The sequence below is a fragment of the Lepisosteus platostomus genome, chromosome 7, assembly GCF_059453375.1.
Source record: "Lepisosteus platostomus isolate fLepPlt1 chromosome 7, fLepPlt1.hap1, whole genome shotgun sequence".
Classification (NCBI taxonomy): Eukaryota; Metazoa; Chordata; class Actinopteri; order Semionotiformes; family Lepisosteidae; genus Lepisosteus; species Lepisosteus platostomus.
In genome coordinates this window covers 30563379-30668353 of record NC_142617.1, presented here as the reverse complement: position 1 = coordinate 30668353, position 104975 = coordinate 30563379, and the positions used below count along the sequence as shown (strand labels likewise).

At 40.3% G+C, this 104975-nt stretch overlaps 3 protein-coding genes across 3 annotated transcripts; 2 read left to right on the top strand and 1 right to left on the bottom strand.

The window, feature by feature from the left end:
• Positions 1-1864: 1864 nt before the first annotated feature.
• Positions 1865-56153, bottom strand: LOC148658521 (Fc receptor-like protein 5). Its single transcript, XM_088638248.1, has 14 exons — positions 56090-56153; positions 39882-40166; positions 39480-39776; positions 30911-31201; positions 28334-28621; positions 21284-21574; positions 20868-21161; positions 16957-17244; positions 16539-16823; positions 14841-14939; positions 11451-11510; positions 10840-10911; positions 10107-10180; positions 1865-2948 (listed from the first exon to the last, which is right to left on the bottom strand). The coding sequence occupies exons 1-13, from the start codon at positions 56151-56153 to the stop codon at positions 10152-10154; spliced, it is 2643 nt and encodes an 880-aa protein (XP_088494374.1). The 3' UTR covers positions 1865-2948; positions 10107-10151.
• A 25725-nt stretch (positions 56154-81878) lies between these two features.
• On the top strand, positions 81879-83740 carry LOC148658520 (low affinity immunoglobulin gamma Fc region receptor III-like). The gene is made up of 3 exons (XM_088638247.1): positions 81879-81906; positions 83054-83338; positions 83439-83740. The coding sequence occupies exons 1-3, from the start codon at positions 81879-81881 to the stop codon at positions 83738-83740; spliced, it is 615 nt and encodes a 204-aa protein (XP_088494373.1).
• A 2875-nt stretch (positions 83741-86615) lies between these two features.
• On the top strand, positions 86616-91216 carry LOC148658519 (high affinity immunoglobulin gamma Fc receptor I-like). Its single transcript, XM_088638246.1, has 6 exons — positions 86616-86874; positions 87208-87453; positions 87680-87976; positions 88305-88607; positions 89928-90044; positions 90439-91216. Exons 1-6 carry the CDS (start codon positions 86673-86675, stop codon positions 90522-90524), a joined length of 1251 nt encoding a protein of 416 aa, XP_088494372.1. The 5' UTR covers positions 86616-86672; the 3' UTR covers positions 90525-91216.
• Positions 91217-104975: the final 13759 nt, after the last annotated feature.

Here is a 104975-nt window from a genome sequence, read left to right as displayed (position 1 = left end):
ATGGAATTCTTACTTACAGAAAGTCTCTTGATTGTAAAACAAGTGTAAAAAACAAAACAAAGTGCAAACAGTGCATCAAGACAATATACAAACAAACAGTAGACAATGTGCAAATAAACATGTAGACAGTTTGAATGTAAACAATACAGACGTTTAAACAATGACTGGAGATGTGCAATAAATAAGAAATCATAATGAGGTAGATGGTGATGGTGTAGGTGTGGTCCGAGGGGGATGGCTAAATGTGTTCGCCAATCTCACTGCTTGTGGATAGAAGCTATTGAAGAATCTAGTGGTAAGTGTCTGTATGCTCTTATATCTCTTGCCTGAGGGCAGTGGGATGAAGAGCTCATGCCCGGGGTGGTGACTGTCCTCTGTGATGGCCAGAATTCTACCACGGCAGCGGTTCTCATAGAGCTGTTTAATCTAGGTGAGACCGCAGCCGATGATCTTCAAGGCCATATTGACCATTCTCTGCAGTGCCTTTCTTTCTCGCGAAGAGGTGTTTCCATACCACACGGTGATCCCGTTGGTGAGGATGCTCTCGATGGTGCAGCGGTAGAAGTTCACCAACACATGTATTGGCATCCCCCATCGCTTGAGGCACCTCAAGAAATAAAGGCGCTGCTGAGTCTTCTTCATGATAGAGTCAGTGTTCACAGTCCAGGTTAAATCTTTAGAAATGTGAATTCCAAAAACCTAAAGCTGGTGACTGTTTCAACTTCTGTTCCATCAATACTGAGTGGGCTGTGAGTGTGTGGCCTGTGTCTCCAAAAGTCCACTATTAGCTCTTTCGTTTTCTTTACGTTCAAGTCCAGGTTATTGCTATGACACCACCTACGCAGCTGTACGACTTCATCCCTATAAGTGGACTCGTCATCATCACTGATCAGTCCTATTATAGTGGTGTCATCTGCAAACTTAATGATGCGGTTGTTGCTGTGTCTTGCTGTGCAGTTGTGAGAGAACAGGGAGTACAACCTTGGACACAGACAGCAGCCTTGTGGGGTTCCAGTGCTCAGGGTGAGTGGTGTTGATGTTTTATTGCCTATCCGCACCACCTGTGGTCTCTCGACAAGAAAGTCCACCAGTTGCAGACAGAGTTGCACAGACCTAATCTCCTGAGCTTTGTCACCAGTTGACTGGGTATGATGGAATTGAATGCTGAACTGTAGTCCACAAACAGCATTCTCACATACGAGTTCTTAGTGTCCAGGTGTTCCAAGGCTGTATGCAGAGCCAATGAGACAGCATCATCCACTGATCTGTTGTTCTGGTAGGCGAACTGCAAGGGGTCCAGGGACTCTGTGATGGAGGAGTTGATGTGTGACAACACCAGCTTCTCCAGGCATTTCATCACCATAGATGTTAATGCTACTGGGCAGTAATCATTCAAGCATGTCACTTTTGCCTCATTTTGCCCATGAGGATGAAACAGCTTTTTGTAGCTGCTGTTGTCAGTTCATAAATTAATAATCCATTTACATAAATTCTAACTTCCTTACAATCTATCCATCCATTTTCTAACCACTTTACTGAATACAAGATCATGCAGGAGTCTATCCCAGCAAACACTGTGTGTGCAAGGCAGGGACGCCAGTCCATGTCAGGGACAATCTTCCCAGAATTTACCAGTAAATGGTTAGACTGTGGGAGGAAATTGGAGCACCTGAAGGAAACCCATGCGAACAAAGGGAGAACATAAATTCGGTACAGATCCCACCCCAGCAGCTGAAGCCAGGGCAGCAACACTAACCACTATGCCACCCACCTGATTACCATTTTTTTAATAAAAAATATTTCAGACGGTGATGTTGTGACTATTTTTACTTTGAAACAAGGAGAAATAATCATGGAAAAAGTGTACTGATTTCAATTTTTATTAAGGTTTTATAACATAAGCATAAAATATTAGTTAATGCAATAACAGGTACTGTATTAGATCAACAGGTCAAGAGAATTTCTCAAAAAAGCAGATTTTCCAGATATAAAGCACATTTGTCCAGGTTGCTTAATGAATTCTAGTTGGATGTGTGTTTTTTCCAATACGAACAATTTAAAAAAATCCTCCAAGTATACATCAGAGGTATCCCAGGCTTCACCTTTTTGTGTAAAGTATTCTTAGCTTCAAAAGACTATCAAAAGATCAAAAGTCTATTATTTTAAGTAATCCTACAGTATTTCAATAAAATGTAAAAGTCAAGAAATCTGGCAATTCTGTAACGCATTTGTCACAGCAAAAGTTGAATCTCTATTCTTAATACACAGGTTTCATATTGTCATTAACAATATTATTTACTGTATATAGACACCGTATCCTGTTTTTTCTTTCTTATGTACTCATTATACACTGTACTAAGCAAAACAAGAAGGTCACGTGCCGTGCAAACAGTCATTTAGAAACAGCATGTCAAAACTTCTTTGTTCAGTCAAGCAATTTTGTATTTGTAGTAATGCAAATAAGCGCAATATTTGTCATTTTTTGGGGATTCCATGCATGCTTGGAGTTCAACTCAATGACTCAAAGTTTCCGTTAGTACTGCAACACATTTATGTAGCATTTTTAGCCAAAAAGTCAGTATTTGGTTGCACTCTCTTTGAGTGATTTAGACAAGCTTTTACAGTATGCCATTAATGCCATTCATGATGTTTTAATTCATCTTATAATTTGCCCTTTTTACACTTCAACTAAATTTTATCACTTTATTTTGAGTAGGTTACTGGAATTCCATTCTCTATTAACATAGAGGTATATCGTCAAAGCTACCTTCATTTATTTAGGTCAATTTACACACAATATTGCTTGTAAATGAAACAAACACTACACTGGTTATATTTTACATGAAATTAAGGTTATTCCTTTGCTGAAGTTCATCTTATTCAGTGGGATGATTGCCATTATTGTTAAAATCACTGTTTTCCATTATTAAGTCACAGTATAGCACTTTCTGTTTGGGAAGAAAAGGAAAATAAAAATTATTAGAATAACTAAAATACAAAAACTAAAAATGCAACAGGTTGACTGAATGTTTAACATTAATATCAGGAATGTGAAGTTAAAATAATATATACCAAAGTAGAGAACTGACACACTAAACAAATTGTAATCCCATCCAGGTGTGACCTCTTTAGGGGGTGGAGCCCTCATTGAGAAGGGGATGCCTCAGTACCTAGGTGATTACTTAGGTAAGCACAGCTGAGCTGAGTTGGGATAATAATGAGGTACAGTTGTGACAGAGCGAAGCTGGAGTAGTTCCCTCAGGGGAGACCAAGCCAGGACATCACTCCTGAGCTACAGTAGCTGCAGGTGAGAGCAGACACAATATCAGGTCTCCCATGTCCTGAAGTTCAGTAGTAAGTGGGCTGAACCGTTCGCTACTTATCTGCCAGTTAGAAGCAAGTGTGCAATGTTACTATTGCAAATATCTGTTGGCTGGAGCTGTATACCCTGGTTAGGGGGCAGAATAAGGGCAGCAATCTTGGAGGAGATTGTAAAGAAGCACTGTATGGTTTGGTAAAGGGAGAAGAGCCATATAGGGGACCCCTGAAGGGTTGGTTACAAGACACTTCTAGAGGGAATTGTCCAGAGAGTAAGATCAACAGATTTAAAGAGATGACAGCCTGTTTGAGAGGAAGAACAGGTCTGGCCAATCAGTCCGCTGTGTGAGAGTAAGTGTATATTTGTGAGAGTTGTGTGAGTTGTTGTGTTAGTGAGAGAAGACAGAGAGTAGAGTGCAATAGAAAAGACCTTACTCTGGAGGACATTGTAGTGTAGAGTAATGGAAAGGGCTTATCTGACTACTAACCTCTTTTACAGCTGACTGTGATGAAGTGAGAGAAGCTCTTATAGTATGAGAGTGAGAAAAGAGTGAGGGAAACTCCCAATAGTGTAAGTTAGCAGTGGGGGCTGGGCACGGGAGAAGATACATCAGAAGTGTGTATGACATGAGACACAATGAGACACAGCAGAGAGGCATTGGAGAGGTAGCAGAGTGTGTATGGAGTCTTGGCATGAGAGAGAGATGCTGGAGACTTAGTGTCAAAGACAGTCTTGAGTGTACCAGTATGATGCTGAAGACTCAATTGTGAGTAGAGTGTGAGTGTCCAAGCCTGGTGGCCTCGAGAGTAGATGTCAGCAGCTGGAGGTGGACCTGGAAGTCTGAGAGTAGATCAGTGGTAATGGAAACTAGTAGCTGTTATAGAAAGAGAGCAGGAAAGCTGAATCATCTGAGAGCAGGAGCAGGATCAGGAGCCTCCAGTAGACTAGGAGAGTTATCGAGGTACAGGGAAGGCCCTGAAAGAGTAGCAACCTCAGTCGCTTCCATGTTGGCCCTTTGGTAAGGTAATGAAGGCTGTAAAGTGGGTCCGAACAAATGATATTGACTGAGACTGAGTCAAGTGCTTTCCACTGCTACTCCCCAGAAGGAATGAGCGGGAGTTAAAGGCGAAGCTCATTGAAACTGCAAATGATGGACTTGACTGGATGAGGGACCTCGTAATGATCTCTTGGGAGAGGAAAAGGATATGGGCGAATTGGAGAATCTGGGTCCTCGAGTCTAACCTTGTCAAGGGCTCTGAAGCCTTCAGCACTCTCAGAGGAGAATATGTGTAGAGTGTAGTAGAATGAGTGTGCAGAAAAACAATCTCCAAAAAAGGTATAAGGGCATGTCCATATATGCTGCCAAGGCTTCCCAAGTACAATGGCCGTCTAGACAGCTCGGAATAACAAGGAGTGGGCCCTGTGCAGATTCCAAAAGTGTTACAGCTTTCTAAGTCTTTCTTAAGTTAATATAAGTAAATGTTTATTTGGGAAATGACCTAAATCCCATGCATTCAAAAATAAAATAAATTTAATAATTTAATGGAGTTTTTAATGAAAGTTCGGGAGGGATGAAGGCAGCCACGCTCATTCGACACAGCTGCTGCAATTCTCACTAATCCTGACGTAAGCAACCGGTCTCCATATATATATACGTCAAACGTCACTCTCTCCTCTTCCTCGTTCGTTTTCTGCATGGTTCGTTTTCGCCTAGCTCGAATCCGTGCTCCCTTCTCATGGATCTACAAATCCGCCACTCATATGAAGAACTTTTCTGCAGCGCAGGAGACTCTCCTACCCCTCTCATCCAGTCCTCCCCCTACTGCTCCCCTTACCTCCGTCTCATCGCCTCCTTCAGCCGCTGTGCTACATTAGCACCGCTCATCTCCCAGCCAGTCCTCACAAGATCCAACTCCTCAACGAAGACTGCGTTCCGCCATCATAGTCCCTCTCTCATTACAAACTCAGCCTTCCTGTTCCTCCACGGCAAAGTCTCCAAATAACTCTCGCTTCTCTCGAGGATGTCCCCGCCGCCGCGCATCACGCACATCGGCTCCCCCTTCTCCTGGATCATCTCTCGCGATTTCCAACCGGACCGTAGCAAGCCTCCAGAGGATACTTCGAAAACATGGCGTCCATTTTAAAAGAAAAGCTTCCAAAAAAGCTCTGTTTTCCATGTACTTAACCGCAGTCTACACAAGGAAACATCAGCTCCACAGCTTCCCCCGGCGCCCTCTGATGACATCACCCGCACCGCCGCCACTCATCCCAACGTGAGGACCCCGAGGCCGCCTGCGCCTCTGCCTGTCGCGTCTTCTGTCTTGTCTTGTCCTGATACATCCGTGTCTGTGTCTCTTCCCCAAGCAATCCATACCTCTGCCGAACAACTGTACCTAGCCTCTTCCACCCAGCCTCCTTCCCTAAACTCCTTGCTGCCGAGTCTAAGGCCCCAGGCTCACTCCCCTCCCCCACCCCCTTCTCTGCTTAATCTAATTTCTGCACTCTCTTCTGTCTCTACCTCCGACCTCCAACATGGCTCAAGCTCCGCCAGATCCGTCTAACCCTTCCTACCACAATCTGCTTTCTGCTCTTCTTCCCTCCTCATCTTCTCCCTTCCCCGGTGTCCAACACGGCATCCGTCATTCCATGCCTTCAGCCCTGGATCCCAATCTCCCCTTTGCTAAGGACTTTCCTCTCCGAACAGCCGTTCCTCTCCCAGCTCCTCCTAACACACTAAAGTTTAGTCCTCCTCCCATTCCTTTTTCACTCCGGCAGCAAATTCTACGAGGTGCGGACGTCAATCTAGCTCACCTTCTCTCTTCCTCCACATACAACAATTCTAGAACAGTCGACTGTGGCTCGATTTCTGTTACTCTCAAATCTTCTGACCCTCACTCTGCTTCAGTCCTTCAAATTTCCAACTTCTGCTTGGCTTTCAGCATTTTCCGCGACATCACATGCTCCGCCTTTCCCGAACGTCGTCAGGAACTCAAAGATTACATGCACATTGTCCTCGATCTATCTGTCCTTTTCGAGGGCTCCCTGTTCTACGATTACCATAAGCAGTTCTTGGCTGAGGCCGCTGCCCGCCTACTCCAACGGAACCAGCGCACCTTCTGGGGAGCCCTCGACATTGAGCTTTACTGCCGCACTTTCCCCGGCGTCCGAGATCTTTCCTGCGACTTCTGTTCCTCTTGGACACATTCAGCAAATCTTTGCCCAGATACCATCCGCAAGCTCAACCCTGACTCCGCCCCTTCTCCCCCACAGCATCTATTCTCCCGCCAGGTCTTCTTCAAACCTTCCCGCTCCAAAGACGTTCGCGGTCGCCCCATCGTGATGATCAGACGCCAACAAATTTCCAACATTCCAACATCTTCAATTCCTCGACACGTACCTCTCCCCTTCGTCGCTTCCTTCATATTTGCAGCTTCTGCGGCGAAGCTCATGCTCACCCTGCCTGCCCCCGCCGGCCCCTTTCACACTCACTCCACCTTCAGCGTTCCCAAAAGACTACTGGCTTTTCTGTCTATCACAATCGACATCCCCGCTCTTGTTTCTGACTTGCTCCGTCACCCTGACCCCTCTGATGCCCGTCACCCTGACGCCTGTGCACACTTCCTTCTTCCTCCGTCTTTTGCAAAAATTTGCAATCTGCCACCGCTGATCCCCAGTCCATTGGTTCCTTGCTAGCATCCGAAGTCGAGAATGGTTTCATGATCGTCCCACTTGACTCTCCCCCATTCCCTGTATACCACATCAATCCCATTGGTATAGCGATCCATCTGGGTGCCTGGCTCGCTAAGGCCGACATCTCCAGTGCCGTTAAAGTTATGCCTCCTGACCCAGACTTCTGGCACCTCTTAGGAGTTCACTGGCGGAACAAGTTCTTCGCAGTCCGCCTTACCTTCGGACGTAGGAGTAGCCCAAAATTTTTCTGCTGGATCCCCTAGAATAACTATAAGCTTCCTTTTCTTGTCCACCTTCTCGACGATTTCCTTACCATAGACTTTCCCCACACCCCACCTGCAAGAGCCTCTTCCACACTTATTTCTGTTTTTAGGAAACTAGGGGTACCCCTTGCCATTGACAAAACAACTGGCCCCTCCCATATAATCCAATTCCTCAGGATCACCCTCAATTCCATCAATTTCTCCGCCTCCCTGCCTCGTGACAAAATCGACAGGATCCAGATGTATATCTCTATCTATTCTTCTGCCAAATTTTGCACAGAGAGGGAACTTCTCTCCCCGCTCGGCCACCTCAATTACGCCATGCGTATCATTCCTCAAGGACGGTCTACCTTCTCGACCTCGCCTCTTCTGTGCCCTCTCTTTACCACCACGTAAGCCTTTCAGCCGACTGCAAATCCGAGCTCAAGCTTTGACAGCTTCTCTTGGCCAACTGGAATGGCATATCTCTCTTCTACGATGACCTCCTCTCTGACACCAAGGATATCCAGCTTTTCACAGACGCAGCCCCCTCAGTCGGTTTCGGAGGCTATTACAAAGGCCAATGGTTTGCATCCCCTTGGCCTCCAGAGTTCTCTCCAATCCCTCTCGCCAACCAGTCATCGGCCTCTTTAGAAATATTTCCAATTGTTGTTGCTGCTTCTCTTTGGGGCCACAATTGGAAACAAAAATCCGTCCTCGTCCATTCGGCCATCTATGCAGTAGTTCATATAATCAACAAAGGAAGGTCTTCATCACAATCTATCATGAAATTCCTCTGCCGCCTTAAATGGATTACTCTCACACATCAATTCATCCTCGTAGCTGCTCACATTCCAGGCCACCTTAATGAGATAGCTGACTCTCTCTCTCGTTTTCAAAGTCAGAAATTCAGGAACTTGGCACCAGATGCAAGACCGAACCCGTGCACAGTACCTCCCTATTCGGAACTCACATTCCTCCGAATCATCCTTTCCATCACTATCTCCAGCTGGCCCAGCAAGCTATCCTTTTAAGGGATTGCCCCTCGAACTCTGCAATTCTTACTGCTTCCAATCCTTCAACCTCTCCGTGAACATAAAATTCCCTTCTTTCGACATTCTCACCGTATCATCCTTCATTTGCTATTGTAGAAACTCACTCAAGGTACGAGCATCCACCACCAAAGTATACCTGTGCGGCATCCACTTCTTCCATTAACTCCTTTTCGGCAAGATCTGTCCATCCCTCATCCACCCTCAAATTACTCTCCTTTCGAACCTACGCGTACCACTTACCTCGGACATCCTTGAATCCTACATCTACGTTTTCAGGTTGGGTTACCACTCACCCTGGGTCGACCGCACTCTTGAATCTTTATTCTTGTTAGCCTTCTTCATCTCCAAAGGTGCTCCAAAATTACCGCTGCTTCCACATTCTTTGATCCTACTTCTCAACCCTGCTTATCTGACATCTCTGTCTTATCTTACGAGACACTGACCTTCTATCTCAAGAAAAGCAAAACCGACCAACTCAGATCGGCCACTCTCATCTATTATTTCAAACTCTGTTCCTACATAAGCCCTTACGAGCCTCTATCCCATTACCCACATCTTCGCACCTCTGCCGGAGCTTTGCCTACTGCCCCTCTGTTTGTAAACGAGAAGGGCCGTATCGTGATACCCTCCTGAAGAATTCTCCGGGCACTCCTTTTAGATCAGGGGCCGCATCCTCCGCCACTCGCTAAGGCATACCCGAGTATATCATCAAGCAACTCGGCCATTGATCCTCCGAGGCTTACTATGCATACATTAAAACTAACCCCGGTATCCTCAAGCGGGCACTTTCTCTCCTCGGTTGAATTGGTCAAATCTTTTGTTTTGTTTTTTCTGCACTGGTGACTGGGGGTCCCGCTTGGTTCTTTTGGGGGTCCTATCCTCCCCGTCCAATGGCCGGGAGGTTGGCCCTCAGCCAAGCGGGTTACGCCAAATCTCCACATCCCAATAAACGATTCTAATTTCTCCCAAGCTTTTGGCTGCCGTCATTCCTTAGTGAAATGGAGTTTTTAATGAAAGTTTGGGAGGAATGAAGGCAGCCGCGCTCATTCGACACAGCTGCTGCAATTCTCACTAATCCTGACGTAAGCAACTGGTCTCCATATATATACATCAAACATCACCCTCTCCTCTTCCTTGTTCGTTTTCTGCATCCCTCCTCCACCCCCTCTCCACCTTAGCAGCTACCCAATTGGTCGCATGGGGGTCCTATCCTCCCTGTCCAACGGCCGGGAGGATGGCCCTCAGCCAAGCGGGTTACGCCAAATCTCCACATCCCAACAAACAATTCTAATTTCTCCCAAGCTTTTGGCTGCTGTCATTCCTTGTGAACAGTACATATTGTATAGGTCAAAACAGGACATTGGTTTTATAAATGAGTTGGGTCGGTTACAAAAGAGTAAAATATTGCTTGAGAGCTTGAGAAAGTAATCTAATTTAATAGCTCTATATACATGTATATAAGAGAAATAGGGCTAGGAAGCTGTACAGTACATAAGGGCATCTAAACTGAATGTAAAGATCTGCCTTCAGGCATAAGGTGATTCAGTTCCTTTCTTTCAGGATCACCTGTACTTTCAGACTGCATTTCATATTTGATTTCTATCGCCAGTACAGGTCACCAGCAACACAGTCTTTTTGACTTTTATATTACTCAGCATTAGCACACCTTGTTGGCTGTGGCTGTACTTTAAGAGTTAGGCTTAAGAATAAAAGAGCTAGTAGGATAAATGTAAGGAAAGAAATAAACAACGGTAATGAAACATTTCAGTCATGGAAAAACAGATATTAAAATATACTTACCTTGATTATTTTTTAAGGTTCAGATTAGTAACTGTTAAAATCAGCTTAATTAGTCACTCCTGAATTTTGAGTACCTGAATACACAGAGATGTTACACACAAGGGGGGGGGGGGGGGACACAGGGAAAGACACAGCATAGGAAAAAAATAATCTAAATTGTTTTTAAATTGTATTACGTTGTAAGAAATATGATGAATATGTAAGCTAGTTTATAGTGATACCAGTCACACATAAAAACTGAGGGTGTCTTTGCTTCATACCAGATAATACTTCTGGAATCTAACTATTTGAAACAAAGTATGACTTTTTTAGTACAACTGTACCTTGTTAATGATAGAACATGGAACATAGAATAAAACATAGAACATGAAGACATAATTAGATACAGTATATGAATAAGAGATGGACTGTACTGTAGGGCTAGGAGGCTGTACCAAAATCTCTATATATAGAAGTGCCTTTGCACTTGTTCACACTTCACATATTGATGAAGTTAATCTACACTTGCAGACTGCACTTCATCTTTGATTTCTATTCACAGGTCCTTTCGACTTTTATATTACTCAGGCTTAGCACATACTATTGACTGTACATTATGTATAAGGGGACAAGAATTAAAAAGTTAATAAGAAAATAATAAAAGCAGAGTGTACGATGAATGCAACGGTTATTATACTATGATAATCAAACATTTCAGGCTTGAAAAGAGAGAAAGATACCAACAAATACTTACCCTGATTTTTTAGCTTCAAATTGGTAGCAGAGTAAAAAGCTACTTTATTAGTCAGTCCTGAATTACTTGTACCTGAAAACACAGCGGAGTTACACACAAGGGGGAAGCAGAAGAACATAGGTACAGAAGATATAAAAGGCAACTTATGAAACATAATTTAATGCATTTCAAATGGTATTTCTTTGTGAGATGTTTACTGGACACAGTGAACATTAAGTATATTACTGAATGATATACTGTGTGTTATTGTATTGACAAAATATTGAATATAATTACATATATACAGTATACATGTCCTGTATAAGTGAGTAGTATTAGGATTGTGTAGGAGAGTTCTCACAATTAGAGCTGTCATACTGGAAATTACAGTATACCAATGTTATATACTATGCAATTTTCAAAGAGGTTTCATAATAGTGAATCAGTAACCAACGATTTACACTTTAATTACTATAACTAAAACAAATGGAAGCATAGATAAACCCTGTAATAAATTCACACAATACGACTTTTTGAAAATCATAAATTTTTCCACACAAAGACATAAAATATCTAGGGATGTGATTTTGCATAATTTGGTTTACAAACAACAGCAGAATGTTTAGACTTACTGTGGCTTTCAGTGAGAGGGTCAATGCTTTCATAAAATCCATCAGACTCAGCTAATTTACCTGGTAAAGAGAAAGACAGATTTATGGGTATCTCTTTTTTTGGCATTTATCTCCCACTGACAGTGAATCTCACTTTAAATAGAGAATATCAGAAAGCGAGTCTTCACTAGATCCCATTTTAATGACAAGCATTCAAGTACTCTTAAACATTATTTGCCTTTTCTCACATTATGACAGTAAATTCTTTCCATATGCACTGAAGTGTTACTCAGATGTAAATGTCTTTAATGTATCCTTAATGCTATGCACTCTATCCCTTTCCCTGCAGTAGAAGAAGAAAGAAATACATCTATAGCAGGGTTCTACAACCCTGATCCTGAAGAACCCTAATCTAGCAATCTATCAATTCAATTAAATAATCTATCAATTAGCAATTAAATAATGTAGAAGTGATCTGGGATTACAATATGTAGCCTTGACCCCTCAAATTGGCTTTATTGAACAGATTAATTGTTTAATGTACCAAAACATTTAAGGAATTCCCGATCTTTTGAAACAGATGATATCTCCAGGATCAGGATTGCAAAGCAAAGAATTTTGCCAAATCCCTGGCAACTAAAAAGTTATTTTAGCTTGTAGATTTGCAGCTGCTCATCAACAGCCTCATTACCATGACAACAGACTTTTCAGCCACGCCTGGTCAGTAACTGTCAGGTTTGCATCAGTTCTGTGAATTTTGCTGAGATGCAGCTGGGTTTCTTTCTATGGACCCGTCGTACCTGTCTCTGAGGAGATGACTCTACTCTTTTTCCAGATCATGCTTACTCCAGGCCCAGACACCCACCCCTCAGTGACATCTTGAGCTTTCCATAGTCCTTCTGTGTCACGCCCGACATCCCTCCCTAGAGGGCGCTCCACTGCTCCCATTATTGTTCGTGTGATTAAGCTCTCCAGGTGTACCCTGTTAGCGTTATTATTTAAAGTCCAGCTCCTCCAGTCTTCGGGGCTCATCATTAGGGTAAGATGTCGCGAGGCCTGTCTAGCACCAGGAAACCCTACGTCCGTCTCCTGAGGGCATAGGCCTCATCCCCGACACCTCCCACTTCCTGAGCCTGGGGTCTGGAGGATCTCGCCCCATCACCCTTGGACCTCCATGTTTTGTTTGTCCGTGTGCTCCCCCCTCCCGGGGATTTTAACTTTGTCGCGTCCCAGGATGGATTCCTTGTTGATGGACTCTTGGACTGTGCTTTGACCTGGCCTTGGACCCGTTTGGATTTGGATACCGTTTTGTCTTCCCCGTACACTGTCTCACGGACTGTCACCATTATTTTGTGCACTAAACCCTTGTGTGTTCCCTTTTACCATGCCTCCTGTTTTCTCCAGCTCTTACCACATCGCATATGGTCTTTTATAAGATCTGACACGGATTTCAGTCCGTGTTCGTGACATTCTGTGCCTTTTATTTCAACTATAACTTTTTTGTCTCCTATAGACAGATAACCTAGCACTCTTATTACACATAATCTGCTCTGGGACTATTTAATTTAAGTTTTTCCCTTCAAGAGAAAATTCTCAGCTACTTCCTGAGGTTAGGATACTGAGTGTTGTAACTAATACAGCTGTGATGATTTCTTATTAACCAAACTTGCTGTACCTGAGCATTTACTCTTTAAGATCCCTGAATTGTCACAGATTCCTGTATCAAGATCTCTTACCTGTACCTTCTTGGTGTCCCTCGATCCTACCACTATCTCAGCTCCCCGCTGAAACTAGGGCATTAATTCTACTTATTTAACACATAAAGGGAGTTCTCCCATTTTACCCTCTCGGGGAACCCAAGGACTTATCCCCTGCCTGACCCTCATGAGATGGGTGACTTCCTCGTTGGATCATAAACAGCTATCTCCTGCATATGCTGTACTGTGTAGTATTTGATGGAAAACTTGTGTCTTGTTAAACATTTATTTAAGAAAGCTGACTAATGAACTTCAACTGCAGCAGAATGTTGTGCTCTGTTCGTTGACTTACTCATGCAAATATGTGTACTTAACCGACATACCCACATTTGCCTAATTCATCTATTATCCTTATGACAATGATTTATGTCCTTACTGTATGTCTTGATTAACTCTTTTATATACAGTACTGTATCTCTAGACTCTTCAGCCATGTAAAGTCTCCTCAAAACTATCGCAGCCTTATTACAAGTTTAATTTCAATTAAGATGTTGCATCAGATTTCACAATGTGCTTTCTGTTATCCTGAAATCTTCACCTGAAATGTGTGAAAAATCAAGATACATTCTTGCTTGTCTTGTTTTGTTTACCAATACCATGCTTACCTTACCATGCTTTGTTTATTGACTTACTCTGATTTTGGAACACATTGCTTAGTAATCGCTGTTTTAAATTAAACCATATGTATTATTTGAAAAACAGTCTGATTCAAGCATTTTACACTTATGGGACTGTGTTTCTAAATTTATGTGACAGATTTGTGTAGCCATATGGTAATTACCAAAACATAAAGCCTCCGCCTTCATGAAAAAGAATGTGAGGAATTTTGTGGAAATCATACTTTTGTCTGCTATTGGATGTTCTACTCATTTCATAATTGTCAATGTCAAGGTTCCAACAGCTCCTGGAAAGTAAGACTACTGGGCTTGTTCAAAATACATAGACTTAATTGCAGAATCAAAATTGGTTTATTTATTTTTAATTTAAAAATTTAAATTGTTACTGATTAGAGTCAGGAATGGTTCGTATTTTTAAATGTAAATGTAAATCTTCCATTTTTATTTATATTTTTCTTGCAGATTAACATTGAGACTGTTACAGTTTTAAATCGGCGTCACACTATATGACTTGACACATCTTCTAGTTGAAGAGCATGTCAAATTTAACAACTGCAGTTACTTAATCTCCCTGCCTTATCTGTCCTAGAGGGTGTCAAATTATACGACTAGGAATTACCAGGGGTTACTAATTACATGATTCCCTTACAACTTTTCATCATTGTTCCAAGTCTCATATTGTACCGCTAAAGTACCACAAGGTCATCTTATTTTGGCAGCCACTCAACGTGAAGCAGACCGAAATAAGAAGAGGAGCACCGCACGAAACTAAACAACATCGAGACCAAGCATGTATTGAATGGAGCAACATACAGGCAAATCTTAGAGAAAACTCTGTTTAAGTTCTCTAAAAACCTAAACTAATTCAGGAATTTATCTTTCAGCAGGACAATGATCTAAATCAAGGCTACTCTGGATTAGCTAACAAGAAGAAATAAAATGTATTTGATTGGACCAGTAAAGGCACTGACTTGAATCTGATTGAAAAATATCCTGAATTTGATACTGCTATGTGAATATCCCAAAGACATTCTCACCCAGTTTCTGAGATCTCCTGCAAAGCACAACCACGATTATGAGGAGGATAAGGAGAATTAGAAAACCAGAAATGCCCATGACACATATCCACTTGTGTACTGCGGGAACAGAGAAGAAATAATAATTATCTACAATCCTCAACCAAGAGCGGTTTGACAATTGCTCCATCCTGGTGTGAGAAGTTGACAAAGACTAATTACTGTTCTAAAGTACTTCCACCAAATACTGACTCTATACTGTTTATTTTTTGTGTTTCTTTGTGATTTTTCACATTGTGAAATTTTCTATTTACAAAAATGTCTATATACTGTATCATTTGTAATTCAATAAAATGTCATTTGGAAGTAGGTGAATATGTTTGCAAGGCCCTGTACATTTTCCAGTCATACACCTACAGTATGTGGTTAATCATAGTCCAACCTTCAGATGAACTTTCAGATCAATACTCAAGGAATTCCCCTTTTGTCTGTCCCACATTAGAATTACAGTGCCTTGCAAAAATATTCACCCCCCTTGGACATTTTCACATTTTATTGTTACAGCATGGAACCCTGATGTATTTAACTGAAAATGTTTGCCACTCATCAACAAAAAGTACTCACTAATGTCAAAGTGAAAAAATCCAAACATTTTACTAAATTAATTGAAAATAAAAAATAGAAAATCTTCTCCAAGTCACATAATTACTTGACTGGAGTCCACCTGTGTGCAGTTAAGGTGTTTCATATGATTTTAGAATAAATACACCTGTGTTTGGGAGCTTCTCCACTTAGATAGTGCATTTACAAGGAAACACTACACCATGAAGACTAAGAAACATTCCAAGCAGATATGAGACAATTGAAAAATACCAGTCAGTACAAGATATAAGAACATTTCCAAGGCACTGAATATACCTTGAAGCGCAGTGAAGTCCATCATTAAAAATGTGAGAAAATATGGAACAACTGTGAATCTGCCCAGAACTGGTTGTCCTCCAAAACTGAGTGTCCAGACAAGAAGAGCTGTAGTAATGGAGGCCACCAAGAGGCCTACAGCAACTCTAAAGGAGTTACAGTCCTCCATGACAGAGATGGGAGAAACTGTGCATGGGACAACAATAGCATGCACACTTCATAAATCTGGCAATGTGTGCAACCGTTTTCTGAGCCTGGGGTCTGGAGGACCTCGCCCCCTCATCCCAGGATCTCCATGTTTTTCGTGTGTTCGTGTTTTCCCCCTTCCCGGGGATTTTAACCTTGTCGCATGCCAGGATGGATCTACTGTTAATGGACTCAAAGACTGTGCGCTGACCTGCCTTGGACCTGCTCGGATATGGATGCCTCTCTTTGTTTCCCTGTTCACTGTCTCACAAACTATCACTGTTACTTTACTGCATCATTAAACCCCTGTGTTCCCCTTCCCATACTCCGCCTCTTGTCTCCTTTAGCTCTTACCGATTCGCATAGGGTCTAATATAACACCAGACACGAACTACAGAGCCTTTTGTAACAGCTACCCACCATGCTGCATACTGTAGGTTGTGCTTACAGTACGTTTTATTGTTATAATGTGTCTAAAAACACCAGTGCTATTGACTTGCTGCTTCTATAATATTCTGTAAACATTCTTACATTTCTCATGGACATTATTTAGAAAGTTGTTATAAAATAAAAATTACAACTGAAATAGAACTGGAAAAGACTGATGTAACTCACAGATGTCTTGTGGTACAAACGAATCACTGGTAACAGAGTAAAAAGGCTCTGTGATCCTTTCTCCTCTGCAAGTATAGGCACTTTTGTACAATTCATTGTCAGATATAACTGTGTATCTGTCTCCATTTCTACTGCTCAGATCACTCATACTTCCATCTCTGTACCATGTGTAGTTCCACTCAATAGAGCTGGCCTGAACCTCACACCTCAGTACCATATTGTCTGTAATGAAAATCTTTGTCCATGCAGTCTCCAGGGTGATGACAGCCTGAGGTCGAGCCTCAACTATAAAAACATGACAAATGCAAAAACAGAAAAAAATATCTAAGTTAAAAATGTCTAACGTATAATGAAATTCTTTATTTGCTGCTTTACTGAGCTGAAATCAAGATTTAAAAGATGTAGTTTAGTAGAATACCTGTTATATTTAATGTAAGAGTATCACTTCTTTGAGAATGAAAGGGCACAGTCCCCCTTCTGGCTTGACACCTGTACTCTCCACTGTTGGATACAACAGCAGAATCAATGGTGTAATTAGAGCCAACAGTCCTGTTGCTCTCAGTGTTGTTCTGAACTGGTTCTTTGTACCAGAGGTACTCCCATCCAGTAGAATTTTCCACAAACCCACAGCTGAGTGCAACTCTGTCTCCTGTGTATATCTTTCCAATGGGCAGGTCCTGGGTCAGGTTTGGCTTTGGCTTTATTTCTGAAAAAAATAAGGTAAATCAGGTGACAACTCTAAAACAATGTTATTAATTTCAGTTTAAGTATCCTTCACAGGAGCAACTACAGTATCTGCTAATTTATCCTTAAAATAATAAAATCCAAGTTATATTCCACAATGAACTCGTCTTCACGTCTACCCACATTAATGTCTATGACCTAAATGTTTCAAATTTCAATGGAGATTATATGAGTAAAATACAAAAATAAATGTGCTTTACAGAATGTTTAAGGCCCTAAAATACAGAGATAGGAGTGTACTGATTTAAGGTAGAGGTGATACAAGATATAACAATAGACCTTAAGGAGACAAAAGAATATTGTGTCAAATTATTATATTCCAGTGCCACAACAACAAAATAACTATAAAGGCAGAGTTTATAAGATTAGAGAGGATTGAAAATGGAAAATGATAAAGTAAGCATGCTAAATAAATATTTCACACAGGTTTTTATCATAGAAAATGTCAATAACATGCCTATGCTATAGAAATGTTTTAGTGGTATTACAAATTTTAACATAATTGACATTGAGTTTCTGTATGTGGATAAGGAAGCTAAAAACCAACACCTAATGGTATTTGTTCAGTAATACATAAGGAAATAAGTTATTAATCTAACATCCTTTGGTTCAGATACTTCAACTCTCTCACTTAATAGGAGTAGCATCTACAGATGTGGGATTTTATGGACAAATTCCTAGTGATCTATCTCAATTACATTCTCATATTCTCTCATGGTCTTCTTGAACACATCCATCATGTCCGACACATCCTCCTTCAGCTTCTTGATAACCATCTAGAAACGTGAATTTCATCAGAGAGAAGTAATAAGACACATCATCTTTTCCTCTGGGCTCAAAATGGATCCGGAGAATGTGGCCGCTGCTTTTTTCACCTCACCATGGAATTACATTTTTCATTGTGTTTTTCTATTGCATTGACTCCTGGCAGTGCTAGAGAGCCTACTTATGATGTTTATAGAGGTTTTTGTTTATCTATGTTTATAGAGGTGATGTTTATCTGTTGTAAATTTATAACTGATTGACAAGAGGCCTTGTGATCTTCAATTTATTGGCAGAAAAAAACAGAACAGCTAAGAACCCTACTTGTCTAAAACACACCCTAAAAAGTCACTGAATGGTTAGAATTTGCTGAATGACAGCTATTTCTACTTATTGCATTGACTTTTTCCATAGGCTCTGGTAAAGGTTTATTCCATGCTGAAAGGCAAAGAAAAGAGACGCAACATTTCAGCCGTGTTCATACCTGAAGATGGCTCCACAGCAAAAATGTTATGTCTCATTTATTTTCCTTTCAGCACGGAATAAACCTTTACCTTTTCCTTTGCAGCCTACGCATGCTGATGCAGCTACCTACTTGAACATCTTTTTCCGAAGCCTGGATAGATTGAAAACATATGGGGTTCTTCGGCAGTCATTTCTTTTTTTGTTTACTATATTTTCCAAATGGCTTTACTCCATAAAGTTTTAATATAAAAAAGTCGCTGTTGTCAAGGTAAGGGACAAAGGATTTTTATATATTTTGGCAAATTTTTGCTTTTACAATTACATTGTGCTGGAGAATTCATAATTACTGATGGACTTTGGAGCTTCCCTAAACCAAAATACTACATAAATGCAGATGCGGTACCACAACAATATTTTTTAAAAAGAGCCACATGCTGTGCTGTATGCTTGGTGCAATGTTCTGCATTAACCCTTTATTTCACAATTATTTCTTTTATTTGATATTTGACATCTTTGGGGATCAATGGCTTTAAAATGTTCAACAAAAATGTGCTTTTTGATAGAATCTTATCAGATGCATCAAATATTTTCTTAGAAATACATTTAATCATTATATTATATATATATATTATTATATAAATAAATCAACTGCATGATTAAACTGCCACTAATATTAATTCTGCTTTAGTTAACTAAAAGTAAGAATAATTATACTCAAAATTTAGGCAACAAGACTAAATTTAAAGTTGGTGACTAGAAAGTGACTATGACAAATAGACGTTTCGGTTGACTTGGCTAAGACTACGCCTAAATCAAAAACTTGTGACTAAAATAACACTGTGCATCGTGCGAATTACCCTATTTACAAACAAGGCATTTCACAGGCCAACCTCCTGACAACCAGAATAACCCAGACTGCTAACTCAGTTCTCAGAAAACCTACAATATGACAAATAGGCCAACAAAATAAATATAACTGCATTCTAAATCACACAAAATACAACCCAGTGCTAAATTCCTCTTCCTCTCTAAGTGGAATCAGATCTTATCTATCTATTCTAAAAAAGGCACTACTAACATGAAAAAACTGTCTTTAACCTGGAGATTCTTTATAAAGGTAATCGAAGCATCATTAAATAAAAGACAAAAAGTTTCCAACACTTAGCTAGAATCTGGACTTAAACACTATTTAAACATCATAGGCCAAGCTGCCTAAACGTTAATTTCTGAATCTCTTTTAATGTCATACTATAAACTATTTTGTAATGAACAAATGAAACGTATAATGCTGACAACAACACTTCAGACAGAAAGTGCACAATGGGGATATTACAAATATTTCTACCAGCAAAATCAAAACACAACACCACACACTATGTGTCACAGACACAATCCTAATCTTTTCAGCAGTGTGTTTTGTACCCAGAACCAAAAGTATAAAGGAAATCTTTTTTGTAGGCATATAGATCCAGCCATTCAGAATGCACACCGGATAATAATAAATAATATTATACAAAAACATTGTATGAATCTTTCTTAATAATAAAATCTATTTTAGCACTTCCAAAAAGCTGTTGTCTCTTAAAATTAAATATCATTAGATGCTAAGGTACTATTCTATATATGAACATGGATTGAAAACTGTTTAATGAACAGGAAGCATTGCATCATCCTGAGTGGCAAAAGGTCTCGTTGGGCAGATGTAAGCATTGGTGTACATTACAGTATTTTATTTTTCTAAGTTAGAAAAAGTTCAAAGAACAATGGGAACAATGATTCTTAATTTTAAGATATTTTCAAATAAAGGCAGCATAAATGTGCTCATTTTGTCAATCTAGTGCAAAGGAGACTGAGACAACATTTGATTCAAGTATATAATATCCAAAAGGGTATAAGAAGGGTAACTTAGGTAACTAGAGGGATTACCTTGGAACTTAAAATGGAATTCACATACTGTAGGATAGAGAATAAGAAACATTGCACATTCAGTGCACAAAGAGTTGACTAGATCTGAACCAGGGTTATTGGGCAGGTACTGTAGCTGAAAGTCTGGTCACTTTTAGGGAAAATATTTTTTCCTCACTTAACTTCTAAAAAAGTAGAAGAATAAGATGACCTGAAAAGATTCCTTTAGCTTTTATTTATTCTTATCACAATGCTCTGATAAAAAAATAGTAAGATAAGGCTGATTGATATCCTATCATTTATTATCTTTTGTATATTCTCATGTCCCCATACAAATATCAGGATTAGAGAAAGTTAAGCAAGTGCTGAAAAGCTGAAAATTCTGAAAAGCTAACTATCACCTTTGTTGATAGTTAAAAGGTCAAAGTTAAAGTTATATTACAGAATACTTACCAGACACCTTCAGTGTGACAGAATTGCTATTGTTGAAAAAAAAGGAATTCTTATTACTTTTTACTTTACAGATATATTCCCCACTGTGTGACTGCTCAGCAGAGAGGATTGTGTATGTGTCTTCATTTCCCCTACTGGAGGCAGTCTTGTCTATAGGTAACTCTTGTCCGTTTCTGTACCATGTATAGATCCACTCAGTAGAGTCCCCCTGAATCTCACACCTCAGAGTCACTCTTTCTGTGATGAATATTTCTGTCCATCCTGACTCCAAGGTGAGTACCGCTTTTGCTCGGGCTGCATAAAATATTAAATAGATTGGTAGAAAATGTCATTTAATAGCATGAGTTGTGGTGTTGTATTTACAAAAACAAATAAAGACATTGTTGAAATCATTTTTTATGAATTGTACATCTTACCTCTGATTTCTAATTTCAGAGAGTCACTGTGCAGAGAGTAAAAGTTCACTTCTCCCCTTAAAGCTTGACACCAGTACTCTCCACTGTCGGACAGAGCAGCAGAGCTGATTTTGAAACATGACCCATCAGTGCTCACACTGTGAGTGTCAGATAATGCCTGTGTGTCTTTATGCCAGAGATACTTCCAGCCAGTAGAATGTCCTCCAAATCCACATCTCAGGGTGACCGTATCTTCTGTGTATATCAGCTCACTGGGAGGATCTTGTAATATATTGGGCTTTGGCAGTATTTCTAGTAGACAAATATATCATAATTGGAATATGAGCTGCAATCATGTGTTTGGACAAAAGTGATCTCAAAGTAGATTGCTTTTCTAAGAGCACCTGTAGATTCTTGCATCTTGGCCAGAAACTCCAAAAAGAGTGCCCCAGCATGATGACTGCTGACACCATGTAGGAGGTAATACACCCAGTGCCTCTGTCCATAAAATTAGCTCTGTAGCGACTGATGGCACATTTCTGTCCATGTTGGTTTGTTTCATTACTTTTTTCATATCTTTTGATTATTACAACGTTTGATTGTCTGATGCTTGTACAATGAAGGATCTACAGGTGCAGGATGATCAGGATGAAGATATGATGAAACTCATTAAGGTAATTACTTTGCTGTTACTGTTTTCTGTGGACTACCTGGCTCTCATTATTAATGGCTGGAATGTGCTGTATGATGGCAGCATTAGTTTGAAATATAGTAGTGAATTCCTCTTAATGTGAAAGTGTATTCTGTTTCTATCCTTAAATATTTTAAATTGTCAAATTTCCTCAAGAGATTTGGAGTTTTACACAGAATATGAATTTTAACAATGTTTGTTTGAATACACCATATGTGGGAATACCATATGAAACCATTTTTGATGCTGGATGCTGCATCCCCCGGTGCTACTACATTTATTTTGGGAACTCTTAACATTTGCGCACTTAAACACAGACTTTGTACATATTATCAATATGTGATCTGCTTACCGTGGATGAACAGAATTATTGATTTTGCTGTATGACAATTCCAAATGCCTACTCATCCCTTGCAAGACCTCCACTGGGCAACTTCAATCACAACACATTACATCTTAGGCCAATCTTTCAGCCAACGCAATCAGGGCAGCAGAGAGAATTGTGCGGACTGTTCAACACTGCAAAACAACTTCCCCGATGCTCCTTACTTCATCATGAGAGATTTCAACCACTGCTCACTTACCAATTTCCATCAATATGTTACCTGCCCTACAAGGCATAATAGGGTATTGGACCTATGTTACAGATTAGTTAAAGAAGCTTACAAATCCGCTGTCAAAGCACCATCGGGATTGTCTGATCACAACGCTGTGCATTTGATTCCGATCTATAAAACAGCCGTAAGAGAGGTAAAAGCGAACGAAGAGCGGTTCCGGTCTAGCCCTAGGACTCCAGACAGCGACTGCAGGATTGCTGCGAGCGCACAAACTGGGACATGTTTAAGCACTCATGGCCTGATCTCGATGAACTGACAGATGCAATCACCAGTTATGTTTATTTTTTTTAAATACTGTTATACCTCTGAAATCTTGCAACATATATACTAAGAATAAGCCCTGGGTGACCAAGTCTCTCAAGTCAGCTCTTGATCTGAAAAAAAACATTTTCCATCAAAGTGATGCTGTTCTGTTTAAGGAAACACAAAAGAGAGGTTAAGAAGGCTAAACGTAGGCATAAGGAGGCATAAAGTGGAGGAGACAATGATGTGCCGGGGTATCTCATGCTCTGCATTGGAGGGTATTAGGTCTATGGTGGGAATGCACAAGAATGGAAGCAGCAGTATTAATACATCTGGTAAATCAGACGCTGACATTGCCAGTGATGTGAATTAATTTTGTCTTCGGTTTGACAAAAATGATTTTTCTGATGAAATTAGTGCGTTCAGAGGTAGGATCTCTGATTGTCCAATAAGAATTGATGAGTCTAAGGTCAGTCAGATTAAGGAGAGGAAGATTTCAGGTCCTGGTTCGGTTGGGGGAAGAGTATTGAAAAGATGTGCTAGACAGCTGTGTGGGATCTTTTCTTTTATTTTCCCAATGTCATTAACCCAACAAATGGTTCCTAAAGTGTGGAAAGAATCAGTTGTTGTTTCAGTACCTAAACTCAAATCTGTTAGGATAGCCAGGTAGATCGTGAAGGATTCTGGGCAGAGTAGTGAAACCGTGTTCTAATGCCGTAAACCAGAAACCAGTCCAAAAGTTCAAAACTGAAGGATAAAAACCAGAGTAAGAACCAAAATACAAAACAAAGTTATAAACAAGGGAGCCAGAAAGTCAAAGAGCCCGTATATCAATAAAGCAAAAAAAAAAATCAGAACAGCAAGCAGAAAACCTAAATCCAAGAATCAAGGTCCAAGGTGAAGGGCAATCCGGAACCCAGGGGAAACGAGAAAAAACGAGGATAAGCGCCGAGTACTTGGAGAGAAATTCCAAAAATACTGAGCAAAGGGATAATGACTAAGACTTCCTAAAATAGAGAAAGACAGAGACTGTGAGGAATAAACGAGACAGGTGAGTGGTCGGTATTTTGGAAAGGTCTATGCCTTCTAAAAGGGGCTGTATGAGAAACTAGTAACATAAAAATATCTCCCAGTTCACTCAATGATTACAGACCAGTAGTGCTGACCTCTCCGGTTATGAAAAGTTTTGATCAGATTGTGAAAAATGAAATTGTGGCCAAAGTAAAGGATCAGCTAGATCTATTACAATTCACTTACAGGGCAGGTAGGGGGCTGGAAGATGCTACAGCATGCCTTCCAACAACTTGATGGAAACAAGACCCGTGCTAGACTGCTGTTTGTGAATTTCTCCTCGACATTTAATTGTAAACAGCTTCACCTACTGGCAAATAAGCTATTGTCAAACTTTGGTCTTCAATCTTGTCAGCGGGGTTACTGATTTCCTAACAGACAGAACTCAGAGGGTGAGAGACAATCATGTTTTATCCAACAAAAAGCATTCCTCTATTGGATCCCCCCAAATATGTGTATTATCTCCCTTACTGTTTGTGCTATAGACAAACGATTGCTCGAGCTATCACCACTCAAGAAACATAATCAAACTTGCAGACGACTCTGTCATTGTTAGCCTGTTACGAGCAAATGAGTTTGCCACCTGGTATGAACAAAACTTCCTCAAGCTAAGACCAAAGACATGATAACTGACTTCAGGAATAACACCCACACTTCCATCCTTACCCATGTCGTGGGAGTTTCGGTGGAGCTAGTAGAAGAATGCAAGTACTTGGACTGTTCTGAACTCCAAGCTTAATTTCGAAGCAAACACTGACCTGATCCCCAGAAAAGGTCAACAGCGTCTGTTTTTCTTAAGGAAGCTTAAGTATTTTAAGTTCAATGATTCATTGTTGATTTTGTTCTATCAGTCCTTGCTTGTATCTGTTCTAACTTTTACCCTGCTCTGCTGGTTTGACAACCTGAATCTGAGAAGCAAGAACAAACTGGAAAGCCTTGTGAAAGTATGTCAGAAGGTCACTGGTGCTGATCTTCCACCCCTCTCCTCCATCTATCAGTCACATGTTTTGCATAAAGCAAAATCCATTTGTGATGATCCTTCACACCCCTTTTTTAATAATTTCCACTTCTAACTCCCATCAGAGAGCAGATACCAACTCCCCACCTCCAAAACCAACAAATTTACGTTCTCATTCATACCTGTAGCCATGTCGTCATTTAACACTTGACCTTCTATGCAAATATGTACAGTATGTAAATTGGTTTTCCTGTAGTTTTTTCTGTCCATCTGTACACCAACACTGCTGCTGTAGAACAACTTGCCCTTCAGGGGGTAATAAAGACACTTTCTCTCTCTAACCAAAAAACTACTTAAAATGAAACTTTTTTCTTAAGGTTTCATAGAGCTCATGAGTGGTCTGCAAAAAGAGGTGAAAAAGAAGATCAGATCAGGAAAGCCAAGGATCAGTACAGGGATGAAACAGGGATGGCGTGGCAGGGTATTAAATCCATGGCCAATACTACAGTACACTATATCTCTCAGGTAAAGGTTATGGTAATATGGTACCTGTGTTAAAATGGTATAGATAGGGCAACACTTGACAAATGATTTTAACATGTTTTACACCCATTTTGAATAAAACCTATAACCATTTTAGTTAATAGTGCTGAATTCCTGAATTCCCCACAGGTCTTGTGTGTCACGGACGTCCAAAGGGACTAACCGTGGGGAGCAGGAGAGCGTAAAAAGACCCATATGCATAGCAGCGAGACGGGAAAAAGGCCCGGGCTCATTAGTGCAAAGAGTTCAGGAATGCCATATAGAAACCTATGCCCTCAGGGAGCGGACGTGGGGCGCCCTGGTGCTAGGCGGGTCTCAGGACATCCGAACGTCAATGCTGAGCCCGGACAGAGTGCAAGACCCGGAAATATATAGCCCAAGGGAAAGAGAGGGACAGGAAGGACAGCAGACCAGAAACTAGGGACAGGACAGAGAAGGAGCGCCCTCTGGCAGCAGAGGGCGTGGCAGTACCCCCCCCTTCATGGGCGGCTCCCGACGCCCATACAAATACATGAGGTGCCCAGCACTGGGGGGAGGAAAAACCTCATTTAACTGAAAGGAAACCTCCGGGAGTCCACGGCTGAGAGCTACCCCCTCCTCCGGGGTATAAACCTTTATTGGGTGGAGGAAGGGGGGGTAGAGTAGAGCTCCGGAGACTTAAAACAAAAAAGTACACAAGCACAAACACAACAAACAAAAACCTGGGAAAGACCAGGGAGACAAACCACAACAAACAGGAACCAAAAATACAGACACAGAGAGCAGGGGGGACCAAAAAAGAGGGGAAACCAGGAAGAAAAAATCAAAACAAAAAGGCAAAAAACCACAAAAACCCCGGGGAAAAATACCGCAGACTGGGCAAATGGCACGTTCACATTCTAACGCTGATATCGGAGTGGACAACCTGAGGAAAGCCAGACCGAAGTCCGCTCACAGACACAGATGCCCGGAGTGATATCCAGCGAAAAGAATGGAGGAACGGCAAATGGGCACGTTCACATTCTAACACTGATATCGGAGTGGACAACCTGAGGAAAGCCAGACCGAAGTCCGCTCACAGACACAGAGGCCCGGAGTGATATCCAGCGAAAAGAATGGAGGAACAGCAAATGGGCACGTTCACATTCTAACGCTGATATCGGAGTGGACAACCTGAGGAAAGCCAGACCGAAGTCCGCTCACAGACACAGATGCCCGGAGTGATATCCAGCGAAAAGAATGGAGGAACGGCAGAAAGCTTACCATTCTATCACTGATATCGGAGAGAGCAAGACCAGGAAGAGCCAGGCACGAAAACCCGCTCCAGACACAGAAGCTCGGAGTGATATCCAGTAATAAGAATAGGAAAGCCAGCTCAACATTCAATCACTGATATCGGAGTGATCTATCCGAGGAAAGCCAGGTACAGGACCCGCTCACAGGTACGGAAGATCGGAGTGATATCCAGTGATTAGAATAGAGGAACTGAAAAAAAAAACAGCCCAGAGAACCAAAAAAAAAACGCCGCTCGCGGGGTCAGTAGGTGGCTCAGCATTATGTCACGGGCGTCCAAAGGGAAAAAGGCCCGGGCTCATTAGTGCAAAGAGTTCAGGAATGCCGTATAGAAACCCATGCCCTCAGGGAGCGGACGTGGGGTGCCCTGGTGCTAGGCGGGTCTCAGGACATCCGAACGTCAATGCTGAGCCCGGACAGAGTGCAAGACCCGGAAATGTATAGCCCAAGGGAAAGAGAGGGACAGGAAGGACAGCAGACCAGAAACTAGGGACAGGACAGAGAAGGAGCGCCCTCTGGCAGCAGAGGGCTTGACACAAAGAGTTTATTAAAATCAACAGCTCAGATTTATGTAGGCAGTTTAGGAGAATTCATTTAAGAAAGAGTGCAGATAATATATGTGGGAGAGTTCTGCAATCGTGTGCAGATCAGCTAACATATTTAGTCTTAAATTCCTAAGATTTACTAGATTAGTCTTCCATGTCATTCAAAGGTGCTAGAAAACTGTCTTTTTATAAGCTGTTGTAAATGTAAGCTCCTGTAGTTGGTGAATCTCCCACATTTGCGAGTGGAATCAAGTCAAAAAGCAGTATCAAGGATACATCCTTGCTCAGCAGAATGGAAAAGCTGACAAAATGAAAAAAAAGTTTTACCAGATTACCACTGTTCAATTTGGTAAATTCAATGCATAGTGTGGGTCTAGGTCAATCACAGCATACATAAATAGTCCAAAGACAGTCTGCAGGTGTAGGTTTTAGCTCAAATCTGCAAGACAACCTTGCTAAACAGATTTCAAGAGATATGATTTGTGCTTGCCTATTGAGGTACAAGTACGCAATTAGCTTCCAACAACCTAAATGTGGCAAAAAGAGAAATTTAGTAAATACCACAAAAGGAAAAAAAGTCTTTAGGTCAGGGGTTACCAATCCTTGTCTTAGTGGTCCACTAACTTGCTGTTTTTGTTCCACCTGAATTAGATCATTGAAGCCTTAATTGACCTAAGACATTACTTAGGATATTTGCATTTGGTTTCTAGTCACTCATTTAGTATTTTATTTCTCTTTGAAAATACAATGGTTAAAGCTTCAACATCAATCTTATCAATAGGTCGGTGAAGAGTATAATTGTGTAACTGAATGCTCAGCTGGAACAGAAACTAACAGGTCTGTGGGTCACCAGGATCAGGACTGGGAACCACTGCTTTAGGAATTAGAAACATATTTCTTGACAGAACAGGGGATTTTACTTAGCCCAGGAAGACTTGTGTTACCATATGCTATATTGTTAACATTATCCATATCTGACAGAAATATAAAACTGAAACAAGGAAAAGGAAAGTTCTTTCAAATATAATCCGAAATAAAACGTTAAAAAAAACGATGACTGAGGATGCTGAGACTTTAAATTATTGAGGTCAGGATCACAGCTAACATGAATTTGTATCAGAAAATACTTACCAGATACATCCAGTGTAACAGCATTGCTGGTTTCAGAATAAAGTGAACGTCTACTGTGTTGTCCTCTACAGGTATAGCTCCCCTTATTTGATTGAGATGCAAAAGGGATTATGCATCTGTTTTCTTTATTGCTGTTGAAATCAGATTTGTCTACAGCAAGCTTCTGTCCATCTCTGTACCAGTCATAGGTCCACTCAGTAGAGTTAATACAACATTTTAGAAAAATTATTTCTCCAGTGTATAATTCTGTCCATGCTGTCTCAAGGCTTAGCACAGGTTTAGGTATAGCTGTGAATATTGAAGGGTTAGAAAAGCTGTGTAAGAGTGAGTATAGATTTTAGACAAGACAGATGTTTAGCTTGAAATTCAGTACACATGGGATTTATATAATGGTAAAACATCCTATAACAGTTCCATGCTCAGGTACTGTAACTTTTCATTTTAGGTTATCTTAGTTGCCAGCTGTTATATCATCTTACAAACTCACAACTGACAACCCAGTGAAGCTCAGGCTAGCACCTGGATGGGAGACCTCCTGGAAAAGCTAAAGTTGTTGCTGAAAGAGGTGTCAGCAGGGCTAGTAGGGTGATGGGGTCCTGACTCTCCGTGGTTATTAAAAGTCCCAGGGTATTTTTTTAAAAGAGTAGGGGTGTTACCCTGACATCCTGGCCAAATTTTAAAATTATATAAAAGTATAAGGAATTATATGAGAAATGAGAAATGAGAACCTAATTTTTTATAATTAGGTTCTCATTTCTCAATGGAAGAATATGCATTAAAACTGCATAAAATGTGAAACTTATAATGCTGAAATTTTATTTAATACCTTGACATTTCAACTTAAATTGAGATTTGGCTTTTAAACTTAAAATGCAGATTTAGTATTGCTCTAGGGAAAATATATTTAATGGACATGGAGGCAGACGTAAGATTTAGAGCTCCTATACAGTATGTGCCTCATTAAATCAATTAGCGCCAATGAGAAGGCAAAGACGTTATTCATGGATACACTTCAATCAATGGGAAAAAAGGTGAATTAATACTAAGTCATGTTCTAATAAATACATTCTCACTACATAATAGTATGAGATGAGAAAGATTCTGCACATGTAATTACCTATAAATGTTTACTAGCAGGGTATGATTATGGGTCTGCTACTAAAGACCACCACGCAGTTGGCCTCAAGCAATATATTTGTAAATATACAGTAGGTGTCTCTCAAACAAAAATGAAAATGTTTTTTTATATATATTTCAGGTGATTATCTCCTAAATTATCAAAGTAAAAGTAATGTTTTTGAATACAGAAAATGGGTCTGTTGTTAGCCCACACAGTATATTACAAGGCTATGTCAGCCCATTCATACAATAACACATTTTATGAGGAAATATAAATATTTAGCTGTGCACAATCTTTTGGGGGTGTTTTCAAACATTCTTTTTGTAAATATTTGAAGAAGAAACAACTGTCTCTATTTGCTTTCCACAGCTGCATAACTTGCATGAAATTTAAAAGTAAAAATTAGATTTTAACTTATTAATTTTAAAAGCTTTTTTTTCACAGCCCAGTATTCTGTTCTCCCCTAACCAAAAATACTACAAAAAAAAACATTAAAACAACTTAAAGCAAGATATTTTGGACCTATCACAAACTAGTAAACTAGGTAATTTCTAATTGCAACAATTCAATCTTCAAACTTTCAAACTGTTGAAATTGAAAAACAAATCATCACCTTTCTGAGCAGAAAAGCTGCACACATATATAGCGGCAGCTTAATACCGAAATGGTATTGTAACATCATAATTATTTTACATTTCTTAAAATTCTATATAATACAACTTTTGGACACCTATTGTAAAAATCAGTTAAAATTCAAATATACTGTTTCAATCAGATCCGATAAATACAACTTTATTCACCCCAGGGGGGCAATTAAGCAGCAAGCGTTGCAACATACAACACATGACAAAACAAAAAAAAAACAATGTTAAGAAAAATTACACATAGGTACTGTATAACAGCAAAAAGCAGCTTGCTGTTGATCAGAGTAACCTGCAATTCCTGCATGGTAGAACAACAAAACTGGTTAATCTTTAGTACCGTACTAAATAACAATCAACTGAAGAATTTTATCCTGCAGTTTTTTTTTCATTGCAATTGAGCATGATTCTAGACATGATCCCCAAATTGTACAGTACTAGCTAGCGTTCTACATAGCACACAGTTCTGTAATAAACCCACAAGTTAATTGCAATTGATTCAAAGTGACCAATGTCAACCTTATAATTGATAATTATGTTTTTATGAAGAACAAAATTGAGAAAGATGTTATGGCATTTCAACTTATTTCAGGTTGAAAATAGGGGAACACTGGGGTATAGAAATGCATTCTCTGAACTGCTTTTCTTGGAGAAATTAATTATTGCTTCATTTTTTAATGTAATAGAAAAACATAAAGAAAGTTTTGAATCTGGAGAATGCCATAGAAAACAAAATGAAGAAAATGATAATTCGCTCCCTTTCTTGAGGTGAACTGAATCACAGACAAAATGAAGCAAAATTAAAAAAACACTTACAAGTCAACTGCAGTGTAACAGCATTGCTAGTTTCAGAGTAAACTGATTTTCTGCTGCGATGACCTCTGCAGGCATAGTTCCCCCTGTCTGACTGAGCAGTAGAGAGGATTGTGTATCTGTTTCCATTGATGCTGTTGGAACTGGCTCTGTCTACAAGAATCTCCTGTCCATCTCTGTACCATTCATAGATCCACTTCGAGCCCAATGGAATGTCACACCTCATAGTCACACTTTCCGTGATAAATACCTCCATCCATTCAAGCTCCAGCGTCAAGACAGATTTAGGAGGATCTGCAACCATGAAGAAATTAAATAAATAAAAACAAAATAAAATTTGAAAGGACCAATATAAAAGTCAAAACCTGAATAGAGTTATGTACAGTATGAGCACAAGAACAGTTAAAAACAAAAATGGACCATTCATGTCAACTAGATTGTTTTATTTCTTGATGAAAACCACAGGTGTCTGTTTTAAACAACATGACCTGGCACCTTGTTCTATACTCCCCAAACCTTTTTGAAATGCCTACTGTTCTCATTTTTCCATATAGTTTCTATTTGAATTATTGGGTCCCCAGTTAATTCTGAAGACTTCATCAATTCCTTTGTGGATAATGAATACTTTTATATTGTAATTTGCCCCCCCCCCCCCCCCCAATGTCTTGATCTCAGAAATGTATCTAGTTGCACATATATAAACTGTTTCCAGAACAGAATCAACTTTCTTGTAACCTGTTGACCACAATTATATTCTAATTCAAAATAATGTACAGTTGTAAGAAAAAGTTTGTGAACCCTTTGGAATCATCTGTATTCTTGCATTAATTGCTGCTTAAGTGTGATATGATCTTCATCTCTGTCATAATAGTTAAACATTATTAATTACATTATCTGATTAAACAAATAACACATGAACATTTGTATTTTTTCTTGTCTATATTAAACACATTGTTTAAATGTGCTGTCCATACTGGAAAAAGTATAGTATGTGAACCTTTAAGATAATGACCTCTATTAAAGGGGGTAATTGGAGTCTTGGACACCTACAGTAATCAATTAGATGACTTTCAGGTGGGTGCTTGAGGTGCCCTGACCATTAAATAACCTATCAAGTTTGATTAGCAACAGAGTCTCTCTTTATAAGACAGATTTGTCGGTGAATCATGCCCTGATTGAAAGAGGTTTCAGAGGACTCCAAAATAAGTGTAGATGCCAAGCTCCCAAGGAGTGGTCAAAAGCAAAAATCATTGCAAAGGTGAGCTATACAGTGCTCAAGGAGGTGACAAAGAACCTTAGGGTAACCTAAGGCTCAGACCTAAGGATCTGTAGGTATTTCTTGCACTGGCTAATGTTCATGAGTCCAGAACAAAAGTGGAACTTTTTGGCATAAATACACAACATTATGTTTGGAGGAAACAAAACACGATACCAACAGGAAAACCTCATCTCAAACGTAAAGCATGTTGGAGGCAGCGTCATGGTTTGGGGCTGCTTTTCCATCTCAGGGCTGGATGGCTTGCAATCAAATCAGTGAACAATGAATTCCAAATTGTACAGGAGAATGTCAAGATATTCGTCATTGATCTTAAGCTGAAGAAGGTAGGTCATGCAGCATGACAGATCCAAAAACGAGGAGTAAATCTACAATAGAATGGCTTAAACAGAGGAAATATCACATTTTGGAAGTGAAAGACAGAGCCCTGACATTAACCCAACTGAAATGCTGTGGCATGATCTGAAGCAAGCCATTCATGTAAGACATCCCAATAATATAAATGAACAGAAACAGTTCTGTAAAGATGAATTGGCCAAAATTCCAACAGACCAATGTGAAGGACTGATCAGCAGCTACTGGAAATTTTAGGTCGAGGTCACTGCTGCTAAAGGAGATTCCAGCTGATACTAAATATGAAGGTTCACGAATGTCTTCCAGCATAGACAGTGAATGTTAAAACAGTATATACAAATTTAGACATGAAAAAGTACAATTGTGTGTGTTATTTGTTCAATCAGACTGTGTTTATCTAAAGTTATTCTTGTAGATAAGATCAGTTCACACTTTTTAGGAGCAATTAATGTTAATCAATTCATACAATTTTTCTCATAACTGTATTGTATTTTAAATGTGTAAAGTAAAATTTTAACATAACGTCCTTTGAATTTAAATCTATTATAATATATACATATATATATCATAAAATTCTATTTGTCTTTTGTATTGCTTTCACATATCGTCTGAATATGAGGATGAAATGTATGGTTCTACATATACTTCAGCACAGGAGAGTGCAGTGGCATAGTATTGGTGTCCCCATCGGTAGCTCTAAGATGTATAGAAAACCATGGGTGAACCAAACTTCTGCTGATTCTCCTCCTATAAACCTCTGTTGGGAGGTTCTGTAATCAGAACTTCCCACTAGAGAACTTGTCCCACGGAAACACTTAAAGCAAGGTTGCTTGAGTCTAATCACCACTGCATTTAAAACTGTAATGCTTTAAGGCTCTACTAGCTGTGATAATTGGGGTCAATGACATAACAAAAGCATACACTGTGAGGACCTGTAACCCTGTTGCCATGAGACCAGTGATTGTTAGTCGGATTGGTATCATGCTATCATAGTTAACAGCATATTTTGGGAGACTGTGCACACCACAAGACAGCAGTGACCAAAGAAGCAGTGGCTCCGTGGATAAGGATCTGTGCCTGTGGCTGGAAGGTTGCCGGTTTAAATCCCACAGCCGGCAGAGGAATCCTACTCTGTCGGGCCCCTGTGCAAGGCCCTTAATCCCAACTGTTCCAGGGGTGCCATACAATGTAAAGGGTTAATAAAGTGATGATGTTATGTTATGTTACAAAGCGCTCCAATCAACTGGGTCTACAGTCCTGCTGCTCCCAGGCTGTGGACCATGTGATACTCCATAATAAAATGAAAAGCACAGAAAAGCTGGAACCACTTATAAGCTCTTGGTTGCACCATATCCCAGACAGTAGCTTCTTTGTACACCAGGAGAGTCAATGGGTGAGCAATGGAGCCAAAACCCACTGAAAATGTAATAAAACAAGTTTTGTACCACAGTACGTTTTGGTGCAAATCGCAGTCACCACACATTACATACTGGTACATTACAAACATGGTAGAGATCTGTTAAAAAATAAACAGCCCAACAGTGGGCGATGTGGGAGGCTGGCAGAGTACTCTAATACAGTGCCAGTAACTGCTTATTAGCTTAATGTCTCATAAAATAACTTTGGAAGTGGATTGTAAAGATTTACTGTATCCTTATAAATTGGTGAAAAGCTGATTCCTATACTCAGTCACAGAATAGCTCAAAAGTTTCTGTCAAAATACCTTGACATGAAAGAAGCTAAAGAATTTGTTGTTGTTTTTTTAACACAGCTCAATGTCATATTGCACATGATTAAAAAGCATACTCATACAACTAGTAGTTTGTATCAATCTGTAATTTTAATTAAAATGTGACAAATATGGATCATAATTTACACATCTTAACTTATTCTTGTCATTTGTAAAAAAATATTAATCAAATCTCAACTGAAGAAACATTCCCTATAAGGGATCTATACCCTAACCATGTTTCTCTGATCCAATAATTTATTAGATATTGCACAAAATGCAAATAACTACTAGATTATGTAGCATTTGTTTATTTAGCAGTATGCCTGTACATATTCTGAGTAAACAGATATGGGAAGAATAATAAGCAATCAATGGAACTGACATAACTTACTAATGAATATTTGCACATACTGTACATCTTTAATAACTTAAGGCATTCATGGTCTCTTTGATTCTGACACACTAACAAAGGGAAAACAGCTGAACTATGTCACCTGTCACTCTTTCATTTAATTCTGTCTTATATTGGTGTATTATTCTGCCTTATGCTTTATGTCCCTCTTTTATCCTGACCTCTCTCCAGAATAGCTTCCTGTTCCCTACTAACTGTTACAATATGCCCTCGGAGGACTCATCATTCCACCTCACATTCCAGCACGGCTCCAAATTAGCCAATTTTCCACAGCCTATTTAATGCTGCTTCACACACTCTTTTGTGCTCAGTATTAGGGTTTTCCTGACTTGAGCTACTATCTCTTTCTCTGCGACTTACTACTTGGTTATTGGCTTCCTGACCCTGGTTACATCTCCTGGTTGTGGTTTTGGCACTTTACTGGTCACTCTGGTTTTGACTCTCGGCTTTCTCAAGGCTAACTGCTTTGCTTCTGGTTTTGTATTTTTGCCCGGCTTGTTTACCTACGGCTTTTGGACCTCGGATTGCTCTCTCGACTATGCCTTTGGATATCATTCAGGTTTTCTGCATAGGGTCCTCACTACTATTTCCTAACTGAATACTGAGCCTTTAACATGGACTCCGCAGAAGGTGATGAGATTCGTGGCATTCCCTCACAACATTCCCATGTGTTGACTCAGCTCCAGGCATCAATCCAGCAGATCACTGCTCACCTAGTGAATATGTCAACACAGCCAGCAGCAGTGCCAGTCCCAGCAGTAGCAGCAGCAGAGGCAGCCACCACAGGCTCTTGGAAGAAATGAAAGACAATCTGTTTCTCTTGCCTCTAAAAGGAAAATCCTGCACAGAAGTGATTTCCTTGGTGATCGAATTGAATGACGGGCTTCGTGGTTGAGGACCATGGAGACAAACAGAACCTTCCTGCACCTACTCAACGTCTCACCCTCGCTCCTCTCAGCTCGACACCCTCCCCTCGGAACCTGTGGAGATCTCTCACTCCCGCCTCACTCTGCAGGAAAGGGAGAAGTGCATACGGGGGAATTGGTGTCTTTCCTGTGGTCTTCTAGGACATTACTGCTTGGACTGTCCCTCCCAATGTCCACGGTGCCTTCTGTCTAAACCAAGTACGCAGGTGAGATGCAGTAAACATTTCGATACCTCTTCTAATGCCTTGTCTGTTCATGCTTTCATCTCCTGGGGCTCGTGTTAATTTAACCTTCTCGCTTTCATTAATTCAGGGGCTGCCGGAAATTTCCTAGACCTCTCCTTGGCTCGCTCCTGGAATATTCTCGTACTCCCCATTCAACCTCCTCTTCATGTGCAGACCCTCGATGGATCCCCTATTTCCCCGGGTGTTATTAGCTGGCAGACCTCACCATTATCTTTACAAGTCGGAGCCCTTCATCAGGAACCTACACAACCCTACCTCCTGGAAACACCACACCATCCTCTGGTCATGGGGTTCCCCTGGTTACAAAAGCATGATCCTCAGATTTCCAGATTTCACTAGGGGTGAGGTGTTAGCTTGGGGTCCTCAGTGTTTGACTTGTTGTCACCGTTCCATTAAACTCTCCCCAGGTAGCTCCCGTGACATTCCTGTTACTGTTACATGTTACGTGATCTATCTGAGGCCTTCAGCGAACAAAGAGCATTGTCCCTGCCTCCCCACAGGTCTTGTGTGTCACGGACGTCCAAAGTGACTAACCGTGGGGAGCAGGAGAGCGGAAAAAGACCCATATGCGTAGTGGCGAGACGGGAAAAAGGCCCGGGCTCATTAGTGCAAAGAGTTCAGGAATGCCGTATAAAAACCTATGCCCTCAGGGAGCGGACGTGGGGCGCCCTGGTGCTAGGCGGGTCTCAGGACATCCGAACGTCAATGCTGAGCGAGGACAGAGTGCAAGACCCGGAACTATATAGCCCAAGGAAAAGAGAGGGACAAGAAGGACAGCAGACCAGAAACTAGGGACAGGACAGAGAAGGAGCGCCCTCTGGCAGCAGAGGGCGTGACATTGTGATTGTGCCATCGATCTCCTGCCGGGTGTTTTACCCACAAAGGGGAGAATTTACCCTCTGTCACATGGGAAATCAAAAATCGCTATCCCCTCCCACTCATTCCTTCAGCCTTAGAATCTGTTCGGGGAGCAACAATTTTTCCCAAGCTGGATCTCCAGGGGGGCATACAACCTAATTAGAATATGGGAGGGAGATGATTGGAAGACTGCTTTTCTAACAACTCATGGGCATTATGAGTATCTTGTCATGCCTTTCGGTCTTGCGAATGCACCTGCGGTCTTTATATATTTTGGGATCTCATGCAGAAATGCTTCCTTATATATCTTGACGATATCTTGATTTTTTCCACTAACCTTTAGGAACATATCTCTCATGGAAGAGAGGTTGTGTCTTGTCTGATTCATCACAAGCTCTATGTTTTGAAGGAAAAATGCATTTTTCATGTGTCCAAGATCCCATTCCTAGGCTTTATCTTGTTACTGCAAGGGGTCACGATGGACCAAAGCAAGATCTCCGCATTTACGGATTTGCCAACCACGAAGAACCTAAGACAGGTACAACGTTTTCTGGGTTTCGCCAATTTTTATAGGAGATGAAGAAAAGTACAAGATGAAGAAGGGGTTAACTGATTCCTTTCTGCATGAGGACTGGACTTCTAAGTAACAGGCTAGAGTTATGGCAGGAAAGGGGGATAACTGATAAGGATTCCAGATGCCAGCTAGGAAACTGTCCAGGGAAGGAAACCTAACACGGACCATTAAGAGTGACCAAAGTCTGTGAACTGGCCAAACACCATGACCTCCCCCCATTACCATAATAATGATCTACGTCAGAAGTGGCAGAAAAGGGCTGTATACTTCGGTGTTATTGTTCCTTGTGTGAACAATACTTCAGTTTTATTGTTCCTTGCATGCAATAAAACTCATCTGTTTAACTTCATCTCGGGATCCAGAACTTATTTGTCTGTTACAACAGAGATTTATTCGAAATTTTAGTTCAGTAGTGGCTCCTATTGACTACACCTTTGGTATTACATTTGGGTTTTCTGCATAGGGTCCTCGCTACTATTTCCTTACACTTACAAATAAATTAAGACAGATTTAGGAATTTTATAATAAAGATTTAAAATCACCAAAATACTTTTGATAATCTTACCTAGTTTTAGAAACAGACTACTATTTTGTTAATTATGTCCTACTACTAACAGCACATTATAAAAATAATTTAATTAGTATTTTCACACCACTCATCAGGACTATGTCTTGAACTATAAATCCATAATTCACTTACATGTATTATCCTACAACAAATAAATACAGTATATGATGTTTTGAAACTAACACCAACTTTGCCAATACACATGAGCACGTACAGGAAATGCCCTGTGATAGTGCTTGCACCTGGACCTACTCCATCTTATCACTTTTAATCCTTCCTTCACTGCCACTTGAAGGCAGTCTTACACTTCTTCGTCTGCCACTTCTTTCACTTCACATCATCCTAAAGGCAGACCCCAGTAAGAACTGTCAATTGTCAATGAATTGACTATCAATTTTAATACAGTCTTTGTGTATGCAGATCAATTTATTTATTTGCAACAGTAAACAAAAATGATTTATTTTCTATTTGTCTAATTACAGTTCCTATGGTGACTACCAATTAATTGCTGAAATAACAGGTCTAAAGTGACACCTTGATGATATTGATTGAACTAAAGCAAAAAGGTGGTGATTGCATTCTATATGGAAGGAAAACTTAACATAGAAGCTCTACTCAAGAACACAATTTTTGCAAAAGCCAGTTCAATTTCCCAGATTTTTAAATATTATAGGGGTATTCCTGCTATTATTATGATTACTAGATCTTGGTTCAATGCCGATCACTTTTAGGAAATCCTGCACAAAGGAATTTTCTTTAGCTCTGGATAATGAATGTGTTTCACTTTGAGAGAACGCCATCTTTTCAAACCAAACATCCAGCAATTTGGGCCTTCTTCTTGAAGGACAGAATCTGACTGGATATTTTATATGTGGAGAGGCATTTCATAGTATAAGAATGCCTTCAACTTTCTCCTTTCAGGTGACATACTGTACTTTATCATGACAGTGTCCTTCACTGACAGAAACAGGTGGATAAGACTTGGTTGTGCTCAACACATACAGTAATTGCAATTATTTGTAAATCATAATCTTTGTTTTTTGTCAATTTAAAGTAAATATAGTTTTCTAAATTATTACATGGTCAGTACTCTCAAAACATATTGTGCCAGGTGGCAAAGAAGCTACCTTATGTGGTCATGATTAGCATTCTTGTTTTTCTATAACAAAAAAAAAACATTCACTTGTGGACTTGTGGAATGTTTCATTTAACATTTATAAATTTGACTGCTAGAAAGTCAATCGGGATTAAAAGGCAATCAGGATTGACTTTCTCTCTCAAAGTTTATTGATTTATTAATAACACATGAATGATGGATGAAAAAACATTCCATTTGTGATTAAGTACATGTGCAGAAATTAATTACTTAAATACACTGACCAATTATTCAATAACTATTTTACTTACCAGATAGAAGATGAATCTTTGAACAAATTCACAGATTTTTTTTCAGATTATTTTATAGATATTTCTTTCCATAATGGGTTTTCTTTGCTGTTGTTTTTCTATTTTTGTTAGATTTCAATTTAAAGATAGCACAAACACTGTTACACTGACAAATGTTATAATTAACATGAGTATTTGTATCAGGTACATTGATTAAGCACTCATTTTGTCTGTTACTCACCTGACACTTTCAAAATATGAAACCCAGGATATGTCTGAATTATTGGTTTGCTTCCCCGTTCAGCTTGACACACGTACTGTCCACTATCAGACACTGTTACAGGACTGAGGGTGTAATTTTGCTGATCTTCAGCACTTGATCTAAAGAGGTTCTCTAGTCTCCCCTTTGTGTTTCTAGCCCAGGAATATCTCCAGCCACCTGATGCCCCCTTCACCACACAGCTGAGGGTGACTGACTCGCCTGAAAAAACCACTGAATCGGGGGAGTCTATGGTCACTACAGCACTGGCATTGACATCTGAAACAAATAGAAGAAATGTATAATTTACAAAAAAATATACACTTCCTATACACATAATACAGTAACTCTGTGTAATGCTTTTAAAAAAAAAATAAAACTTACTAGATACTGCCAGAGTGTGAGAGTCACTGTCACTTTGTTCATTTCCTCTCCCAGCTTGACACCAGTATTTTCCCCCATCAGACTCTGACACAGAGCTCAGGATGTACTGGGAACCGTCTTCTCCACTGGAGTCCTTGAGTGGCAATGTTGTCCCCTGTTTCTCTAAGGCCCAGGAATATTTCCAGCCACCAGGTCCACTAGTATGACAGTTGAGGGTGACTGTCTCTCCTGGGAACACCACTGTCCATGGAGGGTCGGCAGTCAGCACAGTTTTATACCTAGATCCTGTAATACAGACAGTGATCAGCAGATAATAAAAACATCTACTTATCAATATCAATTATTTATTTTCTAACTGATTCTTTTGTTTTATTTCTGAACACATTAAATAAAAAGCAGAGTGTGTGAATGCACTTGACATATGCACTCCCTGTTTGCAAGACGGCTTGTCTTCCTGTTTACAAAAGGAAGAAACACTAGACAAAATAGCAAACTATTTTAGTTTCTCCCAGGTATGTTCCTATTAGCAGCTTTAAAAACAATAGGCCTACAATTGCACAGGCTGTGTAACAACACACAGACCAGGTATACCACAATGATCAATACGAGACTAGAGAATTGTCCTTTTGGTGTAGCTCTCTAAACTCCACCCTTGTGTCCTCTTGATGGACAGGTTAGCATACATTTAAACCAGAGGACCAATAGGCAGGGACAGTGGGAGGTTGATAATCTCTGTGAATGCAGGGAGTTAATTGATCTAAAAAAGGTTTGAGGATTTAAGGTGAAGTACTGTCTAGACCAGCTTTCTGATTTCTGAAGGCCTTTCCAAGTATCTCCCGAGTAACTCAGCACTCTGTCTTTTTTATGTTGTGAAATGCCATTATCTAAGGTTTTTGATTTGGGTATAACCAGATCATTCTGGTAGGAATATTAACTTCACACAATTGTAGCGGCAATGCTTGTTAATAAGACAGAATTAAGCGTTGGTATGCTCCTAAAGGAGACCCCATCTCACCCTCCATCTCTGTGGTGCAGCCACAGAGAAAGAATTCATGCAGGCTGATTTAAGATGTTTTCTTTTGATAAGAAACAAGCTCCCAGACGGGGATGCAATTAGCTAAGCCTGGCTATCATGATCAATGGTCATCCATTGGCGCCTATCAGTCTAGGGAGTGCCGAATGGACATCTGGACTGCATTCCTAAGTGTCAAGAGTAAGTGACTTATATCTCACCTTGACCAACCAATCAGGGACTGGCAGGGCGTGGTAATACCACGTGGGTCTCCAATGCCCGCCAAACTCTCAACCAATCAGCACACATCTGGGTCTTGATCAAAATGGGAGCGCAAGCTCAGATCGGGGCTCTCCTTGGCCACTTTCGCACATCCTCAGAGACAATCACGTGACAACTGCTGTTGTCTGCAAAAGGACTTGGACTTTGTTCTAAGAGCGAGGCCGAGGATCCCGTACGTACTCAGAATTCTACCAACGTGAATGCTCCGCTTGATCAACGGCAGCCTACAGTTGGACCCTCGTCGACAACCTGAATAGCTTATTCAGAAGCAGCGCTGGACCGGGAATGAACCAGTTTCTTCCCAGGCAAAAGAGTGACTTGTGAGGACTCGCGGTCACACTCTGTGCATAGAGACTTTCTACTAGCCAGCCGGACTGCTGGTAGATCCCCTCGGAGCAACGACTGCCCTGCGCGCCGCAGTCAGATTCCTCCGGCCGTCCTACTCCGAGCTGCACCTCGACTGGTTGGCCGGTAGCCAGAGGACACCGGGACAACGCCCATTGGACAACCGCTGGAACAGAGGCTGCAACAGAGCCTGTCAGCTGGTTTGGTGTTCGTGCCGGGAAATTCCAAATCCAAACACAGTGGATAAGTAAACCCCATGTTCTACATTGCGTCTCGAGAATTCAATTGTACCTCAACACAAGTTGTTATCAATTTAATTCATGAGTAATGTATTTACTTCCGAGTTTAGAGTAACAGTGGGTAATAACACTGATTAGCAATTTGGTAACCGAACGATATATATTGACATATATTCTCTGTTGTGTATCTCTTTGTGTTTGCATCTCTTCGAGATTATATATCTTGTATATTGATAACCCTCACAGTAAGGTCTGCCACTCGTATCCAGGCAGACTAGTATATGTTTGGTGCACAGTTTATATTAATAAATGTATCTCGTGTATTGAACCCGTGTGTGTGCGTTGTTAGTTGTTCTGACGATTGATTTTCTAAAAGCCCCAACGAACAACCTCGTGATTACTGCTACAATTAATAATTGTCTCAGTAAACCCATCAAACCACTACATTTAATGGCGTCCCTGGGTGGGCGAGTTTAGAATGAAATGAGAATCAATCGCACAGAATATCTGATATTGCTGTGAGTTCAAGTTCAGCACAGCACCGCGGCTTCTATACGCGAATACCGGGTGTGCTGATAACTGCGTAAAGAAATCCCCCTGTTTTCTTGCGTTTAGTGTAACGCGTGCTGATTGGAAATCCATCTGCTCAGGTGTTTAGATTCCATACTGTATTTTGGTAAAAGGATAAAAAAGTAATACTCTTAAAGTTTCACTGACGTAATGACAATGGCTGCTAAAATGTCTGAAGTGGAGTCGCTTATAAGTACTATTTCTAGCGACGACAATCCTGGAGCGGTATCGAAAAGTTGAACTTTGATGATATTGAGAAGCTGCAAGTAGATTTAGTAGCTAAGGTAACGAACCAGCTTAACACAGGAGGGTCCGTGAACGCAGTTCAGGTCCTATCGAGTTTCGCCTTAAATCTAGCTAAACAGCTGGAACTGTCTTTGTCCGAGCTGACAAAGTTTCAAAAGCTTCAGGGAAAGCTAGAAAGATATAAGGCGGAGCGAGTTGAGTTGTTGGATATAATCAGAGAAAAGAGAGTGAAAAATGAGGAAAGTGAAGACAGACTCGGGGAAGTTTTAGGCAAATTAGATGACCTGTCTGCTAGAGAAACTGCGGCTGAGGTAGCTAGGAGAGACCTGGAAGCGAGCTTGAAAGAAAAAGAAAAAGAAATTGAGAGTTTAAATGAGCTCAGCCAGGAAAGGCAAAAGGAGTTAGATGCTGCCGTACTGGAAGCAAAACAGGCTAGATCCCACTTGCATGCCAGCCCACCTAGCAGCCCGGAGCGCTCACCCAGCGCGCCGGGAGGAGGTTTCTCCCGGCCAGGGTCTGTGGTCGGGTCGGCATGGGGGAGATCGCCGAGTCCTGCGCGAGACGCAAGGGCGATGCAATTCAGGCATAGACCCCCTGCTCCTGATCACGGCCGTCCCCCTGCCCGCGGAGAAACCGTAAAAATTAACCTCCACTCCCTGAGGCAGTTAGCCAAAGATGTAAAAAGGTTTGACCCGTCAGTGTCAGGGAATAATGTGGAAACCTACATCGATGAGCTGAGATATACTTTGCAGTTTATGCCCGGAGTGTCCGAACAGGAAAAGGCTATGTTAGTAAGGAAAACTACTAGCCGAGTGGATGTCTAGACAAGGACCGGAGGTCTGTAATAGCTTTGAGGAGCTGTGTCAGGCAATGATCGGAGAATTTTCGGTTTTTATCGATCCCATAGCTGCCGTGGCCGCTGCGCACCATATTAAGCACGAAAAAAGCTGAAGCCCCTCGCGACTATTATGAGAGGCTTAGGCGCACTTATTTTGCAGGGCGGAATGAAGAGGGTTGCGAAGAGAACGTGAATTTCAAAGGTTTATTCATTGCTAATCTGCATCCCTCAGTCAGGAAAATGATTGTGATGCACACTGATGCAAAAGCGATGAAAATGGCTGACATTAGAAGGTTGGCTCAAAAAGCCTGGGGAGCTGAAGTCTCTGCTTCCTCAGAGCGAAAACCTGCTAAAACGGCCGTGTTCGCCACTAAAGCCAGCAGGGTTGACGACTCGCCTCAGCTCGAGGGAGCTGAGGTTCCTGAGCCCTATAAGCCCCGGCGCAAAATAGGCAGGGAGGACCGCACTAAGCGTCAGAGCCGCCGTGAGCGCTACGGGGAAGGCAAGGGCTCAGGCAGAGCCTATCATAAGGCTTGACGAAGGGAGTCGACTGCAGCCCGCCTGGCCCGGCTTGAACAAGCCCTGCTTGAGAGATCAGGACAGGGTAAACCTTCCGCAGTGAATGCCGGAAGCGTGAATGAGCTTAGGGGGACCTCGCCCCTTCTCACTGGAGGAGGCGGGGATCCATCCCAAACCCCTCCCTCAGTCTATCTGATTGGGTGGGAGGGTTCCTGCCTGGAAGAAGGCTGTGACTCTGAGTTGGACGCTGACCCCGCCCCTGAAGTCAAAGAAAAGGCAGGCTTCCAACAATTCTTAGGGAATCTCAGCCAGAAAGGCAAAGCAAGGCGTATTTATATCAAGGTTTCTCTTGAAAGCGTCTTAGATAGAGAAGCACTGATTGACACTGGGGCTGAAATTAGTTTGATGTCAGCCGATCTACTCAGCGAGCTCAAACGAGTAGCGAAAGGAAAAGGCATCAGACTTAAGGTAGAACCGTGTAAGATAGATATTTCCAGCTATACCCAGGATCATGCCAGGATCACACACCGAGTGTGGTTGGCACTTAGGTTCGGGCCAATGAACGTGGTGCATCCTGTTTACATCTCTAGGTTTAAAACAGAGCCACTACTCATTGGCCAAGACCTGCTTGACAGGCTGGAGCCTCTGGTGGTCTGCCAGCGTGGAAAATTGTGGGCTCAGGTCAAAAACCCTAAGCCTGTCGTACAGCAAAAAGGGGGGTTCAGTGGTTATGCTGTGATCACACAGTACCCACTGAACACTATAGCTGAGTTGGAGGTTCCACCTGGTTCCTCTGAACGAGAAATAAATGTCTCTTCTTGCTTTCCAAAACTACAGGGAAGTCCTGCCCAGGCCAGCACTCCCACGGTCTCCCAACTACAGGAGCAGTGCTCTGAGCAGCTGCTTGACCCGCCAGGTAAAGCACACCCCTTTTTCATCCCTGAAGAAGAGTGGATCTCCCTGTCCGGTAATGAATGAGAGTCCTTTCTGTGTGCCCTGGTACCTCAGGGGGACCAGGACTACCACCCCATGGTGGTGGGAGGGGTCCAGGTGGCAGAAGTGCAGGTTGATGATGTAATTCTCAGCCTCAGCTCTGAGAAGTCCGTAATCAGTGAAGGTCTGTTCAAGGACCTGTCGCGAAGCCGTCAGGTGAACCTGGTGACGCAATCACAGGTTCTGTGGTGGGCACCCCCACCTCATAGGTCCATTTGGAGCAAAGGAAGCTGTGCAGCTTCCATCTCCATCGGAAAAAGGAAGTTTGCTCACTACTTCCAGGTAGCACCTCAGCTGACCCATTCGGTCTGTATTGGTGCAGACCTGTTGGTTCAACTGGGCGCCCAGCTGGACACAGTAAACAGTGTGCTGTGGACACGGGTGAACCCAGATGCCCACTCTCTAAGCGGCGACCCCGAGAACATTCGGTCAGGTCAGACGATTCCTCAGGCCTGCCAGGTAGTAAACGAATCGGACCTGATCGTTCCTGCGTCAACAGCAGGGTTTCCGGTACGCCTTGTCCTAAAGAAGGGACAGAGAATGGATGCTGAGATGGTTTTCTTCCAACCATCAGCTCAGTTTATCAGACTGAACCTAGCAGTCTGTGGTACCCCCAGACTGGAACGGAATGGCCGAGCCACCTGCCTGTTGGTGCAGAACATAGCAAAACAAGATGTCAAAATTCCTGCTCGCACTGACATGGGACTGGTAATTGACAATGGTTTCTATGATTTCGAACTGGCCATCCCAGTACTGGGGCAGCTCCCTGGTCCCTTGGCCAGGGAGGGGGGAAATGAGCAGGTGTACTACACCTACCCCCAGCGGATGATCGCAATTATGCCAATAGAGGGATTCTGCAACCAGGAGGTGTGCAGAGTGGACCTTAGCGATAAGGATGAGATGGTTGTGTACACAGTACACGCAGGTGTTCCGATGGACCACTCAGCCGAGAGTGCGACCCGGGATACCGCCATGCCGTCAAAAGCGGGGTTCCTAGAGCAGGTACAGGAACAGGTTGGTAAGGCAGATGCCCTGGAAACGGAAAGCCAGCGTCAGCAGCTGCGTCAGATCTTCCAAGATTTCCAGGAAGTGTTTGCACGGGACGCCTATGACTGCAGGGTGACGGATTTGCACACAGTGCACATTCCTACGGCCCCTGGCGCCCGCCCAACCTATGTCAGGCAGTATAGCATTCCCCTCACGGCATACGAGTCCATAAAGCAGACGTTGGATGCTCTACTAGAGCGTCAGATCATAAGGGAGTGTAACTCCACTTATAACTCCCCACTGTGGCCGGTGCTGAAACCCAATGGTAAGTGGTGTCTGACCATTGACTACCGGCAGCTGAATAAACAGGTTCCTTTGTCACGATGGCCAATGATCTACCTAGATCAGGAGTTAGCCAAGGTGACAACAGCGAAATATTTCACCACAGTGGATGTGGCCAATGGGTTCTGGACCCTTAAGGTAGAACCGACAGACCAGTACAAACTGGCCTTTTCCTTTGGAAATAGGCAGTTCACCTGGAATCGATGCCCCTTTGGGTATTCCAACTCCCCAGCGGAGTTCAACATATTTCTGCACAAAGCCATGAGTGATGCAGCCGCCAGGGGCAACCTGGTCTATGTGGACGATATTCTGATGCGGAGTCAGACCTGGGAAGAACACATGGCCGAGATCAGGCATGTGTTGACCCAGCTCTCCCGTGCAGGGGCCAAACTGTCTCTGGCTAAGGGACAGTGGTGTAGGACCCAAGTGGAGTACGTGGGACTGTTGGTTGGAGCCCAAGGCATACAGCCACAGTCCAGCAGAGTCCAAGCTATCCAGAATATGAAGTCGCCCACTAACCTGTCTGAACTGTGCAGCTTTCTGGGAGTATGTAATTATTCCCGGCAGTTCATTGAGGATTACGCTGAAATAGCAAGGCCCCTCCACAAGCTGTTGCAGAAAGACGTGCCCTTTGAGTGGGGACCTTCCCCAGAACAGGCTGTGATTGAGCTGAAGCGCAGACTCGGTAGTGCGCCGTGCTTGGCCTACCCTGACAAAAATAAGGTCTTCTACCTTGAAGCAGGGTTCTCAGAGCACAGCCTTGGGGCTGCTCTGAGTCAGGAATATGACCAAGAGCGAAGGGTGGTGGCGTATGCCAGTCGAGCCCTGAGCCCAGTGGAGCAAAAGTTCTTGGACTGCGAGAAGGCCCTGTTGTCTACGGTCTGGTCGGTAGAACACTTCCGTAGTTATGTTGGGGGACAAAAGATCATCATCGAAACATGCCACCAACCTGTGACATTCCTGCATAGCCAGAGACTGAAAGCGGGCAGGGTGTCAAATAGTAGGATTGTGGCATGGATGATGGCCCTACAAGGCTATGAGATAGAGGTACGTTATGCACAGAGCAAGAAAATGTACCTGGGACAGGGCCTGGCTTTGGGGCAAGTGTGTCACGGCTGTGACACTGACATGGAAGCTCCAGAAATGATTCCCGCTGCTGAGCTACCGAACAATCATCGGTACTACGATGAGAACGTGGGCCAGGGCTTACCCATGGCCTATGTTGACGGTTGCTCTTTTCGCCACGAACAGCAGGTGCTAGCAGGGGTAGGAGTAGTCTGGCAAGACAATACTCCCTGTGGGCCGACCCGCTATAAGCTAGGACCAAAGACTAGTCAGTATGCAGAAGTAGCTGGGGTGCTGATCACCCTCCAGCAGGCCCTGACAAATGGCCTTAAACAATTTGTCATCTGTAGTGACTCGAACTACGCCCGACATAGCTTCGTGTCCCATCTTCCGTATTGGAAGGGTAACGGCATGAAAAATGCCCGGGGCAAGGAAGTAAAGAACAAAGAGTTGTTCCTGGCCAGTGACAAGCTCACGACCGAGGCTGGCATGATGGTTTACTGGAGGAAGGTGAAGGGACACTCCCAGGTGAAGGGACCCGACAAAGACGGGAATGATGAGGCCGACCGGCTGGCCAAATCTGGCGCCTTAGAGGGTGAACCCTGGCAGTTCCAGCAGGAATGGCTACCCCCAGAAACCGTGGCTGAGGTCAAGGCGGTCACCCGAAGCAGGGCTAGACAGGATGTCGGAGCTGACCCTCAATCTGTAGTGCTTGGGTCACAGGGTTTTAACACCGATCTTGTGGAAATGCAGAAACAGGACCCAGCAATTGGGCAAATGTATCAGCATATCGCTGACCCAGTGCGTCAACCTCTTTCGGAGCAGGTGCTGAGCCAGTCTCCGGAGCTGAAGGAGCTGGCAGAGGTGAAAGACAACCTAAAAATTATAAAGGGGTTGTTGGTTTGTGTACCAGTTGCACAAGGTGTCCCAAAGTGGGTAGTTCCCCGCTGTCATCGGGGGGTCATGATCCAACACGCTCATGACGAACCCTGTGGGGGTCACCGGGGAATCAAGGCCACGTACGACACTATCCAGCAGGTGGCATTCTGGCCTCACATGGGCCAAGACATCGCCGCGTATGTAAAGGGGTGTCTGACGTGTAGCCAGTTCCAACCATCACGGCCCTTGCACCGGGCACCACTCCAGAAAAAGGGCATGACATTCCCCTGGTCCAATCTACAAATAGATTGGGTGAGGCCGCTAGTGAGGTCATCCAGAGGGAACAAATATTTCCTCACTGTTACGTGTGCATTCACAAAATGGATTGAGTGCCTCCCAGCACCCAACGACACGGCAGAGACAACTGCAGTGCTGTTGGTGAACCATGTGTTCAGTCGATGGGGACTCCCCCTGACCGTGGACTCGGATCGGGGAACCCATTTCACAGCTACAGTAATTGCAACCCTGTGGAATATGCTTGGGGTCAAGGCCCAGTTGCATATCTCCTACCACCCTCAATCCTCGGGCCAGGCAGAAAGGGCAAACCGAACGGTGGTTAGTATGCTCAAAAAGTTTGTCTCCACCAGCAGTAGGGACTGGGACATTAAGCTGCCCCTGGTTCTGATGGCCATCCGAGCCACGCCCCATTGCTCTACGGGGGTCCCACCTTTTGAGATGATGACAGGTCGGAAGATGACTCTTCCCCTACACTGTCTTTATGGGGTGGAGGACCTGAGCATGACGGGGGCTGCTACGGCCCATCAGTATGTGTCAGACCTGCGAGCACATCTGCAGGCAACCTTTGCTTTTGCCCAGAACAATCTGGGAAGGAGTGCAGAGGGTAGGAAAGCATACTATGACCGAAAGGCAGTTAACCAGGAACTCCAAGTAGGAGACAAGGTCCTGTACTTCCAATTTGCCAAACCCACAGGGGTGGCCCGGAAGTTCTGACCCAGTTGGACAGGATCCCACGAGATTGTCGATAAGGTATCCCGGTAGCTTATCGAATTCGGATTGAAAAAGGAAGGCAATCTCTGGTCTACAAGTGGGTGCATCGCAACAACCTCCGGTTGTATCGCCCACCTCAAATCGCGCCGGAGGACACAGAATAGGGTTAAAAGTCTAAACCCGATCAAAGAGGGGGGTGCCCCTTTGTAGTTGCAGGTAGTTAGGTACTGTAGTGTAGGTCCTGCTAGGAAAATATATTCAAAAATATAGTGGAACTGTACCATGTGCCTCATCTGTGTTCCAGAATGGGAATCCTAAAACTGCCACGGCTGGTCCTGACAGTACTGTGGATCGCCTCGACACAGCCCCTTGAAGTTGTGGAACCCGGTCCTCCTACCGGCATAGTCCTGCAGGACGCTCCCGGATTGTTGTTAACAAATTGCAGAACATATACTTAGCGAGTGTATGTACGGCTGGACCCACATGATGTGTTTCGGAAGCACATCAACATGAACAGTAGGGTGTCCTATCATGGTAGGCAGTGGGCTGGGGATACTGTATGGCATGCCCAGCTAGACACTATACACATGCTCCGCCAGCTGAGGAAGGCAACAGTCACCCAGGAGGAGATGACAGGCCACAGCCGCCCCAAAAGGTTCTTGGGGGGTCTGATTGCTGCGGCCTCCGCCGTGGGTTCGCTATTTTCAGCAGGTCTGTTTGCTGCTAACACTGTCACCCTGACCACCCTGAGAAGGCAGGTGTCTGGGTTACGTAAGGAAATGCCAGAAATTTATGACAAGCTGTATCAACAGCAGCAGTGGCTGGAAAGCCTAGGGAAAACCTTACAGGGCACAATTTTAGCAGTAAACCTTCATGCAGCAGTGTTAAATAACACCCTCCACACCATGGGCAGGATTGTCGACGTGTTACAGTGGGACCATGCTTATGTGCAACAGGTCAGAATGCTGATGCAGGATCTGCTTAGGGAGCTTAGTGCCACGGTAACTAGCCTAGCCACGGGACAGATTCCAACCTACTTGGTTCCACTGTCCTTAGTAGAAGAAGTACTGAAGACAACCACTTCCGAGATGGTGCAGCCATTGCAAGTACATCTTGCATACAGTCTAGGCAGTGCCATTCCCATACATGTCAACCCCGAAGCCAAAGAAATAGGTTTCCTGTTGAACCTTCCCATCGTGAGTAGCAAGGATATCTATAGACTCAAGTCTATATTGAACGTTGGCTTCTGGAGGGGGGACATGCATGTGAAGTTGACCACCCCACCGCTCGTAGCTTACCAGGAGGATGATCCAAATTTGTACCTTGTTCCAAACCTGGAACTGTGTATATCAACCAAGGATATCCACTGGGTATGCCCAAGTAAGCCATTCCTTAGGGACACAACTCAGAGTGTGTGTGGTATCAGAAAGGGGGCTGCCACTGAAAAGTGTAAAGCCACAGTGACGAGAAAACGTGAGGTTAACGAACCCCAGGTTGAGCAGGTGGAAAGAAATGGCTGGTCAGCACACCACAGTTAACGGTTACAATAACATATGACAGGCATGATACAGCTACCGAAGTGCAGCTACCCAACCAAACAGTTTTTCTACAAGTTCCTGAAGGAGCTATAGTGCATCTCAACGATTTAGCACTGTATCACCTGGAGTCAGAACTGTATGAAACGGAACTCGAGATTGTGGACGCTTTCAGAGGACACAGCGTTGACTTGGATGAGAGAATCCAAGAGACAGTAAGTCTTGAGGGTGTACAGGTAGTCGAATTTGTTCTTAACGACACAAACTTAAAAACTACACTGGTAGGTCCCAAGCACTGTTGTTGTGGATCCCCTGGGGCGCTAGGAACAATAAACGTGGTCATCTTGACACTGCTGCTGGGTAGCTGGATCATGGCTGGGGTAATGTGTTGGATGCTGTTCTCTTGTATCAAAGCCTTGCGGGGTAGTTTGAATGAGACAAAGGGAGCAATGGTTTATCACCGAAATCAGGTAACCACTCCCAAACGTCTGCCTGCGTGACTTGTGAGGACTCGCGGTCACACTCTGTGCATAGAGACTTTCTACTAGCCAGCCGGACTGCTGGTAGATCCCCTCGGAGCAACGACTGCCCTGCGCGCCGCAGTCAGATTCCTCCGCCCGTCCTACTCCGAGCTGCACCTCGACTGGTTGGCCCGTAGCCAGAGGACGCCGGGACAACGCCCATTGGACAACCGCTGGAACAGAGGCTGCAACAGAGCCTGTCAGCTGGTTTGGTGTTCGTGCCGGGAAATTCCAAATCCAAACACAGTGGATAAGTAAACCCCATGTTCTACATTGCGTCTCGAGAATTCAATTGTACCTCAACACAAGTTGTTATCAATTTAATTCATGAGTAATGTATTTACTTCCGAGTTTAGAGTAACAGTGGGTAATAACACTGATTAGCAATTTGGTAACCGAACGATATATATTGACATATATTCTCTGTTGTGTATCTCTTTGTGTTTGCATCTCTTCGAGATTATATATCTTGTATATTGATAACCCTCACAGTAAGGTCTGCCGCTCGTATCCAGGCAGACTAGTATATGTTTGGTGCACAGTTTATATTAATAAATGTATCTCGTGTATTGAACCCGTGTGTGTGCGTTGTTAGTTGTTCTGACGATTGATTTTCTAAAAGCCCCAACGAACAACCTCGTGATTACTGCTACAATTAATAATTGTCTCAGTAAACCCATCAAACCACTACACAATATTCACACAATATCACATTAAAATCTTTAGAAGCATTTTTAAACATACTCCAGTTAGTAGTTTCAAAACTAGACTAGCAGGTAAGAGGCTGACTTTCAGCGTGCTTGCAATGACCAGTGTAATTGTCAGGATTGGGTGTGTTCCTTTTTTTTCATTCTCATGTCTACAGTCACCTTTTAATCAAGGCCTCCCAGATAATGCAGTAATTGAAATGGTAGGAGAGTTGGAAATTAAGAAAGATTTAATCACTCTCTGTTTGCACAGACACCAACTAACATCCTAAGATAACAGGTGGTGACAAGTGATTTTGCTTAACCAGGCTTAACCGGACTTTGGACATAATTGAACATTAAGGATGCACTAGAACGAATGAGGTGGGGACAATACATTATTACACCTGGCAATCTGCATATAATCAGTTTATTAATTATCCCCAAGTCATTAGTTCCGTCTACACCCAAGACATCACCGGAGCGCTCCCTCCTGGGTCTCTGGCCAGGAAGTGCAGATAAACTGTAAGTCTAACCAGGAGGACTGAGCAGCACAAAAATTTGAGGAGCAAATGGGAGGAGTGGTGACACTGCAGCTAAGAATCTGAGCCAGTGGCTGGAAGGTTGTTGGTTGAAATCTCACGGCTGGAATCCCTACTCTGTGAGCAAGACCCTTAACCCCAACTGCTCCAGGTGTGCTGTATAAATGGCTGACCCTGCACTCTGACCCCAGGCTTTCCTCTCCCTCTTTGTGTCTCAGTGTCTCATGGAGAGCAAGTTGGGGTATGTGAAAAGACAAATTCCTAATTCAAGAAATTGTACTGTATATGGATAATAAATGATCTTATCAGGCATCATCTTCCTGCCACCTACTGTACTGGACTCAAAGGGCCAGAGCATAAGGGACTACATTCCTTGGGACAGTCAAGATTGGAGGCAACACTTTGGTGATACAGAAGGATTACACAGCTTCATCATTTTCTTCTCTGTGGTGGGAGCAATCATGCCAAGTCACCAAATGGAGCTGTTTGGGAGAATAGCAATTCTGGATTGCTCTTTTGGGTAACTAGGATCCATAGTAACTGAGTAAAGCAAATTTTGGATACTCTGAATACTTTTTGTGTGCTCTTTTTTGATTAGATACAGATATATGATAGATATAGGCTCTTCTGGGGGTGCTGCTCATGTGGCAACATATTGTCTTGGCAGTGCAAAACAACATTTTTTCATTTGTTGTTGTTTGTTCATTGTTTTTTTTATTTGTGATGTTGTCTATTGGCCCTGGAAATCAAAAGTTTTTTCTTTGCTGGCAACACAGTGTGTTTCTATTAGCTTTTTTGTTTGGAGAACACAGTAGTATACTAGTCTGCTCTTACCTATCATGAACGGGTAATTCAAAGTCTTCACAGAGCAGGCATGATCTATCCAGATTTCAATATACCTGGTGTATATATGGAAATATAACTTAAAGAAAATACCTCTATTTCTTGCACCAAAGAAATAACTAAGAAGAGTAAATAAGGGCAGGTTAATTAATTGCTTACACGTATGTAGCACAGTTCTGGACATTCCACTCAAAGTGCTTGTGGACTCCCCTCCACCACCAACAATGTGCAGCATCAACCTGGATGATGCGACGGTAGCCATAGTGCTCACCACACATCAGCTATTAGTGAGGAGGACAACAGAGTAATGAAGCCAATTCATAGATGGGGATTTGTAGGAGGCCATGATTGGTAAAGGCCAGGGGAAATTTGGCCAGGACGCCAGGGTTACACCCCTACTCTTTCCAAGAAACAGCCTGGGATTTTTAATGACCTCGGTTTTATGTCTCATACGAAGGACGGCAGCTTTTTACAGTATAGTGTCCCCATCACTATACTGGGGCATTAGGACCCACACAGACTGCGGCTTGAGCACCCCCTGCTGGCCCCACTAACACCTCTACCAGCTGCAACCTTAGTTTTTCTCAGAATGTCTCCCATCCAGGTACTGACCAGGCTCACATCTGCTTAGCTTTATTGGGCTGCCAGTTGTGAGTTGCAGGGTGATATTAAGAGACGTTAAGACATTAAGAGCAGGGGGGAACTATTCACCGCTGCTGGCTTTCAGAAAGACTTGAATCATTAAAACCTCTTACTCCCAGGGACACGTTTAGCCAATGTCTGCCTGGAAGGTCCTCCCCCTAAAACATTTGTTATATCTCTGCAGCAGAACATAGCGGGAGCCTGATTCAGGTCTAAAATTGATGCTAACCCCCTTGGCTTTGAGTGTGAACACTCATATTTCTTATATTTCTAAATGTGTCCACTCAGCAGACAAACATATGAAAAAAAACAAAAAAACAGCAGGAAAAATGTTTTTTTGGTCTTCAGAGGTCAGATTTTTCAACTATATGCCTGTCAAAGGCCTGGGAATGATTTGAAAACCTTGTTCTAGGTGACTACTAGCTTGGATAAAAATCTGGGACAAATTGATCGATTAGAAAAAAATTCTACATCATGTTTTGTGAAGACTGGACCTGGAATGAAATTTCACACCTATATTTAAAAAAAAATCATAAAAATATTGAAAATAATAAGAATAAAAACCATTGCAATTGCTATAAAAACCTTAAGACACTGCTAGAGAGCCTTTATCTGCAGTAATTTAGTGTTACTGAGGCTCGATGAGACCTCACTGTCAGTTGTGGAAACATATTCCCCTAACTGAACAACTTTCCAACTGAGGCCAGCAGTACTTTAAGACCTTTCATGTTCTAACAACAATGGAGTCACTGACTTCTCAAACTGACACAACAGACAATCTGACAATTCTCAATCTCATTGTCAGATTCACTCAACTGTGTCTAGCGATTCAAACGATCTCTGCACATCCGCTAATTTCACTTCGGCATTCACCGCTTTTAAGATACCATATTTACCAGGGTATACTTAATCTTGGGTCAGAAGACAATTCTGAGAAATTTCTTCTAGACTGAAGCGCACTTCAGTATACATATACACGGTCGAGTATATATGGACATAAATCATAAAGTGTAAAGAACCTAACAATTAATGAAAGGAAACATACACAATAAACAAAATTATGTACGCCTATTTTTGGGTAGACCTATTCACTGTGTGAGACACTTTATGGAAGCTGCAGCTTTCTCGTTATTGAATATTTCATGCAAAAAGAAAACTTCAGGTGGTCAGACACTTTTTGTTCTTCCCCTCCTAACAGCCGGCTCACATTCTACTGGCGGAACCTCCACTTTGGCCAGGAAGAGTTGCTGGCGGCTCTTGCACTCCAGCACGGACCGCTCTTCAGTGACTCAGTACTGAAGATTCGGTGTGCTTGTCCCCCCTATTTATACCCTATACCCCATGTTCTCCCTATGATTTGCAACAGTAATAAAGTGCGGCACTGCTGTAAGCCAAAGTAACCAGCGTATTACAGCAATACATCGCAAAACTGTATCCCATGACTTCATGTGGGTTACAAATGCATGCCTAAGGGACTAATTCATGATATAATCAAAGCAAAACACTGCTGGGCACACTGTGATCTCACATGCAGGTGTAAAATACAATAGGGTTAATAACTTTTACAAAATAGTGCAGTCCCACAAGAAAATGTTTTTTAAAAAGCACAGTGTGGTGTGTACACTCCAATCTGTCGCATTATTTGGCATGTATTCTGAATGGCTGGATCTGTATACACTGCACTTCTTCTAGATCATCACAGGCATCTCTCCACTTCACTCTGTGGCAGTACTGCCTTCACTCACAACTCCACTTTTCATCAGTTCAACCTGCAATTCTAGACCCCTTCCTACTCTTTGCCTCCGACAACATCTGTTGTCTAGCACTTGACTGCCCTCAATCCACACCGCTGAAGCAGCTTGCACTGTCCATGCAGTCTGCACCACCAGTGCAGACTGCTGCTTCTCCAGTGTTTGTTCCACAGTGCTGCTGCTCCAGTCTTTACCGTTCGCTGCTATTCCAGTCCTGCCCTCCAGTTCTGTGTCCCCAACAGCTCTGCTCCCCCAGCATTTGCATGGCACTCAGTTATCTTCACACTGCACCACTGTTCTGGTTCCAGTCTCTGTCTTGAAATCCTGGACTCTTCTCCAAATGTGCTCTTCTTAGCCACTTACCTGTCTCTGCTTTAGGGCAGCCAATGCCTCCCAGGACCCAGAGCTCTCTTTCACCTGCCTTCATCCTTATGCTGAAGCAACCCGTCTCCCATGCTATCGATCCATCCTGGATGCTGACCCTCAGTTCAGCTGCCCTCATCTTTGTCATTTTCTTGGCATCTATTGGGGGCAGCCTCCTTTATCCAGAACCTCAGGGCTCGTCTTAAATTATCTTCGTTCTGCACTCCCAGGCTGCGACTCACACCTTGTACCTTACACCATTCTCTATCTGTTCTTTTCCTTTTTCTTTTCCCAGGCCACGATCCAGGGTCCCAGTGGACCATTCCTTTTTCTGGGATTCCGTTCCCTGGACTCTGTCTGGGCGCTCTGACTAGAACTTTGGTGTCTGGGGGATTCCAGGAGTAAAGGGAGACCCTTTTGAAGCAAAGACCCATCCTTAGCAGATGTCTCTGTCAGCCTGATCCAGAAGGTGCCAGGGATTCCAATTCCCTCCATACAGACTACCCCGAAACGAGTTTCCTACCCGGCCCGGAGGTCACACCTCTTCTCTCTCTCATGCCTACTGGACAGAGCACGGTTTTAGACCTGAGTTGCTCTCCCTTTTCTTCTTCCTTTTTCCCTCCTTTTCCTCTGGAGCTTGGCACGAGATCCAGTCATTGATGGGCTTATCATTCTGTGCAATGATTAAGTGCCCTGTGCCAGGTTTCCCAGTTTTCATGTTGTCTAGCCAGGAATATCTAAACTCCATCATCCAGTATGTAATTCCTGTATCACATCCCTAATCTTTCACTTTCCCTATGGTGATCTTGAAAGCTTGTTACCCTCATATCCTCAAATTCAGGTCTTGTTGGACATCTCTGTATCTCTCCAGGCCTCAGAGCTAGGATTTGGACTAATCTCACCAACTCTGTAATGATCTTCATTTAGGATATTGTGTTCAGTTTATTTGTAACAATTATTTGTGACCTTAAGAATTCAGAGCTGCATAACAGGAATGATTCGTAGTTTGTTTGGATATTAATAAACAGGTAGGTTAAAGAAGATACATTTCTTTAGTATGAATAAAGGAGACCAAGACTTGAAAGGAGTATATCAAACCTGAAGGGGTTTAAACAATCAAACAGGCCCAGTGGCCTAATTCAGACTTCAATAGAGAAATGGATCAGAAATGGAATCTAATTGTGAATTTATTTAGGACAGAGAATAGGAAACACACATACTTGTACAAAAAAGAATAACTACTGTACAACTGGTTGCTCAGCATGTGGTTCAAGCCAAAACTCTGAAGCCTTTAAAGTAGTAATTGGACAGATGTTTACATTCATTTAGCTATTTAACTACCAAAAGAACACGATGGGCTGGATGGCCCCTTATGACTGAGATATCCATAGGTGGCACTCAGTTCCAAGAAACTATTCTGTAGATTGTAGATATTCTGTAGGAAATGTAGATTACATTTTCTTAAAACGAAAATGCCCTATTGTTGACAGATGTTTTTGTTATCTTCAGATGTTCAGTTATCCCAGTTCTACATATATTATCTTTTTTAAAATGGTAGAATCATAACACTGTATTTTGAACGTTTGCTGTCATTTTTCTGATGAAAAAATATTTATATATTTTTATATTTTTATGTGTTTGTGAAATGAAGCCTATTCTTACCTGTCTGATGACCAAAGACGGACCATTTTATTGCAGCTAAAAGACAGAAAGGAATTGATGAGATAGGTACCATAATTTTATGTTTCGTTTCTCTGTTGTCCTATAAAAATATATGATGTTTTGATTAGTGTTAAAGTTTACTGAAAGTGTAGAGGAATGACAAACATACAGTAGATGCTTTCTTAATAAGGTTGTCAAGTACTAGGGTGAATAGGCCAACAGACAACTTCCAGTCTGGATAATCTACGTTCAGAAAAAATGCAAAATTCAGTGTTACTGCACTTACACTTGAGGAAATGCATGTGAAGTACTGTAAGGTGGCTATGAAGCTATCATCTTGGCTCAAAACGTAGGACCTGTGGTGTGGCCTTAGGCCAAAGATGGCTGCTTGCTTACTGGGGGAAAGCTGCAGAATAACGTCAGAGGGAGTAAGATTCCACATGAGGAAAATGAGCTGTCAGAAAATGCTCTGCATGAAATTACCTACTCCTCTGAGCTAATTGAGATGCTTATAATACCTGTTCAGAGGATCACTGGAGATGGTTCTGTATATGTGCTGTCTCTTCAAAAGAGAGACAGGTACCTTGAAGATGGTATATTCCTTTAGCCCTATTGAGGCCTTCTCACTTCTGAATAATTTCTCACTATTTATATATATATTTACTGTAAATATAAAATCTAGTTGTATACACAATGCTACCAGATTAATTCATCCCTCCATTGAAAAAGGAACAAAAACCATTACATAACATGAACATATATCATGTATTTTGTTTTTGTCAAGTATATGAATAAATCTCAAGGCTATAAATACTGTAGGTTAGAGTATTGCGTTAGAATTAAATACCCACAATATGAAGTAAATGTATATAAACATTTCAGTTCCAATCGATGATCTGTGATTCCAAGATTATTTAGGCATAAAAGGTGAATGTGGTGCCTGTTTCTATCAAGAGTATTGAGTGCACAGGGCAAAACCATATTTATAGGATCTCCCATGGAGACAACAAAAGATGTCAAGTAGCTTCTGGTAAGAGTCAAATAACAAATCTTTGTAGATTTGTAGGCCACTGTAGTCTGCAGAATAGTTTGCCCCGAGGACTAAATTGAGAAAAGCCTTCCTTTGAATTGGCTCTTGTAAATATAAGACACCTTATCATTGCATCATCATCAAATCACTTTAGCAGGTTAATGAAGCCATGGCTCTAAAGTTATGCCAGTGACTGTTGTTAATGCTAGTGGTGAAACCCTGCACAAAGCATAAGTACCAAATACAGTGCATCATAAATAAGTGACTTTAATCTCCATAACTGGATTCGTAGATTTCAGACCTAGCAATAACTCTTTCTTAGAGTTAGATTAGTTTAGTTTAGAGTTAGATTTAATTAAAATCAGATGCCTCATCTTTTCAAAGAAACAAGAAAGAGGTGAGAAAACTGGGCTTGATGAACTTCATCGAGATAGATAACTGAAGATAAATATAAGGACAGAAAGAAAGTGTTTTTAGGAAACATGAAAATAATAAGTTACTGTGTAAAAAGGAGCATAATGAATTTAAAACATAGATAATAGTAGATTTTACACAAAACAGCAGTAAAGAACAAGGTTTCTCAGTTACACTAAAGGAAAATGTTCAGACTCGGATGAAATATTCAAATCACCACTGTTCCTCCCAATTTACATCTATCTGTCCTTCATTTTAGTATAGTTAGTAATTCAGTCATATTTGCGCAACTGCCAAAAAGACCAGTAAACACTAGTGAAATTGATGTAAATCAGATGCTTAATGACAGATACTTTCCTCAGATAGGTGCAGAGCAAAAACAGTCAACCAGCAGACCACAGATCTGAACTGGACTGTTAAATGTTTTTGAATAGACCACAGAATGTCTATATTTACTTATTACAATAATGACAAATGTGTACAGTATAATATTAGAAAATATGTGCGGCTGTATTACAGCCTCAGACACAGAAGATAGTAGTCAAGATGAAATGATGGCACAAGATGTAATCATGCAGTTGCAAAGAAACTAAAAAATAAGAAATGTGAAGCTGTGAATCAGCGCTATTCACAACCATGCTTCCTCTTTGATAAGAAATGATATGAACTTATTAATGGAGAATTAGTTAACGTAGGATTAAGATCATTATTCTACTCACAAGAAGCTTGTAGCAATGATTAGAGCCCTGATTCTTAATTCTTACTAGTAAGTAGCATATAACAGTATGCAAACAGACATTCTTTTTGAATGCATATCTATATACTGTATAGTATATATTCCTGAAACATTTAAAAGTATTTATGCAGGTTAAAAATTCCTTGTCTTCAGTAGAAGATTGAATAATGATACAATACTATATATATATATGATGGTTTAAATACTGGTAGTTCTAGGCTGTGAATTTTTATGTACAGTACATTCCAAGAAACACCACAATCTTGAAGAACCCATATGATCTTTGTCCCAGCTGATCATGGGAAATGTAATTACAATAAGTGTTACAATAAGTGTTAAAACATTTCCGAAGTAACCACAGCACCAACAATAGCTCACAATTAATTTAAAAAGTAGATGTTGTTCCATGGTCTTTGCATTTGACCATAATTCTTAATAAGGTCATAATTTGAAATATTTCATATTTTCATTTTTATATTTAAAATATTAAAATAACCAACATTTGAAAAGTTATTTTTACAATGTTTTGTACTTCGAAGGTCAATAAGACAATTTTCAAGAAGAATGGAAAATAAGAGGCAGCCGAGTGTGTAAATGCTGGCAATTAGAACACAGATTGGCAGTTCTAAGGAAAAAAATCTATTTCTCAATAATTGGCTGGAATTTTAATATTTAATAATTTGGTGCACAGAGATCTAGTGTATTTTATACAGCTAAGCCTCTGTTTAAGCACAATTGTTTTGAGAAAAAACGCTTAGTCCATCTCTGAAAGTGAATTTCTATTGAAACCAGTTCAAGCCGATATACCAATTATCTACCAAGGTGTTACGGTCACCATCCTCTCCTCCAGGGGGCGCTCCAACCTCCTCGTGTTAGTCCTTTTAATCATTACTGGCATTATTTCCTTGTGTGCCTTGTTTTAGTTTTCCTATTTAAATGTACCCCTTCCTGCCTGGGGCTCAGCTTTGGTACATGGTAGCTCGATGGCCTGCCTAGTACCAGGTCGCCCCACATCCGTGGCCTGAGGGCACAGGCCTATTTACACTCCCCGACCCACTGAGCTCAGGGTTTGGAAAGGAATTTCCTGGAATCTTGTCTCGTCTCATCTGTGTTCCTGTTTGTCTGTGTCTCCTGATGGATCTCCTGTCAATGGACTTATGGACTGCTTCCTGACTTCCCTTTGAACTTCCTTGGATATGTTTGCCTACAGATTATCCGCACACGTCTGCATGAACTTCCCTACTTCACTGTGAGAACCAATAAATCCCATGTCTCTTTCTTGAACCCTGTCCATGGCCCTTTTTCCGGAATCGCCGTCTCGCCTAGGGTCTAAAACATCACTATGGAGACTCCTTTTAAGACATCTCCAGAATAAAGGAGTTTATTCATGATCCATTATTCATTTTATATATAAAAGTATTCTCTTATCATTAGAAAGGGGCAGACCTTTATCAAATCTAACTACTGCATTTGATTACATTAAAATTCTTCACAACTTATAAAAGATTGTGATCAATGTCTCACAATACTGAAAATGTTTGTTATTTTTCATGAGAAAAAAAAACTTTTAATACCATATTAAACTACAAAGCTGCAAGCATTTTGCAGGCTTTCCATGCAAGCTCCTAACCACGTATTTAAAAAATGGATTTTGCTGTGACTATAGTAATCTACAATGGTACTGTCTCTAAGCACCTACACTAGCTAACTTAACCAAATAATTAATATGTGATGCATTATTGTTTCTTCATATAAACAATCCCCATTTTATGCTTGTCAGATTTAGTCAACAATTAAATTTATAATGCACGAAAGAGTACTGAAACTGAAACAAGTTGGAACAATTTCTTTGTTTAATTATTTTGAATTTAAAAAAATCTTTTCACTTAAAATGATTAAAAAGTAAAACACTCCTCTATTTTCATTGCTTTCTCTCCTCTTTCCCTCTTCCTTTGCTAACTTTCTTAAATGACTGCAAGAAAGTTTGAAGAATACTTCTCATGTGATTTTTTTCAATTGTCCCATTGCTTTACTCAATGCATGAATGATACTTTCAATAAAACACTATTTTGATAAAATAACATAAAACAGTAATATATAAAACTAGAAGACAATACAACCATGCTGGTGTTTTATTGACATTTTCCCCTTACTCCTTAATTCTGACAGAATTAATTATTATTACAGTTTTCCATAAATTTGGTGTTAATCAGGAATACAACTATCATATTATAGTAGAGCTGATTGTAATTTGAGTTAGTTTTTAATATTAAAGTTCCCCATTAATGTAAAAAATGGGGGAAAAAAATTCAGGAACATTCATTATTGAATATGTTTAGTTCACATACTGTAGCTTTAAATTTCTTATCTGTGGCAATTGTTGGAAAACTTGACATATAATTTATTCTAGTTATCAGTTTGTAAAATTCTTGTTTTTAAAATACATCGCCAGTAACGTAAGTAACTTTAGTAACTTAAAAAAAAACAGAATTGTGAATATCCATATACATAACATTCTAAATTACATTCAGAATGAAAATAATTACAAAATTCTCATACTTACAAATTAAAATAAAGAAATGACAGAGCTTCATGCTGTTTTAAACCTGTATTAATTGTCTACCTATAAGGTTCACCTCAATTTCCTCAATGCTTTTATGAGACAGTGAGTTTTGTCACCCAACATGCCTTAAAGGGAAGTACACTCATTTTTTTAGCTGTATGCAGCCATGTAGCTGATTTGTTGATATGAGCATATCCACATACTCATATTGTTTATTATTTTGTATTTATCTTATAAAGATACACATTAAATAGTTTGAAACTTAGAGGTCCTTTAAATGAACAAGGGCTGTTAAAATATTAATTTTCTTCAGAAAAATAAAATCAATATATTTGAAATGGAAAAGTATGGTGAAAGAACAAATTTCTGAACAGTAACTAGCTAAGAGGAAGCGCTGACAGTGAACTAGATAACTCTGAACTGCTGTATACTGTAAAACATGAATTCTTTAATCTTATAATCAACAATACAGTATCAGTATGTACAGTACATATATAACATATAGTACATACTGTAAAGTCAGTATCAAGATTTTGTAAATTGTAAATATTTAAATATTCATTGAACTTGGTGAAAACACAACATTTTTACTTAACAGTTACATTTTAGACAGCATGCACTTGCATTTTGTACTTGTACTTTACAAATATAATAATAATAATAATAATAATAATAATAATAATAATAATAATAATAATAATAATAATAATAATAGCCAAGAATGAAATTGAAACCACTCTGGCAGCACAATGGCATAAGAAGAGCATAAGAAGATAAATATGAGGGGCTGCTATTCTGTATGTTAGATACTTTCCTAGTAAATTTAATGTATGTGTTTTCAGAAAATGTTTCAGATAGTGAGATATTATTGACTTCACATAATTGAATAGTGTTTGAAATGTCTCCATTATAGTGTGTGCTTGACATACAGTAACTGGATAATGAGGACAGAAATTAAAAGTAACAGCCTTGCAGAAACCCACAGCAGAGTGGTCAACTCTTTTTTCTGTTTAGTGGAAATGAGCAGCCTATACACTCCTTCCTGAGGAAATGCTGGTGAGCGTCTCTGAACTTTAGTCATTACTTCTACAGTACTCAGAGCTAAACATTGAAATCGTTGAAATGTTGAAGTAGCATGGTAGTATTTTAGTGCATTGAGAACCAGTACATCAGATATTCAACATTACTTTTTTAAGATTTTAGTTTGAACATTTTTGTGCACTCTGCTCTAGATTAGTTTTAGGTTACAGAAATAACAATGTTAATGGATTAAAATTTCAGTGGAAGAAATGATTCTGTCTCTGATTCTTTTATTTTTAATCATGATTATATTTAGCAATACTATAAGGTAATAACAGTATCTGTAGTAAAACAGTATGTCTAGTACATGCTGAAGTATAAATAGTTTTGGATTTCTTTTTTATTTTTAGTGCATTAATGCACATTTGTTTTAAGCCCTAGTATCAAGGAGAAATGTGCTGAAATAAAGAATGATAAATTATGTTCAATTGAAATCCATTGGGTAATGATACTGCATTAGGATAGGATAGTGTACATGAATAGCATTATTTCAGTCATACAAATATATTTAAATAAACAGCGTGCCTGATTAGAACAGAACTTCTCTCCAATCTGGTGCCATATAGCACACGTCTGGAACAGATCTACTGCTGTTCTAACTAGCAATGAACGATAAGTTGGTCTATATTAAAAAGTGCTCCTTGAAGAATGTAGGAGATAGAAAACAGCACATTTGGGACTTTTTTACTTTATTATTCCCCACTTCTGATGGTGTATATTTGTCACTGCTGTTTTACAATTTTATTAACTGCCTGTCTTTTAATGGTAAAATTGCTGAAATTCTGGTATAGTCTACAGAATATTAGATCTACAGTTCTACAAACTATAAATGGGAAAACCAGGATATTTGCACAAATAATAATAGTTTTCATCTTCTCCATACAATCATGATTAACATAAATTAATGGTTGGCAGGAGTTGTACGACAGGTTGCCACACATGAGGTACAACAAATGCTAAATCGGAACATTTCTTTACTGTCAATGCCCTGAGTCTCAAGTCAAATTCAGAGCTGGCGGATATCAAGGTGCAGATACATAAACTGTACAGTATATAATAAGTGACACACAGTAATTTCTTGTTTATCCATTTACAGTATTTTCTGCTACAGTGCTGTGATCCTACTAATAATGTTGGCTGTAAATGAGAAGTTTTTTCAGTTGATCAATTTATTTAGTTCATTCACTTTTCTGGCTGATTTTTTCAGTACAGTGTGTGCACTTTCAAATACACATGTCAACATCTTGATTAATTAATGATAAAGGAAATGAATTTGATCATTTGCAAGCAAAACCACAGATTTGATATTGTACATGCCTACATGCTGGTCAGTTGTGAGTTTACTGTAAGGTGGTAACTTTTTTGGAAAATAAAGATACAGTTGAGATATATGCAATTTGCTTTATTAGAGGTGTGACTTAAATTACAAAGTTTTGCTCAAAGCTGTAAATAGTTGTATTCAAGAATCAAGAATAGAAACTATTATGTGCTTAAACTATGTACATAAACAAATTACACAGAAGAACTAATTACAAAATCAATTTAGCTCTTCTTTTAGTGTAAAGAATACACTTTAACAACGGTCTGCAGTTAATGACGTACATGTACTGGTCAAGCCGCTCAGGGTTGAAAAAGCAGAACCAAATTTAGGACATAGGACAGTTTCAGTTGTACGGTTACCCACTTAATCTTCGTTCTGTTTCTCAGAACAACCTAAACCACTAACTTACACATGAGCAGAAATATCGAGAATTAAAACATTAATATAAACATGATGAACATGAAGATGTTAATATTCCCACAGTATATGGTAGAGAATGTGATCAATCTATAATTTCAATTTTTTTCTTTTTGCACACCAAACATTTTCTACCCTATTACCCATTAGAATGTTTGAAAGAAAAAAAATATTCAGATTCTAGCTTGATGTGAAGACTTTGATCAACAGGCTACAGTTGAAAACTACAGTACTTCCATTTCCAGGCTGCAATGGAGCAAGAAGAACTTAATTTTGTCATGTGATGTTTATACTGTGAAATCGTTCTTGTCTGTTAGGAAAATAAAAGAAACAATAGGTGGGAATGGTTGATTATTAAAATAATGGGAAATCTGATGGACAAAGGGGAAGCATGAAAGACAATAAGACTTTGTATTGTAAAGATTTACAGTTTTCTGTTGGTTATTGAGTGTTGGGAGAATATGTGAGTTCAGTCCTGTCTGGATTCTAGCCAGCAGCCATGTTACTCTGCAACTTACAATTAGCAACCCACTGAAGCTAAGCAGGTGTGTGCCTGGTCAGTACCTGGATGGGAGAGGCCAGCAGGGGGCGCTCACCCTGTGGTCCATGTGGGTCCTAATGCCACAGTATAGTGACAAGGACACTATACTGCAAAAAAGTGCTGTCTTTCGGATGAGACGTAAAACCGAGGTCCTGACTCTCTGTGGTCATTAAAAATCCCAGGGTGTTTCTTGAAAAGAGTAGGGGTGAAACCCCAGCATCCGACGGCAGGCGGAGCGACGCGCCGGTTGGAGTATTCTCGGTCGCATTTAATGGCAACGTCAGCTCAAAGATTTAGTTCAAACCACCAAATGGAGACGGGCGTGCCGACAAGCGGACCCTGCTGATGCGGGATTGACGCTAGGATGAGAGAGTCCTGTCTGGATTCTCTAGCTCTCTCAAAGAGCATGAAGAGATGCTGCTTAGATTAATCTATGGAAGCCTGTTAGTGCCATGGAGAATAAAAATGCATTAGAACAAGGTAATAGTGCTTTTAAACAAGATAACATTGAGTTTAATACTTATAACATTTTAAATGTGCTAATATTGCATTTAAATGCAATACATGGTTTGGTACAGTCTTAAATGCTACTGCTAAATAGAGGTTTCCTCATTAAAGGGCCTGATTGTGTACTTAGTTTTCTAAATCCAGCCTATTGAAATGTCATTGTTACCCCACCCAATGCCCTGTCTCATTACAATGAAAATTGACAGGAAAAGGTTTGGGGTGAGAAGCTGGGGGGCGCTCCTCTTCCTCTATTATTCAATTTTTTTTCCTATTAGAAGCTATCCACTATAACAGTCATGTCTAAAGTTGTGAGTTCCCTTCACCCCCTCCTCCTACTCTTTCTTTCATATTGCTTTTGCATCCAGGTTCCCTCTGAAGTAAATCTCACTTCTCCAATCTCAGGTCAGCAGCACCACCTTGTTCCCTCCTGGAGAGGTTCTCACCTACTAACCTACTAATTCTCCTCCTGTCGGTTCCCTAAGGAAGAGGTACACAAGACAGCAGCTCCCAAAGGGGTTCTCGGTGTTTCTGGGGACTTCACTTCTTTCTCAAGAGTCAATTAAATTCTTTCTCTCCATTCTCCACCCCTGGGGCAGCTGTTCTCAGAATTATTCCTCCAGTCAAGAGGTACTTCCATGGGGTTCTTTCTTTTTCCCCCTTGAGGGATTTTTTCCCAGTCACGAGGCAGTGCCTTAAAAGCGACTTTCAGGAAGTTAGGGGTCTACCTTCTCCTTTGTATTCAGGGTCCGAGGCCAGTTATGAGTCAGCACCTCTCAAGTGACTCTCAGTAAATCACGGAAGTCTTCCTTTTCCTTATCTACCCCTGAGGGTCCAGCTCCCAGTCATGAGGCAGCACCTCTCGAGCAACTATCAGTGAGTCAGGGTGTTTTCATGCCCTGGGGGCTGCTGAGCCAGCCAACCCATTAGAACCAGCATGGTCCGAGTGCTTCTTTTCTGTATTTTTCTAAACCCCTAATTCTTACCTTGAAATATTCATTAAATATAGTGCTAGTTTAATACCATTTCAGATAACAGTCTTAAATATACAAGCCTTTTTTCTTTCATTCTGATTTACAAAATACTATTTATATTACTAATAAGCATTTGCTGGCAGGCACAGCCAGGAATAAACCTGCAGCCAGTCTGACAGGACAATAGCAAGAATATACAGTATATGCCCTTAAAAAAGATATACTGTATGCCACTGGTATTATAGTTTCCAGATGATTCCTTCATAAATTTAATTGAGGTATTTTTAAAATACTTTGGATATGCCAAAAACAGATTAACCACAGCAAAATAATCGTGTCTAAATTTCACATTTTATTATATCTATAATGACAGTACTGATCCTGCTGTAAGAACCTCTCAGAAACCCTCAGATGAGATGATATCTTTTTCAATCTGGTGCAAATTAAGTCTATAGACTTTTTCCTGAGAAGATGAGAGTGAGCTTCTATGAGTTTTACTCATCAATGTCTTTAAACTTAGTGTAAATTTAAGACATTTTCACACAAGCATGAAAGTTTTTTTAATGTATTATGAACATTAAAATTTTGAATGGAGTTTTTTAAAGTTATATTTTCAATCAGATTTCCTCATCGTGGGGCAGAACTAAAACAGGAGCAGGTAATGGGGCAGAACAAGGAAGGACTGGAGCGCCCTTAAGATGGGGAGTAGCAATTGTGACAACAATGTTTTCTTCAGCTTGTAAAATGCATGATAAAACTTGAATTCAATGCACCCTCAGGATAGGCAAGGACCCAACCTGGCTGTACTTAAACATCTTGAATAATTTGGTAAAAACTTTATTGAGCTGAATGACTTCCTGTAGTTATTACCTTAAAGGGAGATACAACCAAATAACAAAGTATATACTAAATGTATGAATAGAATATCCCCAAAATAAAATGTATCACTGTATACTGTACTTGTCTTTCATAATCTTCTTTTACCTTCTCTTTCATAATCTTATGATCACAAATACAAGAATACTTTGCACTCCAATACTTTGTGAAGGTGCTTTGACTTTGTTGCTCAGAGCACCCTTTCAAGACTAAATGAATTATTGTTTCCCTGAAAAGATCTTCACACAATTTTGATTACAAACCCTAACAGACAGCTTTCAGGTTGGCAGTTTATCAAACAATGCTGGGACTAAAGAATGTGAAATTTTGGCAATTTCAGTTTTGAATTATCTTTAAAAATACCTAATACCTAATAAGTACTGTAATGAATTTATGTATACCAAATTAAACCACAAAAGTGGTGACCCTTGGGTTTGACTGATGCTCTATTCTGGTTTTAAAGGCAAATATAGACATGCAGAAGCTTACAGCAACTGTGATGTTATCAAATGAGAATGGTTTTCAGCCTTCAGTCTACTGGTAAATTAGAATGCTAACAGAAAAGGCTCTTAGAACTCTCACCACTGTGCTCACAACTACATAGAAATATTTTTGTTGAATTTTTTCCGTCTTTAGGTGTGATTGACTTCTCTATAAATAAGATGGCTTGTGAGTCCTGAGCATACCAAATCTCCAAATGTAATAAAGACTGTGGTGCCAGCAGTCTTGATTCAGTAAACTCTGCTCAAGTAAACTCTGAGACTGCGCACATTTTTACTTTACAAATAACCCAATGCTAACTAACAGCAGCAAATTTTTCATTTTCTAATTCATAACAGTTAAAATAACTGATAATGAAAATCTTAAATAATAACAAAAATCCTTCTTTTCATTATGGGTTATTCAAACTGTAACCAATGAAACATTGTGGCAAAGTTGACAAAACAAATATCACATAGTGTGTAGGACATCATAGATCACTGACAAAAATCCCATATAAATGTATTTCTGAGTTTGCAACGTAAGAAATTGTGAAAACAAATAATACTTTCTTAAAAATAAACCCTTTATATAGAAAACTTAAAAGCATTGCACAGAACAAAGTAATACTTAACATAAATAATTAACGTCCATAAAACATGAGGATCACATTTATCCACACTAAATGGAGTTTTTAATGAAAGTTCGGGAGGAATGAAAGCAGCTGAGCACATTCAACACTAATCTCCATATATATCAAACGTCACCCTCTCCTCTTCCTCGTTCGTTTTCTGCATGGTTCGTTCTAGCCTAGCTCGAATCCGTGCTCCCTTCTCATGGATCTGCAAATTCGCTGCTTCGATGAAGACCTTTTCTGCAGCACAGGAGACTCTCCTACCCCTCTCATCCAGTCTCCCCCCCGATCCCCTCACCTCCATTTCATCGCCTCCTTCACCCGCTGTGCCACATCAGCGCCACTGATCTCCCAGCCAGTCCTCACAAGATCCAACTCCTCACCGAAGACTGCGTTCCGCCGTCGTAGTCCCTCTCTCATCACAAACCCAGCCTTCCCGTTCCTCCACGGCAAAATCTCCAAATAACCCCCGCTTTTCTCGAGGATGTCCCAGCCGCCGGGCTTCACGCACATCGGCTCCCCCTTCTCCTGGATCATCTCTCGCGATTTCCAACTGGACCATAGCAAGCCTCCAGAGGATACTTCGAAAACATGGCATCCGTTTTAAAAGAAACGCTTCCAAAAAAGCTCTGTTTTCCCTGTACTTAACCGCAGTCTACACAAGGAAACATCAGCTCCACAGCTTCCCCCGGCGCCCTCTGATGACATCACCTGCGCTGCCACTCATCCCAACGTGAGAATCCCGAGGCCGTCCGCGCCTCTGCCTGTCGCGTCTTCTGTCTTGTCTTGTCCTGATATATCTGTGTCTCTGTCTCCTCCCCAACCAATCCATTCCTCTGCCAAACAACTGCACCTAGCATCTTCCACCCAGCCTCCTTCCCTAAACTCCTTGCTGCCGAGTCTAAGGCCCCAGGCTCACGCCCCTCCCCAACCCCCTTCTCTGATTAATCTAATTTCTGCACTCTCCTCAGTCTCTACCTCCGGCGTCCAACACGGCTCAAGCTCCGCCAGCTTGGTGCCTTCGGCCCCGGTTTCTTTTCTTTCGGCCCCTGCTGCTGTCTCCACGGCCCAAAGGCCATCCGGTAAACGACCCTTAGGTCAGCCAGCAGGCGGCCCTTACCCTCCCCCACCCCCTGGCGTCCAAGACGACTCGGTAGCCTCCTCAGTCCTTCATGCAGCCTTCGCCCCTGCTTCAATTCCTCCTCACCAGTCTTCGGCTTCCATATCCTAAGCCAATGAGCTTCAGGCCCCAGATCCGTCTAACCCCTCCTACCACAATCTGCTTTCCGCTCTTCTTCCCTCCTCATCTTCTCCCATCCCCGGTGTCCAACACGGCATCAGTCATCCCATGCCTTCAGCCCTGGATTCCAATCTCCCCTTTACTAAGAACTTTTCTCTCCGAACAGCCGTTCCTCTCCCAGCTCCTCCTAACGCACTAAAGTTTAGTCCTCCTCCCATTCCCTTTTCACTCTGGCAGCAAATTCTACGAGGTGCGGACGTCAATCTAGCTCACCTTCTCTCTTCCTCCACTTATATCTCCGATTCCAGAACAGTCGACTGTGGCACGATTTCCGTTACTCTCAAATCGTCTGACCCTCATTCTGCTTCAGTCCTTCAAATTTCCGACTTCTGCTTGGCTTTCAGCATTTTTCGTGACATAATGTGCTGAACGTCGTCAGGAAGTCGACAATTACATGCACATCATCCTCGATCTATCTGTCCGTTTCGAGGGCTCCCTGTTCTACGATTACCACAAGCAGTTGTCGGCCAAGGCTGCTGCCTGCCTACTCCAATGGAACCAGCGCACCTACTGGGGAGCCCTCGACATTGAGCTTTACTGCCGCACTTTTGCCGGCGTCAGAGCTCTTTCCTGCGACTTCTGTTCCTCTTGGACACATTCATCAAATCTTTGCCCAAATACAGTCCGCAAGCTCAACCCTGACTCTGCCCCTTCTCCCCCTCAGCATCAATTCTCCAGCCAAGTCTTCTTCAAACCTTCCCGGTCCAGAGACTTTCGCGGTCACCCCATCGTGATTATCAGAGGCCAACAAATTTGCAACAACTTCAATTCCTCGACATGTACCTCTTCCCTTTGTCACTTCCTTCACATTTGCAGCTTCTGCGGTGAAGCTCACGCTCGTTCTGCCTGCCCCCGCCGGCCCTTCCATGCTCGCTCCACCTTCACCGTTCCCAAATGACTACTGGCTTTTCTGTCTACCCCAATGGATATCCCCGCTCTTGCTTCCGAACTGCTCCGTCACCCCGACCCAACTTCCACCCACATCTTACTCGACGGCCTTTCCTTCGGATTCTCACCAGGCCTGTGCACACTTCCTTCTTCCCCCGTCTTTTGCAAAAATTTGCAATCTGCCACCGCCGATCCTCAGTCCGTTGATTCCTTGTTAGCATCTGAAGTCGAGAACGGTTTCATGATCGGCCCACTTGACTCTCCCCCATTCCCTGCATACCGCATTAATCCCATCGGTATAGCGGTCCGTAAGTATTCCGGTAAAAAACGCCTTATAATCGACTTGTCAGCCCCCCATAAGTCCCGCGTGCCAAGTCTCAATAGCCTTATTCCCAGTTCAGACTTCTCCCTCCACTATGCCACAATCGACCATGCCATTTCTCTCATCAAAATCGCAGGTCCGGGCGCCTGGCTCGCTAAGGCGGACATCTCCAGTGCCTCTTGACCCAGACTTCTGGCACCTCTTCGGAATTCATTGGCGGAACAAGTTCTTCTTCGCCGTCCGCCTTACTTTCGGATGTAGGAGTAGCCCAAAAATTTTCGATACCTTAGCCGAAGCTCTCTGCTGGATCCTCTTGAATAACTATAGGCTTCCTTTTCTCGTCCACCTTCTCGACCATTTCCTTACCATAGATTATCCTCACGCCCCACCTGCAAGAGCCTCTTCCACACTTATTTCCGTTTTTGGGAACCTAGGGGTACCTCTCGTCACAGACAAAACAACCAGTCCCTCTCATATAATCCAATTCCTTGGGATCACCCTCAATTCCATCAATTTCTCCGCCTCCCTGCCTCGCGACAAGATCGACAGGATCCAGACATATATCTCTACCTATTCTTCCGCCAAATCTTGAACAAAGAGGGAACTTCTCTCTCTGCTCGGCCACCTCAATTACGCCATGCGTATCATTTCTCAAGGACGGTCGTTTATCTCCTACCTTCTCGACCTCGCCTCTTCCGTGTCCTCTTCTTACCACCACGTGAGCCTTTCAGCTGACTGCAAATCCGAGCTCAGGCTTTGACAGCTTTTCTTGGCCAACTGGAATGGCATTTCTCTCTTCTATGATGACCTCCTCTCCGACGCCGAGGATATCCAGCTTTTCACAGACGCAGCCCCCTCAGTCAGTTTCGGAGGCTATTATAAAGGCCAATGGTTTGTGGCCCCTTGGCCTCCTGAATTCTCTTCAATCCCTCTCGCTGACCAGTCATCAGCCTTGTTCGAAATATTTCCAATTGTCGTTGCCGCTTCTCTTTGGGGCCACAATTGGAAACAAAAATCCGTCCTTATCCATTCGGACAACTATGCGGTAGTCCATATAATCAACAAAGGAAGATCTTCATCTCGATCTATCATGAAATTTCTCCACCGCCTTAAATGGATTCCTCGTGAAATTGAGTTTTTAATGAAAGTTCGGGAGGAATGAAAGCAGCCGAGCTCATTCGACACAGCTACTGTAATTCTCACTAATCCTGACGTAAGCAACCGGTCTCCATATATATCAAACGTCACCCTCTCCTCTTCCTCGTTCGTTTTCTGCATCCCTCCTCCACCCCCTCTCCACCTTTGCAGCTACCCCATTGGTCGCATGGGGGTCCTATCCTCCCCGTCCAACGGCCGGGAGGTTGGCCCTCAGCCAAGCGGGTTACGCCAAATCTCCACATCTCAATAAACGATTCTAATATCTCCCAAGCTTTCGGCTGCCGTCATTCCTCGTGAATATACAGTAGTTAGTAGTCTATAACTCCTCTGGCATTACTTTGAATAGACTCTTTTTGAAGTGTGTTATGAGGAGCTGGTACTGTACTTCAGAAGAGAAATGTACTACCTTTCTTCTATATAGAATTACTCCTCCACACCATTTGGTTTCTATCATGTTATTTTGTGTTGTAGTGTCAATAGTAATTTTTTTGTGTACAGCTAAACATTCCACAACGATTTGGGCATATATTTTGGATAATTATCAAGCTGGAGTGTCCATTCTTGGCCAAGTTAAAGCTTTTTGGTAGAAAGAACCAGATGTTTTGGCAATATGTTATCTTTTAGAATTAAAAATGTGCATCTATTTTGCAAAACAATTTTAAAGATAATTTAGACAATATTACACAGTGGACAGGACTGTTTTATTAACATGAGTTTAATCATTTTTTTGCCAAACATAAGCCCAATGACCAAGTCTGGAAATTTAAAATTTCAATTAATCTAACCATGAGATATTTTTAAACTTGTCATTGAAATAATGTTTGGCAAGTTTGAGAGTGATCTATTTGTGTATCGTATTCAGAAGACTCTGAAGGAACATTTTCAACAAACCTACAGATACTGTATGGATATATGCAAGTATATCCAGAAGATGTCACTGTGTATTGCAGATTGCAGGAAACAGTAAACCTTGAGTCCTCATCATTTGGGGGGATTCCATTGTATTTCCAAAGAACAGTTATTGTACATTAGTTTTTTTGTTAATTTATTAAAATAAATACTGATGAATAAAACAGATGTGAATAAATGTAACATTTGTTTTGTAGGATACATTTATGACAAATGTTATTTTTTCTCTGTACAGTGATATTATGATTATGGTTTAACATTGCCTTTTTTTTTAAAAAAGGCACAGTATCCAATCTGTAGCCCAATCTTGTATATGTTGTTTTAATTCCTTTTTTTTTTGGGGGGGGGGTATATATAATCTGGTAGGCACTATATGTGGAATGTTATTGTCAGAGAAAACAATATGAAGCTCCTATCACTGTGTATTGTGGAGATCCATTGTGGCTAAAGGGGGCAGTATGATGTGCATATTCTCTGGTGCATGCTCAATAGCATACACATCTCTTAAAATAGTTAATACCTTAGCCTGCCATACACATGCCTGTGCCTGTGTGTGAATACAAACAAGGGATCGCAGTAACTGTAATAAAGAAGAGGAGAGTGTGGTTAGTCTTAGTCCCTTCATTATCGGTTTATTTAAACATAAAATATGACTTACCAACTGTTCCTCCCTTCAATCCTGACTGAAAGCTTCCAGTCTCATGCTGTACTGCAGCAAATGAAAGAACTGGAAATTCGGCATTACCATACTATGACTCAGATGTTATCTATCTACCCCTTACACCTAGAGTACCATGAAGTTCGGACCCTACAGTATAACAATTGGATTTTAGTTATGGAGTTCTAAACTTGTTTAAAAACTGCTTGCACAGATTGAGCTGTCTGAAAACTGCAGGGCCACTCGTCTTTCTCTCATGCCAAAGTGAATGAAAGCATGGTGAGCTGATTAAAAGTGAGTAGAGAGACTCTGTGTGGGTAAGTTAGTTAAGACCAGAGAGTTGGGGTATGTCCGATGGGAGCCCAGCTGTGTATGGAAAGATATAGGAAGAGGGTCTATCTAATCTGTGGCTTCCTGGCAACATGTGAAGTCCAATGAGCTTGAGAATGCCCCGAGGGAACTAGGTCTAGGTTGTGTTTTCTTTCTTCTCTTTTCGGCATGGAATAAACCTACTACTTGTTCCTTTGCAGCCTATGCATGCTGATGCAGCTACCCAACTGAACATATACTTCAGGTGTCACCTGAAGAAGGCTCCACGGCCGAAACGTTGTGTTCTCTTTCTTCTTTTTTTTCAGCATGGAATAAACCTATTACTTGTTCCTTTGCAGCCTACGCATGCTGACGCAGCTACCCACCTGATATACTAAACATGACATTTATGGTAACTGAGAAAGATGATCTAAATTTTGTGATGAATTGGTACATGCCCTTGAAGATTTTACATAAAAATAAAACAAGGCGTCTCCCTGTTCAAGTCATGGCCAAGAGATATATATATATATATTACTAGATCTTTTACTAGATCTATAAATATATATATATATTACTAGATCTTGCACACTTCTTGCTGCAGTTTATTTTTAGGTAGCCACCCCAAAAATTTCATAATGAATGGGAAATGCATTCTGAAAATTTCATCACATACCTGGAGTGTTCAACATGTCTATTGTCAAGACACTCTGACACATTCTGATTTATAGTGAATGTTAAGTATTTACATTATTCATATGACACTTTACGGGTTGTTACAATAGCACTACAGCCTCACTATGCCACACTAAGTGGTATCTTCCACACAGGAGAATAAGGAATTTAAATTCCTAAATATAGTAAGTTGAGAGGAAACAACAGTTGTACGTTTACTGTACTTGCCTCAAATTCCTTGTAGACCAAAAGATAAAACCCTGAAGATGACGAACTGTGAATCGTGATTAGTGAATTGCCATTGGAACATACAGTACTTGATATCATGTTTTTTATTTGTTAAACAACAGGTAAACCCCAAATCAGGTTTTTCTTGTGTTGAATCTTTATCTCCTCATATTTTCCAATTTTTATTTGAAATCACAATTATTCTATTATAATATTTGAAAATTCAATTTTTGGGAGGTTTCCTCCGGTAGGACAAAGAGGCATTTTTTTCAGTGAGACTGTCCCCCTCAACCATCATGGGGGTACAGCACCCACACAAAAGTACTGATTGTAAATGTATGGGTGTAGAGCATTACAGAAAAAATGCACTATACTGTATGTTCTCTGGAAATGGCCTTTCCCGTAGGAAATCAATTAGTGTAGCCAAACTACTCTGTGACTTCATGTAATCCTACAGAGCTCAGAAAATGAACAATATCATCAATATCACCTGTCTGCATCAGAGCTTGAATTGCAGTGTGTAGTGCCTAGTAAGAGTGGTTATATGGTGCACGAACTCCACACATACCCACAATAGTGTCGTCAGCACTTTTTTGTTTACTGTAGCTCAAATGAAGTCTTCAGCTGTCATCTAAGGAAATACAGTGAGCTTCTCTGAATTTCAGTGGTCACTCTTGTAGATCTTGAAAAACACAATGCAACGGTATGAAATCTTCATGGCAATATGTAAGTACTCCAGATGTTTTATCTCCCAAATAGAATTTTATTAACACTATTTTTATTTTATTCTAAATGTTTCAGTCAAAATACTTGTTGTTTTCCACTGTTTTATTAATATTATTACTGTAACTTATGTTTAATATTATTGAAGTCCTTAAAATGCGGTAATCAAAGGAAAGTAAAATATCTATGTGGACCAACATACCTCTCCAGGCAAATTTACTGTTCCTTCCCATTCATATACTCTAAAAAGTCTATGTAAAGTCATTTTATTTCTTTAAAAGTCATTTTGAAATAACAAAGAAACAAAATGTGTTTATTGAGTTTCTTAGTGTGCACGACTATAAATTTCTGTCATTATTGAAGAAATACCAAAACACAGAAACAAATTTTAAAAATCTTGAACTGAGCTGTACAACATACACAATATCAATATGAATCACACATTATAATAAATACAGAAGTAAGATTTTAATAGCAATCATAGTGAAAAGCAATACGTCCTCATAATGATTACTGTACATTACATTTCATCATTTACATGGACCAAAGTTTTCATCCATAAATCTTAATGGCTTCTAAAGTATATTTAAACTGAGTCTCATCTAAATATAAAATAATAACAATAGTTGCAAAGATATGGAGGCCAACTGGGCCATAAAGCTCATTTAGTAGTTGCTAATTGATCTAAGATTCTTATTCTGCCATTTCCTGAAAGAAGATGGTAATTCTGGCCTTCATGGATGTGCAACTATTTCCATTCTTCCACAACTCACAATTCAATCTGATTGATAACGTGGCCACCTCATATTGAATTGAATATTATTATGATAGATAAACCACAATTCTGTGTTTTATAATGGCTACCTACAGTATATTACATAATCCATGTTATTATTGGGAATTGCTGCCTTATTCTCCTATCCATGCTTTTTAGTTTGTCCATTATAAGACAGCCAACAAGGATATTGATTTACAATTGCTAACATTTTCATGAAACTTTTGACATAAATACGGGTGAAAATCAATATTTATTCGTTGATACATTGCATTAATTACCATTTTGGCAGAAGTAGTGTGTCTTTTGAACTTATATCTTAAGTGAAACAAAATCTTATTAGGCCTTAACAAAATGTCTTATTGTAGATCACATTCCAAAATGTTCCAATGTTTCTAAATAATATTCGTAATACAATTTAATTATAATTAAATAGCTCATAGAGTCTAATTTAATTATTTTTATGCTAATTTAATTATATAATGTACCTTTTCTTTTTTATAATAATAAAAATAGTAATAATAATAATAATAATAATAATAATTGCTTACATTTATAAAGCGGTTTTCTGGACACTCCACTTAAAGAGCTTTACAGGTAATGGGGACTCCCCTCCACCACCACCACCAATGTGCAGCATCCACCTGGATGATGCGATGTCAGCCATAGTGCGCCAGAACACTCACCACACATCAGCTATCAGTGGGGAGGAGAGCAGAGTAATGAAGCCAATTCATAGATAGGGATTATTAGGAGGCCATGATTGGTAAGGGCCAATGGGAAATTCGGCCAGGACGCTGGGGTTACACCCCTACTCTTTTCGAGAAACGTCCTGGGATTTTTAATGACCACAGAGAGTCAGGACCTTGATTTTATCCGAAATACGGCGCCTGTTTACAGTATAGTGCCCCAGTCACTATACTGGGGCATTAGGACCCACATGGACTGTAGGCTGAGTGCCCCCTGCCCCCTCCCCCTGCCCCCCAGTTGTGAGTTTTTGTGTTATTGTTTTGTGTCCTGTAACAGAATATTTGCCAGAATAAATTGTATTCCACTATATGCTTTTTGACTGTTTTTTATAATAAAATCTGTAATCAAATTCATGATTCGATATTGTTTTAATTCATATACTGTAAATTGACCATATGATATTTTCTTAATTGTGTTTCAGATGATTACTGTTTCCATGCAGAATTTTACTTCTATCTGTGGGCACAAGCAGTAGTTTCAAACTTGTCATTCATAAAGAAATCAACAAATACAGAAAGTGAACTGAGGTCTGTCTACAGCAGTGGTTCTCAATCTTATCAGCTGGGCCGCAACTGTGGCTAAAAGTAAGTCTCGTGGGCCGAATATATTAATCACTACTAGGCCTACCTTATCTTCATGCATAATAGCTATTATAATATTATTCTATAATATATAATATTAATAATAATATATAATATTATAATACCTATTAACCATGTGTACATATATGTATATGTACCTGTATAAGCAAAGTTGCACAGCTGATGAATGACTCCCATCCGAAACGTCCTGTTTCTCAAGCTACCTTGTGTACTGCACCATAACTTTTCCAACCTCTCTCTCTATATATATCACCATCACTGAATGGTTTGCAATGTTTAGCGAGTAGCCATGAAATTTTGAACGTGCCTAGCATAAACGCCTGGGACGCTTTTAAAGTAGCTCGTATGATTTTCTGCTCGGCAATAGCAGTTCTTTCTAGATTACTTATCTTGAGAGACCTGTCACTTGAATCAGGTGGGTATTGCTTGTCAAAATTCTTGTGAGTAGTGTCAAAATGTCTTTTTACATTGTACGCTTTGCAAGCACCAATAATTTTACTACAACCATTTTATTAAAACCAAAACGTTTTTCTCTTTAACCTCTCTCTCATACAAATAAAATAAAACACAAACTTCCACTACATGACAATTTTCTCTTTTTTTTGCGAACTAAACAGTTCTATACACATATAATACCGGTGTGGCTCTGTTACTGATTTTTTTTTTTATAACTTCCTCCGTTATTCCAGTATTTTCCTCCCCTCATCGCTGATGCTCTGACTCTTTTTTTCTGTTGCATTGACATCTTCTTCCTCTGGTCCATGTAGTTTTTCACCCCTTACAACAAACTTATCCATCTTTCTTTCTTTTTTCATACATACTAGCAGGCTACTAGGCTAGGCAACCCTGCTGTGAGCGGGCTAATCTTTGCACTCAGACATATGATGGGCTTGAAAGTGAAGGCAATATGAAAGTGTGTCCTAGTGACGCGCAACACTTTAATTAAATTAATGATTAATGAAAATTAATCTGATCACCAGCAAGTCTATTCAGAATTGGTTTTACAGGACGTGACTAGAACACACTCTTAGTGGGGCCGCAAGTTCTACCTATTTTTTATTTTTTATTATTTTTTTATCAAAGGAATCGACTGCAAACAAATGTAATTTATTAAGGGGTCGGATGTCGGGGGCTGCACTTTCATGTGGCGGGACGCAGCATGAGAACCATAGTCTACAGTATACGTTTGAAATATATTGAACATTTGTAAGCAACATTTGTTTTTTTCTCAATAGAAACTAATTAATAATTATTAATTTCAAGACTTTTTCCGTAACTTCAATATTTCCTTTCCCATGTCTGACCCACTAAGATTATCTTACTTTGGATTATTTTCACTAACATCTAATCACCTTCCAATTAAAGGTGAAATCTTAACCTGTCTTAATTCCCTACTCCAAAATGACATCTCGTCTCCTGTTGTCACCTTGACCCTCAAAGCACTATTTCTTGTGGGCTTCTTTGGATTGTTTTCTCTGGGTAGAATTCACTGGTGCTAGCCAACCCTTCCACCGTCATTTTCATCCCTTATTGGATTTTTCCATTGGTTCTCACAATAAAATCACTTTCTACCTCAAAAGAAGCAGAATAGAATAGGTCAAAGCATTATTTTTTATTACTTCAAGCTTGATTCCACTATTAACCCTTACAAGTCTTTATTTATTTTATTTATTCCTATAATTCATTTTCCTTATCCCAATCAACCATCTTATCCAGTCCCCTGTGCATTGGTGAAAATTGGCAAGTGGGTCTACACATTCACAAAGTGCTAACAAAAGCTGGCTTTATTGATCAACTCTTTTCGTGCCACTCCTTCAGATGCCATTAACTCAGCTGGACAAGTTACACAAAGTAAATTTGTCTCTATATCAGACTAATAAGGATATACAGTAAATTACAAAATCTCAGTGTATGGAAATTTCCCTAAAATATGATTTTTTATTTAAATATTAGATTAACTCTCTGTTCTTCCTCTTTAATATTATCTGCAGTGACGTAAACATTTTAAATTTAATATGCTATAATTTGCCGTTTCTACCGAGAAATAATTATGATTGTGAGGGAAAATTTAAATAATAGAATATACTGTGTACTATGGTCACCTGGTTCTCGTCAGCTGAAAAAAAAATGACACTTGAAGTCAGTGAAAGATATAACACAAGCTATAGTAAAGTGGTTAACCCATTGATGATTACAGCCAGCAGCCATATAACCCTGCAACTCACAACTGGCAACACATTAAAGATAAGCAGGTGTGAGCTGGGTCAATACCTGGATGGGAGACCTCCTGGGAAAAACTAAGGTTGCTGCTGGAAGAGGTGTTTGTGGGGCCAGCAGGGGGCACCCGCCCTGCGGTCTGTGTGGGTCCTAATGCTCCAATATAGTGATTGGGACACTTTACTGTAAAAGGGTGCATCAGGATGAAACATACAACTGAGGTCCTGACTCTCTGTGGTCATTTAAAATCCCAAGGCATTTCTCGAAAAGAGTAGGGGTATCCTGGCCACATTTCCCACTGGCCTTTACCAGTCATGGCCTCCTATTAATCTCCATCTATGAATTGGCTTCACCACTCTGTGCTCCTCCCCTCCACACAGATAGCTGGTGTGTGGTGAATGTACTGGTGCACTATGCTGCACATTGATGGTGGTGGTGGGAAGTCCCCATCCATTTTCTAACCAATTCTAATTCAGGGTTGATAGGGAACTGGAGTTTATTATGACAAGCAATGGGCACAATGCAGGATATACCTTGAATGGGACATCAAGCAATTGCAGGGCACACACAGACATACACACTCTCACTGTATTTTTTTTTCTTCTTTCAGTTCTGAAAGGACTATTCTTCTCCTGCCAGCAGACAAGTAAGAGAAAAGCTCAGCAGCAGAACAGTTTGCAATGTACAGCTATGGCATTCAGGAATCATCCTACAGCAATAATTAAATAACAAGGAAAAGAGACATACAATATATTTTAGTCACATACTGCTAAGCCAGAGTTTTGTATTGTCTTTGATTTCTAGGTGTTTTGATACTCTGTGCTTTCTATATTTTTATGTCAAATGTGTAAAACCAGACAGAAATAAAAAACTGGCATCAATTTACTGTAACAATCAGAAAATGTAACAGTATATGGCGAGAGTACTTAGCGACTTTTAGTAACACAGTTTTTACTGCAATAATGACAGCAAGTACTCATAGAAAAGGTTAAAACATTATAACTTTTTATAAAGTATATAACCTTAATATAGTCATAACGAGCATGTCAGAACCTTTCCAAAATAACCATTGTAAGTGACTAAGTTAAAAACTTTGCTGCATAAAATACTTATGAAGAAAGTGGAATACTGTTGTGAATTCAGGATAATTTCCGTCTGCATTCTCAAAGAGGGGTTCAGAAATCCTATTGCAGAAAGACATCCGAAACCAAAATTATCCTAAAACTTTTGCAAAAGTACTTTAAGTGTATATTTTTATTTGAAAGCAGGGGTTTCCTCCTGGCTATCCTTCCATGAAAATCATTCTTAATCAATTTTTTTCAATCTGGTGGACTGACATTTATCATAGCAAGAGAACCCTGAATGCAACATTGGGGTTCTTGAAGAATTCTAGGAACATCTTGGAGATTTTGATCTTGGAGATAGTTTGGTAGGAAAGCCATTCCTGGGTAGGTTAGGCACAGTCTTGAATTTTCTCCATTTGTAGATTATCTTTCTTACCATGGAATGATGGACTATGAAACTGGTTTTTACTGGTTTTGTAACCTTTCCCAGACTGACAAGCAACACCAATTCTTTCTCTAAGACTGTCATAGATTTATTTTTATCAGGGGATGATGTGTTACCACAAAACCGAACGCTTAAGACCAAATTTCCAAAGTTTCTGATTTTATACACAGGTGGGATCACTTCTTGATGATCAACGCATCATTTGTTCATGTTTTGGTGCTCCTGATTCTATCTACCTACATATTTAAGAAGATAAGATGGTAGAATTTATGGTGCACTTCATACAAAGATATTGAATGCAGGCTGATGTTTTTTATAAATAATGACACAATAGACGTTTTGTGTGCTATTTATCAAATGAGGTTAGTTTTTGTTTAGTAGTAGGACTGGTCTTAATATGTTAAACCATAAATCTTATGGGAGTTTCCTTATTTTTTCACTTTACTGTATGTATGCCACTGGCAACCCATTTATGGTGTGGTACTGCCTTGTGGTCTATGCTTCCAGGATAGACTGTGAGTTTCCTCAAATCTTACCAGGAAAATGTAGCATTCTGTAAGTTAATTGATGGATTATTAATTCATCATAACAAAAGTATGAATTTGTGAAATTACAACAGTTGGTTGTAAAACAACAAGTTGGTTACTAGGCACTCTTCAAGTTTGAACACCAGTCTGTTGCTTCACCCTAACCACTGTCTGTATTCCAGGGTCCAGGCCTCAAGCTGTGGTAACTGCAGACCCTCCATGGACAGAGGTGTTTGTAGGAGAGACAGTCACCCTCAACTGTGAGGTTAGAGGATCTGGTGACTGGAAATATTACTGGGCCCTAGAGAAGCAGGGGAGAATGGTGACACTCAGGAGCTCCAGTGGAAAATATGGTTCCCAGTACATCCTAAGAGCTGTGTCAGTGTTTGACAGTGGACAATATTGGTGTCAAGCTGAGAGAGGTACTGATCAGAGTGACAGTGACTTTCTCACGCTGACAGTAATTGGTTAGTTATTTTCATATCTGTTTAAATGTTTTACTGAATCATTTGTGTTAGAGGTGCATGGTGTATGTTTAGCAAATTATACATTTCTGATCTGTTTCAGAGGGCCAGACACCTGCTGTAGTGACCATAGACCCCCCGGATTCAGTGGTTTTCTCAGGAGAGAGAGTCACCCTCAGCTGTGTGGTGAAGGCGGCATCAGGTGGCTGGAAATATTCCTGGGCTAGAAACACCAAGGGGAGCCTAGAGAGCCTCTTTAGATCCAGTGCTGAAGATCAGAAAAATTACACCCTCAGTCCTGCAACAGTGTCTGATAGTGGACAGTACTGGTGTCAAGCTGAACGGGGAAACAACCCAATAATTCAAACACATCCTGGTTTTCTTATTTTGAGTGTTTCAGGTTAGTAACTTACATGAGTACTTAATGTACCATCTGATGAAATAACTATGTTAAGTTTAACATCTGTCAGTGCTTTAGTATTTGAGCTGTCCATAAATGTATATATGAAAAAAAAACAAAAGCAAAGAAAAACATGATCGATACCTTCAATTTTATATCTGTTGTATATGTAAATTACAATGGATAATTCAAGAAAAAAATATTACATAACAATTACCATGTCCACATACACCTGGATTTCTTACATCATGCTGATGCATTTACAATTCACTCCACCTTCAAATGTAATCAAAACAATGCAGTTCTACCTTAAAGAACATATAAAATTGTAATAAAGAAAACATCTTTCTGCCCTTAGTAGTGGAAGGAAGTAGTGGAAAATGAACATAAAACAGTGTTCAGGGGGTCAGATATTGGGCATCAACCACCTGAATGGGAAGCTTGTTCTTGGCATCCACAACTGTTTCAGTAAAATTTGTTTCCTATTTCTCATCTTAAATAAATTCCATTTCAGCTTCCAAGTGTGACACTACTGTATATCCATGTTTTGCTACTGAGACTATAGGAGTTCACAAGGCTGCCTTATCTGTACCCTCCACGGATTTAATAATTAAATTACATTTCTTCTCAATTTTCTTTAGTCCTCCCTTTATCCTGCCTTTTTTTTTACAAACCGCAAAGACCAGGAATAATGCTTCCTATTCTTCTATGAAGAATTTCTTAGGCTTTAATATGCTGTTTGTGATGTGACAAATCTTCACCCAGAATTCACATGCAACATAAAATCTTAATTCTGTCTTAAATACACAAAAAGACTAAATGAAAAGTTAAAAGAGATCTATCTCCTGTGGAATTTCAAATTGGATTAAACATGATTGCTTTTTTTTAGTCCAATCACCTGTTCAGTAGTTCATTCAAACTCATTAACACAGAGCATAGGCATGGCTTGAATTGTTTTGAATTGCAAAATTCTTAAGATCAGAAAACTATAGATAAATTTGAATGAAGGTTATCAAAGCAAACACATAACAGGGAAATGATGGTTCAAGGGACACTTCAGTAGTATTTTTAAAACTGAGTAGAGAGAGAACATTTTGGACAGCTATTCTGGAGAACACTCTTTGAGCCAGGGGGAAGAAGGGTATCAAATGAAAACCGTAATTCACGTTTTCATTCACAGAATCATAGATGAGAAGACAGTGACCATGCTGAAATTGATATTTATGAATAAAATTTATAATTAGAACTTCAGGAGTAGGTTGACATACAGTAGGACAGTAGGACTGTGCTGATAGCAAGCAACACCAGACATTTTGACACACAGACTGCAAGGGACTGAGGAAGGGGAGAAGGTCAGGCACGAACACTTGCAGGGTGGAAAGAAGGAAAGGGAACTGGTTATCACCACTGCCTGGGCTACACTGTAGTGTGGGCACCTGGGGAAGAGATAGCTGAAAATGGAAAGCGCAGATCTGAGGCAGATGGACACTGTGCTTGGCTCACGGAGGAGGTTAAGTGAATGTCAGTTGCCAGGAAGGACAATGAAAAGAGATAATAAGAAATGTGAAAGAGATGAAAGTTAACCTTTAGCTGTACATTTGAGGTAACACAGACCAGTGCAGCTGTGGTAGTAGCAAAGGACCAAGCAAGGGAGCAAGTGGAGAAGAGAAAGAGGAAGGGACAGAGAACAGCCCCTGAAATTCATGAAGATTTGAGATTCATTAAATTGGAGATAAGAAAAGGACCAGACTATTTTTTCAGCAAAAGAAAAAGAACAAATGTTGTGACCAAACATATTTAGTTGGCTTTACATTGAATAGTTGGTTCTTCAAACTCACATAAACTGACTCCATACTCCTTCACTATCTTTTGCAGATGAGTCTACTGTACATTCAATCTAACCTATGATATCAGGTTTATTATTATTGTAATCTTCTATCTCATTAGCAGTGAAATGAGAAATGAGCAGTGAGCACTTTGAGAGAAAGAGACAGCAAGCTTAGAGGACAGCAAGAGAAATAAATAAAGAATCGATGATAGATACAACAAATAGATAGAGGACTGGGTGCAAGATGATCATAGGGGCACAGTAACTTTATATTAGAGCAGCATGAATAACTGGAGTCAGCAGGAAAGTGTTAATGACAACTTGGGCAAATGGATTGTTTTCAGAGTGGACTGGAGAGGTTTGCTTAGAAAAAAAAGCACTTGGAGAAAAGGCATAACTGAAGTTGGATTCTGGCGGTGGAACAATTGTCAGAGGATTCCTTCAGCAATGGAAATTGGTGAAATAAGATCAGATTTTGACTTTCATCTTTTGTTTAAAACTCAATTTCTCTTCTACATGTCAAAACACTAAACCTAAGTTTTATCAAGTAGTTGCAGGTTTATAAATTCCCAAAATATTGTAGGAAAAATACTACTTATTTCACCACTTAACACATTTTTCATTTAAGGAACATGGCCAAGACCCATCCTGACCCAGAACCCTTCCAGTGGAGAGATATACACAGGAGACAGAGTCACCCTGAGCTGTGGAGTTGGGGGAGATTCTGTTGATTGGAAGTATCTCTGGTATAAAGACATACAGGAAGCAGCCCTGCTCAACACTGACAGTAGCAGGACTGATGGGTCTAGTTACACCATCAGCTCTGCTGCTCTGTCCCACAGTGGAGAGTATTGGTGTCGAGCTAGAAGGGGAAGTGTGGTCTATTATACTGATCACAGTGATTCTCTGCAAATAGAAATAATAGGTAAGAAACTGAATTAAATATAATTTGTTCAATTCTAGATTATACTTCTTATTTTCATGGTCTTTTCTACCCTCTCTTCAATCTTGTTTTATGTACAGCTCGACCACAGGCAGCACTAACCCTGGAGTCTGGATGGACAGAGATATTCACTACAGAAAGTGTGACTCTGAGGTGTGAGATTGAGATGGGCTCTGCTGGGTGGAGCTATAAATGGTACAGAAATGGACAGGAACTGCCAGTAGACTCCAGTAGGAGAAATGGAGACACATACACAATCCTCTCTGCTGCTCAGTTACATAATGGAGAATATACCTGCAGAGGGGAAAGTGACCATAATAAACTATTTTATTCTAACATCAGCAATCCTGTTAAACTGAAGGTATCTGGTAAGTATTTGTATTATTTTGAAAATCAAACATATATATTGGTACTGAGGAGATTATTCAAATAATTGATTGTTACTGTAGAAAAAAATGTGATTTAATGTTATAAATAAAGGTCAATTTTTAACTATTTGAGACCCAGGCACAAGTTTTAGTTATCAATTGGATCACTCCTACTTAGAATGTAATAATATTCCTGCATTCATGAAATAATTATGTAGTAGATGTACAATTTAGAATCTCAGAGGCTTATGCCACAAGCTGTGAAATTGATTTTGCACATAGGCTTTTGGTGGCACTGACAAGGCCTGAACATCTACAACACTCTTTCATCAGGAAAATGGCCAAAGCCTGCTCTGACTGTGTTCCCCACAAGAGGACAGATATACACAGGAGACAGTGTCACCCTGAGCTGTGGAGTTGGGGGTGGATCTGTTGGTTGGAAGTATCTCTGGTATAAAGACACACAGGGAGAAGTCCTGCTCAACACTGACAGCAGTAGGACTGATGGGTCCAGTTACACCATTAGCTCTGCTGCTCTGTCCCACAGTGGAGAGTACTGGTGTCGAGCTAGAAGGGGAAGTGTATTCTATTTTTGATCACAGTGATTCTCTGAAATTAGAAATCATAGGAGATAAGAGATTGAAATAGTAAAATGATTGATCATTTTAGTATCTTTTTTAGTAAACATAATTTTAGCATACAACTGCTTTATTTATTTTTCCCCCATATTAATTCTTAGATTCATACTATTAGCATACCTCATATTATTAATTCTACCCCCTATTCAAACTTGTCTATTATGCAGCTCAACCACAGGCTGTACTGACCTTGGAGTCTGGATGGACAGAGATATTCACCACAGAAAGTGTGACTCTGAGGTGTGAGATTGAGATGGACTCTGCTTGGTGGAACTATAAATGGTACAAGGATGGACAGGAGCGTCCAGCAGTGAAAGCTAACTCCAGTAGCAGAAATTTAAACACATACACAATCATCTCTGCTGCTCAGTTTCATAATGGAGAATATACCTGCAGAGGAGAAAATGCCCATAATAAACTATTTGATTCTAATGTCAGCAATCCTATTATACTGAAGGTATCTGGTAAGTATTTCATTTGTCCTGAAAATTAAACAGTACAGTATATACTGAAGATATGATCTATATAATGGATCTTGTATCTAATTACAGTGTTCAATAAAACTACAATTTAACTATTGTTATGGATTATTTTAACCTAGTGAGACACAAATATAGGGTTTCTTTTTAAAAATTGATTAATCACACTTTGAAACTTTGAATATACAGTAATAATATTCCTGTATAAGTGCAATAAAGTACCTTAGAGGATTATGCTAGAAGATGTGAATTTGTTTTTGCATATAGGTATTGATTGTACAAAGTCTGATCTTATTTATTTCTCTTCTGTAAGGAATATGGCCAAAGCCTGTTCTGACTGTGTTCCCCACAAGAGGACAGATATACACAGGAGACAGAGTCACCCTGAACTGTGGAGTTGGGGGAGATTCTGTTGGTTGGAAGTATCTCTGGTATAAAGACACACAGGGAGCAACCCTGGCCAACAGTGACACTGACAGTAGCAGGACTAATTGGTCTAGTTACGCCATCATCTCTGCTGCTCTGTCCCACAGTGGAGAGTACTGGTGTCGAGCTAGAAGGGGAAGAGTGGTCTATTATTCTGACTACAGCAATTCTTTGGTATTGCACATGTCAGGTAAGGTTCTAAAATGAAAGTAACCTTAAGCAGTGTTATTTTATTAATCGGTGGTTAAAGATAATCACACCTTTAAAGAGGAACTGCAGTGCTATTTTTATATTTCAGGGTTAGAAAGAATCAGCGTTGATGAATGCATTTAACACCACAATAAAAGTAAAATGTTTACAGTAACTTGTAAATCCTCCAGAAATTTTCAGGTATGTGCAGTGACATATTGCTGTCCTTTTCTGCGATTCAGAACGAGGAAATAGAACATCCAGGAAGTGAAGTGGCCCTATTACATACAGCTCCTTTAATCTACACTTTTTTGCAGTTCTCACTCTGTAGGGGGTCCAAGCCCAGTCTCATTTGTTCATTTTTGTTTCAGTGGTTTATATGTGTTTTATTGTCCATTACAACAGTAACAATAGCAAAATGTAGTTTAAAAGAACACATCAAAATGATGAGTCAAAAGAATTGATGCATATGTTTCCAGATAGTGGAATACAGTACCACTTCCAGATACTGTATGTAAATTATATAAATATTATATTTAGATCCTTGAATTAATATTTGTTAATGATCCCTATTAACAAATATTAATTCAAATATTCATATTTATTAATAAATATGTAGTCCAATTCCCTAGTAACTGGATTTCAAAATGTACTACAACTTTTTTACAACAATAATGACAGCAACTATTCATAGAAAAGTTTAAAACATTATAGCTTTTTATGAAGTATATCAACTTTTGATAGTTACAACGAGCACTTCAAAAGTTTTCCAAAATAATAACAGTAAGTGAACAAGTTAAAGACTTTGATGCAGAAAATGTTTATGAAGAAGGTGATTTTAAAGATGTACAGTAAGATAACAGAGTAAATAAAACAATCATTTCACTAGCATCTAATGCACCACAAGTGCCACCTACAGTACTAATTGTCTTTGACCAGAAAACAACATAGCTACTGTAAGTATGCCACATCATATTTAATACCTCTAATGCAGCAATGAGTGTTAATACGTGTTCTGAGTAGCTGCAACTGTAAATGGTACATTTTTAAATACTTTTAAAAGACTCATATTGAATACAAATGTTCTTCATAAAATACTGCATACATGTACATGTTAGATTGAAACAAGAATAAACTGTCAGTAAACTCAAAATTATTCACCTAATAAAATAATAAAATTGTTTTTGGAGATGTTCTTTTGAATTTTAATCTTAATAACTGAGACTGTTAACAGAAGTCAGGTAACAAAGTAACCTGTAGATGGTCAGGATAAATACCAGCTACAACTCTCTAACCCCAGTGTTTGGTTCTTGTGTCTCAGTTTCTTCTGCTTTGGAAAACCTGATCCGGATCTGTACGGGTGTGGGAGTGTTCATCTTCTTGTCTGTCATCGTGAGTGATGTGTTCTGGAGAAGAGTGAAGCAGGCTCTGAGGAATGGTAAGATGTGCTAGACCATGGTTACGACATTCATTTTACTGATAGAAGACAAGCTGGGTGAAATGATGTTTTGACCGAGTGAGATCAAAGTGAAATACTGTAGTAAGCACTGTCATTGTGATAACTGCCATGAATTTAAGTAAAACAATTCCAGACTATTTACTATTTTTCATTATAAAAACTTTTTTCACATAGTCCCTTTTAGTTTTATAATTTCTCTAGAATGTCATTTATTAGATTATTTACAGCAAAAATGTATCTAACAGTTAAGATTGCTCACTGGTAGATCTTAATCAAACTGATTTCAATAATGCATGGCTTTCATAAAGGCTGCATTGTGTGCTAAGTGCTTAAACCTATTTTTGCATGTGACTGACTTTTTTTTATTTTAAAGGTGCAACATATGAAGACAGCTTTGATCTAGACAAGTTGAATGTCTCCAGTGCCTCAAACCCACAACAGCAATGGCTGAAATCCTGAAACCCCTCAGCACTCAATGGAATTAAATAATAGTGCATGTTTCACATTTTCCACTAGACAAAAACTTTATTATTTAGCACTTATATTTAGATTTTAGGTTTGCTCATTACTGTGTAAAGTGTAACTGTAAATTTTACTCATAGGATTTCTATTCTCTGTAACACTGGTTTTACCCACTGAAATCATAACCACTATTAAACTAAATGATAGAGTTAATATTAATGTTAAGTTAATATGAGTTAATATACCCAAGCATCCTGGCCAAAGTTCCCATCGGCCCTTACCAATCATGGCCTCCTAATAATCCCCATCTATGAATTGGCTTCATTACTTCATTCTCCTCCCCACTGATAGCTGGTGTGTGGTGAGCGTTCTGGCGCACTATGGCTGCCGTCACATCATCCAGGTGAGGCTGCACACTGGTGGTGGAGGGGAGTGCCCATTACCCATAAAGCGCTTTGAATGGAGTGTCCAGAAAAGCACTATATAAGTGTAAGCAATTAAAATTATAATTAATTGTCCCAGGTCAGTGCTGACTGTGGTCAGGTTTGTAGTACTGCTGACTTTAGTTTGTGAGTTTTCTAAGTCACAGGTGATAGTTATTGATGTGTAATACTGTATGTCTTTTAAAAATGGTTTGTATAGGAAGCTATCATTTTTTATTGAAATTAAACCATTTCTAATTTTTTAAAGTATCTTTTTTATTTCAAAGCCTATACAGATGCAGCCATTCAAAGTGAGCGGTACAGACACGTACCGCAGGTAATTGGCTGCGGTGTCGCGTATCATGACGCAAGATGACGCGGGGTACCGCAGTACATGATTGGTTGACCGACAGGGGCACTCGTGGTCCGTTGGTCTGTCGTAGAAAGACTTACTGTACAGTAAACGTCTTTACTGTGCCCGTTGTAGATATTGAATTTTACCACTGAAGGGAAATCTTAGTAGCTGAGCATAAAAAGAATAGGAGCATACTGTAACGGGTGTGAAGGCCATAAACGATATTAATTTTGGAACATAAACATACAGTATATAGCTGGTCTTGGTACTTTAAAGAAAAAAATACACACCAGTATTCCATTTCTCCCTAAACATTTTAAGCTTCGAAGTCTTTAGCTAACGTGATACCGGAGTCAACAAGCATACTTTTAGAATTTGATTAATAGGGAATATAATATGGAATCACGTATCTAAAGAATTTAATAACGGTATGATTATATTCGTGTACTGCGACAGGGCTGTGTAGGGCTGTTTCGCCTCCCTGTTCATGCAAGTTGTCTTGTAGCCTACTGGTCTATGTGCCTGACTAACAACTTGCAGGTTGTGTGTTCGAATCCAGCTGGTGCTGGACTTTTCTTTTAACAAACATTTCTTCGAAAAAATAGAATAGCGATATTATGGACAATCAATTGACTTTTATATTTCAAAATATCGCAACATGATCGATTCTAAGTCATTTTTGATAACAATGAATAGTCACCTTCTTCCCTTCTGACAACGGTCCCTGCTTCTGCTTCCTGCTTCTATTGTGTGTGTGTGTGCAACAGAGTAAATTTTTATAGAGAAATGGAGGCTGGACAGTATGCATTACAATATAAACATTTATATTGATTTAAATCGTGTTCTGATTTAAATCGCAAACGCGTGTTTAATTATATGTGTTTTTTAATCATAATCAGGCTAATGCAACATAAGTTGATACAGTATCTTTGTCTTCTAAGTATCTTAATAAACTTTCAGCATAGCTTTCTACCCGTTAAGATTTATATTTCTTGGGATTTTGGGATCAAACGTGGAAGGATTAGATTGTAATCGTTTTTATTTGTCAAATACGTGATTGTATTTCTGAATGTTATGTGACACCTACAGTAGTTCACTGCTTTAAATTCATCGAATTAAGAAAGTTATGTGTAGCACTTTAGATCTTTTTTTCTGAACCAGGGAAAATCTGATCATGTTTCTCTATAACAATAATAAAAAACTTTATTTTACATATCACCTTTAAAAGTGGTAGTACCTTTTTTAGTACTATATTTTTGTATTATATTCCCTATTAATCAAACTCTAAGAGTATGTATCGGCTTGTCAGTCAGGTCTTTTTTCTCTATTTGAATTGTCGTTTACACCTCGCACGACTTTAAAAGCTAGCAAGACAGGTTTCGATTCACATTAGCTGGCGAGCCTTGTTAACAAAAAAACGTATAATAATGTAACATGCCACTGTTTGTTCATGAACAAAGTTATACTGAGATTTCCTTAGATACGCGATTAAAAAATAAACAATTTAACTTTAAATTTTGCTTATGAAAAATATTTCATACATACTGTACTGTATTGACTTTAAACCTGTATGGTATCATACTATATTTTCAGTATATCATCACACTGCAATTCATTGACATGTACACTATTTTTTTTCGGTATATCTGTAGGCATGACTTCATGGAATTTGCATTTACATGGAAAGTCAACTGGTGTTTTGTTTTGATTATATTGTAGTGCTCTCGGGTTCATGTGGGTATGCCTCGCCGCTGCCACCTCAGGTCAGCCCCCCACCACTGGGAACTCGAACCCGGGCCTCTGGTGTCACTCAACAGGGACCCAGCCAGTTGAGCTAAACCCCTGAAATCCCCCCTCAGCCCGACGGCTGCGGTCCCTGCTATTCACAGGGAAGGGCGATGACGTCACCATGCTGGTAAGCTGGCTCGAACAACCTGAAATGGCGGCCGTATGCGTTACAGTATTATGACTGAGTCCCTGAAGCGTACCGTCCAAGTTTCGAAATTATAAAAAAAATAAGTTTTTGTTTAATGCACATATGTTATTTAGTTAATAAACCAATTTGTATATTAACCCTCAATAAATCAATGTAGTAGATAAATATTTGTATGATTGATGAGTTAAAGAAGAATTGTGTTAGGAAAAGGCATTTATGAAGCATTTGGCCACAGAATGAACTCCTGGAAAAGGAAAGAGAGGCAAACTGCAAAAAAGGTACAGCTCACCAATTCTTCATGTACAGTAGAAATAAGAATACAACTAATACTCCAAAAAATATTGAATGTACAAAGTAAAGAAATAAACGTCATGCATAGTCACAAAGTTGCATCAATAAACTCCTATTCACAACCACACAGTACGACTCCAGTACCGTTACACATTGAAGATCCAGAATCGGCTCCCCACACCAAAAAAGGGAAAAATGAACTGACACTACTGGAAATGCAAGAGAATATTGTAACAATACTGGCAGTCAGCCTAGAAGGGATGATAAGAAATAACAGCCAAAATAGAAGCATTAAAAGAAATCAATAGATTTTTTGTCGATCTGAAAAAGAAGTTAAGGAAATTAAACAAATAAATAAAGAACATGAAAAGCCAATAAAAGAGCTTAAGTTAAAAGTAAATTAAGCCAAAAGATCTAAAAAATGACGGAATCTGAAGCTTTATGAAGTCCTGGAGCAGGAGAGTGAGACCATACTAAAAAAGAAAAAAGTAATTGAACAAACTAAAAATAATTAAAATAGCAAATCTGGTCCTGCCGATGTCAAAAATGAATACGGAAGCAACAAGAGTCATTGTATACCGACTGGGTAGAACAAAGCAGACTGGAGACACCAGACTGAGAACTGTCATCATCCAGTTTACAGGATGATTTACAAGGGTTTTACTATGGAAAAAATGCAAAAAGTGTGAAAGTTTGAGAAGCAAAAAATTAAGTTTGGAGAAGACTTGACACCATCTGATGAAGCTGCCCAGAACCAGTTGTGGCTAGTTGGTAGAGTCAGCAAGCAAGCAAGGAAAAAAAGCTTATTTTGTAGGAGATAAAGTTTATATTGAGGGTAAAGAAGTTTGAGATCAATAGTTTATTTTTTGAGGCATAATCTGAGTTGACGGTTAGCATGACAACAACCTAAATACAGTTAGGAGATTTTGTATTATTCTCATTGGCGCTGAAACCTACGTAGTCTCATCTGAAAATTTAACAACTTACTTTAAAGTATTATTTGTTTGGAATCTAGTTTGTTTATGTCTCTGTCTATTTGTTCCATCAATGTCAAACTCATAATATAGTGAAAAGAAAAGCTGTCTTTTAAGTTTGTAAAAGGTTTGAAGCTGATTTTAACTTTGCTCAAGAAACACACGCTTGTGATTCTGATCTTGATTTCTGGTGAAACCAATAGGGAAATGACTTTTGGATGTCAAATAGTAGCAACCATTCTGCTGGGGTGGCAATTCTGAAAGGAAAATTCAAGGGGAAAATTCTTGCCATAATTCTGGTCAATGGATACGCATGGCAGTAGATATTAATGAAAATAAAATACTGATTTCAAACTATGAGAAAGAAATAAACAATCTTTTAGAAAAAGAGACCGAGGCTAAAATAATCTTGGGGGGAGGGATTTTAATACTGTCCCAAATGATATTAAGATATTAAGATAGATGGCCTCCAAAAAATACCTAGGGGAGAATGTGATGATTTTAATACCTTTTGTTTGAGCCTAGATATGATTGACATATGGAGATAACATATGATGTGTCAAAACAATCAAGAATTGACTTATGGCTCATATCCAGTGTCTTGGAGAGTCAGACTACTAAGGTGTGTATTGAGCTCGCAATTCTTACTGATCACAAAGCTATATTTATATCAATTGATTTAAATGGGTGTCATGAAAGAAAATATAATAGGAGTTACTGGAAACTTAACACAAAACTTCTCCAGGACATCAAATTCATTGAAGATGCAAAAAATGATTTTCTGGAGTTGTAAGGAACAGGCCATATTAACTAAAATATTTGGGAAAATTGGGAACTAATGAAATTTAAAATTAGAGAATTGCCTATGAAAAGAGGAAAATAATTATCTCTATATTAAAAGATGAAAGAAGATAAAATCATTAAAGAAATGATTGAGATCACCCAATCTCAAAATATCAGTAACCAAGAGAAGGAGAAGATGCTACTGTTACAATTTGAATTGGACAAATTATATGAAGATAAAGCTAAAGCAGCATTTATTAGGTCAAGAGGAAAATGGATGGAACAAGGAGAAAAGAATACACAAATAAATAAAAAAAAGAAACTTAGAACTGAATTTGTGAAACACATTGCGCATTAAGGGGGATGTTCCGCATAATGTTAAAGTAATTTATGTGTATGTGACTCAGTTCTATCAAAATGTATATACCTCTGCACAATCTGAGGCTAATATTGATGATTTTTTTCATTATTAAAAAAAATGCAAAAAACATAGTTGATAATTTACAGAATGTGTGTGACAAAGAAATAATTAAAACCGAGATCAAAACTGGTATTAATAAACTCAGAGACAATAAATTCCCTGGTAATGTTCAGGTTTGAACAGTGAATTTGATAAATGTTTTCAAGATCAGGTAGCAGAATTTCTTCTACTTGTGTTTAATGAAGCCAAAGAATTGTCCCATTCAATGAAAGAAGGACTAATATCACTTATACCCAAACCCAATAAGGATATTATGCCATTAGAAAACTAGAGGCCCATAACTTACATTACATTAACATTAAATAATGATGTAAAATGACTTTGCTATTATATTAGGTAGCAGAATAAAAGAACATTTAGACCAGATCATTGATTAATCACAATCAGGTTTTATGAAGGTGAAGAAAGAGACAAGATGTAAAAAGGGCTAATAACTTAAGTCAGTTCTGCCTGAAAATTAGACTTCTAAGCAACAGGGGTTTATGGCAGGAAAGGGGGTTAACTGATAAGGATTTCAGATGTGAGCTACCCCCTGGGGCGTAATCTTAAACTGACCATTTGGCCAGGGTCTTTTAACTGGCCAAATACCATGACCCCCTCCCCTTACCATAACACCGAATGACGTCTGAAGCAGCAAGCAAGGACTATATAACCTAAAAGTTTGTACCGGCACATCAAACAATTCTTCGGTTTTGTTGTTTCTTGCAGGAAACAAGACTTCGGCTTTATTGTTCCTTGCATGCAATAAACTCATCTGTTTTACTTCATCTCGGGATCCAGAACCTTATTCTTTCTGTTACAACAAATTTGGCGTAGTCGGCGGATGCTCCAGAAGGCGCAGAACTTCCTATCGGCAGGAGAGACGGTCAGCGCTCAGATTACTAAAAAAAGTCCCGACTCTCCCTGACCGATTGGGAAGTCTCTGCTCCGTGCGAGAATCGCCCGAGATGACGGAGTAAACGTGAGTTCCTGAATTCCTCTGACCCGGGGAAGACACCGGTGTATGTAATGGGTGGTTTGCTGTAAGCCCAGAATTTGGTCTGGCAGGCGGTCCACGGTATTGTGTACAGGCATTCGAAGCTGTTGTATGCCTTAATTGCGCGTGGAGTTTTTGAACTGGTTTTGGACCTTTACCGCGAAGTTCAGGACTGGTGTGGGCCTTAATTGCGCCCGGAGTTCTGAGGCTCAGGATCGGTGTGGGCCTTAATTGCGCCCAGGGTTCTGGAACAAGTGGTGCATTAAATGCATGTAATTCAGGACTGGTGTGGGCCTTAATTGCGCCCGGAGTTCTGAGGCTCAGGATCGGTGTGGGCCTTAATTTCGCCCGGGGTTCTGGAGCTGAGTGGTGCATTAAATGCACGTATAATCCAGGATTGGTGTGGGCCTTAATTGCGCCCGGGGTCCTGAGAGAGCTACGCCTTGATCGTGCATGGATTGGCGTGGCGTGGTTTTTTGTTTTAAAGGAAACAGAAGTAGAAGATATATATATGTATGTATGTTTTTGGTGTTTTCCTTGTTTGTGAATACATATACACACGCACAACACTAACATAAACACACCTCATAATAAAAGAGCAAAGCATTAAGTAGCAGGATTTAAAGGACGTTGGGACCCGAGAATTGCCCTGATTGAGCTCAGTGTGTAAGTCCACCCCGGGGCAAAAGCAGCGATGCTGGCGTTTTGGGGATGGTGAATTACTGATCAAGAAAGGGGGTTTTCGAGGTCTCGTTCCTTACCTGTGAACAGTGCGGTGTTAACTACTAAGTCCTCTCTAAAGTCTCTGAGAGGCATTTAGATCTGGAGGTAACAGACGCCCTTGGCTGAATGAGTGCAGGAATGCACAGGTTTTTCAAGTGAAAGCATCCCCTTACTGTATGAGCTGTTACCTCACACACGACAAAAGTAAAAGAGACCGAACATGTGTACTAACTGATGGTTTGAGAAAGTGGTGGAAGGGTCCGTTTATATATCGGAAAAGTGTAAGTTGACGGAAAAGAAGGAGAAAAATATGGGAAAAGTTGAGTTTGTCAGAGGGAGTCTGGGGCGAAGACGCCTGTAAAGAAAGCATATGCGTATTGATTGGCAAAAGCACAAGCATATAGCTCCCACCCTGGTGCACGGCCGGCACCAGTGGTGGCAGATACGTGAGAAAAAAAAAAGAAATTGGGATGTGACTTCTTAAAAGTGTGTTTACGGGGAAAACAAAAACCCGGAAGAAAAGATACTTTACTCGCTAAGAAAGAGTATGAACAAAAGCGAAAAGAGGCAGTGCAGGAGAATCGGAAACTAAAAGAAGAATTAGTTCCTGGTCGCACTGCACTAGTTAATGTGTTATATCCTGCTCTCCCATAGGGGAACAGACAGGCAGGAAATGAAAATAATTGGGATCAATTCCCACAGTGACCATATGGAGACGGGGGGTCTGAGTGGGATGACACCTGGTACGAGTGTGATAGAGACGGAACAGAAACTCCCTTCTTAAACAGAGGGCGCCCGCAGACCTGTACTCTCACCCTAAGTGGGAGAGGGCCTGATGTAGCGGGGTCTGGCGCTGTTGATGACAGCGTCACTCTAACTGTCTCGCACCCCGTCGAGGGGGTCTGCACTCGCACCTACCATCCCTGATTCCCCCATACGATCGTCCAAAACCAGAAGATATTGACCGGTGGGCTAAAGTACCGCACCCAAAATTAGGAACGCAGCAAACCTGGAGTGCGCTTCAGGAATTAAAAGGATTCATGTAGAAGTAAAACAAGAATACAGCACATTGTAGTACGAAGAGAAAAATATATTCTCGATGTGTATGTGTGTTTTATGAATTTGTGTGCCGGCATGTATGTGTGTAACTGTGAGTTTTTGTATACTAAATGACGGTGTGAGTGTGTTTAGCCAGCGGGACTGGCTAGAGACGTAACTAAAGAGACTTGACGAAAATCGACTTAAGGAGATTGGAAAATATAAGAGCGTCTGAAACGTATAAGTACAGTACAGGTGGACGTAAAAGTAGTTAGATAAACAGTTTTTGTATTTTTATACAATTAGTTGCAATAGTGGAAACAATTTGGATTTATTCGAATGTCTCGAAACCAGACATGCTGAAACGCTGTAGGTTTAGAATCGAGACTGGGGAGAATAACGTCTTGTGAGATCTGTTTACCTAACGATTAGATCCGGTAAATCCCTTGTAGCCTCCCTAAGTCTGTCCCAGTCCAGTGGATAAAAATGTACTGTTAATGGAGTGTTGGTGTCTCTGTTAGGGGATACTGGAGCACTACTGTCATGCTTGTTTCACTCCTCTGTTCAACAGTGTGCTATAGAGTAATGTATATGGGGAGATGGCAGGAGGCCACAGGAGTATTGGGGCAGCAAGTTTTACTTGCCGAGTACCAGATTTTAATGGGTGGTTTTATCCCAGATCTATTGGGTTGGAATATTATGCATTACAAAGAATGACTATCCAGAACAGGGTATCACCTGGCTTCAACTGACTGTGATCACTCAGTATGTTGATGGTATTCTGAGTGCTTCCCCTGACGAGGAAACCCAGAAGTCTGAGTTGCTTCAGCTTTAGAGTGTCTAATAGAAGCAGTTATGATAAGGCCCTTTTGTGTCTAGCATTGTGAAATTTTAACAGGGCCTGGGTGCAATGTTTTTATTGGGTGATCACAACTCTTAACAGATCTGCTTAAGGGGGGAGTGCAGTACAAGGACAAGATTGCCTTGGTTCCCGCAGCAAAAGCCGCCTGTAATAATTTGAAACAAGCTCTCTTACAGGTGCTGAGACTGGGGTTTCCTCAGATGGATCAACCATTCCTTTGTATGTAAGTGTGGACAAAGGGTTCTGGGCAGCTGTGCTGACGCAGGAGCATGGAGGTAGGCACTATTATACCATTAGATACTGTAGCCAAAGGGTGGGGGACCGTGAAAATTTAAGAAAATGTAATACTGTTTACTGATGGGTCCTCTCTGATGCATGAGGGAGAACAGAGAACAGGCTGAGCTGTTACAACAGAATTCAAGGTGCTAACAATTGGAAAAATACCCCTCCACTGCCTCAGCGCAGCAAGCCACTTAAGAGCACTGATGGAAGATTGTAAAAAGAAAGATGTTAAAGGGTTACTGTATATGTATATAATGTATGTATTTGTTGCATGTAGGCCACAATTCTGGATGGCTATGGAGAAATAGGATTCTCTCACAACGGCAGGGACTCCAGTTAAGAATACTGGGCTTGTCCCTGAACTGATTTGTAGTTTTACAGCTGCCGACAGAAGCAGCTTGAGTAAGGTGTAAATAACACAATAAATAAAGAATTCCAGTAACTCAAGGTAACAACCATGCAGATGCAGATGCCAGACGAGCGGCACTGGGAGACCTGGAGTCTGAGACCCCTGTGAAACCTCTACTGGGGAAAAGGGAGAATTCAGGTTGAGGCCTTTAATAGATGTTTAATGGTGGTTAGAAAAAATGTGTAAAGAATGTGGGGTTGTATAATGATGGGATGTGGGCTGGCGCATACCCAAGTGTATGAACAAGATGATCCCGTGGTACAGACTGCCCTGCCCCTTGGATACTGATCTAGGGGCATACTACACTGGGAATGTGTGCCAGGCTGTAATTGCCTCACTAGGGGTAAGTTGGAAGTCACATTGACCCCATCACCCACAGTCTGAAAGACCAACTAAGGAAATATCAACTGAAGGAACACCGTGGGTAGATGCTCTACCTGCAGTCCTGTGCGGTTTGCGGGCTGGAGCAAACGGAACTGTGAGACTGAGCCCATTTGAGATCATCACGGGCAGCCAAAGAAACTCCCTGGAAGCCAAGTTTGGCTAACGCACTGATGAATTTACTAACTCTCTATTAAAGTATTGTAGGTTTGTTAACTGAAGCGGTGCACAGGGCTCGTGAACAGGTGCCGGACGCTTGGGGACCTCCAGTAGAGGGGAGACACGACCGGATACCTGGCGAGTGGGTGTAGGTGAAGAAGAGATACCCTGCCAGACGTTGCAATCCTGCTGGGAGGGACCATATCAAGTGCCACTAACTACTGATTGTGCCATCTGAGTGACAGGATGAGATCGCTGGATCCACGCATCGCACTTTCACCGACCCACGGCACCAGAGACTGAGTGAACAGAAAGAAGGATGTTGTTACCGTTTCCGTTTCTGATGCTTCCTAAGACCAACGGTGTGCTTGTTAGGCCTGAGGAACTTTACTGGGGATATGGTATCAATACATTCCGGGTGTTGGCATATCTATTAGCCAAAAAAATTATAATCGGAGTTGGGTCAATATTGCTATTCCAAGATCCTGACGATAGATCTCCACATGGCTGAGGTCTGCGTTTGGGTCCTGGGGTGGGACTTTATGTATTTGTAGGATTAGGATTGTTTTATGTGTATAATTGTAACTATCACTTGTACAAAAACATCAATAACATCTTGTTGTAACCGTGGAACGCACAATGTCATGGTAATGCATGCCTGTACATCTAAAAAGGAAAGATCTGCCCTGACATTGTATGTGTAAAAATAGGCAGTCCTGACGTATGCCATATTTTATAGGGGGGAATGAAGAAAGAGACAAGATGTAAAAAGGGTTAATAACTTAAGTCAGTTCTGCCTGAAAATTAGACTTCTAAGCAACGGGTTTATGGCAGGAAAGGGGGTTAACTGATAAGGATTCCAGATGCGAGCTAGGAACCCCCTGGGGGCGTAATCTTAAACTGACCATTTGGCCAGGGTCTTTTAACTGGCCAAATACCATGACCCCCTCCCCTTACCATAACACCGAATGACGTCTGAAGCAGCAAGCAAGGACTATATAACCTAAAAGTTTGTACCGGCACATCGAACAATACTTCGGTTTTGTTGTTTCTTGCGGGAAACAAGACTTCGGCTTTATTGTTCCTTGCATGCAATAAACTCATCTGTTTTACTTCATCTCGGGATCCAGAACCTTATTCTTTCTGTTACAACAAAGGGTAGGTATATTTGTAATCATATTTGCTTTATTTTGGATTTGATAGATTACAATGATTTGTAGGATGACAGCTTGATATTATTTTAAGATTTTTCCAAAGCTTTTGTACAGTTGAACACACATTTATTTTTAAGGCATTACAATTTTTCGGCTTCAGTCTATTCTTTCAGAAAGTTGTTAGACGCTATATAATGGGCACTAGTTCAATAAAACTCCCTAATGGAACATCACCAAGATTTGAAATGAAAACAGGTATTAGGCAACGCTGTCCATTTTCCCCACTCCCCATACTGAATGGCCCTTCATATCAATACAAACCATTTTCAAGGTATTAATCTATAGGGAACAGAAAGTTAAATTTGTCAATTTATCTGATTTTTTTTAAGAAATGAGAAAGAATTTAAAAAGGCTATTGAAAGAATTCATATTTTCTCATCTGTATTAGGTTTAACTCTGAATATTGAGAAATGTGAAATTTTTCCATTAAACAATTATCTTGAAACTATATGTAACATCCCAGTGAAACAAATAGTATCATACTGTATCTAGGAATTAAAATATGTTAAGATCAGACAGAAAGAGCTTAGTTAAATTTTACTCCCGTTATGTAAACATAAAATGCTTGGTTAATGAAAGACCTATCATTAACAGGACATTTTATTGCTTATTTAAAAAATGGAAGGAATATCTTGGTCAGTATATACTGCACTGGTATTAGTACCCCCATCTGTAATAAATAACCTTGATAAACTTCCACATGATTTTCTAAAAATAACTTCTATTATTTTTCTATCTGGAAAAATAAATATCACTATTTGCTACTACTAATAACAGGATCAAGTTGGCTTACATGTTCTGGATTTTAACACATCAAATACAGTTTTTTAAATTAATTGGATTAAAAATTATCTAAAAAATAGAGACAGTTCGTGGAATGTCATCCCTAATTTTGTCTTTGAGGCGGGGGGACAGGGGACTAGAATTTTAACTGAAATGCAATTTTGCTGTTAACAAGACCCCTATTAAGTTATCTAATTTTCATAAACAGGTACTTATATCTTGGACACTAGCCTATAAACACATTTTTTCTCAACATACATCTAGTATTTGGAATAACAAGGATATACATTATAAAAATATATATATTTTTAAATGTTATTATAGTGGTGGGACAATTATAAAATGAGAATGCCAAATTATTAATTTTTGAATTAAAGAATTGTTTCTTTAAGATTCCAGTTACACCCAGAAAATATGCAATAGTGTTTGAAATCCCTAGAGGGGTTATTACTCTACCTAGGGGCACTAACAGAACATATAATTACTCAACCAATCAATTAACATCTATTTTCTTATTGGGTGTAAATGGAATCTTAAAGGTTAACGTTTTAGAAAAGAAATGTAATAATAATTATATAAAGAACATATGTTTACAAAAATACATTACACCTGCAAAGACTTATTAGAATCCTAAATGTAATAATATTAAATTGCAGAAAGTATGGAAAATAGCAAATATGTATAGACTTACCAATAAAATTAAAGAAGTGTCATATAAAATTATTCATACAATTTATCCTGTTAAAGAAACATTATCGAGATTCAAACTCAACTTAGATGATCAATGTGTATTTTTTTACATGAATAAAGAAACTATACAGTATGTCATTTGTTTTATCAATGTATTCAAACCAAAATGTTTTGGAGTGACTTGGAACATTTCTTAAAATATCTTCAATCTTAAAATATTCAGGTTTCTTTAATGGGTGTGACACCTTATTATGGGGAATGAATATCCATAAAATGAAATGGACAAATGGACATCAAATATTAACCTGTTAAAATGAAACAGAAATGAAATTTTACGTTACAACTATTCAAAATGTCAAAAATAAGAAAGATGTTATGTTATGTTAAGCTTTTTCTGTAAATTAATTAAATACTCCTGACTACTCTTATAGTGTGTGTATGCAATATTTTATTTGGATAAATGTCAATAAGGATGTTTATAAAAAATAGCACACCACCCATTGAGCTCTGTCAGAGAAGGAGGCGTCAAAGAAACAGAGGAGGCGTGGAGCACAACAATACAGAAGTTCTGCAGCCTCGAGCGTGTCTGTGTCATGGTTGACATCCCTTCTCTAGAGGGCGCTCCACTACTCTCTTGTCATTAGTTCCATGTGACTGTTTGCATGTTCACCCAGCGTGCCTTGTTTGTCCTATATAATCCCAGCACCTTCAGGGCTCAGGGCTCAGCAATGGACTACGGATGTATAGAGGCCCGCTTACTACCAGGCTAGGGCTTGCCTGAGGGCATAGGCCTCATCCCCGACATCCCTGATCTCTAGCCCGGGGCCTAGAGTTGTTCCGCATGATCCCTGGGTGTTCCTGTGTTTGTGTTCCCCCTTCCTGAGGATTTTAGCCTTGTCCTGATCTCTGGATGGATCTCCCGGTATCAGAGTTTTGGACTGTGCCCTGACCTTCATGTGGACCTGCTTGGACTTGGTTGCCTTTGAATATTCCCTTGTGCACCTGTTCACTTATTGTCAATGTTCCCTAGCATTGCCAATAAACCCTTGTGTGTCTTCCCTGAAGTCTGCCTCCTGTCTCTTCCGGATTCTACCACCTTGCATAGGGTCTTAAAACAAACCTGGGAAGGATTGCTGAACCACATCCGTGACAGTCTGCATTTATAACTTTGTTTTTTTTTTAATTAATCATGCAGTCATCAGAAAATCATTTCTTTTGACTTCAAGTACTTTAATTATCATTAAACAAACTAACCCTTTCTCACCAGTTAGACTATTTTCAATACCATTGTATTTTTAATTTTAGAAAAGTTTCATATATACAAATACCACAAAACTATTCTCGATTGTACTTCTAAATGTTATGTCACTCTTAGTTCAATGTTTTAAATACATCTAAATAAGAAAGACAGGTGTTGGCATAAACTATTAGTAATCAATAATTAATATTAATATTAGCACTATAATACATTGCTGCACTTTTTCCACATCCACATAATTCAAAAATATTAACTTACAAGTCTTTGTTCAAATGTACATTAAATCTGACTATCAGAAAATAAGTAAAATACAAAATTATAAAATTCAATAAAAAGGATGGTAAAATATAATGTCCCATTGTCTTTCAAATTAAATTATGCATGCAAATCTTTAAACTAAAAAGCTAACTAAATAATAATATAATAGTAAT

Coding starts and splice junctions, on each gene's coding strand:
- LOC148658521 (XM_088638248.1), bottom strand. CDS start 56,153: ATGAAGGCAGGTGAAAGAGAGCTCTGGGTCCTGGGAGGCATTGGCTGC. Junction 21,162..21,283: donor TCTGAAATTAGAAATCAGAG/GTAAGATGTACA, acceptor TATTTTATGCAG/CCCGAGCAAAAGCGGTACTC. Junction 11,511..14,840: donor CAGGAGATCTCAGAAACTGG/GTGAGAATGTCT, acceptor TCTCTTTACCAG/GTAAATTAGCTGAGTCTGAT.
- LOC148658520 (XM_088638247.1), top strand. CDS start 81,879: ATGTCAGAACCTTTCCAAAATAACCATT. Junction 81,907..83,053: donor ACCTTTCCAAAATAACCATT/GTAAGTGACTAA, acceptor TCTGTATTCCAG/GGTCCAGGCCTCAAGCTGTG. Junction 83,339..83,438: donor TCTCACGCTGACAGTAATTG/GTTAGTTATTTT, acceptor GATCTGTTTCAG/AGGGCCAGACACCTGCTGTA.
- LOC148658519 (XM_088638246.1), top strand. CDS start 86,673: ATGGGCTCTGCTGGGTGGAGCTATAAATGGTACAGAAATGGACAGGAA. Junction 87,977..88,304: donor TATTATACTGAAGGTATCTG/GTAAGTATTTCA, acceptor CTCTTCTGTAAG/GAATATGGCCAAAGCCTGTT. Junction 90,045..90,438: donor GAAGCAGGCTCTGAGGAATG/GTAAGATGTGCT, acceptor TTTATTTTAAAG/GTGCAACATATGAAGACAGC.